A 121,896-nucleotide genomic window follows, 5' to 3' on the forward strand; every position below is an offset into this window, starting at 1 on the left:
CGTGAAATTCGTCTTAAGAGAGCGACCTTGTCCGCGCCTCACCTTGCCTATCTCCCATTATATTGTGTATACTATTGCAGCTAATTATATTGTGTAAGGATGGAGCAAATGGATCGGAGTACAAGTCTTAATCCACAAGTGTTGTGATCAATCGTCAAATTCAAGCCTTGGTTCCAACAATTTAAGACGAATTTCATCCCATGAAGACGAGATTTGACGATGATCAGAAATAGGCTCTTGATGATAAAAGGGGAGATGATAAATTATATTTTATTGTTATTTTGATTTGACGAAAAATTAACCATCTTATTTTTTGATATAGGTGAGTTTTCGTACAATTCACGAGTGCAGACTTTGAGTCAAATTTCGGACCTGATAATGTCCGAATTTGAGAATGTGTAGAGCACGAAAGCTTTAGGCATTTCTGTTGGCTGTCCAAAACATCTTGAATCACTGAAATCGGACATCGAACGAGAGAGATATGCCCAAAATACGGAGCACTGCTGCAGCTGCCAAATTGTGCGCGTTTTTGAGGTATTGAAAGAATTCGTAACTGAAAATATCGAATCAGGTATATTCTTCGTGTCTACATTATTCAATGTTTTTTCAGTAGTATAATAATAGTGCATGATAAGGATATGATAAAAATATATATATATATATATATATATATATATATATATATATATATATATATATATATATATATATATATATATATATATATATATGTCGTGATTTGAATAAATAATTATTTAGAATTCATCATGTTTAATTTGATGCGTTAGCATATAGTCGACTTCGTTTATATAGCATATGCAATACACTCATGAATTCTAACTGGATAAAATATCACGAGCCTTATTCGGTTATGTATGAGAAAATGAATTGCTTTTAGTGGTGGACCGTTATGAAGTTAAATCGACAGTAACCTCCTACGTGAAGTTATTTGTTTATTTTTTTCATATTGACTGATCATTAAAAATTGAAACGTTTGAATGGAAATTGTTTTATGTGTTTAAGAATTGAATAATTATATGTGAATAACTCGGCTCAATAATTTTATATCCCGTTACATGCTACAGAGATTACCTCTATATAATAATTCCTCTAATTAGTCACATTGCATACAATTCTTTTTGGTCCAAAATGAAAGAACAAATTATTCTTTGTTCATGAGTGATTGGATTATAAAGTTTTATTTTGCAAGGACTAATCTATTTAAATGAGAACTTGAGATATGCGAATTTGTTACTGATTTGATAAAATGGTATTATATTATTTTTTAAACATTGTTCTTAAATATTTTCTACCTCTAAAACTATAACCAATTTTCTTGAGATGGAGAAATATTTTTTTGTAAAGATGAAAAGTTTATTTCTTAAATACACTAGTTTTAATGAATTGGTCAACATGAGCTTAATTGCATTTTATTAACATGCATTTTGATTTATAATTATTACCGTTTGTGCACCGGTCAAAATGAATTAAGTGGATTATTATACTTCTATTAAGTGAAGATAGTGAATTATATAAAGTAAGCCCATATACATTTGTGAAAGGTGTGTTGATATTTTTTTGTCTCTGTCTTTGAGAATATGTTTCGAGTAGTTATATACTTCATGAAAAATATCGACTAATGGGCATTGTTTATCAAATTGAGATATAGTGGGGGTGTTTGTAAGCATGGTCACAATTGATATATATATTTTTTTTTAATTCACGATTTATTGGGTAGAGGTAATTTTGCATGGTTTTTACGCATTATTTAATATGCTTTTAATATTGAGAAATAGTGGGGGTTTTTAGTGTCTACCTATTTGAGTATGTTATAATTGATTTTAGGGTAAAATTCATTTTGCACCCCTGTACTATGTGAAAGGTATCATTTACCCCCCTAATGTATAGAAAACATCAAACACCCCCCTACTTTTAACGGTCAATGGTCAAAATTTTAACGGTGTTAAATTTTGAGTGCGCAATGACTCTTTTACCCTGTTTTTATGTTTGATATAATTCCTAATTTTTTCTAGGCATATTTTTTGTGAATTGTTGACGATTTCTAGCGTTCGTTCAAATTAGGGTTTTTTGTCGATTTTAGGATTTAATTTTATTCTTGGTTTTCTTTTTCGAAATTTTTTCATTATAATATGAAAAGCTTTGTTTTTAATTTGTGATTCTTTCATATGGTTTGATTCCAATTTTATGGTTTCTTTTAGATTTCAGGACTTTTAGTTTTCCTTTTTGTGGGTTTTACATTTATAATTTGCATTTACCTAAGTTATACGAGTTTAAACAATGTGTTCTATATTCATCAAGTGTTGCTTACTATATATATGATTTTCGATTATCAGTAGAAAAGGACTCAATATATTAAACCAAATGGTTTTTTTGAAATGGATGGGGTTTTTTTCTTTCCAATTTTTGAAATTTTATTTTTTGAAATTTGTTTTAATAATGAATTGACGTTGGTGTTTCACTTCCAAAAGAAATTGTTTTTTTTTTTTTCTGAAATTGCTGATTTTAATATGTTCATATGTTTGATTTACACCCTTAGACAACCCAATAATCATATGGTAGCAAACTTGAATATAACTTCACACACACACACACACATAACTGGTTGTGCACATTGTTGGAAATAACTGGCAAATAGACTATAATTTAAATGTTCAGTAAATTACAACCACCTCCCTGAGGCGAATGGTAATTATGAAAAAAACCTCTTCTTTTTCAGATATTACATTCAGCCCCTTGCATTTCATAAATGCCTTACATCCACCACCTTACCACATGGTGTTAATGTAAGAAATCTACATATTGCAAGGGATGGATGTAAATATAGAAAAATGAGGGGTCTTTTTGTAAATAGACTTTTCCTCAGGAGGCGGTTGTAATTTACCCTTTAAATGTCACAAATTACTCAAACCGAAAAAAAAAATCCAAAATCCGAAAACGAAATCCTATTCGAAAAGCTAAAACAAGTCTTGCAAAATCTATCGAAATTTGAATGAAATTAAAAACCGAGTTCCGGAGTTTCATAAAGGCTTATAAAACCTTCCTTTTTTCGCCTGCATACATGTCATCAGCTTTGCCCCATCTTCATCTCCCTGTACTCCTTCATCTCTCTCTGGTACCTCTCCTTATCTTTCAACCCAATATTCTGATATACCTGCATTTTAAAATATATATATATATATATATATATATATATATATATATATATATATATATATATATATATATATCCATTCATTTGAAATTAAAAAAAAAAAAATTAAAAATTGACATAAATAAAATATAAATCTTTTGTTTAAGCTTTAAATTTACCTCCCTTTCTTCCAAGGAGAGAGCAGTCCATGCATCGCCGATCATTCTAGTGAACTGTCTCTCGCGATTCGGGTGCTCCACTTTGAGCAGAGCGTGCTTCTCCGCGAAGTAGAAGTTGTAGCCACTCCTGTTGATTTTTGGATGGTCAGGATCGTTCGATCTTCTCCTTCGCCTTGTTCTAGTGCGGCGGTTGCTAAGCTCTGGTGGGTTGTACGGTACAATGTCGGTGCACGTTAGCGGTGCGGGTGGTGCAGCAGGAGGAGGAGCAGGATAGCTCGGGTGGTAGAGCACACCGTTCAAAGTCTCGTTCCCAAGTCTGACCGAAACAATGTAGCCGCAGTCGAACTTGGCGTCGATTGTTCCCGTAGCTTGGAAAGAAGAAGGGACTTCTGCGTATACGAAATATATAACATCATTTAGCATATGCTACATATAAAAGTGCTAATAGATCATGCTAATAATACTGCGGTAGTCGAAAAATAACAAATTATTAAATAAATTGAGAGTCATAAATTGATAATTGAAGAAAATAGGTTTGAAATTCACATTTACAGGCTAATCTGACGTCACAAATTCAAATTCAGCGACATTTAGTGATTATTAATTTTTAGTTAATAGATAATCGATCTTTCTATATCTCGAGCAAAAAAATCCAAAATAAAATAAATTATTATTGGACTCCTTTTGCCAGTTAGTATCATGAATTGCATCCACATTAAAGTATGTAGACTTATCTTACTTCATATAAAAAGAAAAAAAAAAGTAAATAAATAAATAAAACTAATAATTGTAAGCTAAAATTGGCAATTCATGACAGAACCCAGAAGCGAGTTTAACAATAACGTTTGTGGCAGAGGAAATTAAATAATGAATGGTTCCTATTTAATTATTTATAATTATTATCAACCATAGAGAGAGAGAGAGAGAGAGAGAGAGAGAGAGAGAGAGAGAGAGAGAGAGAGAGAGAGAGAGAGAGAGCACTTCAATTAATGGTCAAATGTTTTCTACTCCGGACAAATTCCTACACTATAATTCCTCCCCATGATTAATTATCCCATCATATATGTATGAATACCCAATTTTACTATCTTTTGGTCCATATAAAAACACCCTATAACTATTTTATATATATAAGTAATTTGATTTTTGAGGTACACATAGTATTTATGTATGTATATATAATGTATGTATAATGTATGTATGTATGTATGACGCGAGGACACGCGTACACGCTACTCTATTAATGAAAAATGAAAATAAGTGGTAAACAGCACACTGTAAAATATAGCAAATTGTAATAATAATCCTCGCTTTTCTATTTCATCGTCCGTTCCACGTTGTTTCGTCCAATGAACGAGTGTCACGTGGCCAACGATGATATCATCACTGAATTTAATGAAATATAGAAAGGGGATGATATCATCACTGAATTTAATGAAATATAGAAAGGGGAAATTTTTTATTTCTAACAAAATTAACACTATAATGTTTGTTGCATAGAAATTAAATGATTTGTGGTTCCTATATCATAATTATATTAGTGACAATACCCTATGAAAATTCTTCCATCATATGCATGGCCTTTAAAAACCGTTTTTTTAACCATATAAAAAGACCCTAAAAGTATTACATATTATGTATAATAATTAATATAAATATATATATATATATATATATATATATATAAAATAAGTAATTTTATTTTTTGAACGCGCATAATATGTGTATATTATTAATGACATAAGTGATACACGAGCACGTACACGCAATACATATTAATGAAATTAAATACTAAGTGGTAAACAGCGCATACAGTCATAACGGACAAAGATTCTCTATTTCACAGTCTATTCCACGCTGTTTCGCCCAGTGAACGGGTGTCATGTGTACAACGATAATTAAATATCGTCATTGACTTTTAAGGAAATTGGAAAATAAAAATAAAAAAGCAAAATTATGTAATAATAAATAAAAAAAAAATCATGCAAGAAAGGAAAAAAAAATTATATTTTTCGAATTTACCTGTTGTCTGCAGATTGGGCATGGAAGCTTGGTGCCTAAAGAAGTAAACCATTTCATAGCGATGAAGAAGAGTTAAGTAATGCTTCCTTAACGCGTACGAAGCGCTCGTCGTTGTCGGAGAGAATTCGAACACCGTGCTTATCTCTCTCCATTTCTTCTCACTTACAACCTGATTTTTTTTATATATACATATATATATATATATATATAAATTAATTTTAATTTAAATAAATAAATAACTCGAAAAAAAAAATTAAAAAAAAAATGGAGTAATGAAAACCTTGTCGTAGCCGCCCCTTCTAGTGACCTCCACATAGAGTACATGCAGATTGAGTTCCTTCCCACTAATCACAGGGATCCTTTTTTTTTTTTTTTAAGAAAATAAAAAATTAAATTAAATTAATGAAAAAAAAAAAAGATAAAATAATGGCTAGTAAAAGATATACGTACGTAAATTTGGAGCCAATGGATAAATGGAAGCTTTTGAGGGTGTCCATGAAGAGAGTCGGATCTTTGGCCACGTCATCATGGGACGCCAGTGGGACCGGATGTGGACCTTCATTAGCGGCGGGAGCCATCACTTCCTCAGTCGACATCGTTTTTTTTTCTCCGGTGGGGAAAGAGTCGCCGGAAAATCAAGAAAGTACCAAAGTAGACAAGTAGTTGGCGGGCAAAGATGAGTAAATGTAGGGGCAGAGAGAGAGAGAGATTTTTTTTATAAGTAGAGAGAGAGAGAGAGATTAAATGTGAGAAATGGGGAAAATGAAAAAAAAAGGGGTTATTAAAAATGTGAAAAAGCTGGAGATGATTCCAAAGATAAGCTCGTAATTAAGGGAGGGCGTAATATTTATTAGGGTAAATTTCACTTTCATCCCTTGTACTTTGGTTCGGTATCACTTTACCCCCTTTGTATTCTCGATTGCAACGATTTGCCCCTTGCATTTGAGAAATCGTCTCAATGTGGCCATCGCTGTTAGTTGTCAGATATTTGACATTAATATCATTTGATCTAAGCTCTAAAATTACAAAAACGCCACATCTCCCAGTTTAAATAGTTATTAGAAAACAAAAAATAAAATAATAAAAATTCAAGACAACGAGAAAATATAGTCAACGACGCTAGCCACAATTTTTTTTTTTAATAATTATTTAAACTATGAGAGGTGGTTTTTTTGTAATTTTCAGACTTAGATCAAACAGTGTTAGGGTCAAAGGTATGAAAACTAACGACAAGGGCCACATTGAGATAAATTTTCAAGTAAAGGGGACAAATCGATGCAATCGAAATTAGGAGGGGTAAAGTGATATCGAGGCAAAAATAAAGGGGGAAAATTTACACTTTATTATTTTATTTTATTTATTTATTATTTTATTTAAATTCAGAATATAATTTATAAGGAGGAAGGGTTTTTGGGACGCGTGTTGGAGTGTAATACAGTGGGGTTTTGGCTTCAACCAAAAATTAATCACTTTGTAATTAAATTAAATTTTGTGGGGGTGGGGGGGGCCGGGGGGTGGGGGTGTAAATGTGTACTTGAAAAGCTGACAGAAAAGTGATTGGAGGGAAGAAGAGAAGTATCAACTATCAAGTATAGCAGCAGAGGATTCTTTTTTCTTAATTAGAAAAGAAAGGAGCACCAATTGGAGAAGTAATTTTAGTATCTACTGACCTCATCATCATATCAATACGTACATCAAATTTTAATATTAAAATAAATAAGAAAATAAAGGATCTACTTATTAGAGGTGAGATTTAAAAAATATATATATATATCTTTGAAACTTAGTGTAAAAAATTTCGAAATAGTTTAAATATTTTTCATAACTTTAATGCATTAAAAATGCAAACATCCCTTTAAATTGTATTTTTTGTTTTATAATTAATAGGGATGCCAATGTGGTGGCTACCGAATTGGGCATTGCAAATTTGGTATCCTCGCTGCTAAAAGAATATACCTGCATTCCTTAAAATATCAATTAAATATCTAAATAATATTTTCTTTAAAATTTTAAGATTTAAATTTTTTACTTTTTTATATTATATAAATATAAAAAGATTATTACTTCATATTCATTAATGGACGAATTTCCAATGAAGTTACTAAATATGTATGAAATTTAGGGCCCTTTCAATTAAAATATATAAAACTAGGATTCAATTTTCTTTATTAATGCCACGAGATGTGATATTTTTTTAATTTTTCAAAAATGTTGATAGTACTTGATATTTCACTCAATGCAATTATTAATATTAATAAATGAGAAAAGAAATTGAGATTGCAAGATTATAATATTTATCTGAGATTGAATTCTTGCAAATAAAAATGGGCTTCTCAAGCCCATAAATGGGAATTCACTTAACTCTTAGTGGACTTTTAACTGGTTTACAAGGACCACAAATATAATGGGCCGAGTATTATTTTGGCAATTCTAACATGTAATTATCGAAAGTCGAAACCAAGCTTCAAAGTTTCATAATTACTATTACATCCCTTTGGCAACAGTCGTTATAATGTAACTAAACATATATATAACATGTTGGGAAAATTGGTTAAAAATTGAGTCATGAACAATTTTTTATCAATGTTATTGTACGGTCTAATTGAGTATATAAATGAATTTTGGATTAGAACCAATTTTGTGGTGAATGAAAAAAATTACTAGTCCAAAATATAAGGAAAGTGGGATTTGAGTTATCCCACATTGGAAAAGTAGAGAAGTACTGAGCTGTATGTATATCAAAATATTGGGACGGGCCAAAAACATTAGGTCATGGGTTTTTAACCCATTGGGCCCTTATTACTCGAAGCCCATCTCGATTGGTCTGACTGGTCTGAATTGGTGCGGCCGAACCAATGCAAACCATTCGGCTCAACTCGAAATGGTGCAACCACTCCCAATTGGCTCAACTCGAAATGGTGCAGCCATTCAAACAAAAGGTACCTTTGAAATGGTGCAACCATTCAAACAAAGGTACCTTTTTGCTCCAAAGGACACTACTTTTCGAACCTTATAAATAGACCCTAACTTTCCCACAATTCCTCACTTCAATCCAAAAAATAAGCCTACTGCATATTAAGCCTACCCTTCACAGATTCTCTCGAAAAGTTCTACACAAAGTACAGTTCGTCGTACTTGGGATTTGGAGTGCTCCTATTCCAAGCCTTGCCGTTGTATCTTGGGAGACGATTTCCATTTAATCCGTTAGCACCGTTGCGGGGAAATTTCGTCTTAAGGAAAGAGTCAACTCGCCTCGGCAAATTTACGTTCATTGCAGATAATCTTTTCGTATTTTCACTAATTAATTTGTTCAACCAATTTACTAAATTCACTACCCGTTTTATGTATCGGGACCAACAATCTTAAGACGAAAATATTGTGATTTAGTAAATTGTGTTTTCTGCACACGTTGGTAAACGGGATGGAGAACAAGATAGTCTGTCAAAAATCAAGAAGTTACAAAATACAATTGGAGAAAGTTCATTTTCGGACAGAACATGAAGTCCACAGTCCTGCCCCATTTCGAAGGTGTTAAAGTCCGAATATGGCAAATTAACATTTCACAAAAGTTGTAGATAATCAAGTTAGCTTTCCAGAACATGTTAAATCATCACAATCAGAGCTTGTACGAAGAAGTTATGACGAAAATACGAAAGGGTGGCAGAACTTCCGATGCACCTTTTCATATACAACCGTTCGTGACCAATGCGACTTGTCGCATATTAAATGCCTCACAAATGTCCAATGCACGAAATTTTGTTGAAAGAAGACTGAGTCGAAGAATAATGATCAGGTTTTACATTATTTTCGATCCATGAATATTATTTAATATTTTTTTTTGTGGTTCCATTGTAGGTGCATTTTTAGAGCACACCTATTCAGACTTCGAGGCTTATTTTAATCATGATCTAATCCGAATCTCAGAAAACGTAAAACATAAACGTTGTAGATAATTTTGTTGTCTATTCGGATCATATTGAATCAACATAATCGGACTTCATACGGAAGAGATATGAATAAATCATTCAGCACTGCCATAATATTGACACGATTTGGTGCTACCCACAAAATCTTGAATTGACGAACATATAATTTATCGGGTACGCTTTTTAATTATAAGATATCTATTTGTGAAATGTTATATGATATAATGGTGGATTATTGCATGATAGTTTAATTTTCTATGTGGAAGCATGGTAGACCATATACAATATATATACTTAATGGATGTTCATTATGTTTGTGTATGTACATTAATAATAGAAATATTTTTATCCCAAATAAAATAAAGTGATAGCGTATGTGCTAATTATTTGAATAAGTTTATCATAAACCGCATGATAGGTGCTATACTAATGACTTTTCTCATGAAAATGCAATATTTATTTGCATAAATTGCTTATAGTTTGATATGGGATTAACTTTCTCCCAATTTTCATTTGATGTGGAACTGTCCGGTTGATTGATTTTCGAATATGTGAGTACGTGATCTTATTAACGTTTTTATTATTGTCTCGTATATTAAGTATGAGTTACTTAATAAGAGGAATATTATTATACATATTATTATTTGCGTAAGCCATACTAATTCCTTAGAATTGTGTTATTGCATGGACATGCATTGATTACGTGCTATAAAATTTTTATCAATTCATTATGTTGGACATGAATTTATTCATGCCATGAAATAGTATGTTCAAATTTGATGTTATTATATACTCGTGTGTATACTATGTATATGTTGATATAATATGCTTGATATATTGTTTCTTTCTATGATCAACTAGTATGAAAGTCGTGCTCACATGTCAAATATTATGTTTATTATAATATTGATGTACATATGTTTTATATATGAATCATACTACGGTTTAATTAAACACATGATTTGAAATAAAATAGAAAGAAAGAGAAGCTCAATTCATGAGAGCACATGAGTAGTTCTTGTCTCAAGAACATAAAAGAAGATCGAATCGTTGGTTTGATTTGATTTGATATCACATTTGCAAAATAATGATCTACAATGTGAATGGATGAGATCGGATTTTGATTTTTCAAAGATCCGAAATAGTTGTTAACAACAATGGATGTTTTGTTGAAATAAAATTCAAGCAGTTTAATTAAGAGCTCGTTTTGTAGAATTAAATCGTTGGATTTGACTGAATTTTGAACAGCATGTTTAGGACATGCAATCCTAAATTATGAATGATTAAGATTAGAATTTATATATTCTAACTTTAATGTTGAATAGTGGAGATCAACCACCATTTGAAGAGATTAATATTCTCTTGTTTATTGACAAGATTTAAGTATCTTGACGAATTTTCTCTTTTGAGGAAAAGGAAGAAATCTTACTATCTCATTTGTTGACAAGATTTAAGTATCTTGAGAAGATTTCTCTTTTTGTGATCGATTTCTTGAAATACAATTTCTTTTGTAATTAAATCATATTGGTGATCCAATATATTTCTCTAACTAAAGAAGAAATGTATTTTGTTACATTGTGTATCCTTATTGATAAATAAAAATAAGGATTTCAAAGCATTTAAATGCTATCTGAATGAAAGTTGGAAAATGCAACTTTGACAAATGAATTAAAAAATGAGTATTGAAACTCTTGAAAAAAAAAAAAAAATTATGGATATCATAATGATAAATTCTAGAATACATACTCTAGAATTTGTGGGGAAAATTAGATATTCCGAGCTAACCACATTAATATTTAGAAATGTGGGGGTCTTTAGGCCCTAAATACATAAATTAGATACCCCGAGCTAACCACATTAATATTTAAAAAAAAAATGTGGGGGGTCTTTAGGCCCTAACCAGTAATCACATTAATATTTAGAAATGTGGGGGTGTAAGGCCTAGTATAATTAAGTGGATAAATAATGATTGTGCACAAGATAGTCACTCTTGATGCAAATTGATTATATTGTGTTTTCTTGTAAAATAAGAAAATAAATAAGTTCGTAATAAAAGAACTTATAAATGTGTAAGTGGTAAATCATCAAAGTGATGAACAACCAAGTTAATATATGTGTGAGTGGTAAATCATCAAAGTGATGAACAACCAAGTTAATATATGTGTGAGTGGTAAATCATCAAAGTGATGAACAATCAAGATACAACAAGATGGCAAAGAAAATCAATACGTTTGATTTTGATTTGATTTTATTAACTTATGAGTTATAAAATGAAACGATGGACAATTGTCTTCTTTCAAGTAGTAAACCATTAAGGTTTAGATGGACTATTCAAAAGAAGAATTAAAATGGTGGTCCAATTAAGCTAAATTAAATAGCTATGGAAAATCTTGATTATTTATAACAAGATATTGAAACTCGTTAAGTGATTCTAAAGTAATATTTGATAAAATTGTGTTATCAAATAGTTCTCGTAATAACGAGTGTGACCAGTGTGTTTATATTAAAAGCACATGGAAGTGTATGTCCATAGACGACATTATAATCATGAGATAATGATCATGATATTATTTTGAACGTTGAGAAAATATTGAAAATAAAAATAAAATTATGTTTGATGTCAAAAGACGAGGGTTTAGACGATGTAATCTTATAGATTAAAGTCACTAAAACAAAGATAGTCTTATTGAAAGTCTCATGTTGAGACACTACTAGAAAATTGATCTAGTTGTCTAAAAAACCAAGTGTTTACCTTGCCAAAAATAATGATGAACAATGGTTCAATTACAAATATTTTGGATAGCTTGGCAGCATAATGAATTGCAAACTAGTAAATATGTAATTCCAAAATAAATAATCATTCAATGATATTATAAGGGTTCTTAGGTAATCTAAGTATCGCCTTTAAATGGATTACATTAAAGAAAATTTCTTATTGTATTAGGAAAGTACATTGGATATTTGAGTCCACTAAGATTATGTATCTTGGAAATCCTCAAACAAAATTGAATAGCTCGATTCATGGACGAATTCGAATGTATAACTTGAGATAAGGTTAGAAAAGAAGTTGAATAAATTTCATAAAATTATTGGAGGATGTTCCGTGTTGGACTTAGTCGGTGTCTACAATTATGAATAAATTGTGATAACCAATCGGTTACGTTAAGGGCACAAACGACATGTATAATGGCAAGTATCGATACACTCGTACACATAAGACTATTAGGCAATTGATCTCAAAAGAAATAATATTGATTATGAAAATCAATGGTTAATAGCGGATCCGCGACTAAAAGTCAACTAAAGAGATCAAACATATTGCCTATCTAGGGGAATGGGATTAAAACCCATAAATTAAGGACAATCTTGGTGGTAACCCAACCATGCTGACTGGAGATCCCAATAACTGGTTCAAAAGGGACAACTAAGCTAAGAAAGTTCAGTTGAGCACTAAGGAACTCATTCCTAACTCATTCCCGCGAAAGATAATAGTGCTACCTGCAGAGAGGGTAAAGGATAAGCGAAAGCTTTTAATGATTCCAAAACCTTGTAACAAAAGGTGAGGTATTGGCAGGATACCTTTAATAGGAGATCACCTATGTAAGTGTATGAAGTGAGGGCCGCTTCAAAGAATTGACAAACACTTATGAATCCAAGATGTGTGTCCATGGCCAAAACGGACACAATCATGAGAACTAAGGAAATGTGAGAATAGTATTGTGTGGGTTGCATTGTCTTGGTTTACACGAACGGCTGACAGTTCAAGACATCGCGTTCACTACTCAGCCTAGTAAATCCGATGTAACTCCACTACGGAAGGTTCAAAGCTATATGCTACCTATCCCGATGCAATACTATTCGTGGGAACTCTAGAGAGAATCGACGCCCTCGTTTTCATTCATGTGGGGGATTGTTGGGAAAATTGGTTAAAAATTGAGTCATGAACAATTTTTTATCAATGTTATTGTACGGTCTAATTGAGTATATAAATGAATTTTGGATTAGAACCAATTTTGTGGTGAATGAAAAAAATTACTAGTCCAAAATATAAGGAAAGTGGGATTTGAGTTATCCCACATTGGAAAAGTAGAGAAGTACTGAGCTGTATGTATATCAAAATATTGGGACGGGCCAAAAACATTAGGTCATGGGTTTTTAACCCATTGGGCCCTTATTACTCGAAGCCCATCTCGATTGGTCTGACTGGTCTGAATTGGTGCGGCCGAACCAATGCAAACCATTCGGCTCAACTCGAAATGGTGCAACCACTCCCAATTGGCTCAACTCGAAATGGTGCAGCCATTCAAACAAAAGGTACCTTTGAAATGGTGCAACCATTCAAACAAAGGTACCTTTTTGCTCCAAAGGACACTACTTTTCGAACCTTATAAATAGACCCTAACTTTCCCACAATTCCTCACTTCAATCCAAAAAATAAGCCTACTGCATATTAAGCCTACCCTTCACAGATTCTCTCGAAAAGTTCTACACAAAGTACAGTTCGTCGTACTTGGGATTTGGAGTGCTCCTATTCCAAGCCTTGCCGTTGTATCTTGGGAGACGATTTCCATTTAATCCGTTAGCACCGTTGCGGGGAAATTTCGTCTTAAGGAAAGAGTCAACTCGCCTCGGCAAATTTACGTTCATTGCAGATAATCTTTTCGTATTTTCACTAATTAATTTGTTCAACCAATTTACTAAATTCACTACCCGTTTTATGTATCGGGACCAACATAACATTGATCGGATTCGCTTCGCCTGCTTGATGATGTCAGTTTGATTCTTCTTGCGTCAATTTTCAACCTCACTAGAATTTCGGCCGGCTGTCGTTCTTGCAACACCGGAAAAGGTTTGCCGACGTAGAAGCTCCGACGATCAAGTTAGAAGAAGGATTTTATGTATATTGTGTATTCTAGTAAAAAAGCATTAGAGAATAGAAAGTTTGACTGAACATCAGCCCCTATTAGTTGACATTTTTTTCTCATAGCTCGGGTTTCACATGCCCATGTACTAAAACTTGGCTTCTATCTTTGGACCGCTCTTCTTGAATTTTACGTGCAATTGATTTTATATATCATACTTAAAATTACCCAGCTATATCAAAATAAGTGACGTTTAAAGCATTTATACATTTGTCGATTGGACCAAGGAGAGAGAATTAAAGTAATGAACAAATTTCACATAATAGCCATTCATTTTAAAGTGGGACCAGAAATGATATATCCCATGCATTCAGCGGTTTCTCCACGCCCCTTATAATATTATATATATGAATGTGACAGGTTGCCCCAAAATTTGAGTGCTCCATATGTTTTCTTTCTTTTCTTTTTTTTTTTTATTATTCTTTTTACATATCCAATAATTCAACTCAATGATGCATATGGTCACAATATATTTCGATAGGTCCTATCTGAATCTCGTTCACAAAAAATAAATGTTCTTTTGTTTTTTATTTAGAAAAAAATATATCGGCAACCAACTATTCAAGTGTATTCAGTAGATCTTCGTTTTTGTTTTTGTTTAATAGCTTGCGAACTGTATATTTATATGGAACATGTACATTGGATGAACTGTTAAGCTAGTATCGATATAATATAATCAATATTTAGTCAATTGTACGTGACAATACAATTTTGACAAAAGTTACAAGACATGATTAACTGTTAGCTAGTATCATGCCTGAAATAATATATGCGTTGTTTTTCGAACATGCTGAATAAGATCTTAGTGTTATCATACTTAATGTCAAGGGAAATAAGTATTGTAATCGTTCTGTAAATGATGATCTAGTGATTGGAGCAAGTGAATTAACCAGTGTACTCAATTAACCTAAATTCGAATCTCTTTGTCAAAAGTCGCTAGGTCGAACTTGTCACCTATGATTAGCCTAGTATAATTCATATTTCTCGTATAATTTACAAATTATTATACGAGAGTGTATATTTACCCAATGCACTATATAGTTGGCTGCAGATTACTTATTTGTAAAAGAAAAAATTGAAGTGTAATTTACATTAAAAACATTGAAGTGCAAGTACACATGAAAATGACATGTGTGTAAAGCGCTACAACATAAGAGCGATTTAACAGATAGCGCGCTTGTCAATTGCGTAATATTCACTAATCTTGTTTTGTTGTTAATAATCATGATTAGAGAACTAATTGGGCTCGGGTGTTAACTTTTAATCATGTAAGGTGAGACCCACACATCATCTTATGGGCCCATATACGTTTGTAGCTATAATTACTTTTGGGCCCATTTTATGAAATTTCCAAATTCAGAATATACAGTGGGTGGATGGGGAGAATAATGGTCCAATAACATGCCAAATAATTGAAAGGATAAATTACGATCATCTCCTTGAGGTAAAGTGTAATTAAAAAAAAAATCTCTTGTTTGTGATAAATTACATATAGCCTTCTACAGTTTGTAAATATTTTACATTCATCCCCTACAAAAGGGTGTTGATATAAAAAATCTACAAATTACCGGGAGGTGGATGCGAGTATGGAAGAATGAGGGATTTGTTCGTAAATAGATCTTATCTCAGAGGTGCGGTTGTAATTTACCCTAATTAAAAATGGAAAAAGATTAATGTGTTTTTCTTGCGAAGGAGTGAGAGCAACTCCGATCCAACTGGCGAAACATTAAAATGAATCATCAAATACTAATTCGTTACCATTTTTATTATTTTCATATTCATTTAATCCAACCACGAGTATTAAATATACTATCAAATTTTAAATATAAATATAAATATATTTAACATTGATACGTGTCTAGAGGACCCAATCGTTTTTCTTTAATTCACAAGTAAATTGCAAAATCACGTTTTAGCGTGATAAAGAAAATGACAAATACGCCCTGACATGCACATATTACAACTTACAAGGCAGTAGTAGCATGGTTATCAAATCGTAAATCGAATCGAAAATCGTTTTGTCAAATTTGCGAATCGTAAATCGTAACGAATCGTAAATCGTAAGATTTATTAAATTTCATTAAAATATTAATATATTAAATAATGTACACATATTTATGAGACATTGTATAATATTAACAACAATAAATATATATATATATATATATATATATATATATATTGTTGCATAGAAATCTACAATCAAACTACAAGGTTATATGATTAATATGCTAATATTTAAAATTTTATAGTAAATGGACTATACAAAAATTTAACACAATAAAAACAAAAAGTTTAATATCAAAAGAATTTCATTTAATTCATAGTATTTGTCAATGCATGGCAATTGACGTGTGTCCGAGTAAATCAAATATAACATTGAAAAAAAATAAGAATAAAACTCTCTTGAATATACCTGCTACTTTATAATGTTATTAGAGTTGCAAATTAAAGTACAATAAAAATATTATTAATTTAAAAAAAAATACAATTGCAGATGAACAATATCAAAAGAAGAAAAAATAGTCATTATAAGATGTAAAAGTGTTGGTATTACGAGGAATTATCATATATTATTTTATTTGTACTTAAAATCTAATATTTTAGCACAATTTTTAATTTTATTCTGAAAATATATTTTTTTGCTGAAAATTGTCCAAATTGTAAAAATCGTACAAATCGAATCGTAAATCGTACAAATCGAATGCAAATCGTACGATTTTTTAAGATTTACGATTTATTCAACGATTTTGAATCGTGAAGGATTCAAATCGAATCGAATCGTACGATTCAAATCGTAAATCGTACGATTTTGATAACAATGAGTAGTAGTATGAATTGTTTTTGTTGTTAATTAAATTTAAATTAGATGTTTCACATAAATCCAAAACTTTACCTAGTTGAGGGTAAAATGGTAAAAGAGCTTGAATTTACTTAATAATGTGATTGGACACCTGATTTCAATCACCCATTGGCGTAAGTATGATTATAACTAGTGAAATAAGTGGGAGTAGGTTTACTATGATAAATTGAATATCACTTTCGAGTTTTGGGAAAAAATAATAGTATTGAGAAAAGAAAAGGGGCCTTCTTCAAGACTTTGCTTGAGAAGCAACTCTTTTACCATTTTACCCTCAGTCACGTTCGAGTTGACTGATTACAAACGTTTATGAAGTTACGAACGCTTATGAAATTACGACCGGAGTATGCCTATGATTTGAATCAGTGTGATAAGAAGGCGAGTTATTCTTAAAGACAAGACAATGAGCTAAAACGAGCTTGAGATATAAAGTAACGAGTAAGATGATAATTGCTATGTGTGTTTTGAGTTTTTTTTACTTTTAGGGCTATGTATCATACTATAATAATTATTTTTTACATGAAATGCTAATTATTGTATCAGTTTTACTATTATTGTCTAACTTCAAATCTGATTTCTGACACTTTTTTAGTCTGATTTTGGTAAAATTTCAAAAACTTGTAACTAGTAGCCGTTTGAGAAATTTTTTACTAATCCAACTTGAATCAATTAGATTGGATATTGGGTAACAAAATTATGAAGAAATGAATTACCTTTTAAATTTTAAATAATTTAATCAAAATTATAGGTAACGTTCATTTATGTGAATCTTTCTCACCCGACATCGAATCTTGCTGATTCAAGTTTTATTAGAAAGTTAACTCAGAGGACTACAAATTCTCAAGTTCGAATTTTGCCAAATTCAAAGTCGAAAATAGTCAAAATTACGTTTGAAATTGAAACTGTAAATATAGGTAAAGGAGTCCAAGTGGAAGAATAAGTAGTGCCAAGTAGGAGCAAAAGAGCAAACCCATAAAACGTGGCATTAACTGCGGCTATTTAAGTCTGTCTCATCTCATCCCCCATTCCCCTCTTATTCACTTTTGTCCAATTTTAAAACGAAGATTCCAAGAATATGCTCTTTCAACCCTAACTGGATAATTCCCTCCAACAATTCTGATTTAAATCAATTCAGTAAAAGATCCTCTATTTCGAAATTAATCCACAACGTAAATATATAATCCCTATTTTTCAGTTATGGAGTATTATTATTTAATGAATTGTGAATGCATAGTTGTAGAGTAGTACTAGGAAACAAACTCCCACTATCAGATTCTAATTCTGTTGTCACTAATTTGAAAATTAATTCCCAACCCTAATTTGAAAATCAATCCCTTATTTAACATTATCCAAACCCCACCCCCCTACCCACCCCACCCCCACCCCACCCACTAAATCTTCCTTTAAAAGTAGAGAGAGAAACAATATACTAAATTCACACATCCAGAAAAACAAAACCAGAGAGAATCCAATTATTCCACCACCACCATGATTTCTTCAACGCAGCTTTCTCAATCTGAACAAGAAAAACTCATCAAAAATCTCGAAATCTTCAAGATTCAAGGAACAGACAAACGCGGCCGCCCTATTCTGCTCGTCATCGGAAAACGCTTCCCCGGTAAGTATATAATTCTTTATTTTTTTTAATTTATTTATTAATTTTTCGTTAATTAAATTTGTGTTGTGTACAACAGCTGCGCACGTGGGAGTCGACGCGCTGAAGAAGCACCTGAGAGACGAGATTATCCCGGGCTTGGGCGGCCGCCCTTTCTCGGTGGTGTACGTGCACACCGCCGTGAGCAGAGGCGAGAACTTCCCCGGAGTGGCGGCGCTCAAGTCTCTGTACGACGCCGTTCCGGCCGCCGTCAGGGAGAACATGGCCACGTTTTATTTCCTCCACCCGGGAATCCAGTCCCGGCTATTCCTCGCCACCTTCGGCCGCTTCATCTTCTCCGGCGGCGGCGGAGGGTTGTACTGCAAGGTGAAGTACGTGAACAGGGTGGAGTTTCTGTGGAGCGGAGTGCGGCGGAGTGGGATTGAGCTGCCGGAGTTTGTGTACGAGGTTGATGAAGAGATGGAGGAGAGAGTGGGTCCCACCGTTGATTATGGGATGGAGAGTGATCATCCTAGGGTTGTCAATGGAGGAGAGCCTGTTATTGATTATTCTGCTGTTTCTAGTTACTCCATGAGGTGTATTGCTTAGACTAGTATATAGATCAACATAATTAAATAGAAAAAATATATATATAGTTTTTTTTTTTGTTGGTTTTATGATAAGAATTGACAATTGGTTAATTTTTTGTTTTTCTTTTCCTTTTTTTACTTTCTAGATTAATTAGCCATAAGATTCTTGATCCCCACATGTGATTATAATAAGGACTTCATAAAACGTGTCTTTCGTCGTGTAAATACCAGATTGTGAATTATGTGTCAGAAATTGATTTTTGCACAAAATGATTGTCGTGTAAATATCAGATTGCGATACGTGCATCAAAGTGTAAATATCAGATTGCGATACGTGCATCAAAAACTGCATTTTAGCACAAAACAAGTATAAACTAGATCATCCATAATATCTAAAAGATTATGTTGAATTTGATACCATAAAGGTAGACATGTAAAAATATTCATAGATGAGAGAGAATAAGAATTTTTTTGTAATTTGATATTACCTCAAGGAGGTGGCAGTAATTTACCCATAAATCAATATCCAAGAAACAGCTAAAAAAAGAAAAAAAAAAAAAAAAAAAAAAAAAAAAGAAAAAAAATAAGAGAGTCCATACAATACATTGTTGAAGAAAGTAACTTCATAGTAAACATGGAGAAGTTCACAAGCAAGTAGTTTAGCCCTGAAAATCGCTTTCGTTCCGGAGATTATTTTCGAGATATTATAGTATTTGTTATTTACATATATTCGAGACAAAGTATACATTGAAGCAATCAATATCTTCCGCTCCAAGGATTCAAGTAATCACTCTCACCATCTTCAGTTTTCCTGAGCAAACACATGCAGGCACATACATATGCATCAGAATTTAGTGAAGCCAACGTAAGTCGAAAAAAAATTAAAAAATCAAGGAATTTGCAAAACAGTGAACTTAGCGACAACATATGTCTTGTGTGTGTTAAGGTTTGTGTGTGTTAAGGTTAATTAAATATCAACCAAATCCATGAGCAATTTTTCATTTCTTTTCGCCAGAGAAAGAAGTACGACTCATGTGGCGAAAAGTAGGTAACAAAAATGCAACAGTCATCAAAGCAAAATTTTAAATTAAACGAGAAAGTAATTAGATAAACCGTGATTGATTTGTTCTACAACTATATATAACAAAATCAAGAACACTCCCTGAGAAATATCTATCAAGAATCGATAAATTAATTAACAATCTTCCCCTGCTTTTTACAAGCTTTAAAGCTTCCAATTGGAGTTTAATTAAACCAACACATCAACAATACATAAACCACGATTTGTACGGTAATTAGCAACAGAAAACCCTATCAATCGAAATGGTTTCACCCTTTACTCTACATAATTTATGTTATTCTCAAATTCATAAAGATCGATTTTTTGCTTTTTTGTTTTTTGCCATTTTCTTATCTATTCGATATAGCACTTTTCCTAATCAAAATACGAGAAACAACAACGAGCACACAATAGAGAAGAAAATTTCGCAAGACAAGGAAAAAATTGAGCTTACTTACATGTTTAGCATAAACTCGGAGTAATCCAAATCGGCCAGTGTGAATTACGAGGATAACAGGGGAAAGATTCAATACTCCCATCAGCCAAATTGTAAACACCAACATCATAATCCCCAGCAATACTATCGTAATTCGCACCCGAATAATCATCCGTAAAATAAATCCTATTCCCTTTACACCCTTTATAATCACTCGCCACCACCGAAAACGAAGAATTCCCCCCCAAAAACAGCACTTTATCATCCAAACTATCAATTCCCTCCCATTTTTGGGAATTCCAATCGAACTTAAAAACACAAAATTTCACGGTCTTGCACACTTCGAAGTAACGCTCCATATCAATTTCGAAATCCAAGTACCTCGATACCAACAGCAAATCGCCCATGGCGTCCACCAAATACTGCATATCTCCACTAATTTGTTGCCCTGTGTTGATGAATTTTACAATCGGCGAATCGCCATCAACAACATCGCAAATTGCGATCGATCCGAATTTATCAACAGCGTAAAATGCTCCCCTAAAATAAATCGCATCCTCGCTGTACGACCGAGCTTCGTTTACAATTTGCCACGAATCGTGGCCATTTTTGCAGTAGGCGAGATTTTCGTGGCGACTGAGGATTGCGAAAGCCGAAAAATCGGGTTCGGTGTTAGGGTTGTGAGAGAGGATTACCTTTTTGATGAAGGAATCACGCATCTCCCTCAAACTGCAATAGTAGAGATTATTTTCCGGGGATCGGAGAGTATATTCCCTTCCGATGCTGTAGAAATCGAAATTAGTGACGTTTGGGAAAGAGGAGAGGGGTGGAAGAGTAAATTTATCGCGGGTGAGGGGGTTGATTAGGAAAATTGAAGGCGACTCGTCGATGAGAATCAGCCAGCCGAAGGAGGATCCGGCGCGGCGGCGGCTGTTGGACGCCTCCGGGAGGGTGAGGCGGTGGAGGTTGCTGGTCAGGGGATTGAAGAAGCCGCGCCGATTGAAGGGGCGGCTTAAGGGGAGCATCAGCCATGGGAATTCGCGCGGGAGGTGAAGCCGTGTTACAGAAGCGGCGCCGAGCCAGTTTTTGCAGACGGCGCGGAAGCGGATGTAATCGGAGAGGGTTTGGAGGTTCGTAGCGACGGTCTGGAGGAGTTCCGGCGGGAGGTCCGACCAGTCAACGGTGGCGGAGTTTGACATTAGCGTTGAAGATAGAGCGGAATAGATAACTTATGGTTTGGTTCATTTGCTATATCTTCTTTGTTTTATTTATTTATTTATTTATTGGGGGTCAGAGATTATAATAAAATTCTGTTGAAAGGATTAATACACTAATTATTTTATTATTTAAACAATACAAAATGTAGTAAAACTTTTGATTTGAAACTAAATACAATTTTGCTTTAAATTAAAAATTTAATAGAAAGTAAGATCAAATTAAATGTTATCCTAATTGTTGATAAGCAATTGACAAAAGTAAGATCAAAGATTTATTCATATCCTTTTTAATAAAATAAAAATGTAATGCATTTGGTAAAATGAGTGGTGGCCATGGAAAGAGAAAACCACATGTAGATTGATCCAAAACCACAAAACTGTAAAGTGTTTGATAACTATCGGTATCTGTATCGGTATCACTACAAAATTTCATTTGTAAAATAATGAATTGCCAAAAATATCAAATACAAGGAGCAGGCTCCTTCGACTCCACACCCGGGGATAACCACCGGTTGGTCTTCTGGTGCCACGTGTCATTTTTTATATTTTTCTAAAACCCCTGAAGATAAACCCAAGCGGGGAATATATTATAAAATACATAGAAATGACAAGTGGCAGCAGAAGACCCACCCGGTATTTATCACCGGGTGTAGGGTCGAAGAAATCCAAGGAGCATAGCTGATGTTCTAACAATTGTTATTCCAGCTCTACACTGCATAGTTCAACTCAAATTTCCAGATTACGTAAATAAGAATCAAATCTTACGATACAACATTGTAACAACATAATTTGAATCCAAACAAATATTTGAAAAGGTCGTTCTTTGAGAAGGGTCATGCATTACTTAAAAAAACCAAATTGCAAGCATCTCAAAAGTCGATGCAAAAAGAACAGTGCCACAAGAGTTAACTCACTGATCAATGCTCACAGTTTCAGTAGCCTTCAAATCACAGCCTGCACAGTTGTTCACAATCTCAGTTCCATTCCCATCAGAAACCGGCTCACTATCAGCAGCACGTAAATCCGGAAAGTTCCGATAGTTCAGTGAATGCAACCAGAGAGCCACAGCTCCATCCTTGTGCTCCGATGAAGCAACGTGAGGGTAAATGTACTTCATCTTAAACTCCTCAGATTCCTCTGCATAAGCTTTCATGGACACTTCTTCGTGGCTGTCTTTCCATTTATTATTGTACGAAGAGAAGAAGCACTCGTCTAAATACAATCCCACCTCAGGCGCCATAGGCACGTTAAATCTCACGCTCCTAAATTTCAAGAACCGAATAATCATTAATAGAAACAGAAACATATCAATATATATCATCAAAATAATTACTTACTGAAGGAAAGCTGTCTCCATCTTCGACTCTGGGGTGATATTCCTCATCATTGCAACAGCAAGGCCGATCATTTTACGTATTTGATGGAGCATGAAGCTTTGCCCCACTACCTCGCACTTGACAAAGTCGATCCCATCAACGTTAACTACTGTGTTTGCGTTAAACGAAAGTATGTATCGTCTGGCAGCAGGGTCTTCGGCTTTGGTTCTGGTGGTGAAATTGTGGAAATTATGTGTGCCTTCGTAGAATTTGAGTATTCTATTGAATCTTGCTTTCTCCTCCTCTCCATAACAAAACTCGCTCTTTTTCTCTGCTTCGGTATGGCCGTTGGCATTTTCACTTTCCAGTTTATCTACATTCATTTTTCCAATACTATCATCTCCAGTTTCCAGTAGCTTCTCAGTTTCACTAGTTCCATTCTCTAGGTCAGTATTCTCGATTCCTTTTTCCGAGGAGTCTACCACAGTTTTACTCTCGTCTAGAACAGATACATTATCGGATAAAATGGCTGAATCAACTAAAACAGCTTTGTCGACCTCCATTTTATCATCTTGGGCAGCTTCGATCGAGACATTTTCAGAACCTTTGCTTCCAATTTCATTATTCTCCAATGAATTTGCGACAACCTTCTCATCAGTTGGCGGACTTCCATTGTTCGATAAAATGCCTGAACCAACTTCAACATTTTCACCCACATCTTTGGACTCAAAACTAGCAGTTCCATTGTTCGACAAAATGCCTGAACCAACCTCAACATTTTCATTTTCACTTTCACCCGGAGCTTTCGACTCAAAATTACGCTGCTTACCCATAACTCCAAAAACCTTTCTTCCTCTCTCCGAACACTCCAAACACTTGGCAAGCTCATTCCCGGACCCTAAACTAGCCAAAACACTCTCCCTATCACGATGGCAAGATGGATCCAGCGCAAAAACAGGAATCAAATAAACATACCTTCTCCGATCACAAAACTTCTTAGCGTTAAACGACGGCGTCACCCTCTTGTACCCGAAAATCCGAATCTGGGGCGACAAATGTGAGTGCAGCCGCTCAATAAAACCGGGCGGGTCGACGTAGAACCGACCCGACACCACCTGGCCGACGGCGCTAACGCCCTTATCGGTGCGGGCGGACCTTGCCCACTCGTACCGCTTGTGCAGGCCCCTCTCCTCCTCGGGGATCGCTCCGGATAAATAGAGGGCTTCCTCGAGGTCACCTTCGATTGTTTTCGCCCCTGGATTCTTCTGCATTCCTTGGTAGCCGACGCCGCAGTAGGCGAAGAAAATCGCGATTTTGCGGCGCTTGTATTTCGGCTTTCTGGGGATTGTTTCGGCGCCGTCGCGATTTTCTTCGTCTTCGCCGGAGGTGGCGGTGGTGGAGGACATCTTTTGCCGTTTGGGGTCGGGGAGTTCTTCTGATGGCCGGGAAGATGAATTTTCAGCCATGTTTATGAGATTTGGGGAGTGCGGGGGAAAGTGAAAACCTCTGTACCCCTCGTAAAACCCTAGAAATGAGATCGTGTCTGGTTTGTGCTTGAGAAGATTGTACGTTGTGCTATGCTGGTTTTCCCATTTTTCCTATTCTCGTTTTGTCCTAAAAGTTGCAAGTTGCGAGGGAAATAGAAGACTTAATTCCAACTTCCACCCTCAAAATATACAATTTTGGTACTCTGCATCTTTGAAAATAATTTATGGTCACTTTACACCCTCAAAATATTTTTAATTGTTCAAATTGCATCTTACTTTACTTCTTCGTCAGAATTTCCATTGTTGACCTATTTTCTGATTGTCAACATCGTCATTTTTGCTCGAAAATACATTTGCATTTTGCACCCCGAAGAAAAAAACAATTGAAAAGACAATAATGACCGTGTTAAAGATCATAAAATAAGTCGACGACAGAAAATTATGACCGAAAAATATAGTGGGGTGCACTTTGAAGCGATTAAACATATTTTGAGGGTGCAAAATTTCATAAATTATTTTTGACGGTGCAAAGTGCGAAAATTGTACATTTCAAGGGTGCAAGGTGAAATTAAGCCGAAATAGAATAAGATAAAAAGCAAAATGAGGCCGTATTTTATTTATGTTTTCCTTTTTAACCCCAAAACTTTCCACCTTCTACGAATATGCCCCTCCTTTTCGTTTATCAGTTATTCTCAAAAGCCCGATATTTTGGGCATTTAGAGCATCTCTAGTCATTTACCCCAAAATCACCCCCTAAATAGTGGGACCCATATAACACATCATCAATTTATCCAATCCCTAAAAAAATAACCCACTTTTAATTCCCCTAAAATAAAAGTTTCTCTAGTGGTGAGTGTTAGTATTCCCTAAAACTTATCCTCATATATTAAAATTATAATAAAATATTCATTAATTAAATATAATATTTTTTTTATACTTAATTATAATATTTTTACAAGATACTTTATCAATTTAAATTTAAATAACATATTATCTAAGTCATTAATAATTTTAAATTTAAATTTAAATAACATATTACATACATATAATATACTTAAGGTATATTTTTACAAGATACTTTATCAATTTAAATTTAAATAACATATTTTCAATTTAAATTTAAATAACATATTTCAATTTAAATTTAAATAACATATTTCAATTTAAATTTAAATAACATACATATAATATACTTAAGGTAACAAATAATTGATTTTAATTTAAAATAAATTAATGAGATAAACTAAAAAAATCAAGCATATTTTTTTAGATTAAAGGTTTTCAATAATTTACAAATTAAAATAAAATAAAAAATTATACATTAATGTTCATTCAAAGAATGATAAAAATCACGATTAATGTATTTATATTTTTTTCTGATATTTATTACAATGAATTACTATTTAAAAAAATTAAAGAAATAATTATTATTAGAAAAATGTATATTTCTATTTTATTACAATTTATAAAACAATAAATAATTAATATTACCCCCAACATTTTTTCTCACTCCTAGTCATCATTTTCTCTCTCCTAAAGAACTCCCAACTGTGGGGTGTGTGATAGGGTATCCCAATGGTTAAGGGAAATTATAGGGGTTCTATAATAACCCACTAGAGCATTATTTTTCCCAATAGTTTAGGGATTAATTGGGAAAGTGGGTTTAGGGGGTGTGACTAGAGATGCTCTTAGGAGAAGTTGAGAAAAGATAAGCCCACAAAAATTGGGCTTATCCATCCCAACCAACCCACCATAATAATATCTAAAAATCGAATATAAAAAAGTCAAAAATATAATAATAATACCATCATTATCCATCTACACTGTCACGTGACTCGCACGTTGTAGATTTCATCCATCCTCTAAATTCTAAAGTCTAAATCATTAGTCTCGTTGAAAAATCCCGCCAATTTTATTTTTTTTCATGTGCTAAAAAGCATTGGCTATGAAATTGTGCCCTCAATAGCTAACAATCATGAAAAAACGACCAATATAATTAAATTAAATAATATATATATATATATATATATATATATATATATATATATATATAAAAGTACAAGTCTTATACTGTGTTTTACCAATTTGACCTTTATACTTTTTAGTGTGGAGTCATAGTCAAAATGTAGCATGCGCTAAACAGATATGATTAATCAACTCGGTAAACTCATGCAAAAAGCTTTATATACATGGCTAAAACAAAATCTTAAGATTTATTAATTTATTTATTTATTAATCTGTATTATTGCTAAATTAATAAATGTGCATCAAAAGCTTAAAAGTGATGGCAACAATGAATTAATTGGTGGGATTTAGACCAGACATAGTTACGTTAATGATTTTATCACTGTCCCAATGATTCAATCATAGCTCTGCAATATACGTATTTAATTAACATTTAATACTTTAAATTATGATAAATTGTAATAAATGGCCATGCATGCTTAATATAATTAATTCCCTGCATGTGTCAATCACCGTCCATAATTAAATATGTCACTCCAAAATATCAATATTGCTAATTAATTAAAAATAAATAAAAAATCACTCGTATTACTCCTATATTCTATTTTTTTTTATTTGCAGCAGAGAAAAAATTGTGACACAATAAATATATGTAAACTATTTATGTAGCTTATTCCTTGAGTAAAATAAAATTATCCCACGTTGAGTTGATAGTAAAAAACTTTCTTGAGCTTTCATGTATTGAATCTCCAACGTATTCACAATTCTAATATATACAATCTTTTATCGACTTAATTGCTTTCAAGTATTGAGTTAATTATCAATAAGCGATATAATCGACAGGCATTTTTAAGACCAAAAACTCTCAAGTTATTTTTGAATCTTTGACATTTAAGTATGTAAGCCAAATAATTGTTACTTTGTAATAAATAAAAAAAAAAAAAAAAAAAAAGAAGTAAATAATTAATAGCTTTGGTTGGGAAGCAGTTCTGCAGCAATAAATATGGAGAGGGGGATAAGAGTTTCAACTTTCAAATAAAACAGCAGAAACAGATTTACACACACACACACACATCAATACAGTATTTAATAATGTAATAAGTTTGAATTTACAGAGATGCAAGTTTTGAAATTGAAGTAGTGGGGGAAAATTGGAGTGATATAAATAGTGATACTGAAAACAGAAAGAAATAGCAAACTGCAGGGCTGAATTGAATTAAATTAAAAGAGTGGGCAGCTGCTGCTAGGGTTTGTGTTGTGGGGGGTGATGAGTGTGACATTTCACTAGACAATATGGCTCTAATTTCTTTTCCTTTTTAGGTTCTTGGAAAAGGGAATATATCACCTACACCTAGCTAGCTAGCTGGCTCGGTTATGCAGATGCTACGTACACCCGATGAAATACACCGAGTAATTATGCACCGTTGATTTACACGTAATAACACATGCACCCGTATGTGCGTGTGTGCTTTGTGGGTAATTATTAATTCATAAAGATATATGGTACAAAATGAACCGGTGTTTTTTCTTTCACCAAATGTAGTATCCGGTAGACTAGTTCTTTTGATTTTAACCTTCGAGTTATTTTATTTTTCTTTTTATGAACTTTTTTGGGTCTTCGTTTGGGGGTCAAAAGTCAAAATTCGTGGTGTTTTAATTTTTTGTAGAATTTGTAAATTAATTGAAAAGTGTAACTATGTATTGATACCTAGCTAGGTTCCTAGCTACACTCTCACTATCGCCCAAAAGGTAAGGAGCTTCACCTCCAATGAATAAATTATACTCTACTTAATTGAAGAAAAAGCTAAATTATATATATATATATATATATATATATATATATATATATATATATATATATATATATATATATATATATATATATATATATATATATATCAAATTACGGCCAAGCCCCTGCATTATGGTCAAATTATGAAATCCCCTTCTATTTTGATAATTACATCCACCACTCAACTATGTATTATCTTACGAAAATACCCCTTCAGAAGTAATTAGGGATGTTAAATCAGTTAAACTGAACTGAATTTTCGGTACGCCAACATTTCACACCGTTTATCGAACTGAATATACGATTTGATTCAGTAAATAACCGAATGACATAAATTTTATGTAAAAATATTTAAAAGAAAAGGTGGTTGTAATTATCCAAACAAAATGATTTTTTTCGTAATTTGACAATACATCAGAGTGACCGTAATTTGCTCTATATTTATATATTGAATATATAAAAGAGTAATAATATTTTGTTTGGTATAAAACAACTTAAACATTTGGATAAATAATTGTATTAATGACAAACATTTTTATATTAGATGACAATATTGCATGTTTTTTTGCACCCATTAAAAAATTATCAGATAATATAAATTTGGATAAATAATGGTCACCCTCGAGTGAATGTCAAATTCCAAAAAAAACTCTTATTGTTTGTGTAATTACAATCACCCCTCAAATATGAATTTTCTTGTATATATTTACACTCTTATGGTGTCAAATTCAACATAATTTTTTAGATTCTGTGAAATATTTTATAGTTAGTTTGTACTCATTTTCTGCGAAAATGTAGTTTCTGATGGACCAAAATCGGATATTTACAAGCCAAGAGACACATCTTATGATCATCTTATTTCAAAATAGTCGACCTCGAATTGAGTAAAACGGGTACAAACTTGAACACATTCCCCATAATTTAGAAGATTTCACTAAATCACCTAAACACGATGTGTTTTTTCGTAATTCGATCTTACATCATAGGGTGATCGTAATTTACCCTATAAAATTTAAACAATCGAGGAAATAATCATTTGTAGGCTAAATTACAAACACCTCCCTGAGGTGAAGTGTAATTGCAAAAAAATACCATGTAGTTTGTAAGTTACTTACATCCACCTCCTACAAGAGGGTGTTTATGTACAAAATCTACAGATTACATGAAGTGGACGTAATTATGGAAACATGAGGGGTTCTTTTTATAAATACATTATCTCAGATAGCATTGTAATTTACCCTAATTTATTTAAACAGAAAAATATATATATATATATATATATATATATATATATATATATATATATATATATATATAATTATATATATAATTTAATCAGTGAAGAAGATAAAAAGTTACCCTAAAAGCCCTTTTAAGCCTCTTTTCTCCAGTTCTTTTATTATGTGTCAAATAACGTGATGTGCGTGACAAAGGCAAGAAAAGACTGATACAATACAGTTCTATATCTATATCTATATATACGTACACAGTATATTTTTCTTTCTTTTTGGCTATATAATAAATACTAATAATAATATTTCTAATTACTACAATGATTCTTATAACTTTTCTTGTAATCTCTAGCCATAAATTGAATCACGTTACTATTATTATTCCTGAAAATATAATAATAGTAATATTAATTATTTATATATATATATTATATATATATGTGTCTATCGACTCCCACCACACACATTAATTATTCACAGCTTGAATCTCCTCTCTCTCTCTCTCTCTCTTTCTCTCTCTCTACTCTCTCTCACACACTTAATTACTGTAGTAGCCTCACACCACATCTTAAATAGTAGCCCCCAACTGCCCTTTATTTTTACCCACCTCTCTCATTTGCTTCATTTTCTAGTGTGTGTGTGAAAATGGAGTATATACTGTGTGTGTGTTCTGAGAGTGTAGTCTAAATAAATATTCATGGTTGTGTTTATCAAAGGGCTTCTACCAGAGTTTTTTGGCATTCTGTCCACCTCCTGCTTTTTAATTAATTTCTGTAATTAATTAATAAATATATATGAAGGAGGTGGGCATACTGCCAACTGAGTTCTGGTTTGTTTCTCTTTGCTAAACCCTCATGAAATTCACATTTCCTTTATTACATCTTTTTTTTCATACAGATCAAAGAAAATGGTTAGATGGGCTCTTTTATCTTTAATTAATTATTTCAGCTCATTAATTCACTTTTAAATCACGGATATATATACATATATTAGTGTTTCTGGCATGTTTTTAACTTGTATTTTGCAGTGATAATATATGAGTGATTATTAGCGTGGCAATGGTGAAGAACTCATGAAGTACTGTTTGAAGTTGAAGACTGAAGAAGCTAAGCATATATATATATATATATATATATATATATATATATATATATATATATATATATATATATATATATATATATATATATATATATATATATATATATATATATATACATATATATAGACTGGAAACCCTAGCATTTCATGAGAAGCTTCTGTTTTCTTCTGTCTTTTCTAGTTTTGTACATTGTTCAACTGTTATCAAGAAATTCTTCCCCTCTCTCTCTCTCCCTCTATACTGAGCTGAGGAAGAGAGAGAAAACACCAGAGATCATTAATTAATAAACAATGCTTCTGATTTTTCTAGTGTCATCAAGCAAAATGAAATTATGTTATGGCAATATATATATATATATGAAGTATATTGTTAATTTTTTTCCTAGCGTTGAAGCAGTATTATTATTAACTCATGAGTTTAAAAGTAGAGTGTGGATGCTTCCATTTTAGTTTCTGCATAAACTTTATCCAAATCCAGGTTCCCTTTTCTCTTAGCAATATCGAAAAAAAGAAAAAAAAAAAAAAAAATAATAAGGGAAACACACCATTTTAATTATTTTATTTTTTTAATTATGGACCATGCAAAATATTTTTGCCAGTGATTAGTTACTTAAAAATAAACAACAGAGGGAGAGAGAGGTAGTGCAAGTAGGTAGAGATGGGATGGGAAATATAATTAGGGCAGAGAAAATGGTTAGTGTAATGCAGTATATACGTGTATAGGCTCATGATTGAATTTCTGACAATTCTCATTAATTTATGGGATACACACATTACATATGGTGGCAGCTGCCCCATCAGATCACTTCCCCCTTTTCTTTTTTCTTTCTAATATATATATTACTAATTAACTGACACCAGAATCATCTTAAACCCTAATTTCATTCACTTCAATAACTCATTAATTAAGTAGCAAATGTGGAATGATTGGGGTAATATATATCGGCTATATTTTTATATTGTTAAATTTGGATTTGTTGTGAAAATGTATGTAAAAAGGTAGATTTACATAGAAGAAGTGGAATACATGAGTTATTTCATGAAGAAATTAAAGAACCTTTTATTGGGCAGATTCAATATCTGAATCATTACATCCTTGAAGTTATATATGTAAGAAGCCACCCAGTCAAATCATGAAACTTGCTTTATTATTATTATTAATAATTTTTTTTGGTTCTACACAGAAACACAAGAAAAGTTCGATATTATTTATGTTTAACCACGCTTTTCAAACCTAATAATTTCCATTCCAATTCATCACCTATTAATTAAGAACAATAAAAAAATATAGTAAAATTAAAAAAAATTGTGTGGTGATATGGTGATAATATTGTAAAATTAAAAAAAATTGAAATTGAGAGAATTTGTAGGGTGGGGAATGTTATGTGTTTGTTTGTTAACTCGTGTTTTTATTTCAAGGTTATGCAACACAGATACGGGAACGGCTTCACGGGAAAGGACTGATACGGGCAACGGTATGTCCCAAAAATAAGGATGTATGGAATCTTGAGAAAAATGTGTAAATATATAAAAGTATAGGGTTATATTTATGAATATACTATGCCATATAAACATATAAACACGTTTTTGTTTAAATATATTATATATATAATTTCTTTTTATATATTTCCACGCAAATATATCAAAAATAATTATCAACTCTTAAATCATGTAAATAACTATGGAAACAACAAAAAATAATTTGAGAATTTGCAGTTGCAACACGTTCCTAAAATTTCCGAAATTGCAAAATGACCCACAAAGTATCCGGTAGGTGTTCTAAAGTGTCGGATACGAAACTTATCTGAAACTCAAATACGTTCAAAAATAGAAGTTTCCGTGCCACTTAATTTCAAGAGGTCGTGGTTCTCGTGTGATGTTTTTAAATTCCGTTCTCTATTTTTCAAAATAATTTATTATTCACGGGCAAAACAGATATTTTGGGCCAAAGGAAGAATTTAACTTTATGGGCTTTGTCATTTATACGTGTTTAAAGTTGCTATTATATTTAATCAAAGCCCAAATATTCTGAAACTCATTTTGTAGAAAGACCAAAAGGCCCACAGACCACAACTTTTAATGTACAACGGAAATAGAAATCACAGTGCAACAACTACCCCTTTTTTTTTTTTTATTTTTTTTATATCAATTTATAACGAATAGTTTTCTTATTTGTATTCGTATTATTTCCCATAAGAAGGAATATTCTTAATTGATTCGTCCGAATATATATGGGTGGATCTTCTAGATCCGTATAAGTTGATGAATTTCTTGGATTCTGCAAATAAGAACACAAAAAAGGGAAACCGGGCTGATGCCGGAGTTAGCACTCCGACGATCAAATCAGTATGGTTTTGATTTAGGAAAAAAGAGAAATGATTATAGGTTTTCTTTGGTTTTTATTGTTTTTCTTTTTTCGAAGTGTGTTCTTGGAGAATTAATCTCTGGATATTTATAGAGAACTTTTTTGTTTTAGAACGGATTTCAAATACGGACTTCAATTCCATTTTAACTGTCATTTCAGGGACGTTTCAGACTTTTCGAAACTATTAAATTAAACTTACCTGTCTTCTCGGTGAGCAGTGTTATGAACAGTGTTGTGAGCTGCTTATTCCCTAGAATGCATATTCTCTGAACGCTTTTGACATTTGGGGGGGGGGGGGGGGAATTAAACGCAAAGATAATTATGTCAGATATTATATAAATCATTATTTATAACTTTCGCCTTTGTCCTCTCGTTACTGAGAGGGCCTCTCCTCTCGCGCCCAGGGTCAGTCTTTGATTAGGCTTCCTAGCTAGACCCAGAACATTTGATTTATCAGATCTAGTTTGTACATTCTCTGCGATTCCTGACATTTGAGTAGACACGCATTAAATGTAAGTCGGCGATGTTGTTCCCTTTGTCAGATAATATTCCTTGTTCCCATCCTTTCATTTCGGCGACCGCGAGCTTCTTCCCCTCTCGCCCTGGAGTGGACTCTCGCGGGCTTCCCATTATTGGGCCCTCATTGGGCCTTCTTTCAATGGGCCGAAACAGCTACTTTTTACCGAATCAAAGAAAAAAAAATCAGGATTGAATATAGTCAAACAAAAATAAAATAAAATCTTCAAAAAAGCGAAAATTGATTTCCGAGGAATCCCAAAAAGAAAGAAAAGAATAAAATCAGACTATTTCGGAAAAAAGAGCTGAGAATAAATACCTTTTCCCCCAAATCGGGTTTTAATTTACCCGACCCAAATTTGTAAAATCATGTTGTTGTGCACTCGCCACGCGCACACTATTCTCTCGTCACCGCACCTAAATCATTTCCTTTTCACGCGCCGCCTAAAATTTGTGCGCAATCGGACTCTATATTGCTCTTCTTCTTCTCAGAGGCATTTCCGCAAACACTTGACATCACGAAATAACTTGTCCTTTAATTCTCACTGTCAGTCGCGTTCTTCGTCAACAGCTCCAAGAATGGGATCGGTCGCCGCGTTTAACGAGCTTCTGCAGTATCCCGTCGCTCGCCGGGACGAGTCGGTGGTTGATAATTATCACGGCGTTGTGGTCCCCGACCCTTATCGATGGTAATTATTTGTCGAAACGAGTTTTTTTTAAACTTCTCACTGTAAAGAATACGAAACCTGGAATTCTAATTGAGAAAATGATTAAGAAACCTCTTCAATCGATGCTTTATTTGATACTTCGTGTATTTTTATTTCGATCCGCGTGTTGTTTAAACCTCTCAACAAAGATTTGGGGCTTCTCGTGTTTTAGCAAATATTTATGTGATTAATTTGAATTAATGTTGTTAGGCTTGAGGATTCCGATTCGGCGGAGACAAAGGAGTTTGTGGAGAAACAGATGAAATTGACCGATTCTGTACTTAAAACCTGCGAAACAAGGGATAAGCTTCGTGAGAAGCTTACGAAATTTTACGACTTCCCTAAGTACAATGCTCCATTTAGAGAAGGTGGGAAGTACTTTTACTTCCACAACACCGGTTTACAACCTCAAACAGTCCTATACGTTCAGGTCATTTCTCAAGATTATACCTTTCGTTAAAATTTCGAAGCTTGACTACTGCGTGTCGTTCGATTTCTGAAATTTCGCGATTTTCTGTATTGCAGGATAGTTTGGATGGGAAACCTGAAGTTTTGCTTGACCCAAACACGTTAAGTGCCGATGGAACTGTGGCGTTGAGTGAGTACGCAGTTAGTGAAGATGCAAAGTACTTGGCCTATGGCACTAGTTCAAGCGGAAGTGATTGGGTTACAATTAATGTTATGCGGATTGATGATAAGATTATCGAGCCTGACACCATTTCATGGGTAAACCTTTTGAATAATCGTGATATTTGATTATATTCTTTCAGTACACCATTTCTTTGGGAACGTGATGTATACTTGCTAATTACAGGTTAAATTTTCGAGTATAAGTTGGACGCATGATAGCAAGGGTTTTTTCTATAGCCGCTATCCAGCTCCTGAGTAAGTGGTATTTAATATTGAAGTTTTGTATGATTTCTCTGAATTTCTAGTTGCATCTTTTCTGCAGTAGGTTATTTATATTCTTGTTGGATGGCTTCTTTTGAAGGGATGGAGAGAAGTTGGATGCTGGCACAGAGACCCATGCCAATCTGAACCATGAATTATATTATCATTTTCTGGGTACCGATCAGTCTGAAGATATCTTATGTTGGAGTGATCCAGAAAATCCGAAACATACACGTTCGGCTTCAGTCACTGATGATGGAAAGGTACTAACATTTTCATAGAGCAGAGTCACAAACTGTGTTAGTTGGTTATAACTGCTCTTTGTTATTCAAATTATTGCAGCAATGTTATTGTGTGTTTGATCCCGGGGTGAGTTAAATTTAGACACAAAAATATGGTCTTTTTAAAATTGCCGATGGAACAGTAACTCATTCCAAGAAAAGAATATGATAAGAAAATAGGAAATAACTTTTGAATAATGTTATTATATAATGAGATTTTAGCTTCTGACAAAGTTATGTCTTGAAGTATCATATATGACATGTGTAATATTCTGCTACAGTGCAGAGGCAAATTTAAGATTGATAATTTGACGTGTGTTTCCCTACATTTTAGCACTGCTAATATCTGGTTTACTTTTGAGTTAACTGGTACTCCCTCCCCCTTTTTCTGTTGAAACGTGCAGTATGTTCTTCTGTATATTGGAGAAAATTGTGATCCCGTGAACAAGATTTATTACTGTGACATATCATTGCTCCCCAAAGGACTTGAAGGTTATAAAGGGTCAAAGGAATTGCTTCCTTTCGTCAAGCTTGTTGATAACTTTGATGCTTCTTATCACTATGTTGCGAATGATGACACGATCTTCACCTTCCTCACTAATAAGGATGCTCCAAGAAACAAACTAGTACGAGTTGATCTGAGAGAACCCAGCTCTTGGACTGAAGTACTTCAGGAAGATAAGAAGGATGTGCTTGAATCTGCATCGGCTGTGAATCACAATCAACTTGTAGTTAATTATTTGAGTGACGTGAAAAATGTTTTGCAAATAAGGGACTTGAAAACAGGTGACTTTTTGCACCGCTTACCACTCGATATTGGAGCAGTATCTGAGATTTCTTGTCGACGTAAAGACAGCATAATGTTTGTCGGATTTACAAGCTTTCTTGTCCCGGGTATTATATATATGTGCAACTTAGAAGGTGATGCCCCGGACATGAAAATCTTTCGAGAAATAGTTGTTCCCGGTTTTGACAGGACAGAATTTGAATCCAGTCAGGTAAATACTCGTTTCTTGGAAATTTTGAGTTCAATTATACCGTTGAAGCTACTCCTTTCTGGTATTTTTTGGGTCTATGTTATCAATTTGGGGAAGGAAAAAAAATTACTTGATTTCTTATGTAGATTAATATGTTTATCAAATTATGCAGAGCATACCTCTTAGTCAACATCTACTACCTTGTTGTGGAAACTTGAAAGTCTAATTAGTGCAGTTGAATTAGTATTTGGATGAGTAGATTTTACAAACTATGTTGGCAAATGATTTCTATCAAACTTGGTGGTTTTGTTTATCAACAATGAATAAAACTAACTCAGTTGTAGGCTTTGGAGGGTATTTAATTGAAAAAAGAAACGATTTCCATATTTTGTTTCTGTAACTAAACTGAAAGAACCTCGATTTTCGATATTTTTTTCTGTATAATTCTATTTTCTTTCTTTGACCCTTGGCCACTACCCTTCTTCAGGTTTTCGTGACCAGTAAGGATGGTACAAAAATCCCAACGTTTATAGTTGCGAGAAAGGGTCTTAGCCTGGATGGCTCCCATCCCTGTCTACTCTATGGATATGGTGGATTCAACATCAGCATTACGCCGTATTTCACCGCTGCTCGTATTTTGATTGCAAAGCATTTAGATGTTGTCTTCTGCATTGCAAACATACGTGGCGGAGGAGAATATGGAGAAGAATGGCATAAAGCTGGCTCACTTGCAAATAAGCAGAATGTATTTGACGACTTCATATCAGCTGCTGAGTATCTCGTCTCTGCTGGTTACACGCAGCCTAAGAAGCTCTGTATTGAAGGTGGAAGCAATGGAGGTCTTCTTGTTGGTGCTTGTATTAACCAGGTAGCACTTACGATTAATTTTTCATGCATTTTTTTTCTGCAAAATTTTCTATCTGAATTGAATCGAGTAAAGGATTTGTAATTTTGTAATTGCAGAGACCTGATCTTTTTGGCTGTGCGCTTGCTCATGTCGGTGTTATGGACATGCTAAGGTTTCATATGTTCACAATTGGTGAGGATTTTTTTTTAAAGGATGGATCTTTAGTCTAATAGGTTTGTTTATACGTTTTGACATTTTCGGTTTATCAAATTCTACTGCAAATTAGGCCATGCATGGACCTCCGACTACGGATGCTCAAGTAAGGAAGAAGAGTTCCATTGGTTAATCAAGTGAGCTATTTTTCCTTCATCAGAAATAACGAATCGTCATATTACGGTTTTCAAATTAGACGAGTCTTATAAATTTCTGTTTGCGTCAATTTGCTAACTTTCCCTTTTTTGCCCTTTTTTCCTTTTTCTTAGGTACTCTCCCCTGCATAATGTTAGGAGACCATGGGATAAACCTTCAGAAGAAGGGTCACAATATCCATCCACTATGTTATTGACTGCCGACCATGATGACCGCGTTGTCCCACTGCACTCCCTGAAATTATTGGCGGTGGGTTTTTTTTCTCCCAATTTTAATTTTACACTCAGCATTCTCATTTTTTACTGTTTCGTAATTTTTATGTGGGTTGATCAGAATTCACTAGGACCAATAGTGTAATTATGTGGGATTATGTCTCTATGTTCACGGATATCATAAGTTAATCAACGTTGTTATTTGAGGGGAATTTGCATAGTGAGGAATTTTAGGGAATTTCAAGAACTGGGAGTTATACGATCTATCTTGTGATATTTGGCATGAGTTCAATAGAAAAAAACGGCATGCTACTCTGAAAAGTCAACTTTCAAATTTTCGTTATAGATTATGCTTCAAGCTAAGTGAAGATTGACGGCATAGTTTATGGTATTTATCTGTATTAGAGATCAATGGGACTAATGATTCTTTCTTCAGTGGAACAATCAATAACCAATGCAAATTATTTTGTACGAAAAATCGATTCTGCATATTGTCTCACTTTATTTTGTTGCTTATAGACGTTGCAACATGTCCTATGTACAAGTGTGGAGAATAGTCCTCAAACGAACCCAATTATTGGGCGCATAGAACACAAGGCCGGACATGGAGCTGGAATGCCAACACAGAAAATCGTAAGTACAAATTCAATAATTCAGATTTTTATTTATTTATTATATCAAGTAATTCAGTAGTCACCTTTATTCCAGATTGACGAAGCTGCAGATAGATATGCATTCATGGCTAAGGTGGTAGATGCAACGTGGACTGACTAGATTCTACCAATCACATTTTACGATACTATTACGAAAATTACGCCATTTCTGGGATTTATTTGTTTGATTCAATGGTTACAAGACCAAACTTTCTTTTATTTCATCCATACCCTTGATTGATAAATTTATTTATCTATTACATATTTTCGAAAATTGGCCTAGGCCAAAACGGTGGGAATACTCTGCTCATTCCTGAAGAAATTACTCGGGTCAACCTTGTTCTTCACTCGAACCAATCTTTCGAAGTTGCCCTTAAAATACTTAACTCCCCACACACTTGCTTCTTCATAGCTGGTATTATTACCTTCTTTATTTACCCCCAAATCCAAGTCCCTATAGTTCAAATAAGCAGCCCTAGGGTTCTTGGAAACAAAGGGAGTAATGTACTCATATACCCTTGTAATCCAATCTATATACCTTTGAGCTTCTTTATCACCCTCTTCATCCCAATAAACCAAATGCTGGATTTCATATATATTCCCACTTCTATGTGGAAATGGAATTTCATACTCAGAAATCTCACTCATTCTCCCACCATATGGTGCAAATATCAACTGAGCATCTTTCGCCTCGTCTTCTTTGAAAAACTCCCACAACCCTAATAGCCCGTTTTCCGAAATTGGGGCCCGCACGTAATCCGATTTCGCCTTGTAGTAAGTCCTCGGATTAGGGTTTCGTTTCGTTAGATCGTCTAAAACCGATCCAAACGGGAGATCCGAGAAGTATAGAACCGCTTCAATCCACTTCTTCTCCATGCAATCCTCCTCCACCAATCCCAGCTCGGGGAAACTTTCTTGCATTATCGGAATAAGCCGGTCGATTTTTCCGAGAAAAATCGAGTTAAACGAAGCCTGGATGGTCGTTTTGTTTCCCTTGGAAGAATTCGATTGTGTGATGAGGATTCGAACAAATAAATCACGGTCGAATTTATCCGCGACGAACTGCCAACGATGAACGAGAGCGTGGGCGTTTTCGTCCAATGTTTTATTGACGGTGAAAACTGTGACGATATCAGGGACTTCAACTAAAGCGATCTTCCAACGTGTGACAACTCCGAAACTGGCGGCACCACCACCACGTATAGCCCAAAAAAGATCCTCCCCCATCGATTTCCGATCGAGAATTTCGCCATTTGCATTGACAATTCTTGCATCAAGTATATTATCAGCCGATATGCCGTATTTTCTCAATAGAGTGCCGTATCCGCCACCACTAAAGTGACCTCCAACTCCGACAGTAGGGCAAAGTCCGCTTGGAAAGGCGAGATTCGGACTCTTTTTTGCTAGCTGATAAAAAAGGTCGCCTAAAAGTACACCTCCTTCAACCCATGCAAATCGATTTTCGGGATCGATTGTGATCGAATTTAGGTTCTTCAAATCGATTATAACAAATGGGAGTTTTGAAGAATAGGAAAGGCCCTCGTAATCGTGGCCCCCACTTCGGATCCGAATTTCAAAGTTGTTGTCCTTCGAGCATAAAACGATTGCTTGGATTTGGGATTCGAACGAAGGGGTGAAGATAAACGAGGGTTTGGGCATGGAAGGAGAAACGAAACGTATGTTTTGGATCGAGAAGAGGAATGTCGATGTGTAGGAAGAGTTTTGTGGGGAGTAAGTGATTTCCGAGATGGAATACGAGTTTCGAGAGTTTAGACATTCGAGAAACTCGTCATGGTTTTGAGCCATAATAGTGCATGATATTGAAAAGAGAAATGATAAACCAAAAAATGTCGAAAGAATGGGAGTCCTACTACTCATTTTTTTCATTGATGAAATTTCTGAGGATGATTTTGTTTGTGAAAGTGTCCCATTTTGTTGGATTATTTATAGTAATCCGAGAAGTTTGGCGAAAAAATCGACATCAAAATCAGGCATTTTTGTAATGTCGTATACGTCACGATAGAGTTGAGGTAGTATAATTGCTGATTTGAAAACTCTACACTATGCAAATTAATTTCAACACAAACCCCATCTATTGGAACAGACATATGTACTGTGATGTTGATTCGAATAATGCCGCTTTCTCGTAAGACGAAATATTTGTAACAGTTATACAAGTTTTATAATTTCGATCAAAGTCGGGATATGATCGAGACAGTTATATCAGAAAAAAACAAGAGAGTATACTGAATCTGTAGGGAAAAGAAGGTATTCAAAATGAGAACCATACTCATTTTTGACACGTTAATTAACACACTGCCGAACTTTCTTAATCGTAATTTAGAGCTAATAATACGTCTCCACGAGTACGATACATCGATTTTCACCCTTGGCCCTCGTGTCTTAATAGTGTTGTTGTGGTCCAAATAATATTCACTACTGAACTGACAATCAATGAGGATATAGCAGATGGTGCATGTAGGAGCCAATTTTTCCTTTTTTTTTTCAACAAAAGAAGAGAAAATTATAATTTTCACCCCTCAAGTTTTTATTGATTTCATATTTGGTCCCACATGTTTAAATAATTTAATACTTTCACTCATTTTCGTCAATTTACCGTTAGTCTGTCAGTTAAGATAATGATGGACACACGCTTGATTCCGTTAGTACTTACGAAAAATTAGTAGAAATGACTAAAAATGTTGGATTTTTGAAACACGAGGGACCAAATGTGTTTTTTTTAATATGGGGGACCAAATATGAAGTATATGCAAACTTGAGCGGCCGAAACTGTATTTTTCCCAAAAAAGAACGAGAGAGAGAGAGAGAGAAAGAGATATTCCAAGCCTGTAAAATAATTGAAAGCTGATCTTTATCGAAGATTTAAACAAGTTATTTCAGCTTTGATTGGTTCCATTTTTAGCAGAACCATAATAAAAAGATTTGTGCTTGAAATTTTTTATGTTCAGAACAAATATCAAGTCGCAGCTTCGTCGACGATTCAGAATTCCGACCACCACTCACCGGAATTACTCCATACTTTCTTCAGACCATCAACACGAAACCCTAATTCACCTCTTACAATCATGCGAGCAAATCTCTCAAACTATTCAGATTCATGGATTAATGGTCAAAACCGGTCTCGACCACATTCCATTCCCACTGAGCAAACTCCTCGCACACCTCTGCACGCAAGATATCCACTACGCAGCCTCCGTTTTCAAACAGATAAAAACCCCAAATCTTTTCATGTTCAATACAATGCTCAGAGGTTACTCCGGCGCCGATGATCCGCAAAAGGGTCTGGTTTTATTCAATCGCATGAGGGCTCAAAACCACGTACAGGATTTCTCGCTCGATCGGTTCACTTTTATTTCGGTTCTGAAATCATGTTCTCGTTTGTTGGATGTTTGGACTGGGCTAGGGGTTCATACGATTGTTCTCAAATCCGGGTTTGATTTGTTTCTGAATGTCAAGAATGCACTCTTGCATTTGTACTGTATTTGTGGCAGGATTCGAGATGCCCACCACCTGTTCGATGAATTGGGTGAGAGAACGGACTTGGTCTCGTGGAACACGTTAATGGGGGGATACCTTTTCGTGTCTCGATACGATTTCGTTGTAGAATTGTTCAAGAAATTGCACAGAGAAGGCGTTGTTATCAGCGTGACGACAATTCTCAATGTTTTGTCAGCTTTGGGAGAAACAAGAAACACTTCACTCGGAGAGTGTCTCCATGTCTTTTCCTTCAAGATTGGATTTTTCTCGAATTTAAACGTGGTCACTGCTTTAGTTTCCATGTACGGCAAACAGGGTCGCATTCATTCTGCTCGTAAAATCTTCGACGAAATTACCGTAAAAAAAGACATCATCTTGTGGAACTGTCTAATCGATGGATACGCTAAAACCGGTCTTCTAGAAGAAGCAATGGAGTTGCTAACATCAATGAAGCACCATAGCATAAAGCCTAATTCATCCACATTGGCCGGTTTGCTCTCTGCTTGCTCCGCCACTGGTGCTCTATCAATCAGCCAATACGTACACGATTACATAAACGAGCACCGTTTACCATTTGATGTAGTTCTTGGAACCGCATTAGTAGATATGTACGCCAAAAAAGGGTTTCTTGATAAAGCAGTCGAAGTTTTCAACGCTATGAAGTGCAAAGACGTGACAACTTGGACAACCATGATTTCGGGTTACGGTCTAAACGGGCAAGCAAATCGTGCAATCTCGATTTTCGATAAAATGGAGGACGAGGGTTTTGTGCCTAACGAGGTGACCTTTTTGGCGGTTCTCAACTCTTGTAGCCACGGGGGTTTGGTGGATGAGGGGGTTGGATCTTTCAAGAGAATGGTGGGAGTGTATAAACTGAAGCCCGAGATTGAACATTATGGTTGCTTGATCGATCTATTGGGTCGAGTCGGGTTATTGGAGGAAGCCCATGGGGTGATCGAGGGTTTGCCCATCGAGAGGGATGCTACTGCTTGGCGTGCATTGCTCGGCGCGTGTAGGGTTTATGGGAATGTTGATTTGGCGGAGCGTGTGAAACGGGAGTTGGAGGAGATTGATGAAGAACATCCGGCCGATTTGCTCGCTCTTACGAGTACTTATGCTGTGGCTGGGGCGCTGCCACGTGGCGGTTGTTCACTGGAGAGGGAGAGCCACTTGGTAAAAGAAATGGATTTTGAAAAATCTGCTCCTAAGAAGGAAGCTGGAAGCAGTAGAATTGAGTTAGGATGATTACTTCTAATAAACTTAGAAATTAGTCTATTGTAGCACGATTCGTTTTTCGTATTTACAGGCAATAATAATTTTGTATGCTTTCGATGCCAATTCAAATGTATAATATGTTATCGAAGGGATATATTATTGATACAACGAACTTGAAAATAATACTAACTGTCGGATAATTTTACAATAATTCAGTTGTACTTGTATTCAAAGAAAAGAAAGATGCAACTTTATTAATTTTCTCTCGGAATACATGAGATAAGGCTATTTTGACATTATAGAGACGAGCTTAAGCGGTTGAGAGTTACAATGCCGGAAAGCACAGCCCTGTTTCGTTCTTTGACCTTCGCCTGATACACGACTCTGTACATTTCACCCTCTTAGTAAAGCTCCATTGATTTTAATAAACAATTTGGAATCATTAAATTAAATAAAGCAAAAGTTAAATAAACTTACTTCAAGCCATCGAGCCACATTTCTGTTATTATGGTTTCGCCCGGATAGACATGCAGTAGAAATTTTCCAGATATGTTCTTGATCATGTTTTGTTCTCCTCGACAGATGGTTTTGATGATGGCTCTAACTGCAAAGCCAAGGGTGCAAAGTCCATGCAATATTGGCCGAGAAAATCTACACAAAAATATTGGGAAAAAAAATCGAAATTAAACTAAAAACATACAGAATATGTTATACGGAATCTAATCCTAAAACGCAGAAAAAACATATATAGTCGGTAGAGTTACTATATTTATGAGTTAAAAAGAACAATTTACCCAGCAACTTCTGCAACCATAGGATCTGAGTGCAATGGGTTGTAATCACCAGAGAGCCTGTAAAGCAGCGCCTGCATCATAGTATTATAATAAATTCATATGCTCTAACAATCGGTTTTTAATGTCACAAAATCAGAATTTTTGGATACCTGTGATGGTTGAGTGCATTCTTCAAATACAGCAAATGGTTGACTTTTGGGAATCTTGAATGCCGATGTCTGATTGGATGAATACTTGGTGTAAGAGTAAGGGTCTGATGATTTCGAAAAACCACCAGCACCCCTCAAAAACACAGACACCCTTTGAGCAATATAAAGACTTGTCAACTTAAGGAACAAATAAAACGGAGGTATTAAGAAACGGGAACTGCTGTGATCTTACCGGTTCATGCACAGCAATACACCAGACTCTTTTTCATAACTTAAAACTTCAATCTCAACAACTGCTGCCTTAACTGAAAGAAAAACCAGATAAGCATTTTTATCGATGAAAACGTTCATCCATGCAAAACTTGAATCTCAAGAAACACCAAATCGCTTTATAAATAGACATTTTAATCCCAGAAAAGGTTAAATAGACAGAGACATTTTGGCCAAATTCAAAAATTTCCCTACTTTTACTATCTAAATAAACGGAGAGGGTAGCTTCCGGAAAGTGGAGTTGAAAAGGAAATCTTGTTTTCATATTACAAGTGCATTAAATATGAATAGTTTGTACACTTCTTGTTATGATTTCTTCGAGTGTTTTCAGCCTCTGATACATTCAATAAACAGTATCTGATAAATAAAAAAGAATTGCCTTGTCATATTAGAAGCAAACCTTTATCATGCAACCCAGCAACAGTTGCCTTGTTTACTATCTGCGTCGACACAAAAATTAATCAGCTCAATCACTCCGAAAAAGGGATAAATAAAAGGACTTACGGAGAACAATCTAACACTATATGTATCAAAATCTTACGGAGCCACTAGAGGGAAGAGGTTTGTAGATCTCGATGTATTGTTGTGCATGCAATAGAAGGCGTTGATCAAATCTGGAGACAAACGACGTCAAAAAACGGTTAGCCGGTACACTCTCCGACCAAAATCAAATTGTCGAATAGTATATATTAACATGCAAAACACCAAATCATGAAAAAGATAAACAACCACCAGTAGTACTTACTTCAATCCGGGTAACTGTGCAATCCGCGACTGAATTCCCACGGGAAATAAAGCAGCGAATGTGGGCAAGACCTGCAGAAAAGCATCGAAACCTAGTTAACTCAACTCGTACATTTCTCCCCATAGTTCATAATTCGTACAAGTAAAACTTTTTCCCCAAAATTTAACAACAAACAACTAACAAAAATGCTCAAATTCAACGTCGAGTACAAGTTCAATTTCTAGACATTCCGTCTCCCAAACGTTGCAAATTCATCGTCAAAACGGCTAAATTAGGCAATCGAAAAAGTTTAGAAATTCAACGACTACACATCTTATTAGTAATCAAACATTTCGTTTCGAATACCTCAATAGATTGCTGTCCGTCTTGATGGTATACATATTTCAGATCCTTACTATCAACGGCGTCTGTCGAACAAGCTCCGATACCAAGTGCGTATAGCGCAGCATCTCTGTTCATCAAACAAATACACTTTGTTCATGCTTTTAAATTATACAATTAAAATTAATGAAATCATAAGATACCATTCTGTAGAGCAAAAGGAAAGAGAAAAATAAAATTGAAGTTCACTAAACCTTTCAGTATAAGTAAACGCCGACTGATTACGCGTGATTCATCATCAACGAAGAGAAGGAAGAAACAGTAAAAAGTCAAAATCACGAACAAAAGAAGGTAAATTGAGAGAGAGAGAGAAAGAGAGAGAGAGAGAGAGAGAGAGAGAGAGAGAGAGAGAGAGAGAGAGAGAGAGAGAGAGAGAGAGAGAGAGAGAGAGAGAGAGAGAGAGAGAGAGAGAGAGAGAGAGAGAGAGAGAGAGAAAAAAAATGAGAACCTCGGGGAACTCGTGAGAAATGATGAGCTGAGGATCTAAATCCGATTTTCCAGCCATGGATGGATTTCTCAGAAGTAGAATATGCAGGAAAATTCGAAACTGCGAATGAAATTAGGGAAAAATGAAATTGGGGGATAGGCTAATCGATCAAGGCAGTTATGGGCAGGTACAATTATCGATGTGTGCGGATGAAGTTTACAGACTAGTGTCAAATTTTGTAAAAATAATTTAGTGTCGATCCGCTTGAGCTTGATTACAGAAAAATAATCGAAATATCAAGCTACTCGAGCTCGATTTGATTAATACTCGTGTCGACTCAATTGCTTATCGATCAAACTATAATACAAATTTGACTATGAGTGAAAATTGGAACGAAATTTTTGACTGCTGCCCATCTGATTTTTTGTTTTTTATTTTGGAACAATATTTTCATTGCAATTTCAGAATTTCGATTTTCATTTTTTCCCAAAATTATGTGGACTGGAGATTGGAATATAGTATGAGATTGCAATTTCCAATCCATTTCTAATTTCCTAGAGTTCCAATTTTTTTCTTTGAAAATGACACATATAATATCAGTTATTATATATTTCATATTTTAAGTGACTGGATATTCCCAATTTGACTTGATATTCCGAATTTTGGAACCAGTTCTTTCACTCCAATTTATGAAATTTTGCGATTTTGCGACATCTAGTTGTTTCATCAAAGAAGTGCAATTTTAAAAATCGAATCACACGAATAATGAAACGTAATATTTTCGCTCTTCCATTAAAGAGAAAAAAAATAAAACATGGCCATTTAGCTAAAAAAAAAACAAATTAATAAAACATAATAGTTGAATTATCTGAGCCTTTGACTTGCATCTTGTTTGTCCATCATTGATCATCCTCCAACAATCATATTGATCTAATTAGCACTGCATTAAACCAAAAAAAAAAAAAAAGAAAAAAAAAACCAATTAGATGTCTTTTACAATGATATATATCCAAATATAAAGAAGATTAATTTCCTTAGAAAATGTAGACAAAAATAACTTACACAAGACAAGCGATGTAGTTGTAAAACTCCGGGACTTTACAGACAAAAGGAAGTGTCGTCGCCCTTACTTGATCGGGTTTATAAGACAATCTTTGCGGTGACTTTCTGTAGCATTCGCACACAATCTCTTCAGAAACAGTTGTCCAAGATTTCACGCCTTTGCAGCATTCAACGCTTGGTCCGTTCGATTCGCCCAACACAAACGCCTTGCACGGTTCTAAATTCTCGATTGGAACTTTCGCACAATCAACTTCACTACACTTTCCACCGGTGACGAAAGATAATAAAATCAAACTAAGCACAAATGAAACTTTCATCATTGCCATATTCTTATATTTTTGTGCTAATAATAATAATAGATGATGTATTTAAGTGAATAGTGATAATTTTCAAGAACAATATATTCTACTATTTATAGGCATACAAATAAGTTTTTTTTTTAATTCGGTTTTTTTAAATGAGATATGACATTAATTTTATTAGACGAATTTGTGGTAAAAGTATTAGTGGGAATCTCCCTTTTTTGTTAATTTGGATTGTCACTTTAATAACAAAATAATCACGTTAGATTTTCATTTACATTCAAATATTCTTATAATAAGTCAAATATCAACTGGTAATTTTGAAATTTACAATGACAGAATTAAGTCAATAAGTTGATTGTTGTAATGATGCTAAACTGTGAACTTAAACCCGAGATTACCCCTAGTGTCAAAACAATAATAATAAATTTGAAACGAGGTTTAACATTTTAATTTAATAATTTGTTTCAGGTTTGTCCTCCAAACTAAATCATTTTTCAGGTAAATTTTGTCCCATAAATGTTCGATATTAGTAGGGCTGGGACTGGGTTGGGTCGATCGATTACCAGCCTAAGAACCGACCCATCCGTCAAACCATTTTTGCTAAAATTTGAAAACCGTTGCCGACCCAACCTTTGTGGGTCGGTTGATGGTTGGCAAACGAATATTTGGTTCCGGAATGGGTCGGTTGATGGTTTATACCCGCACCTAGTTCACTCAAAAAAAATTCAAAATTTGGAGTAAAAATATCCACATTTTGCGTAATGTTACGGTGCAATCATCATTTTCAGTTCAAAATAATTAATAACAATTTAAGGAAAAAATATAATTAGGAAATTCAAAGTAATTTCAAACATACACAAGAGATTTAGTGGAATTTTGTAGGCTTTTGTTTAAGTTTGGGCATAAAGAAACTGGTGGAATATTTAGGTCAATTTTTTTTCCCTTGTTGATTGTTTTAAAATTTAAAATACTAATTATTCTGATAGTTTAATAACCACTTAAGAAAACAGGGGCTTTATTTTATATTTTTAATAAAATTTTAATAGTATAGTTGGATAACCGATAATTATCGGTCAACCAACTTTTGATAATATTAGAATCCACCAACCGACCCATTATAGATGGGTTGGTTGAAATTTTCGACCCGATCCAATGGGTCGGTTAAAAATTGATTATCCGCCTAAAATATGGTCGGTAATGGATCATTGGTGGATAAAAACCAACCAAGTCCCAGCCCTAGATATTAGGGCTGAAAATCAAACCAAGTCACTCAATGAAATAATAATAATAATAATAATAATAATAATAATAATAATAATAATAATAATAATAATAATAATAATAAGTTTGAAAATATAGTATAAAAATATATCATTGATTCTGAAAATCGTGAACCTAACAGAGTTTTTTACATTTGTTTATATAGAAAATTTCTAAGGAAGCAGGTCCTATCCTAGAGCTTTTTAATTCGTGCAAGATTTGATTATGGTTGCATGATTGCCGTGTGGAATATCATATTTCTTATAACTATTTGTGAAGAAGATCCGTAGTCCTAGTCTTCCAACGGTCTTGAGATCAGCTCGCCACCTACCGGTATGAAATATTGGCGTACCGAAATTTCGGTTTCGATTTTACCGATTTTAAATCTCTAAATTTACCTTTGTGAGTGTATTATGAAAGGAATGCAAGACTAAAAATCAAATAACACGAATAATTTTTTTTTATAACAAAATAACACGAATAATGTAGTGTAATATTTTCGCTCTTCCATTAAAGATTCAAACTACATGTTTATTTAGGTAGAGATAAAACTAATAAAACATTATTGTTGAATCTGAGCCGTCGATTTGCATCTTATTTGTCCATTTATCGATCCTTGATCATCCTCCAGCAATCAAATCGATCTAATTAGCACTGCATTAAACAAAACAAAAAGGAAAAGAAAAACAATTAGATGCCATATCGTACGGTAAATAATAACCCAAATGTATATATTAAAAAAAAATCCTAACAACAGAAAAAAAGAAAAGAAAATGTAGACGAAAATAACTTACACAAGACAAGCGATGTAGTTGTAAAACTCGGGGACTTTACAAACGAAAGGAAGTTGCGTCGCTCTTATTTGATCGGGTTTGTAAGACAATCTTTGCGGTGCCTTTCTGTAGCATTCGCACACAATCTCTTCAGAAACAGTTGTCCAAGATTTCACGCCTTTGCAGCATTCACCGCTAGGTTTGTCCGATTGGCCCAACACAAACGCCTTGCACGGTTCTAAATTCTCGATTGGAACTTTTGCGCAATCAACTTCGTCGCAATTTCCGACCGCGACGAAAGATAATAGAACCAAACCAACCACAAATGACATTTTCATCATTGCCATATTCTTGATATTACTTTTTTTGGGCTAATAGATGAAAATATTCAAAAGTGTTTGTTCTATATCGAAATAGTGGAGAGTGATACTTTTCAAGAACAATATGCTCTACAATTTATAGGCCTAGAATTAAAGAATATTCTTTTAATTGGTATTTGAAATGAGATACCACATTAATCTTATTAATTATTATAATTAATGGAATCTCCTTTTTTGTTTAAGAAAACAATAATCACGTTGTAACAGCTGCATATCTTGATTTAAAAATATTCTTATAATTAAGTCATATCTCAAGGGGGATTTTTTTCATTTACATTTGAATATTCTTATAATAAAGTTAATTGTGGTAATTATCCTTGATTACCTTCCAAAATGATTGAAATCAGTCCCCAAGTCTAAAATTACCAGCACTTTCCGAATGCAATTTCTTAAATTTTCGAAATCGGAATGGATTATTGGATTCCGATTTTTTTGGAATGGAAATTGGATCCCATTTTTAATTTTAAAAAAAAAATTGAAAATTTTCTGAAAAAAGTCACTTGCGATATGTTCCGTCCGATTTCCACCCCTAGTTGTATATATAAGACCGTGGAAACCAACTATTACACAATACAACGAACAAATTACAAAATCAAATTCCCTTAAGCATTAGAACCCAAAAATTAAATAAAAACATCTCATTTATTATTATACTATAATAATTCTTTAAAATTTAATCGATAAATATCAGACAAGATACAACATCAAGTTCAAACCTAAAGAATGTGAGACCTTGAGCTAAGGTCATACTCATTAACTTAATTAACCAAAAATAAATAAAAATTGAAAAGTACTAGAATTACATGTTCCTAAATTTGCATAGGTGCCGATTTAGCACCACCGTCCACGACAATCGAAAAACAAACTTCTAAGCCAAGAAACTCTAATCTCCACTTTGATCGAAAAGCCGAAAGTTTTCCTTGTTGGCTCAGCCGTGTAATTGCGTAATAAGCCTCGTTAATTAGGCTATAATTATAGCTCAAAATGGCCTCGTGTGTCTCCCTTTTGCCCTACCACAAAGAAGAGCGTTCTTCGGAATCGGATACTCGTCTCTCAACGAAGTTGACGTGGTGTAAACCCTAAGATAAAATTGTTGCCCCAAGTACTGTCTAGCCCAATACTCCGATCTCAAGTTCCACATTCCCACGTTATCGAGCGCTATGTAAATAGCGCTCCACGATTTTGGATACACCTAACAAAAATCACAAAAACAAACAAAATAATTGAGTTCTCAATCGTGTCAATTTATTTTTATAAATCAAATTCAATAAGCACTTCTCCTCCACCGGTCGAGCCAGGGGGCCATTGCCCCCACAATTTCTTTTTAAACTTAATATAGATATTTATTATGTTTCGAGTATCGCAGAATGCAGAGTAAAATAAAAATATACATATTTCTTGATTAATTACCTGAACCGTGGACCGAGAGACCGCATCACGAAGATTGTATTGGTTCCGACTAGCTTCAGTCCATTGCCCTCCGTCCATTCTGATGTAAAATATCATCGCATTAGTAAACATATATATGAGTATTGTATTCGGCACCCCTGTATTTTTTCTAATTGTTAAAAAACTCCCATATTATTATTTTATTGGCAAAAACCCTTCATGATTCAACTTTTTTTAGCAAATTACCCCCCTAAGAACTCACTATTTAGGGGGTTATGTGATACAAACATGCATTAACAACATGAGTAGTTTTATGCATGGCTTTTATAAGTTGAATATATATATATATATATATGTGTGTGTGTGTGTGTGTGGTCTAATAATAATATAGTCGAGTGTTTTAGATTTATACCCGACGACCCAAAATGAGTAGCCGCTGAGGTGATAGCTCTGCACGATATCTTCGGAGTTTTCGAAAACGATCTCGATGAACGTTCGGTAATCGACCCCCATAACGGAAGTATCGAGGAATATTCCTCCACCGCTAGGGGTGTACGATATACTTCCCACTCGAAAAACTCCGCTTATTTGGAAAAAATCAGCGACTTTTAAAGGGGTGTCAGCCGGAACAAAAGAAACACTGTTGATTGCATATCTTTGTTTGCCGTTGACTTGACCGGCTGAGCTGGCTAGCCGAATGGTTCGTACTGTGGGTATCATGCCGTAGTGGTATGAGCCTTGTGGGTTCGGCCTTGGTCCACTTGCTGTAAGATTTGTCCTAATATACAAATTAAATAAAAAATATAATCAGTCTATTGTGTTATGTTAGTTGCGGAAATCGGACGCATCGAATCAGAATTAGCGTACTTTCAGAAAAGAAAAAAAACGATTTTTTTTCGGAAGTGAAAAATTAAATCCAATTTTGTTCCAAAAAATTGAAAAAATGAAAATCGGAATTTCAGAAATTGGAATTGAAAGAGTTGTTCCAAAATTGGAAAAATTCAAATTCAGTAAAATTGGTATTAATAAAAGAAATATAAAAAAAATAATATTGTTATTAATAAGTGTAATTTTTTAAAAACCCAATTAGAATTTTCGTAAATTGATATTAGAATTAAAAAAATCAGAATCTCATATATTGACATACAATTTCTAATCCAAAAAAATATGATGGTACAAATCAGAAATTGGAATAAAAAAATTTGTTCCAAAATTGATTTTTTTTTAATTGAAATTGGCGGAAATCGAAAATTTTATTCCAATTTTACCCCTACATTATGAAAAAAAATTAAGAAAATGGAAAAAGAAATAGGGAGACCTTATGGAGCGGGCCTGGTTGAGGGACCAGTCAATTTGGGTGGTGGGCCCACCAGGTAGTGGGCCGGAGGCCTTTTTATTCGAGTTAGCGTAACGTAGAAAACCGGTGGTGGTGAGAACCGGAGTGGTGAACCGGGTGGAAACGACGACGTAGTAGTCCTGAGGGGGCTGATCGCCTGTTACAAGAACCGACATGCACTGGCCAAGATGAATATCGAGCGACGAATAACTGATCTGCATTGTGTGGGTCCCTTCCACCTCCACAACTTTCATCTTGTGCCCTTGGATTCGGAAATTCAGCGAGTTTTGCAATCCAACGTTGCATATTCTCAGTCGGTATGTTTTTCCTGTTATTTACATAATTAGAAAATTATTTATTTATTTAATGTTTTTTTTTTGTTATTTAAATGAAGAAAATGAATAATTAAATTAAATAAATAAATTACCTTGTTGAATAGTGAATGAAGTAACGTTTGGGCCACGGCCGTTGATGAGAATGCCATCTGGGAAAGGTAATTTCTTGCCGTTGTCCAGAATTTTCTTCAAGGCCTATTATGTAATATAATTAAATAATTATATTAATTGATTAGGAATTGAAATTAAATAAATAGTTCTAATTAAACAGTAACTAAACAGTCGGACATGGTAGTAGTACAGTGGTTGGTACTTATTATTATTGAATTAATTAATGGGCCCATTAAGTTACCGACACTGCAAATAAATAGTTATAAATAAATTAAAAAACAACCCAATAATTAAATTAGCTGCAGCAGCAACACAATAATACAATGTGTTTACTGCCGGGCTACCTTGTCTTGACGACAAATCAAGAACGTGTTCGATAATTTCATTATCAAATTAACCTTAATTGAATTTATTTATATATAAAAACAAGGTGTAGAGATACAAGAATGGAGATACTTACGGTGTGATTAGACTTGTACCAATCTCCGATTAAGAGTGAAAAATCATCGGTCGGAGGGTCGAACGGGACGGGGATTAACGGTCGGCTTAAGATCTTAATGCTCCCAAAACCACCAGCAGATTTGTGGAAAGCCAAAGTAGGGAAGTAAAAGAAGCTTCCAATTTGATCCTTCATTTGGAGAATGTATGTGAAGTTCTTGCCAGGTGGAATTGGGCATGTTGTTCCGTACACTCCATCTTCATATGAATTCCTTCTATTTTGTACCCCATTCCTGCCATTTTTTTTCAATTGTTTTTTTTTAAATATATATAATTCATGAATCCATCAAGATTAAATAAAATAAAAAATATCAAATCTTTTAATTTAACACAAATTATTTTGTTTTTAAAGAAAAGAAAAAGGTGGGCTACTTCTTGACAAACTAATGATGTAACAGTCCCATGTGGGCTTCTTTAACAATGTCTGAGAATCCATGTGTGGGTTCTTTTCACACTAGTGAGTTCACTGTAGCATAAACTCACATGAATATTAATCATGCATGCCAAAAACTCCAAATTAATTCAAATCAATAATCATATCTACTTTGACTATAAACTTCTTGAATTAAATGATGTTAGATAAACGAGCTCTACATCTTAAATGTGATGTTATAACGATGATTTAGAGTAAATTACGACCACCCCTGAGGTAAGCACAAATTACAAAACAATCCCTTAATTATGTATTATCTAACGAACAAACCCCTCATTCAGACACAATAACAGTGGACATGTAAGACAGTACATAGTTGAGTGGTTGTAATTTTCAAAATATAAAGGATATTTTCGTAATTTGAACGTACTTCAAGGGCATGACTGTAATTTGCCCTATTATACCATACCAAAATTTCTTTTAAATAGGTGAAAATTTAATGTATAATTGAACTCTTCACCTTTCCAGCCACCTTGTGTTAAATAGACAGTAAATAAATGTGGTAATTTTTTTTTAATCCCAATGAAGGAGAATTTTTTTCTTGAAAAGATTAAATTTTTTTTTATGGGACTGGGTCAAGGGAATCGTGTCAGACTAATATTACTACAAAATTTAATATTAAATCCGAAAAATATATTTCTAATACCAAAAAATCAAAAATGTAATCTTTATTACCAGTGAATGAGGAAAGGCTCATCTAAGCTGTTAAAGACATTGACGATGATGTTGTCATTTGTGACAGAGTAAATATCCGGCCCTGGAAACTGCCCATTTATCAAAATACCCTAATACAAACAAACAAATATCAAATTAATTATCTTTTTTTTAAATAAAAATTGAATCTTTTTTATAATATTAACAAGAAATGAAGTGAGAGAAAGAAAAAAAAACCTGTTGGGGTACGCCAAGAGGATAAATGGTGCCATAAGTGATGTTCCAATTGAAGAATCTGTAGGGATTCTCTGCAGAAACAATGGCGAAGCAGGCAAACAGAAGCGCTATTTGCTTTAGCGCCATTTTTTGAAGAGATTAAAGAAACGTGTTTTTTTTTTTTTTTTTTTTTTGATTTTCTAGTTTAGTAGAGTGAGGGAAGAAGAAGAAGAAGAAGAAGAAGAAAGGTTATTAGAATGGTGTTAAAGAGTAAAATGAGTGATGGGTAGCTATGGCATATTTAAAGTGGCTACCTTTACACACTGTGCCTACTATACATACACATATGTGATATATATATATACATAAAAATGAAAAGAGAAAAAGGATGGAAGAAAGTCAATAGTGATTTTGAGATACTTTATGGCTGTAAAAGACTAACATGAGAGAGAAAGGAGGAGGGAGATTTCACTTTTTTTTTTCCAGCATAATTTGGAATAATATTGAATTAGATGGATTGTTTTAAGTGGGAAAATTAATTTTGAAAAAAAAGTTCAAAAGAATGGTGTGTGAAATGATTATTATAGAGTGATAAGTTATTATTTTGAATTTTTTTGATGCTACACCTATGAAATGCATCGGCTGATCATGCACCATTGATTTACATGTAATAATATTACGTGCACTTATGTGTATATGTGCGCTTGGTGAATAGTTATTTTCGTAGATTTATAGAGCAAAATCAGCGAGAAGAAATTTTGAATGTGATATCTAAATTAGGGAATTGAATGAATAATATATGCCAATCTAATTTTCTTGGATCTATATTCACTTTTTATTTTCGAAAAATAAATTTTGAGTATGGTCTATTTACATCATTTCTGACTATTTTACCCCTAGACGATCATTTTACCTAGAAACTAAAGACATGTGGACAAAATTAAAAAGAATTAAAAAAGAAAAAAAAAAAAAAAGGTGGTGGTGTCGGTGGTCGGCCCATTAGTACAAAATTGGGGCTGTGGGTCTTCCTACACCAACTTGTCTTGTTTCTTTCTGGAAATTTGGTTTGTGGGAATATTTCATATTTGGATTAAGAGTATAATTATCAATAATTTTGATTTTTAATATTATTATTATTGCTAATTATATTATTATGAAAAATAATATGAATTAGGGGATTTTGGATTTGTTGACGCCACCCACGGACTCTGCATGTGGGCTTCGTTAATGTTCTACCACCGCGTTTGGTGGGCCCTACTTCACCTCACTCTCCACTTACCTCACTTCCCACCTCTCATCAATAAATATCATTTTATTAATATTTAATATATAAATTTTCACATGTAATTTTTGTGGTTTATTCCATATAGTTGAAAAATATTTATGATGGAGCTTGTTGACTTTTTTTTAGTGTGAGTTGTGATTTAAGTATCCAATGATTCTGCATTATACATCCATACATATAACTACTATTACATAGTATCACTATTACGTAATATATATAAATAGTATGTCTGTTATTATGTGTAGATAAACGGTGCAGAATCATTCAATATATTTTATCGACTGTAGGATCTACGAAACCATATTTAAGTAGTCAGTAGCAAAATGCGATTTGAGTAACTTAAGTGGATTATTTAATTTAGGGTTCATAAGATATGATAATTAAACAAGATGCTCATCTCTTGAATGATGATGAAAAAACCAAAAAACTTGCAAAAACAATTTCATATTTGTTACAAAATTCAAAAGAATTCCATGAAACAACAAATATATATAGTACACTATTAGGTTGGTTGATCACGAAGCTTAAAAAAGATAGTTGAATATATTCACAAGATGTTGATTGGTGTGATACATTAGGTTGCATTTGAATTTGAGAATATGACATAAGGATAAATTTCACATGACAGCAAATACAATACATAATTGAAATCTATTCTTAGTATATGCATCTGTTTATTCATATTAGTGTGTAAATAATAGTATCTTTTTTTTCTCTAGCTAGTATATACCCTTCCCATTAGAATATTCAAGAATTTTGTGCTATCAATAGATCTGGAAATGGAGTTTTTTTTTTTTTTTTTTTTTTTTAAGTTTATATATATATATATATATAGTGAAAAATTGGAAAAAATTCAAAAATAATTTCATGTGAACAACTTTGTATATGAAATTCATCGTACCATCCAATAATTCACTCCAATAATTTTTGAATTACCAAATAGAGCGTCTAAAATTCATTTCAATTTAGCACGATATTTAATTGATCTAGTGGTCCGAAGTACTTACTAGTCACGATTGTTCGTAAATTAGTTCGGAGTGGGACATTTTTCTTAAGAGGAGGATAGATACTGGTTCATCAATTCATCTCTTGATGTCTCGAAACTAAAATTAACGGTCATAGGTGCAAGATGCTTATCAACAGGCTACCTTGTCTTAAATCGAGGTGCAAAATACTTACCAACAGGCTACCTTATCTTAAATCGAGGTGGGACATCTAATACTTGAATTTGTCAAAACGTGAAGATTAGGCAAAGGCAAGAGTGACCACTCCACCATCAATTATTTTGCTATTAACCCAATCCATGTGCCGTGATTGCAGTTGCCTATTAAAAGTGGTACAAATTTGGTCAATCATCATTTAAATTTATGATTAAAAAATGGTTTACTCCTCCAATTTTCATCTAAATTGCAGTATTAAATCAGATTGAATTCAGTCATAAGTGTGTGTTTGAGGGAGAGAGAGAAATTTAATAATGGAGATGTGTCCATAAAGAATAGTTTGCAGACAATAGAACATAATTAAGGTCTAAAAAGTACACCAGAAAAAAGGAATAAGCAAATAATTAAGGATGCTTGTAGGAAGTCGTAGAAGCAATTTCAGATTGATTAGTAGTGTGACCCACACTTAATTAACAATCGCAATCAGTGGGCATATTTTCACATGATCACACCAGCACATAATAATAAATTGCTTCTATGTTCAGGGATAATTTTTATTTTATTTTCCAATCTAACTCCTCTTGAATCTAGATCATTTTCTTGTATTTCGGTGTGTCGCGTATTGTATTTCATTCACCGATACATGTTTGCGTGGCGATGTCATAAATGAAACACGAAATGCGACGAACAAAAGCAATAGAGAACCAAACTGGTGGTTTTAGTATGAAATAATTTAATATGGTTCAACGTTAAATCAATTTTACTCAGTCACTCGATTCAAGTGCTCGCGCTCGATTCTTTAACAAGAAAGATAACAAACCATAATTGAACAATATGCTCATTCTTTAAGATATGAAGCTGGCTACGAAATCAAACTCATACTATAAAAAATCAAACTACTCGAACTCGATCTGTGTTTGGACCGATAAAAGCCCGTTCAAGCTCAACTGCATTGCTAATTAAACCAAATTCAAACACAATTCCTAAAGTACCATGCAAATTTTCAAAACATCACAACAACTACTCAGACTCAACTTTTCCCTACAGTCTTAGTGAAATTGCAAATCTTTTTATTCAGGCACGTATACTTTAGTCACTTCAATCGGGAAAAAAAGAGTGAACATAGAAATAAATAAATCATCAAGAAACATAGGGCAATCGTTTATCCATTGTCGGGCTATAATAACATAACAACCAGCCAGTGAATACTGAATACAGTGACATTACCATTTTCCAGGAAATTTACCAAGCAACCAACGATATATAGTGATCTCACAAATTATTTCCATGTCTCGACTTAGGACAATCATAGATGACCTATAAAAGATGCAGTAAGCCAGTTTCTTCGTTTATATTCATGTATACCACCATTGTACATATTTTGTGAGACCACATTCAAAAGTTTTTAAGTCAAAAAAATTGTTCTTTTCCACAAAATTACACGTTTATACAAGGGACAATAGGCTGTACACGGCGTTCTTACGTGAAGTATTTCACTCCGATTACAGTTTCTCTTCGCCTTAAATCGAAGGATGAAAACAGTGGTAAACAATCGTCGCAATGAAATCAAGCATTGAACACATTTTTCAGAGATTGAGAAAACTCCTAACTTCTCATATGCATATCATTATGTTAATGTTATATGTATTCTCCTTCACAAAACAAGATACATATATATATACACACACACACACTACATATACCTATTATCGAGATATAGAAGTTCCGGAGAGCTAATTTCATCGATTCAATATGCATAATCGCCCCCAATTTCATATTCCCCAATACCTCATTACACAAAATTAATCTCAGATTAGAACAAAACATTCAATCATCATCATATAAAAACAAATCAGTTCACTAGATCAATTTATTCAAAATCCAATTTTGAAACCCTAGAAATTCAAAACCTGATCAGCACGTGGGGGTAAGAACGAATTCACCATCCAATCTTCACCTCAATTGCTTTCATCTCCGAAGAGGAGGCGAAGTCTAGCGGCGAAAGCTCCGGTCGGCTCGCGAGCGGCTTCAGCTAGGAGGCTCTGTTTGATGTTGTTCATTCTGGAAGTGAGGTTTTCCTGATCTTCCCTCAGTGCGGCGGCGTCCTCCGAGAGGTTGTACATGCGGTACTTCTGGCCGAGCGATCGGCAGCTCAGCAGCAGGATTCCGGTCATCGCGAAGAACTGTGCGAAGCTGTGTTTCCTTTTTATTATATTTTGGACCAAACCAAGTGGCTTACGGCCGCTAGGGTTCCGGACGCCGCCGGCTGCAGACGGTGGCGCTGAGAATGCCATATTTGTGCAAAGACGGCGAGTCAACTGGTCTATGTTGAATTTCGTTTTGTATTATTTTTGGGCTTTTACTCACCATGAAATATAATGGTTTGGTCCATTTTCAATATTTGTTGTATACACATTGGGCCATCTTAATGGGCCCAAAAGTTGTACTCGTCTTGAATTGGAGAAAAAAAAATCGCAGTTCGTAATTACAATCGTTTGTTTAAGCAAAATTACGGTCACCGTTGAGGTAAAGGTTAAATTACGAAAAAAAAATTTATGTTTGGGTTATTACGATCACCCCCATCAACTCTAAATCTTCTTACACGTCATCTTTACAGTATCAAATTTAGTGGATTCTTCTAAATTATATGGAATATTATTCAGTTTGTATCCACATTTTGAAACAAGATGAACAGAAGATGTGTTTTTTTGGATTGTGTGTATCAGATTGTGGTGCATCAAAAATTGTATTTTGCACAAAACGAGTACAAACTAGATAATCCATGGAATCTAGAAGATTCTGTTGAATTTGACACCATAAAAATGATCGTGTGAGATGATTCATAGTTGATGAGTGACTATAATTAAGCAAAAATGAGAGGTTTTTTCGTAACTTGACTTTACCTTAGGGGTTATCATAATTTAACCCTATTTATCTATCAAATTAGACAAGTAGTGGGAAAACTACGATTTCTTATTTTTTACTCAATACAAAATGTAAACAAAATTTTCTAATAAAACGTAAATAACAGAGAAACTTGTTTTAGATATTTAAAGCCTTATCACGATAATTCAATCATATGCAAACAAAAAAGGCAAAATTGAAATTATTCACAAATATAAGCGAGCGAAGGTGACATGCCAACAACGTATTTAATAATAAGCACTAAAAATACCGCAAGTGATGGTCTACTTGTTGGACTATGTGAGTATGTGTTAATTGACGTTCGAATTTCCTTTTCAATGATCGTTAGATCAAACTTGTCACATAAATAATAAATAAATAAAATAAAATAAACACGAAAAAACTATATTAAAAACAGTACCTACTTGCTGGACTGAGACGTATGCAACTTTTGTTCTTTGTGTGATATCAATCCATTAAGGCCCCGTTTGGTTGATAAGATAAGATTAGCCAAGATAAGATTAAATAATCTAATGAGACCCAATTATTTTATTGGAGCTTGAAAGGTCCAACAAAAAAAACTCATTAAAAGGCAAGATAAGCCAAGATAAGACAAGATAAGCCATGATTATATAATTTTGGCGGGTCGACCCGGCAAGTTATTGAGGATACCAAACATCAAATTAAGTCCAACTATTTAGTTAATCATGGCTTATCTTGGCAACCAAACGGGGCCTAAGAATATAAGATGTACAAAAACGATACTCCCTTTTAAAATAGAAATCACTAATTTAAATAACCCGAGCTTTAAATGAATAAATTAATTTTCTATAAATCGTTCTTATATTATAAAACACATTCACTAAATCTCCTCTATTATTTAAAAAGAAAAACTTGCATGAAATCTCATCCCATTAATTTGTTTTAGACTACTTATATTAAACGCAATAAACAGATTTCCCTTAATCTAGCTAGGTGCATTTTATGTTGTTTACCCCTTTTTTTATTTCATTTATAACTTTATTTATGTATTATGATTGTCAAGATAAAATTAAATAATCTAATAAAACCTAATTATATTATTGGACCTTCGATGATCCAATAAAAAACATGCCTAGAATACAATATAAGACATGATAATATAATATTTACTGATCGAATCGATTTCTGAGATATCAAACATCAAATAAAGTTCAATTATTTTAGTTGGTGACGGCTAATCTCCTTGACCAATCGAGGGCTATGTATATTAATTTTATCCACACTCGAGAAAATTGATACATGTAAGTAGCTCAAAGTACTCAACAACCAACAATCACCGTTCACAAAACAAACCCGAAAGCAAGAAATGGATGCCACCGCTCTCCACTCCGCTAAAACCGCCGGAAAGCCCATCAAATGCCGAGGTAAGTTTAATTCACGTTTTGTTTTGTATGCATGTGTTGTGTCTGGTTCTATTTTTGTGTGTTTACTGGTCAACGGTGACGGCGGTGCAGCGGCGGTGTCTCGGAAGGCCGGCGAGCCGCTGGTCATAGAGGAAGTGATGGTGGCCCCACCTAATTCCGGCGAAGCCCGCATCAAAATCATATGTACATCTCTCTGTTACAGCGATGTCACTTTCCTCAAATTGAAAGTATGTATAAACCCTTTGTTTTATTTAAAATTAGTATTTTTTTTTTTTTTTGTGCATTTTTTTAATTATTACCTTCGATTTTATTTCCTCAAGGATCCACCAGGATGCTTTCCGAGAATTCTGGGCCACGAAGCTGTCGGGTAATTTTGATTTACGAATTTCGGTTTATGAATTAAGTATTGATTAAGGGCTGGAGTTCAAATTTGTCATGCATTGTATTTATTTTTGTTAATCAATTAACAATTTATGCATCATTCGAGTGCACTTAGTTTCCGAAAATTACGATCCTAACCCTTTCGATGTTTCTGCACTTAAAAAAAAAGTGTTGTGGAGAGCATAGGCAATGGTGTGAGCGAACTCGTTGAGGGCGATTTTGTCATTCCGGTATTTATCCCAGATTGTGCAGAATGCGAAGATTGCACATCCAAGAAGAGCAACCTCTGTTCGAAATTCCCGTTCACCGTTTCTCCATGGATGCACGATGGATCGAGCAGATTCAGTGACCTAAACGGAGATACGCTATACCATTTCTTGTTCGTGTCCAGTTTCGCTGAGTACACGGTTGTGCATGTTGCTAATTTAACCAAAATTGACCCAAGTACCCCTCCGAATCGGGCTTGCCTCTTGAGTTGTGGAGTGTCGACAGGTATATATACTGAACTCTGTTTCGAGAAATGGAATATATTTTAAGTATTTGAATATTTGAATTAGTTTGTTTATTAATTAATTAATTTTTCAGGTGTAGGAGCTGCTTGGAAGTCTGCAAATGTTGAAGCGGGGTCCACAGTTGCGATCTTCGGTCTAGGATCGATAGGATTGGCAGTAAGAATATAGTTTCGTATTTCTTTTAGTTTGATCTTTTCATATTAATTTGATGCAATAAAACGAACAAATTTATATTCGAAAGGTGGCCGAAGGGGCAAGATTATGTGGGGCTGCGAAAATCATCGGCATTGATGTGAATCCTGAAAAATTCGAAATAAGTACGTTCTTTTACGAATTATTTATCTGGACGAATATAATAAAGTTTCCCTTAATCTGTTTATGTATTAAATTTTATTGTTACGTAGGTAAGAAATTCGGGGTAACAGATTTTGTTGATTCGAAGAACTGCGGTGAAAAACGTGTAAGCCAGGTATTTTTTTTCGATTAGTTACGTTCTTAAAAATAATACAATTTTCTCGAAAAATAATTTGAAACTAGTGTTAACTTTATCTCGTTTGCTTTTTGTGATCGATTTTCAGATCGTTAACGAGATGACTGGTGGAGGAGCAGACTACTGCTTTGAATGCGTCGGAAAGGCATCTTTGGTCGAGGAAGCATATTCTTGCTGCAGAAAGGTTTCTAAAATAATTTGTCATAAAATTAAACCCTTGGTCGAGACATTTTATCGGGACTAATTTGACCTTTTCGATCCATGCATGTTAAAAAAAAATCTAAATTTGAAAAACCGAACATGATCAAATGAATAGAGTTGTTTGAGGTTTCACATAATTGCATTTACACTCCGGGTATCTATTGTAATTAGGGATGGGGTAAAACGGTGGTGCTCGGGGTTGACCAGCCAGGCTCACAGTTGACTTTCAGCTCCCACGAGGTCCTCCACAGAGGAAAAACTCTAATGGGGTCGTTGTTTGGTGGACTGAAACCGAAATCCGATATTCCAATCCTCATTAAACGATACATGGACAAGGTATTCTAATTTTTTTAATTGTTTTTTTGTTTAATCTTGATTTTAGGTTTGATCGGTTTATTTTCGGTATGTATTTAATTTGCAGGAACTTGAACTAGATAAATTTGTGACACATGAGGTTGCGTTTGAGGATATTAACAAAGCTTTTGATTTACTTGTGGAGGGAAAGAGCCTCAGATGTGTGATTTGGATGAACAAATGAATTTATTATTTGCTATGTATAATAATAAAAAAAATAATGTATCAACTTTTGTTGCACAATAAATAATATAATAAACTGCTGCATATATATATATATATTAATATAGTATACATATAAATATACGTGATGAGGTGTAATTAGGACATAAATAAATGATTTAGAGGGTGTTAGGCTACGCTTATTTTAAACAGCAGATAAGCTTTTACATCTGATAAGATGTTTTTGGAGCTGATAAGCTGTTACATCTTATTTTTAGAATTAATTTTTAGAGTGTTTGGATAATTAGTTAATTTCATATTTTTACTCATTATAAGATCTTAAATAAAAAGGTGGGGTAGAGGTACCTTTATGAAAAGATCTTATTTGCTCTCAAACACTTTATTTTTAAAAAAATTAAGATTTCTTTAAAAATTTACCAAACACTTTAAAAGAGCTTATAAGCTCTAAAATATCTTATAAGCTCCTTTTAATATTTTATAAGCTTAGCCAAACACCCTCTTAATATTATATAACACTACCCTTAATAATTTACTAGTGCCTATGTTTTTTCTGCCAACTAATTTGTTAATCCTTAGCTTAATCACTATAAATTACCAACAATCGTGTGTTATCATGTTCGATTATCTTTGGTTGTCCTAATTAAGAGATAATTAATCCTGTCTGATTGTTGTCTCCTTGAGCATAACGGAGACCAAGAACTAGATACTCGCCGGATACACGTATCGTGTATGTATCGCATCGTACATGTACCTTTCAAATTTACTATATTGTATTAATTTTTGGAATCCGTATGATTAAGTTCAAATTAGCATGTACCATGTAGTACATATTAAGGTAGCCGTACTATGAACTTTTTCCTAATAAAAAAATACGTACGGGTGTCGAGTGCAGTACATTCTCAGTTTCATCACTAACATAAAATTTTATAATATATGAATTATGAATATAAAGCATGTATTTTAAAAAGATTTATTAAGATTTAAGCACTCGAAGTTGAAACCACTACTTGTTCGTTTAAAAAATGACAATTGAAATTTAATTTATTTACAATTTTCCTTATTATTATTGTTGGTAATTAATTACAGTGGTATTTTCTGTTTCTGGATTCGGGCCCAAAAGTAGAGGTGGGCCAATTTCCTTTCGGGCCAAATACGAATAGGCTTTGTGAGTTTCAATTATTGAAGTATAATATATAACGTATAATATCCGTTTATAATAAAAAAGCGGATGCGAATGCTATTCTGACATGTGTACAAAATTGACAGCTAATATATTAATTTTGGTGAATCCAACTCCCTTTGTCATAGTTATATGAAAATTAATGCAATGTTTTCCATTATTTATTTATTTGTTTTTTTTTTTTTTCAGTTTTTCTTAATATTTATAATTCTATCAGATTTTATGAAAAATACTAATTTCTTATAGTGTAAAGTAATCCATATTTTCTTAAAAAACATCTTATTGATTACAAAAGTAGTATTATATTTTGTATCGATATAGTGTAATACTATATATTGGTCTTATTGGTATCTCAATTTACATCAATATATATTTTTGAGCAGGAATAAAATTTAATTGAGTAAAAAAATATATTTTATTTTCTTGAGTAAATATAAAAACCAAGTTTAGGCTACTTTTTACGGTTGTATCCACTTGAATTATTTGTTTCAAGTGATCTTTTCGATTAAGTTTTGTGTTACATAATTATTTTACACTAAATTGATATAAACTATAATATTAGTTTTGTACGTAATGGAACATTTTTTTTATTATATTATTTAACACTAAACTGTTATATAATATATTATTTTTTATTAAATTCAATACAATTATAAAAAGAGAGAGAGAGAGAGAGTTAAGAGAGAGATTTCATTTTCCATAATTACCTAAAGGATTGTATTAAAGATGGTCTCACAAAAAATATAATAATTATTTATTTTCCACGTGTCAGCATATGGATGGCATCCGTTTTATCACTATTAACGGACCGTCCGGCTGTAATGCTCACCCTATCCCAAGTCAATGGTCATGGAAGTATAATAATATGTGACGTATGCAGGAGAATTACACTTTCAGTCCCTAATGTTTGGGCATATTTCACTTTTCGCCTTCGTTGTATAAAGCGGACAAAATAGAAAATACACATTAAAAAATCAATTTTAACACATTTTGTCCACTCCATCTCACGTCCATTGGCAAAAGGAAAATGTCACGTGCAGCGCATATGACCCCAATATGTCTGAATTAGGGCAAAATGATGAATAATTACAGTTTTTGTCCCTAATGTTTGTCCAATTCTTACTTTTAGCCCCAGCTGTTACAAGGTGAACACAATACACGAGAGTTTTTTTTTTTTTTTTTTCATTCACCATGCTTGTGTAATGTCTACTTGCCAAAACGTTCCGTGTCTTTTAAAACTACGTGGACAAAAAATAAAATCGGACCAAACATCAAGGATCAAAAGCGTACTTTTTTTCTGTTGAATTTGAGTGGTGAATGCACTTTAATTTATCTCGTATAAAGTATACAACAGTGATACAAGATAATTGAGTGAATTGTAGTGATATATGATCCATTAATCGTGTATGTATTAACATTTAATTTATATAGGACAAATTAAATTTAAAAAAAATAATCTCAATTATCGGTAATGATGTTAAGAAGTGCAACTCTATTCTGAATCAACTGTCTGAATAATCTCTCCAACCCTCCCTCAAACCCTTCGATAACGGCGTCAACTTTTTGCAGACCCTTTTGCACCAATTGGACGTCAACCGCCGTCACCCCTCCGTTAGTACCGCTCCTCGTTTTCCCATGCAGACTTCTCAGAGCAAACTCCACACGACCGCCGTCATTTTCTCCGGCAGATTTTCCGGCCATCATCTTCGACACCAAAGACCACCGACTCGCCGCCGGCGGCCCAGACAAGAAAACTAGAATACTCTTGAAAACCGCAACGGTAGCCCCCGTCAGCTCTCCGTTAAGAATATTCACCGGAATATTCTCCAAAGCTTTGAGTTTCTTAAGGCTCTTCGCTACCAGCTTATTCATTCTCTTCCTGCAGCAGAAGTACGCAGCGACGTCGTTTTGGACGGCGGAATATTCCAATAATATTCCCTTTCTCCGCAGTGCTGATTGAAGCGCGTGGATATTCTCCTTCATCATCTGCAAAAGTTCTCTAATAGCGCCGCAAGAATCCAGCAACTGCACGGATCCCGAAAGCGATTCTTCAATTAATTTCTCATCTTGAGAAACTGTAGAGAACTGCACAGAATTGTACAGTTCCGCCAGCCCCACAAGACCAGATTGAATTTCTTCCGACGGAAATGCAGAAACAATCTGACAAGATTTAATCTTTTGTAACTTGGATTCGAAATTTGTTGGATTCAATCTTGACGGCAAACTGATTGATCTTGTGTGTGTTTGTAATTGGGTTGCCATTTTTTTTTTTTCTTTTTCTTGCTAATTTTTTTTTTTTAATTTTTTTTTGGTTGAATTAATTTTTTGAGGTTTTGATGTGTTTATTTATAGTGGGATAATAAGGATTATTTTAATTGAGTTTTGTTGCTTTTTTGGCCATCAAATTTTGGTTGAATGTAATTTAAAATTAAGAGTTATGGCCACGTGGCAAATATAGGGGTGAATTTGAAATGTAGGTTTAATACGTGGCTGTCATGCAAATGTGTAGTAGTAGAGTGACCATACGCCAATAATAGAGTTGCTAGTTGTCTCTCTGCCTCCCTAATCATTGTTGACATTCACTCAACCAATGGCAAAAGAGAAATAAAGTAATTAATAATTGGTGACATAATGCGCTGGCAAGTGACAAATTATATTTAATAATAATTAAATTGAAAAAGGTGTGAATTTGTGTACAGTGGCAATTTATTGGAATTATTGGTGACAGTATTTGTCGGATTTGAGGGATTGACAGATACTTCTAGATCTTGGTACAAGTTTCCATAGAATAAAATACGGGAAAATTTCACTTTTCATCCCTCAATTTTCAATTTATTACACATTTGGTCCGCTATGTTCCTTAAAAACACATTTAGTACCTTCATGTTTCAAAAATTCAATATTTTTAGCTCTTTTTGTCAATTTTTCGTTAGTACTAACGGAGTCGAGATTGTGTAATTCACTGTCTTAACTGACGAACTAACCATAAATTGACGAAAAGGATAAAAGGTGTTGAATTGTTAAAACATGAGAAACCAAATGTATGTTTTGTGAATATGGGGACCAAATTTGTAACCGATGAAACCTTAAGGGCTGAAAAATGTATTTCTCCCAATAAAATACTAATGTAATAGTGTAATAAACTCTTGAAATAAGAACTCTAAAACCAATGAATAAGGACACGTCACCAATAATACAGCCCATTAATAACAACCCACTATTTACTAGTAGACGTGGTGGCTATGCCTACGCTCGCCACGTGTCCTCCTTTGTCATAATAATGCCTGCACTTTACGCAAAACGTCATCGTTCCCATGAGTTAAAACCAAGTTAAATATTAGATGATTAAAATAGAAATAAAAAATTGTGCTGGACCAGTTTTTAAATATCAGACCCAGTTTTGAACCCATTAAAATTAGGTTGGGCCAACCCACGACCCGGACCCATTTATAATCATATAATGACCCAGGAGACAAAAATCATAATTAATTAATTAATTATGCTAGAGAATCTGGTTTGTCTCCCAGATTTAAAATGACCCGACCCGTTTACAGTCCTAAATATCCGCCATGCCATAAGCTTAGGTACAGGATTAAACATGAGCATCTTTTCAAAGGCAAGTGTGCCATGTGACAGTACGTACAATGAGAATATTCTTCGCTAATCGAAATTTGCGATCCGTATTTGTACCCTAAAAGTGTCGTAATCCTAGGTTCTCTTGTGGATTAGTAAGGCAATTATGGAGCAATTATGCAATGCATTCACACTACAGATTCTAAAAAATAATTATAATTCAAACAAGTTTTTTTTTTTTTGAGAAAACCATGATATATTGTATAATTTGTTATGTCAAGATTCAAAAAAGTTTAACGAATATATACACTAGAGAAGCATTTAAATGAAAGATTTTTGAACTGTTAATGACGTGTAATCAAGTGGTTATAGCGAGTGAACATTGTGTCAATTGACTCAGGTTCGAATCTCATTAGGTTTTAATGAGCTAAATAACATATATAACACCCTATAATATTAAGATATTTTCTGGGACATGTCGATGGATTTAAAAAAATATCTCCTTTTCATTTTTAAATATTTCCTCAAATTCAAATTCATCAATCCAAAATTGAAGAAAGGGCTGGATTCAACGTTTCTATATTTATTCTTATAAATATTTGTCGTTTTGTATTGAAAAAATCAATAATAAAACAATGGTATCAAGCTCACGTCATCTTTAGATGCTCTTTTCTTCATCAATATGTTTTTTAATGGCATCAATATTGCTGTCAAACTAATTGATGATCTAATGGTCAATCTTTCTTCTTTGTTCTTATTCGAGCAATTTATACAATTTCCTCCTCAACAATTGCTTCAGAAATCAAAATCTTTGATTTTGATTTCACTTGTAGAACCTCAGACGCTATTAGTTGTTCTAAAATCAATTAGTATCAGAAAAACGCAAATTCTAGCTTTATATTACATTCACCACACACAAACGCTTACGACATTCGATTGTGGACCAGCCCATACTCGAACATCCCGATGTGGACAATTGCTGCCAAATCCAGGCTGACATTTCATTTTCTATTTTATTTTTTGTCGAATTTAAAATGTTACGTTCAAGCTTATGATAAACAATCGAGTCAAGATGGAATTAATGAAAATTTTAATCGAGTCGAACACAAATCAAACTTGAGTAACTTAATTACTATATTTTGTTTCCTCCAATTTTTAGTAATCTAGCTATCCCGAGTTAAAGAAGAACTTCATAGCTTATCGAACAATACATGCATCAACTTTTGTTCTCTTGAACGAGAAATTCACAATAGATATCGATCTCCAACCAACTACATATCGAGTAATCTGGTTTGATTTTCAGCACTAAACAACATTGCTAAAGTTTGGCTAATTCATCAAAATATATATACTAGTATCCATTTGATTCACTCAACAAATTGTAATACATATCATTACAAAAAATTGGTTCTTGATCATAAAAAACATCGATAAATTAAATCTCAATGATCATCGGTAAGAATATTTAAAAGTGCAACTCTACTCTGCAACAGCTGCCTAAACAGCTTCTCTAATCCAACTTCAATTCCTTCCACACAAGAATCAAGATTCTGCAAGCTCCTTCGCGCCACCGTCTGCACATCGAAAATCTTCGAATCTCCATTCTTTACACACACTTGAAGGTTTTTCAGTGCAATATCCACACACCCCACCTCGGTAATAACACCATTGCTGCAATCCGCAGATTTCGCCGCCAACATCAGCCTTGAGACCAGATTCCACCCGCCGGATTTAACCGCCGCCGTCGCCGGAGAAGAAGACAGGTGAACCAGAGCAGACTTGAAGATTGCAATGGTGACGTCATTCACCTCCCTCAAAACCCTAGTGAAATCGTCATCGTGAATATTTTTTGATGAAGACGCATTATTCTTGTTTTCGAGATTCTTGAGTGTTCTGAGAGCTTTGGCTATGGATTTGTTCGTCTTTTTTCTGAACGAAAAATACGAAGCGACGTCGTTTTGTATGGTGGGGTCCACGCCGCCCTTGCGGCGGAGTGCTGACTGGAGGGCTTGTGTGTTTTCCTTGATCATCTGAACTAATTCCCTGATGCTGCTGCAAGAATCTAGAATCTCGATAGATTCCTCCAGAGATTCTTCGATTGCTTGATTGCGATGATGCTTGTTGGAAGAGAGTGACTGTTGTTCTTCAATGGAGTTGTAGAGCTCAGCCAATCCCAGGATGCCACGTTGGATTGCTTCCGAGGAAAAAGGAGCAGTTTTTGAAGATCTGAGCTTTTGTAACTCAGATTCAAATCCTGTGGAGTTGATTGGGTGCAGCCTTGATGGCAGGCTTATGGATCTGAGTTGAATTTGCGAAAATGCCATTTTCTTTTATTTTTTTATTATTATTATTTTTTTTGAAATCTTGATTTTGAAGTATGAAGAAGATGATGAAAAAAAATCAGAATTTGAAGACTTGTATTTATAGTGAGACAAAAGCACTGAAGGAATGATTTTTGCATGTGATTAATTGCAATGTGGCTGCCTTTAATTGTTTATTTTATTTTATTTTTTATTATTTTTTAAATTAAGTTTGTTGGGATTGTGAGCATCATCAAACCAGCAAATCCTGTTTTTATTGTATATTTTTATTATATTATTATTATATTATTATTATTATTATTATTTTTTGTTTTATTTAGTGTATACTGTATGGAGCTCATGGCTAACAAGAGAGACAACGTTTCGATGTTTCAATCAACTGTGTGTGGGCAGTCATGCAAATGCATTGAATATTTTGACCAAATACTATATATTTTATTTTTAATTTTTAAATATTAAATGTAATAGAATTTGTTCTTGTCCCTTTGCCTCCCCTAATCATTCATTAGTGTGATTCATTTAACCAAATTTAAATGCCATTTATTATTTTAATGTTTGTGTTTAAAGAATTGGATTTTGCAGACTAATGGCTGCTTAAGGGAGTGCAAAGAACCCAGTCACCTTACTATATCAACAATGTATCAAAGGGTAAATTCCGACCACTCATGAGGTAAACTTAAATTACGAAATTACCCCTCATGTCTCCAACTATGAGACTTCTTGCACGTCAACCCTTCCGGTGTTAAATTCAACAGAGTCTTCTTAATTTTGTGGAATGTTCTATATTTTGTACTTGTTTTGTGCAAAAATACAATTTCAGATGCACTACAATCTGATATTTACAAGTCATGAGACACATCTGATGATCATCTTGTTTCAAAATGTGGACCTTGAATGGAGTAACCGGAGTATATTCCACATAATCTAGAAGATTGCACTAAATTTGACACAGCAAATTACGAATTCATATAAATTTACAAATTTAGATGAATAATTTGTGTAAATAAGCCAAACTATATGTATACTTTATATAATCAACTTGCATATTTTTATTGAAGGAGAAAAGCATATATAGGTGGATAGATCTAGTGTACAACTTTTGAGAGTAGTAGTAGCTAGGGTTGGTTAAATGTTGGAATATGATTAAATTCAAATATGTGTTGGCAAGAGAGGTTGTGTGTTGGGCAGACAAGTAAGCACTTCGAATATATACATGCCATAACATTTTAATTTCAAATGAATTAGAAACTGCAACTTACCAGTTAAAAAAAACTGAATTAATAGCACCAAAAACAGTGTATATCTGTATGTATATAAAGAAATACATACAGAAAAAGTTAGTGGAGAAAAGAGGAAACAAGAAAATAGTATATAGATTTTCTTGATTTTTTGTTAGGACAAATATGTTAAACCTAAGCATGTTACTGTATAGGAGATAAAAAGACATAAAAGAAAAATGGTATGTGCAGAATAGGAAACATGGTGCATGTGTTTGTGAGTTTGTGTAAGGTAATAAATAAAGGCACGAGGCATTTAATCCTGCAAAATTCAGTAGCATAACATGCTACTGTCATAACCCATTTCTCCCAAAAAAAAATAAAAAAAAAATAAAAAATTCACAGACATGGAATCATGTGTGCTGCAAAGATGTAAGATACTATGTTTCTGTATAGGCAAACAGAAGACAAAGAATGGAGAAGATGATATAGTAAAGAAAAAAGACGGTGTTTTTATGATGCATTGAACACATCAAAACTGAGTTTATGCATGCACCTTCGGAATTTTTTGAGACATGTTTGGTAACAGATATAAAAATTACAATCTCTGTTTCGAAAATCGGGTTATGCAACCATATTCTGGGAGGCTCGTGTTATGAAAGTATATGGTCTCAATGAAATTTGCATAAGCTGAAAGTCAACCCTAGGTAAGATAAGTATGCAGTATAGTTTCTTAAGGAACATTTTGGACAATGCAAGTCTTGTTAGTAACAGAATGTAAAAACGACGAAACCAGGATTTCGAGTTTTGATGAGTAAACTGGGTATTTCGTTTCCCTCCAAAATACGCGTATTTTTCAGAAACAATCCGAGAACAGAAAGACTAAAACATAGCTTTTGTGAATGAAGGTCATTTCAACATGACGAACAAATACTAGCGCGGGTAAAAAATTAAACTCCCGATTAAATTCCATACATCCCGAAAAACTGAATTGTACTTCATCCAATATGACTAACTAAATCAAAGTGCAAAAATAGAAAAAAAAATAGAGAAATTAAACGACCCTCGTTATTCCATTTCATATAACCAGAATACAATCGGTTTATCGTTTTAGTACTACTACTTTCATCACCACCCAAATTCTTGCCTAGTCTAAAATTTCAAGATAAATGCGATAGCCATACTTAGGTGCAAACAACATTAAATCAAAAATTAATCATCATCAACAAACAAATACCACTAACTTCGAAAAAAAAGCTCAAAGAACAAGAAAATACCATAAATATATTCTCGTCAAACAACAAGACCTTGTTCTCTAGCTTTCGTCAGCCACTTAAGTGTACTTTCCAAAGTCGAATACGCCGCAACATCCGAAAAACTCTTACTCTCGACCGCATAATCAAAAACCTCGTACGCTTCAAAGACTCTCCCCTTCCTACACAACGCTCTCAAAAGCGTCCCGTAAGACCCTGTTTCCATCTTAATACCATATTTCTTCATCACTTCATACAATTCAAGTCCCTTATCCAAAAGCCTCGCTTTACACAATCCGAGAAGCAGAGTGTTATACGTACATACGTTCGGTTTACAACCCTTCTCTTCCATCTCCGCCAACAACCCTAACGCACCCAACGCGTCCCCTTCTCTACACATACCGTTCATCAACGAAGTGTAGGTAATCTCGTCGGGCGAATAACCCTTTTCGTTCATAACACGTAAAAACTTCTTCGCGTCGCTGACCCTACCTGATTTCGATAAACCGAATACCAAAGTATTGTAAGTGTAGCGATCGGGTTCGACTTTTTCGTCCAGCATTGTCTTGTACACTCCCAACACATCGCTGCCTAGGCTCAGCGTACAATAGCCCTTCATAATTGTATTGTAAACATAGCAATCGGGCTTGAATCCTTCCTCGCTTAGGACCACCAATAGCCTTATCGCCTCCCTTAAATTCTTCGAGTTACAAACGTTATCGATCATGATAGTGTAGGTCACAAGATCGGGCTTGATGTCGAACTTTTTCATTTCGTCGATGAAGCAATTCACCGTGCTTAAAGACCTGTTCTTGACCAAATGCCGCACCATGAAATTGTAGGTATGATCATCGGGCGGTGAATTCTTGGCGCAGAGCTCCTTGACCAATTCGACCGCTTGCTCTTCTCGGCCGGAGGTGCAGAGGGCTCTCACGGCGACATCCGTCGACACGTGATTGGGTGGGAAGCCGCTGTTGGCCATGAGGTTGAGCACGTTGTGCACGGCGGAGAGGGACTGATCGTCGGGGGAGGAGCACGACTGCACGAGGAGGATGTGGTAGGTGAACCGGGTCGGGCAGAAGGCCGGGTGGGTCTTGACCATGTGATTGAGGAACAAGATCGAATCTTGGAGAGACGAAACGGAGGAGAACGACTGCAGGATCGAGTTGTAGAAGCTGGAGTCTGAAGGGATGTTTCTCGCGGTGGAAATCAATTTGTTGAATTGGGATTTCGCCTCTGAGAGATTTGGGGAATCGAAAATTAGTGATGGTAGGGTTTTTCGCGGCGCTGAATCGTTGGTTTTTATGGGGTTTTTGTTGGGGGTTTGTTTCTGGGTTTGCCGATTGGAAATTGGGGGTGGGATTTGTTGTTGCAGAGACGACGACGAAGACGATGAAGAAGAAGAAGTGTTGGGTTTGAGGAGAGTTGATACTGGGTATTGGGCAGCTGCCCTTCTGAACGACTGTGGAATTTTCCCCATTTCCGATTTTTATTTCACTGTCTGTAATTTTTTGGAATCTTGATTTAAGGAAGAAGATGATGCCCGAATTGAGAAGTTTTTGAATTAGGGCTTTTGCAAGGGTTTATTGTTGGAGCTTGGGTTTTGGGCACCCGCAATTTGTTGACTTCCCCTTATTGCCTTGGTTGACTAATTTTTATTTTTATTTTATTTTATTTTTATTTTTTTGTAATATGATTAAATGGTTGAAATTGTAACGACATTACTGAATTTTGCGGTTTCAATTTAAATTCTTCGATATTGAAATCGTATTTTTCATTCTGAAATTAAAATTATTCAAATTTTTCCGAATTATTTTAGCAAGAAACTATGATATTTATAAAAGTTTTCGAATTTTGATTCAATACTAATTTACGAAAATAACTTCAAAAATTATATATAAATATAATTTTTTTCTCCAAAAGAGCACATTTATAATATAAATATTTTGCATTTTAAAGTTACATGTATAAAAGAATTAGAATATTCAAATTTCCACCAATTACGAACACATTTCTATTTTATTGTCATCTCCATTTCAATTTACGATATTCATTCTAGGTTGATTCAGTTCTCAACCAACTAGTTATGAAACCATATATACTTGTATTATCAATATCTTTTAGGACATTGAATCCACAAAATGCCCCCGTAAAATAACCGACAGGCGTATCTTCGGTTGTCTTAAACGCACCAAAATGCCTTAACCGGTAACCTCCTTCGGCACTTCCCACTCAACCGTAGCATCTCGATAATACGACCGTCCCACTTAAAGTAAACACAAAAATCATCCATCATCATAAGCAGAGAAATCCATTGTTGATCACATCGATCTCCACCGCAGCAAATGTTCCTTCGGTCAGCAGATCGTACCTCGGATTCACACTCTCCAAAATTTAGCTTTTATATTTTCAAGATTTTTATCTTTTATAATATATACCTCACAATTAAAGCTGCGGCTTGAATTCTTCGAAAGTAGCAACGCGCTGTGAGTAAGTGTTTGTTATTACGCCTGCTATAACGACTTATGTTTCGTTGCTGATCAATTCTCCGTTTCCGTTGCTAATTAGTCTTCTACCGGCCATAGTTCGTGAACTCTGCCTATATATTTTCTTAAGCAGATTGAAATAGAAAATTGAAAGTTTGGCAAATTAGCGGATTCTAGATATGTACATACCTCCTGGCACAAATAGTAAGACTAATTTAGTAATTTTCCCAACCTGACCATTTGAATTGGCACAATTATATTGTTGACAAAGCCCTGAGTGCTGCGGGGCAAGTTTTCACCACCTTACTTCCATCCAACACAACTTCTATATCCGTAAAATTCAAATAAATTAACTGATAATGGATTTTTCCACCTCAGCAGACGTAAATATATCAACAGTTCTCTCGAATTGCCTCTCTCCGGTGATTTTAGTGCTCAAAATTTCCAGTTATCAAATAAGTTACGTACTGCAAATATCCACATGGACGGGCATGCGTGTGAGTGCCACTTATCGCAACGTAATCCTCGTTGTACATCTCTGCATACCTTAAAATTCATAGGGTAAATTACAAACACCCCCCTGAGGTATGATGAAATTACAAAAACACCCCTCTTGTTTGGATAATTACAACCACCCCCTCAACTCCTCAAATTTAGTGGAATCTTCGAGATTATATGGAATATTATCACATTTGTACCCGTTTTATCCCATTCAAACTCTACATTATGAAGCAAGATGATCATAATATGTGATTTTTAGCTTGTATATATCAGTTTGTGGTGCATCAGAAACTGTATTTTTACACAAAACGAATACAAACTAGAGCACATTTCACGGAATCTAGATGATTATGTTGAATTTGGCACCATAAGGGTGGAGGTGTAAGAAAAAATCATAGTTGAAGGGGGTAGATGTAATTATCCAAACAAGAGGGGTTTTTTTGTAATTTGACCATACCTCAGGGGGGTGTTTGTAATTTACCCAAATTCATAAGACAATATCTGTTGTGCCAAAGGATTTTCACTTATTGAATACCTTAAAAAAATTAAATTATTGTAACATGAGGGATCAAATGTGTTTTTTATGAACATTAGGAATCAAATAAGAAATCAGTAAAAACTTGAGGGATGAAAGTTGTAATATTCCCTTTCCAATTGGGAAAAATACAGTTTGGGTCTCTCAAGTTTTCACTGATTTCACATTTGGTCCACATGTTCACAAAAAACACATTTGGTCTTTCACAGGGGCGGACCCAGGGGGGTTTTCTTGGGGGGGCTGAAATATATGGGTAATTTAAGAAAGGAATGTTTTTTTGTTTTTAGGACTAAAGTGTACAAAATTAAAAGTTTGGAGGGCGAAAGTGCATTAACTAATACATAAATACCCAAGAAAAAAAAAAAAAAAAAAAAACAGCTTAAATTTTTTTTCTTGGGGGGGCGGGGGCCAACCCAGCCACAAGCTTGGGTACGCCCATGGTCTCTCATGTTTCAAAAGTTCAACACTTTTAGTCATTTCCGTCTATTTTTCTTTCGGGAAATTACAGTTTTCACAACTCAAGTTTGCACCGGTTTCATATTTGGTCCCTCATGTTCACAAAAAACACACTTGGTTGCTCATGTTCCAATAAGTTAACACTTTTGGTCATTTCCGTCAATTTACCGTTAGTCCGTTAGTTAAGGCAGTGATGGGCACACGCTTGATTCCGTTAGTTTTAACGAAAAATTGCCGGAAATGACTAAAAGTGTTGAAGTTTTGAAATACAAATGACCAAATGTGTTTTTTGTGAACAAGTGGGACCAAATGTGTAATCAGTGCAAACTTGAGGGGTGAAAACTATAATATTTCATTTTCCAATTTCATAATAATTGATATTCATCAATAAATATATTTAGCAATGTTATTAGAACCGGACCGGACACAAAACCGGTTAGACATTTGGGTCACAGTTGGACCGGTTCAACCGGGTTCGACCCGGGTTTTTTAATTTTTCAAAATTAAAATTATTTTATTAATTTTGATATTTTAAATTTATTTTTTCATATATTTTTTTTATCTTTCACACTTTTTTCACCTTTATTTATATATAATTTATTTCATTTATTATTCCCCACATCAATTTTTTCTTATATATTTTTTATATTTATTTTTTATCTCTCCTCTAGGGGTGGGAACGAGCCGAGCTCGGCTCTTTTGGCCAGCTCGAGCTCGAGCTCGAGTCCATGTTGCCGAGCTCGAGCTCATCGAGCCAATTTTTTTTGGCTCGAGCTCGAGCTTGAGCTGAGGCTTATTTAATTTTTATTTTATTTTATTTATTATTATTTAATTTTTTTATTAAAATCATTTTATTTTTTATTAAAAATTATTCATAGGAAAATAAAAAAAAAATTATAAAATAAATAATGAACTCTAGTTATATATATTTTTTTATTTTTTCTATTATTATTATTATAATATTTTATATTATTATGAATTATTTAAGTTATACAGATTTGTTTATATTTAAATACTAGATATATTTATTATTATAGACTACTATTTAGTTAATAATAATAATAATAATAATAATAATAATAATAATAATAATAATAATAAGAATAAGAATAATATATATATATATATATATATATATATATAAAGGCAGCTCGCGAGCCGGCTCGCGAGCTGCCGAACAACTAATTTTGGGCTCGAGTTCGAGCTTTTTTCGAGCCGGCTCGTCGAGTTCGCGAGCCGGCTCGGCTCGTTTACCACCCCTACTCTCCTCTCTCTATCTTCTCTTATCTCATCACCTTCTCCAAACTTCATCCCGTCTCTCTCCCTTTTCCTTTTACTTTTTCCTCTCTTTTTTTCATCTTCTTTTTCTCCCAGCGCAATCGAGCAGACAATTTCGAGTCACCCACAAGCAAATCCCTCTAATTCCGGTCACCCACAGTCAGATTTGTCGAATTCCGGCCACCCACAGTCTTCTTCAACCAAATCCGACCACCCCCAGTGAATTACGCTCCGGTTCCACCACCAACAGCCGCCGACGAAGTGTTTCAGATGAAAACCCGGGTCGTTGACCTGTTTCCGGGTTCACCGGTTTTCGCCGGTCGAACCGGATTTTTTGGCATTTGACCCGGGTTCTCGATTTTTCCGGTTTTGGACATCAAACCGGACCGCTTTTGTGCCGGGTCGCGGTCGGACCGGTCCGACCGGCCGGTCCGGTCCGGTTCCGATAACATTGATATTTAGTCAAATAAATATTGTGGTCCATTATATTGAATTTATAAATATAAATGCCAATTAAAATTACCCTGGCCAGTCTGATATATCGTAGCTTAACGCAAATAGCCAAATGCAAAATGGCCCCTCACCCCCACACCTTAACAATTATTGTTATTTATTTATTTATTTATTAGGAAAAACAATTATTGATGTAGATTTTTTTTGACTATCATCCACCAAATAAATAACAATAATATCCACCCAGAAAAGAACATGGTAGCATTATTTTTATATAAATAATATAATTGAAAAGGAAGTGGTTTCGGTTACGTAATTCAATTCTATAATCCTTAATCATATAATATACATTTTTATATTCAATCATTTTCAGAAATGTCATCATGCAAAAACACCTTTTAATTAGGCCTAATTTTTAACTAATTAAAACTCTGCTGTTTTAGGATATATCAAAGCTAACTTAATTAATACATCTAAGCCAACTTAATTAATTCTAAGACGTGTATCTTAAATTGGCCAGAAAGGTAAGAATCCATCAACTATATGTGTAGTTTCTTTGATAAGGTATAAACTACTTAACTAAGCAAGGAATCAATTCATTCAAAAGTTATCAAAACTTTCTCCCAAAAAAAATATTAATAAATAAAAATAACATTATCGAAACAACAAAATAATCACGTAAACAAACTTCGGTTTATGGATCATATAATAAGCGCGTACGTACAAATTATTAATAGCAAAACAACATTCGAAAAGAAAGAGACGAATAAATTAGAGAGTTGATTTATTAAGGAAAGTGTTATTGAGATATGTAATGAAATTATAAATCTTTATGACAATATAAACTTTGAAGGATAATGTGTCGAAATACGTATGTTACTTAATTGTATTAGTTATTTAATTAACTGTATTAGTTATTTAATTAAAGACATACACATATTTTCCTTCTGAAACAAATTTTTCGTATTTATATCAAAAAAATCACTTAAACGAACTTAATTCGGCTTATGGGTATACAATAAGCAAGTCGAAATTAATAATAGCAAAATGGAACATTATATCAAAACAGCAAAATAAACACCGAAACAAATTCGATTCATGCGTATAATATAAGTACATATACAAATACAAGCACTTGCATATATTATTTTCCAACCAAATAAAAACCCAAAATAAATTAAAATAAAGAACACAAGAAAAAAAGAAAGTGAAAGCACACATCCAACAAAGCCACCACAAACAGCATAATAACGACACTTTCAAAAGCACAAATCAATAATGAAATTACAGCGCAAAAACAAACATTTTTATTTAACTTTTAAATAATTATTTAGCAGTCCACTTCCTTTTCCTTTATTTCTTTCTTCTCTTTCTCTTTCTCTTTCTCTTCCTCGCTCTTGGGGTGGTACCCGGGAATCTTCTCCTTAATCTTTTCCAAGAACCCCTTCTTTTCTTTGCCCTCGTGGCCCTCCGGTGTGGTGGCGCACTCCTCCGCCACTGGCGCTGGCGGCGGAACAACCACCACCACCTCCTCGGTCTTCTTGCCACCTGGAAGCTTCTCCTTGATCTTTTCTAGGAACCCTTTCTTCTCCTCGTGTTCGTAGGAAGTCGGAACGACGTCGTCGTACTTCTCAACCGGTACGGAAGTGGTGTCTTCACACTTTACTTCTTCTTCCTTTTTTTCTCCGAAGATCTTTTCCTTCAAACCCTTCTTCTTCTTCCTCTTGATCTTCTCGCCATTCTCCTCCACTTCTTCCTCACTCGACTGCATTAATTATTTATTTTACCAACACAAATATATATTAGTAAAAAAAATCAAATATTAATATTATGATACAGTTAAACAACCTCTATAAATTAATAGAATCCAAAATTTTATTGATTTTAGCGAAATATTAAATTATCGAACATATATAATAAGTATCCTAGCTAGCTCTACCATATCTTTTGTTTCATTTCTTCTGGAACGATCACAAACATTTTTTGATTATGGATCTACTACCAGAAATTCAATACCTATTAATATGTTTTTATTGGAGTGCGGATCAAGAGAAATTATTAATTTTTCGAGGTTCTACTGTATATAAGTTTGATGGACTTACGGAGCTGCTGGAGCTGTCGCTGCGGTGGAGTTTCTCGAGGAGACTGACGTGCTTCTTCTCCTCCTCCGGCACCACCACCTTCTCTTCTTCGCAGACCTGGACTTTCTCTTCGAACGCGGCGGCGATCACAACCTCCTCCTCGCACTTCTCCTCCTCCTCCTTTTTCTTCCCCATGAAACCGAACAAGCCGCGGTCGGTGCTTGTCGCCTCCGCCTCCGTCGTGCAATCCTCAGCCTTAGGGGAGACAACGCGAGCGGTGGCAACGGGAGCTTCGCATGGCTCATCGATGACGGCAGCGGCGGCGGCGACGGGAGCTTCGCATGGCTCATCGACGACGACCTTGGTCTCGTGGTGGTAATCGGCCATTACTATCGAATTTAAATCGGAATTAATTTAAAACTGAATGAGTTTATAATTAAACTTGAAAAGATGATCGAACTTGTTGATAGTGTGTTAGTAATATGAGAATTGAGAACTGAGTGGTTAGAAGATAATAGTGTGAGGGGTTTATATAGGAAGTAGACGCGCATTAGACGCGAGATTGTCTTAATTTTATTATTATATTATTATTATTATTAAAAAGCCAATCAACTGCTCCACTTTGCTGACGTGTCATCATTTTTCTTTTTTCTTCTTTTTTGAATATATTTATTTAATTTAAGGGTGTAATTTAGACCGGATGATTTGTTTTAATAGGAAAATCGGATGCCATAGGATGATTGACACAGTTTAAATAAAAATATAATTAGAATTCTAATAATTGGAAAAAAAAATTAAGGAAAAAGAAAACCTCAGCATAACACGTAACCTCTCTAATAAGAGTGAAGACTTTAAGAGTATCACATGTCAAAAAATTTTGTGAAATTAGATTTAAATTAAATATCGACTCATCCGCTCAGAATTTAATCTCTTAATTTAATATTGACATGAGAAATTGAAATTGAAATTGGGTTACCTGGATTTGGAATTCAATCGATTAGGCCAAATTTGCGGGGCGACGTGTCGTCTTTGTATTTTATTTATTTATTATTATCTAGATGCTAAATAATGTCCAATTGTTTAGTGCAAATTGGATTATTATATTGAACTTTACCAAAAAAGTTGATAAATTATGTTATCTAGCAATTAAACAATATGCCTTCATCGTATAATAATTATGACATATTCAATTGGATATAGAATATTATTTTATTTTTCAAGGTTATTAGATATTTTATTTAATGTTCTAGTATACTTGATATGGACTATGGTCCGTGTGTAACGAGCAATGTTGGGACCGGATCATGGTCAAATAGAGTCGAACAATTTTACGTGGTCGAATCGGGTTTTGATCATTTTAATTCTAATTTTTTATTTTATTTTTTTTGTTTTAGATGTCAGATCGGACCGTCTCAATGCAGGACCGCGGTGAAACCGATCATTTTGACAACATTGGTAATAAGTATGTGATATATTTGAATTCATCTAATTATGTAGTGATATAACGTATTCTCGACCGTAATGAATGATCAAGTTGGGTGAATAAAACAGCAGAGCCGGTCCTGAGGGGAAGCCAGAGATGCCATCGCTTAGGGCCCAATTTTAATTTGGGCCCCAAAATTAAATAAAAGAAAGCCTAATATATATATAGATAATTATTTTTTTAATAGAAAAGAAACGATTAGGGCCTCGATTTTTAATCTCGCCTAAGGCCGTGGAAACCCTAGGGCCGGCTCTGTAAAACAGTGTGACGTCGATTAGTTCGAGTTCGAACTCTTTTACCAATAACTGATCTAGTTTAATTTACATAAGATATTATATTGTCTATATATTCATTCAAGAGTAATATAAAATATCTTTTTTGCACTCTTCCTCACTGCATAAATTTCCTAAAAGAAAAATAGAAATTGAACTACAACCTTTTATTGCACTAATTACGATAAAAGTTTTTATTTATAAATTAATATAGAATATTCCATTTTTTAAAATTAAATTATAATATAAATATTATTAATATTAATACCAAATACAAAAAAACAATAGTTCAAGAAAATTTATTCACAAAAATATCTCAAAGCAAAGGAAAAATAAAATATTCAGTATTAAATCATAAAGCCAAGTGTCACGCACTTGCAAAGCAGAAGCTGAGCCGACATAAGGAAATTTATTAATTAAAAAGGAAAACAAAATAATATACAGTAAAGAGTAAAAGTGAAAAGGACACGCACTCTGGCAAACGGAGACGCAAGCATAGGCGAATCATAGCCGACCACGTGGCGAGAAGACGTGGGCAGTACACGTGGGGGCCAAAGAGTGTCGGCGGTCCATTGAACAAAGTCATCAAAACAAGGCGAATGGGCGGTGAGCAAGTGGCCAGAAATAATTCAACCTGCCACGTGGCTGTACGGTGGGGCCCTCTCGATTCTCGAGATCTTCAAAGGTCGGCATCTGGTGCAGCGCTGGTGTACGGTATGTCTCGATTTTCTTCAATTCATTGGCTTGCTGTCTGGGCCCGCCACGTATGGTAAGTGGGGCCGGTTTCCCTTTGTTGGATTCTTTTGAAATAATGATGATGGTTAGGGTGTAAAGTAACTGGGTTAAGCCCAATGCATAGTTTATTAATTTTGTTTGAATTTTTTTGTTAAGCTTTTAAATTTGAAATCGAATATTAATGGAACCAATTTTTTTTTTTTTAGGGATAGTTACAGCCAGTGGTTTATTTTCGATAAATGACCTTGAATTGAATAGTATTTTATATTATTTAAATTAAAAATATATATATAAACAAAATAAGGCTCGTGAGCCGGTTCCGGCTCATCGATCTACCAACTCCTAGGCTATGTTTGGTAAGCTTTTGAGCTCCTATTTCCATTTTATTTTGGAGAAAGATGTTTTGGGAGAAGAATTTGAAAATTAAATAAAGTTTGTTTGTGTTTTGAGATGAGATAATTTGTACTGTAGCAAGTCAAATCATGTCTGAAAGGTGTTGGAAAAAAGTATTTTGGAAGAAGAATTTAAAAGTTAAAGTGATTTGATTTTGTATTTTAGTGAAGACAATTTTCACTCTAGCGGTCAAATCATGTTTGTTAGAAAGAGAAATATTTGAATTTGTTTTGGGATTTTTTTTTGAAAATAGTGTAGAAAAATAATTTTTATTTTGGGGAAAGTGCGAAAAGAATTTGAAAACGTTACCAAACATAGCCCTAGTTTCTTTGCTTTGAAGGTTTAAAATGTTAATAATAGTTTTGCCGTGTGTGGGATGCACGTGCGATGGCGTGAGGTGGGGCTGGCGGCACGTGAAATTATTCAACGATGGTAATCAAGTTTGGCTAGAATTGGGGTGTAAAGTGAACGCTAATGGAGGTCTTATCTGTCACAATTCTGAATTTATTTTTCGTTTGGAAATTTCTAGTGTGGGGTTTTGTATAATATATTGATGATAAGATCGACAAATGCTAGAGTCTAGATAGACTACTCATTTTCTTGTGATATTTTGTTATGAGATATTTTTAAATTAGTATTTGAGAAAACTCGAACTCGACGAATTGAGAATTTCTAGTTCGAGCTCGAATTCGCATAAGCACCGGTGAGTTCGAACTCGAGCTCGAACTCAGCTCGAGTTTTAAAAATAATTAGCTCATTAGTAAAAACAATACTATTTTTTCATAGTAATAATAATAATTATCTCATTGTATCATATATAAAATAATAACAATCTCGTGAGCCAGCTCGTGAGTTGTCGAACAACTATAATCGGGCTCAAGTTCGCGCTCTAAAAACCCCAACTTGAGTTCGAGCTTTTGTCAAGTTCACAAGTCAGCTCAGCTCGTTTACCAGCCCTACCCTATATTACTTTAATTGCTAAAAAAAAAAAAGAAAAAAGAAAAAGAAAATTCTACACCGCAATCTACAATGGCTAAACATCTTGTTTACTTCAAGAGTACTCGTTTATAGAAAGGAGAGCTATATCACAAACAACAAGATTCATTCAATAAAACCAATACTTTGATAAATTATATTTATTTATTTATTAATATTACTTTCTCTATTTTTGTTGTTCCCGATGTATAAGCAACGGACGACGATTAAAACAATCGATGTAAAAATAATTTGTAAACTTAATAGGATTACAATTTAGCAACTCTGATTACTATATAGATATGATTTGCATCATTTTATAGATTAATTTAAAAAAAAAGCATTTAATAAATGCTTGAATGTAATCTTGATTTATGAGAAATAAAATGCTTTTCTTTTCCCCCCCAAAAAAATAAAGTTGCTTTAATGAAATATTTTGATGGACAAGGACTCGGCCCATTTTCTGAATTAGTTTACAGTCAATTAATCTAAAGTTGGGCCGTTGGTAGTTAGATAATTGAATCCAAATTTGGGCTGGAGGGGATCGTCACCTTTTATTTAGTTTTATGGGTAAATTACAAACACGCCATGAGGTATGGTTAATTTACAAAAAAATATCTCTTGTTTGGATAATAACATCTATCTCCTCAGCTATGTTTTTTTCTTACACCTCCACCCTTATGGTATCATATTCAACATAATCATCTAGATTTCGTGGAATGTGCTCTAGTTTGTACTCGTTTTGTGTGAAAATACAGTGACTGATGCACCAAAATTTGATATATACAAGCCAAAAAACATATATTATGATCATCTTGCTTCAAAATGTAGAGTTCGAATGGGATAAAATGGGTACAAAAGTGATAATATTCCATATAATTTCGAAGATTCCACTAAATTTGAGGAGTTAATGGGGTGGTTGTAATTATCCAAACAAGTGGGAGTTTTCGTATTTTGACCATACTTCAGGGGTGGTTTTAATTTACTTATTGGTAATGTATACAAATTTATATTGCATTTAAACAATTATATAAATAAAAAGTACATTAGAACCTAGACAAATTAATAATTAATCCCGGTTATGGCTCGGCAAAAATATACTAAATTATTAGTTCAATAATATTTCATTAAATTAATAGAATTTGACTAGTGCAGAGTGTATTAATTTATGTATGTTTAACCTAGGGGTGGGAACGAGCCGAGCTCGGCTCTTTTGGCCAGCTCGAGCTCGAGCTCGAGCTCATCGAGCCAATTTTTTTTGGCTCGAGCTCGAGCTTATTTAATTAAAATTTTTTTTTTATATTTTTTTTTATTATTATTTAATTTTTTTATTAAAATCATTTTATTTTTATAAAAAAATATTCATAGGAAAATAAAAAAAATTATAAAATAAATAATGAACTCTAGTTATATATATTTTTTATTTTTTCTATTATTATTATTATTATTATTATTATTATTATTATTATTATTATTATTATTATTATTATATTTTATATTATTATGAATTATTTAAGTAATATAGATTTGTTTCTATTTAAATACTAGATATATTTATTATTATAGACTATTTACTATTTAGTTAATAATAATAATAATAATAATAAGAATAAGAATAATATATATATATATATATATATATATATATATATATATATATATATATATATATATATATATATATATATATATATATATATATATATAAAAGAAAGAAAAAGAAAAAAAGAAAAAAAAAACCCGAGCTCGAGTTCGAACTTTTTTCGAGCCGGCTCGTTTGCCACCCCTAGTTTAACCTTACTTATATATCTCATTGTTGGTTGTGTTTCGGTTGGATACATGCTTATAAGATCATTTTCTGAGAGAAACAAAAAATTATATTTTTGTAATATGTATAGACTATAGAAGTTTATATATTGACACGGTAAAGAATAAATGAACTCGTTTCACCTCAATTTATATTCAAATTTAATTGATGAGTCACTCACGGTCAAGAAGAAATGAACTCGTTTCACCTCAATTTATATTCAAATCTAATTCATAAGTCACTTATCGATTGAATTAATAGGTTGGTACATGCGTCAGGGGTTAGGGGGTTGAGTCTTGGTTCGGGAAAAAAAATCATCTTTTTTTTCTTTTGAAAGAAATTTAAAAAAAAAAATTAAAATTTAAAATAAATGGAGAATTGAATTATAAATTTATATCTCTATTTAAAAAAAAAATTAAAATTAAATTATATATCTCATTTGATTAGGAAAAAAAAAAAAAAAAGATATATACAATATAATCAGGTAATAATATACTAGTGGGAAGGTCAATTCCGATATACCGATGGTGATAAACAAAAAGCAAGACAAATAAACAGTACACTTACAATTCATTCCGGTTGTTTTCCGATCGTCAGTTCAAAATCGCCGCCGCGGTTTCGTCTTCTCCGCCCCCGCCCCCGCCCCCGCCCCCGACAGCGACCCCCCGTCATAAGGGAAAAAACGAGCATTCATTGCGAATTTTAATAGTTAAATCTGCACAGAGTTAGGGCACAGAGCAGAGGGGAGTGCACAGAAATAGGTCAACAAAATCCAGCGCGGCGGAGCGTGGAGATAGGAGGATGATAACGAGATCGAAGCTGGCGGAGCAGCTGAGAGAGTATCAGATTCGATCCAAACACGATTGGGCTTCCGTTTCATTTTTCTCATCCTCCTCCAATCTCGCCTCTTCGAGGTATTCATTTCGTCGTGTAATCGCCTTATTTTCTGATTAATTATTCAATTATTTGTCAATTATAATGTGAAATTACTCAATTGGGATATTTAGGCACAATTAAATTTACATGTAAGACTTCTATGCAACCCTTTGAGGTTTTTATTGACGTTTTAAGGATGGGATCATTAATCATGCCTAATAAAGATCCAATTTTTTTTTCATGCACAATGATTTGCATAAAAATGGTATTATACTTTTCATAAGTTGCTTCAGTACATGTACATGGGTGAGGTTAAGTAATAGGAAGAGAAACCTGTGGGCTGTGAATGATGTATTGCAGTAAAAATCGTAAAAAACCGAGTCAGCCAAGTTGTTTTAAAGGGCAAAACAGGGTTCACGTTATCTGCGACTATCTGAAAAGAGTATATGTTTGAAAATTGGTATTGAATATTGATTATCAACCGATTGATAAGGGATTACGATAGCCCTGCCGATAAGCATAACTGTTGTTTGAGACCATTATTTTTGTCAAGTACACTGACGCGACTGACTTAAAGTTAGATCGATTGCATTCGGCATATAGAACTATTTCAGTAATTCTGATGTTGTTGGTCGTAAGTCATGGTAAGATGGATCTAGATATCCGACATTGCTGTGTTAAACTTGTACTTGTTTTTGACATTGTAATCCCGGCAGAAGTTTTAATATGTTAACATGCTTGTCATTTTGATGATAATTCTCGTTTTGCTAATCTTAATTCATTTCTTTTTTGTATTATATATCCATCGCCTTGAATATAGCTTCTGATTGCGATTATATTTCTTCTTTCTGGTTGCAGGGTTGACACTGCGATCTTTGTCATATGGGAGCTCGTCATTTTAGCGTTGTTTGTTTTCTCAGCCGTTTCACTATACTTTAGACATATAAGGCTCGCAGTTCTTTTGTTATCTATCGCACTGCTATTGCTTCTATGCATGAGAGTCACAAAGCAAGTAAAACTTGCTCGGAAGAAGCAGCGAAGGATGCTTCTCCCATTATCTATGTAAACCGTTTTCAAAAGCAAACCAACTCTCTCACACAAGATTGCGAGACTTTTGGGTCAGTTTCTTTTCTTAGATTCTTGGTAAATGTAATTTCTCAGGAAAGCGTGCTAGTTATGTCCTAATCAAATATATATAAGATTTTTCGGTTCTATTGGTACATACGTTAGAATTTTGTCTGCTTTTATTTACTTATTGTGGCTTGAAGAAGTGGATTGGGATTCCTTGTGTCACTATCGACCATATAGCACCAAAAACGAGGAGAACACTGAGGGCCATTCCGAGAGTGCCAAGTGTCCAGTTCAGCCACCACATTGCGCTCGACTTTTCGGGTTTCTTGATCCTAATCCACATCAAGCAGGGGTACGCTAGAGTGACAGGCAAGGCGACCCCACCGATAAGCCCAGCAAGATTCTTCAAGAAGGGGAGTGCGACGGAGATGAAGAAGGCTAGGCAGCCAAAGAATATTCTCAGGCCCGTTCTGAGCCACCATGGGCAAGGCCCGTTTTGTTTGCTGGTGTATCGGAACTCGAGATTGTCGAAGACTGGCATTGCGTATATCTGGAATGAAGTGAGGCTGTTGATCACAACGAATAGGCTTGTGAAACCTAGGATCACCTTTGAAGTTTCGTTCCTGTGGTATTGGTCTAGTGCACTCAACATCCCTCCATTTGTGGGTATCTGAAAGAAATTCGAGTTTTCATCAGATTTGCTCTGTTTCAAGTTGGGCCTAAGCTTCATAAGCTAACCTGTCCGGTAAACTCTTTTTTTGGGCCAAATTTCAGTACAATTTCAGAAGAAAGTAAAATTAAAAATATTGCTAATATATTTAAAATAAAAAATATATTTTTTTAATTTTAACAAGAGGAAATTTATTTTAGAAGTGTTTGTACTACATAAACAAGGGGAGGGAGTTAGAATGAAATTTTCGAATTCCACTGATAACGATCGGAATATTTTTGGTTTTGGAACAATATTTTTCATTCCAAAAAGTCGTAATTTTTTATTTCCGAATTCTTTTGGAACAAAATTGGAACTATTTTTTCAATTAAAAAGTATTTAGATTTATTTCGAAAATTTTAACCTCGATCCGTTCGATTTTCACCGAAAATATCGACTTACCAAGTTCCCGTAGGACCAATAACCCCCTATAGCCATTGGAAACAAGCAAAAGGCAATAATTATATACGAAAACTTGACTCCTTTCCACATTGGCACACTCGATGGGTTCTTCATAGATGAAGGCATGGTCCCCTGCAAAACAAAAAAAACAAATACTACCTACATATAATAATTCAATCTTCTTTAATTAAATTAAATAAACCAAAAATTAATTATTTTTCTGACCTGGATTTCCAAGACAAGATTGTGGCCCCTAAAAGCAAACGCAATAATCCCGAGAGCGTTCAAGACGCCGCAAATATTCTCAACGTCCGATTCCGTCCTAACGGGCGCGTACGAAACACCCGGGGGCCTAGTCGTGGAAACGGAAAGGGCCCATGTGAGGGTGCAGTACGTGACGGCGGTGATTGCTCCGATCAGAGAAACTCCGGCGATGGAGTTGAGGTTCGGGAGCTGTGACAGGACGGTCGCCGAGCAGACGAAAACTACGTACCACTCGATAGTTGAGAGTGAGTTTGCATTGCAAGTTGCACCACACACTGTGTGGAAGAATATTTTTAATGTGCTTCCTCCCATCATTATTAAGCTCACGCAGGTTCCACCTGCTAGGTATAGTGTTGGAAACAAGGCCAATATTTTTCCCAGCCTTTCCCCTAAAAAAAACAATAAAATTTACGTGTAATTAGGCCTAATATCGGGGGAGATTAGTGTAATTTAATCAGATGAAATTAGATGCTACACCAGGTTATTTACACTGGTTTGGATTTGAACGGTAGATCTACACATAATCACACACATCCATGTGTATGTGTGCTTAGTAGGTAGTTATTTAATCATTTATGCGATTCAAATCCACCAGATGTAAATAACCAGGTGTAGCATTTAACTTCCCTTTAATCAGTTAGATATGTTGGTGAAATCACTAATAATACCAAAAAACACGTAAAATAATCAAGAAACGAACGATAATCGCAGTCTATAATAAGTGAAATATAAAAACAATTACCGAAAGCAGCTACGGAGAGTCTGAGGTATCGACTGTATCGAGTTCCGGGAACTGCTTCATGGAGTTGGATTAATAACCATAAAGTGTATAATTGCCACACAAAAGCCAATGACAGGCTTATAATTCCCCACACCCTGAAAAAAAAATTGAAAAAAATAAGATAAATTTTTTTTTTTACCCGGCCCAAACAAGGCCTTACAATTATAATTTCAATATAATAAAATCACTTACCAACCAAGGGTTGTGAAAGCAAGGGGAAGAAGAAGGGCCTGGAATCCGATTCCGGAGCTGAGCGTGTGGAACGCGGCATAGTAGGCATTCCCATTCCGGGATTCGGTGATGGGCAGCCATGAATCTTGTGGGTCAAGCTTTGTGAGATGACCCATTTCTTCGAGATAAGTTTGCATGCTTGCGATGGCCTTTTTCATCGGGCTTGCTAAAGGGGTCATCATTCGGGCCAACGGGCTTTTTGGCGTCTTTGGAATGGAATTGATGCATGGCGATGGGGTTGCCGAAGTTATCGACGGAGATTCCGTTGAAAATATTAATGGCGGGTTTGAGATTACCGGGCTTGATGAGTTTATAATTTCCATTATGGGAATGGGAATTAGATAATTGCATATACGTACAGTTTGTGTATGTAGTGTTAGGCTGTCACTCTTTAGATTTATATAGAGGTGGATTTATGTTGGTTTTCTGTTTTTTTTTGGCGTGGGGGCCTTTCTTTTGTATGATATAGACTTGCACTCGAGACCCATATGTTTTTTTTTTAAATAAATAATAAATTTTATTGTTTATAATTTAATAAAAAGTAATTTTTTTTTCTTTCCTAAATTGGTATTTAATATATTTGTCACAAGGAATTTATAAGTGTGGAGTTTGATGTCACGATTATTTAACTTTGAAGTTTGAACCAAAACAAAGGCATTTGACTAACCCCACTCTGGCTGCTGTTTTTAACACAAAAGTTATTTATTATTATTATTACTAGTAATTGTACCCGTGCGATGCACGGGACAACAAATTGCATTCTTTTGATGTTGTAAGAATATAAACAAACGTTTGATGTATCGTATGATCAAAATTCTATTATACTGGAACATTATTAAGTATACTACACACAAAAAAAAAAGGAAATAACTTTACTATTGAATAATTTTCCAAATGAATTGAATCAGCTAATACCAGTAGATTGAAAATTTGAACCAGGAAAAAAATCATCAATTATGTCTTCCATGTTGAGCTTAAAAGTAATTAGATTTAATAACTAAGTTAACATAATCAAAACTAAACTATCGACAACATACCATCGTAAAAGGCCATCTATACATCTTGCATCGGAACTAAGCCCTTCTCCACTGCCTCATTTTAAGGTTGTTTTGCCACTGGAATTAACAATTGGAAAATTAAGAAACAAAAATAAATATAAACAATAAATTAAATATCGCATACAAACAATAAGTCTTGAAGGTCGACTTCCAATAGCTTGTGGCTCCGCCCATTTTTGGTTAATTTTCTCAAATAATTAATGAAACACATAATCTAACAAAATGAAATTACCTATAAGCCATGATGGAAAAAGATGTAAACTAATTGCCACACATGCAATAGGATGAAGAAGAAGATAAGAAACAAAATCTAAAGTCGGGTTACCAAAAGAAGAAGCCTTAGGTAGGGAAGAAATAAAATTCAAATGTTGCAGACATTCTGTAAAACGATGTCACAAAATCCGCTAGGGATGAAAATCAGATTTATTTACCATTTTCTGTAAAAATCGAAAATCAGATTATTATAAATAATATCTAGGAGAATTTGATGAAAATCGATAATAATATTTAAAATAATATTTCGAAGATAAAAATTTGATAAAAAAATCAAAAAATAATATTTAGGAGATAAAAATTAAAAATAAAATTTAAAATAATAGTTAGGAGATAAAAATTTGATAAAAAATCGAAAATAATATTTCAAATAATGTTAGTGAGATAAAAGTTGATAAAATATGAAAATAATAATTAGAATAATATTTAGGAGATAAAATGTGATTAAAATCAAAATTATTATTTAAAATAATATTTAGGAGATAAAAATTTGATAAAAATCGAAAATAATATTTAGGAGACAATAATCTGATAAAAAACGAAAATAATATTTAGGAGATAAAAAACTAATAAAAACATGATAAAACTCGAAAAAAATATTTAAAATATTATTTAGGAGATATAAATTTGATAAAATTCGAAAATAATATTTAGGAGATAAAAATCTGCTAAAAGTTGAAACTTATATTTAAAATTATAGTTAGGAGATATAAATTTGATAAAATTAAAAAATATTATTTATAATAATATTTAGGAGATAAAAATTTGATAAAAATAAAAAATAATATTTAGGAGACAAAAATCTGATAAAAACAAAAAATAATATTTAAAATAATATTTAGGGGATACAAATATGATAAAATTCAAAAATAATATTTAAAATAATATTAAGGAGATAAAAATTTGATAAAGAATGAATAAAAATTACAAATATGACATTAGGGTTTCTTAGGGTTGCCCTAGCGTTTCTTTCTTTTATATATAAGATTATTATTATTATTGTTTTTTTCAAATAAATATATATAAAGAAGAAAATAAAATAATGTGCATGCCACGTGGTAAAATGTGTTTGGTTTCGTACTCATGCACACACCATGCAAATTGGGGAAATGAAATTGCGTCTTGAGATACTAACCTTTATTGGATTATCAAAATCTAAAAGTGCCCACTTATTCAAATTTAAAGTGGGGATTGTCTTGTTTGATGCTTTATCCACAATATTTATTGGATATAATTTTTAAGCTTTTTTTACTATATTAAAGTTGACCGATTTGATTGTATGTATGGATATAGGTTTATGTTTATTTGATTTGTGTGCATGTAAATTAGTGACTCGTTTGGTTGTCAAAATATTATTAACTAAGATAAACTTAAGCAATCTTATCAAAATTTATTTGTAATTGAACAAAAGGAGTTCTATACGCAGATCACTAAGATACGAGTTTATTTTCTTAGTATTGCGATTCAGCCCAAAAACTGAAAAGCATCGGATTAAAATTTAATTATTTAATTAATCATGGCTAATTTTACTAATTGAGGAGGACGGCCGACAATTTTCATGAATTTTGAATAGTAGCCATAGGAATTAAATTAAAGAAGGCCTTTAATCACTTTGATTATTGAAGTTAAAGGTGTGCATGTGTGAACATACAATAGTGCTCTTTAGAATATATAGTAATTAGTATAGTTGCTTTAATCTAAGTAGTTAAGTGCAAGGAAATTTCTCAAAATACCCCTTTAACTACAAGCTTTAGTATAATAAATTGAGAATTATAGCATATACGAATACTTATACTGAATATCCTGTCAGAAGGGCTTTATTTTTTAATTATAAATGAACCGAACTTTCTTGATATGTACATGCTATTTTTTTTGTATAGAAGGGGTGCTAGGTAAACTTACACTATCATATATATAATTAATAGTTTGCAAGCTATACGTGAGACGTAATTCTAAGGCCCCGTTTGGTTGCCAAGATAAGCCATGATTAACTAAATAGTTGGACTTAATTTGATGTTTGGTATCCTCAATAACTTGCCGGGTCGACCCGCCAAAATTAAATAATCATGGCTTATCTTGCCTTATCTTGGCTTATCTTGCCTCTTAATGAGTTTTTTTTGTTGGACCTTTCAAGCTCCAATAAAATAATTGGGTCTCATTAGATTATTTAATCTTATCTTGGCTAATCTTATCTTGTCAACCAAACGGGGCCTTAATAAATTAATATCTATAAAAGAGGCACTTTGGATCTTGTTTAAAGAGTTTCAATCCTTGTATATAAGGCACTAGCCAAAACTACTTTTGAAGCAAAAAATAATAAATAAAAAAATTAATGCACCATGGCTGCTGACATGTGCAATGATGCCATTGGCTGACGCCATTAACGAACATTTTACCTAGAAAATACAACCTCAAATATGTATCAGTTTTATTATTGGTAATATATATTTAAAAAAAATAAAAGGTTAAAATTATTGAATCAGTTCACTAGCCAATGACTGTCACTTAATTTGCCAACTTTATGTCGACCAATAAAAATTAAAGTGAAAATAAAAGCCTAGAAACTTTTGCAAAAGGCTGGGGATTTACCGTTGATTGATATATAGATTTACTGCTCCATCATACAATTTGATTATCTGATAAACATTATCTTAGTAAAAGTATTTCAATTGAATGAATTAACTAGCTCCCTAGCCTCCGGTTTTGACTGAAACTCAGATTAAACTATTTGATACCCAATTGGGATTTGGTCGTAAAAAGTTCGTTATTTGAACTCAACTTGTTTGCTTATCGAAACCGACAGAAACATAACTTTGAAAGCTATAAAAATCAAATAAGTTTGAAATGTGTCGCTTCGACTTGACTCGTTTATATGTTAATAAGATGCGCACAATACTATGCAGCACGGACACGGAAACGGCGATACGGGGAAACTGGGAAACAAACACTAGGAAACAACATGTCCAAAAAATGGGGATACGAGAATTGGGTAAAATGTATAAATATTAAAAGTAAGAGGGCATATTTATAAATATACTATATATATTTATATTTCCATACAAATATATTCTCATGAATATTATTATAAATTTGCAATTGATCACTAAATCACGTAATTAACTAGAAAACAACAAAAATATTTAAATATTTGCTATTCAAACTTTTCTAAAATTGCAAAATAGTCGATAAGATATCCGGCATGTGTCCTCAGTGTCGGACATTGATGATGCTAAATACTAGATCACCTTGGTAGGGGAGTTGAATGAGGTGGGAGAGCAAACTGGATCACGTGCTCACGAGCTAGATGGTCCTGATACTCCTGCGAATAGAACACACGTAAACTAAGTCGGGAGTTGATCCGACGAAAACTCCTCCGACGCTCAAGTCAGTGTGCGGAACGTGGAGATTGTAGAGAGAATGTAAATACTTGAATTGCTTGTAATAATAGAACGTACCTTTTACAAACGAATTAAATCTTTATTTATACCTTGTAGATTGGGCTGAAGTTTAATTAATTGAGATTGTCTGACCCAAGCCTTAGTCGAAGGTGTTGGGTTTCGATGGTGGTCTTCAATATTGGGCTCGTGGCCGAATGAATAAATAAATCGTAGGCCCATTGGGCCAGCCCAATTAAACATATCAGACACGAAATATGTTCGAAACACGGGTATATTAAGAATTTAAAGTTTCCGTGCTACTACACGAGTGCACTATAGAAAGATATTATATAGGGAAATTGAAGATTCCGAATTTTAGTGAGAGCTTAAAAAAGTGTAATCCGTCGTACAGAGATAAGGCAAATACGTTTTAATTAGTGCAACTATTGACACTTTTCTCGCTAGTGTAAATTGCTTTACACATCCAATGATGGATACACATTTACATAAATTAATTAGCTTAACAAGAAAGAAAACTATTCACATAAAACATTTAATACCCCACTCGTAAAACAAATTAAAAAAAAAAAAAAAAAAAAAAAAAAGAAAGAGTTACATCACCAAATTTAAATTCGAAAGTTCATTGCAAATTAAATAAATTCTAATGAGGCTTAAAAAAACTAACTTCAACACCAGTGTCAATCACAATATAAATTCCAGCTGCCACCAATAAAATCGTGAGTAAAATCCCAGAAATCCCAAGCCCCCAATTCAACCACCACATGAAATTAAATCTCTCCGGCTTCTTAATTTTAATCCACATTAAACACGGATAAGCAAACGTCACCGGAACGGCGATTCCGCCGATCAGTCCGGCCAAGCTACCCAGGAACGGAATTGCAACTGCCACGAAAAAGCAGCCGTAACCAAACATGGCCCTGATTATGACCCTCAGCCACCACGGGCATGGCCTTTTCATCCTTGTCGTGAATTTCGACTCAATGTCGTCGAACATTGGCATTCCGTAGATTTGGAAGGAGCTCAGTGCGTTGATAATTACGAATAGGGTTATTAATCCGAGGATTGTTTGGGAAGTGTCTCGACCGTGGAAGGCGTATATTGCCGTCAGCATTCCCCCATTTTCTGGTATCTAATCAACCCATGAAATATATTCAAGTCATGAAAAATTAAAATGTATAGACACACCTAGGGCTGGAAATCGGACATATTGGATCGCAATTAGTACTTTAAAAAAAAATCAGATTCTCTTAAGAAGTGAAAAACTAATTCCGGTTTCCTTCCAAGATAATCAAAAATTGGATTGAGAAATAATATTGATATTATAATTAAAAGTGAAATTAAATTTCTAAAAATATCGGAAATTTTGGAAATTAATTATCGGATCAGAAATTGAAATCTCGTATATATAAACAGAAAACAATTCCGATCCATAACGAAATTGGAATTAAAAAATTTTTTTCCAAAATTGGAAAATTTTGGATCAAAATCGATGAAAATCGGAAATTACGTTCCAATTCGGACCCCTGTATAGATCCAATAATGGCAATTAAATGTGGAATTGGGCCGATTAATGTAACGAAATAAAATATAATACCTTATTACCATAAGCCCAATATCCAGCAATTGCCGTAGGAAATAAACACAGCGCCACAATGAAATACGCACCACGAATTCCTCTCCACATCGGCACTCGTGATGGCTTCTTTTCACTTGACGGCATCGTTGCCTGCAGTAGTCAACGTTGACTAAATTAATATTATTATATTTAATTAATTTGCATAACTAATTTAAAAATAAAATAAAAATGGAATACCTGGATTTCAAGAGTGACGTTGTGACCTCTGAAAGCAAAAGCAACGATGCCGAGCGCATTCAGAATCCCGAAGAACCACTCCGTGTTGCTGTTGGGTTTCACGCGCTCGTACGACACGCCGGTGACCCTCCCCTCCGTGACAGACACGCACCACATGAAGGTGCAGTACCCGATGGCCGTGGCGGCGCCGACCAGCGAGACGCCGGCGACGGAGTTGAGGTTGGGTAGCTGGGAGAGGAGCACGGCGGCGCAGGTGAAGACCAGGTACCACTCCACGGTGGTGAGGGGCTTGGCCGTGCAGCCGTGGCCCCCACAGACTATCTGGTAGAAGAGTTTCGTGGTGGACCCCCCCACCACTATGAGTGCCACGCACGTGCCGCCTGATAAGTATAGAATTGGAAACAGGGCGAATATTTTCCCCATTCTCTCTCCTGTTGATTAACAACGCTAATTAATTAATTGCCAAATTATTAATACTAATAATCATGGATAATTGATTAATTACAAAATTCATTGGTAGTAGTATTTTATTATGTACCGAAAGTAGCATTGAAGAGTTGGAGAAAACGGCTGTAACGGATTCCGTTATCATTGGATTCATGGAGGTTGGTCAAAATCCAGAAGGTGTAGAGTTGCCATACAAACGCCACAGTCAAACTTATGATACCCCAAGTCCTGCAAAAAAATTAAATAATAATAATAATAAAAATAGAACAGCAGTAGAACCTTGATAAATTAATAATCTCGTTTAATTAATATTTTTTACTGGTCTGACTCATTAAAAACGTAGTAAATTATTAGTTCAATAATTTAATATTTCACTAAATTAATAGAATTTTTTTAGACTCAATTGTATTAATTTATAGAGGTTTAACTGTAAATTGAAAAAAAGACAATATATATATATATATATATATATATATATATATATATATATATATATATATAGCTGGACTGACCATCCAAGAATGGTGAAGGCAACGGGGAGGACGAGAGCCTGAATACCAATGCCAGCACAGAGAGTGTGAAAAGCTGCATAAAACGCGTTTCCATTACGCGACTCCGTAATGGGAAGCCACGCATCCTGTGGGTCCAGCTTCGTCATCTTTATCGCCCTTCGTATTGGGCTTCCCAAAGGAGTCAAAAAATTTGGTGTGCGAGAATTATTATTATTACTATTACTATTACTATTACTATTAGTTGTCGCCTTATTATCACTGCTCACTGCATTTGGATGTTCGATCGACAACAACAATGGCTTCCTTGATAGAGAGGGTGAATTGTACCGTGTCGCCATCGGAGGGCCCGATACCGTGGCCGGAGTTGATATCTCGCCGCCGTCCGCTGGTGGAGCTGTTGGGCCGCTGCTCGCAACCACCTCCGTGGCCATGGTTAGTTTCTCTCTCTAGACGGATTCGCGGGCTTATGAAAAGTGGGGAAGTGTTGATTATATATATATACAAAAGTATGAAAGAGGTGACTTTGAAGCATGCATGTGTGAGAAAATAGAGATGTGAGGGTTTTGATTTTGGATGTATGGAGCGGTGACCAAATAAACTAAGAGTTGGTAGGCTACTTGTGCTGACCGCCACTTTAATTGAGTCATTACATTGGTTCGATTTGTCTGAATACATTTGATTTTTTGCACTTGTTTCTAGTTTCAAGTATTTCTTCAGTTTCTCACTCTTGTATTTTATATATATATATATATAAATATTAATATAATTCATCTTATATGTACGTACTCAATATACTACTTGCATGCATGTAAATAAATTTCGCCCAATTGAGGAAAAGACGTGTTTGTGTGGACGCAAAAGCAAGAGGTAAACGCCAGCATTAAAATCTAACGACCAACAACCTATGACTTATGTGTGCAAATGTGGGTCCTACGTTTTGACTTTCTCTATTAGTAATTTGTTTGATTACTGGTAATTATCTAGAAGGGGTGTCTGCAATATTAAATTTCTTTCAAGGAATGGACCGTAATTAATTCTACGTACGTAGTATGATATTTTAATTCCAGATTTATAGGAATTAATTGGCGCTTATTACTAAAATGCCTTCACAATGTAAACTCCTAACATAAGTCAAAGCATTTTAATTTATATTGCTTAGGTATATATTATATATGTAATATATGTTCATCAATCAGCAGAGTTGAGTCAAATTGTGTGAACGCCCAAGTTTAAAAGGTTTTTGGTAATTATTGTTTCCTTTATGTGTAATATTGAAATGAATGCAACGTAATTAAGTTATTTAAATACAAAAATGATGATGGTCGTTGATCAAAGAAGTACTGAAATTTCTTCTGTCGTCTTTCTTGAAATTTATTGTGTTTATTGTAATGAACGTATACTGTATACTTTCGTTAATTGAATCATCAGCCTTCGACCTAGTTAATAATTTTAAAATATGATACATCAATTTCTTCCTTTTTTTACAAGAACAAACACCCCCATCGGCCGTCACATATATACCCCGGGGGAAATCCGATTTACGAAACGAAAGGGAAAAAAGACTACGTTGTTGAACTTCATATTGAGTGAAGCCAATGCACGGTCGGGACTAGGGGTGATAAACGAGCTAAACCAACTCGTGAGCACGATGAGCCAACTCGAGAAAAAACTCGATCTTAGTTGTTCGCCGGCTCACGAGCCTTTTTTTTATATTTAAATATATAATAATATAAAATATTATAATAATAATATAAAAAAGAACATATTAAAATTAAAAAAATATATAATTACAGTTCATTATTTATTCTCTATTTTTTTATTATAATATAAATAATTCTTAATAATATAAAAAAACACTCTCGTTAAGCTCGAGTTCATGCCTGCCAAAACAGTGGATCGGAGTTTTTGGCTCATTCACACCCTTAGTCGGGACCAACAACCATCCTCTCAAATTATACACATTTTTTTTTTTTTTTTCTTAGAGATGAATACTAAATTAAAGTTTAAGTTATGTTGTTGTTTTGCTTTAGCAAAAATATCTATTTTATTTTTTGGACAAAAGAAAACCCCAACTCTATAAACAATCCCGTGCATTGTCCAATTTGGACGTTTCTACTTGTTTCTATGAACTAAAATAAATGTGTCCAAAACAGAAAACTAGACCATTGGCCCCATCGGTGTCATTAAATCGAGTCGAATCGACTGTACGATTGTTCAAACTTGTATAAAATTACAGTGAGTTTCAAAAGCTATGTTTGAATTTAGTTTGATAAGCAATTGGCTCATGTCGTACTAACCCTAATCGAACCGAACCCCAATCGTTCTCAAATATCTTTATTTTCTGTACATATTTTATCAATTTTTAATCAAGCTTCAAAAACCGAGTTTCATAACTTACCAAACAAACATATTTAATTTGTTTAAGTTTCATCGGTTATTTTTAACAAATCGAGCTCAAACGAGCTTTCAACAAACGATCTCAAATCCCATTATAGAGTAATTTGATTCTATTTTGAGTCCTAGTTCCCCTCTCTCTCTATATAAAAAATCATTCTTTGTCTTTTGCAATAAATGAAACTCAGGCACAAGACACTTTCACTACCTCCACACACAATCAATCTCTATAATTCTATCTCCTCACGTTTTTGGATTCTTCAAACTACCACCCCACCCCCACCCCCACCCCCACCCCCACCCCCACCCCCACCCCCACCCTCCATACCTTGATATTTAATCAAGCAGACAAAGACATTCTTGAAAGCTTCTTTATCAGCACCAAAAAAACTATCAATCATTTTTATAAACAATAGCTCTAAAGGCCAAGAAAAAAAAAAAGAATTTTGATGCTAAATCCCATGAAAGGGAGCTCCAAGAAGCTGAGCAAGATAATCGAAAAATGGAAAAGACGAGGCCATTTCGTGGTCTACTCAAACGACAACAACCGGTTCACCGTACCTCTGTGCTATCTAAATCACCCCATTTTCAGAGTGCTGCTAGAAATGGCTGAAGAGGAGTACGGATTGACAGTGCACGGCCCTTTATTAGTTCCGTGCGAGAAACAATTGATGCACTCCATTCTTAAATTTACCGAGGAGATTTCCGTATAATGATGGTAGGAGTAGGCAACAATATGCAGTCTTGTTGACAAGAAACGAGGTTCGATACAATCAAACTCCCCTCTTTTTCTTTTTTTAATATCTCGTAGTTTTTCGTAGTCGTTTGTAACTATCAATACAAGACTGCTATAGAAGAGAAAAGGAGAGACAGAGGAACTTATATATATACATACAGCTCGTTATATCTTAGAGAGAGCAAGCTTGATCAAATCCTTCCTGAGTATCTTGCCAGAAGGGTTTTTCGGGACGGAAGCCACAAATGCCACACGTCGAATTCTCTTGTATGGAGCTACCTATATTCAAATGAACAAGTAAAAGTTTAGCTTATTATATTGCTAACGAGACAAGATATCGAATAATGGAAACTAAATCAATCCAAACTTCGACTTATTTATTTTAGTTTAATTAGCATTTTGTTCAACCTGCTTCGCGATGAAATCCATCACTCCACTCTCTGATATTGCACTTCCCGCTTTGCGTACGACGTACGCCATCGGAAATTGTCCAACATCTTTATCTGGGAACCTACGGTTTTCGAAGAATTATCATTTTAACTATGTACTACCATAATACAATATTACCAGTTAAGAAACGGAAGTCGTTATCGACAACTTACGGTATAACAGCAGCATCAGAGATTTCCGGGTGAGTGAGTAGCAAAGCCTCCAATTCTGCAGGAGGTACCTGAAATAATTATGCATACTATTAGTTAAAAGTTTCCACATTGGATCCACAAGAAACACTCATTACTGCGTGTAAATCAGTTAAAATTTAGTTTAGTGATGTTTTTAACACGATCGATGAAGTGTAATTCCAATTTCCACTCACTTGATAACCCTTGTACTTGATGAGCTCTTTTAACCTGTCCACCACAAAGATAAATCCATCCTCGTCAATGTAGCACAAATCACCAGTTCTCAACCACCCTTCCGAATCCAGAGTCGAAGCTGTGGCCTCTTCATTGCTAAAATATCCTGTGCATCAAAATTTTTTGAAGGTAAATTATGAGATTTTTTGACATAAAATTATGTCTACGTAATTTTTTGACAGGAAACGACAACTTCCCTTCGGACACATTTTAATCGATTTTTCTTTTTTTTTTTTTGCATTCGACACCTTAGGATTAGCAGGACCACACAATAATCAATAATGTACTCCATTGAATAAGAAATAAAGTAAACAAGAAACCGACGACTAGCTGGTAGAACGACATCGGCCACTAGTTCATCACTGGTATCTCACATATACACGCGCACATAAGTCCCTTTCTCCTTTAGTTTCTTTTCCATTCTCCATCATTTATTTCATTTCATTTAATTTATTTATTACATGTGTATACTACGAATATTAAATTAATAAATATATATACATATAGATTAATTTTATACTAATGTGCTGTTTAGTTAATTAAAATATATTAAGATATCTATTAATATAAAATATATGATTGAAACATTAATGCAAAATAATTGAAAACTACAAGTAAGGAGCATGGTAAAATCTATTTTTTAAATACATGGAAGAATTCCATAAACATATACTTAATTAGAGTACAAGGAAGTACAATTGTACAATCATTAAATATTTTAATAGTTAATTAATTATTAAATATTAGAGTACTTGGAATTAGTAAAATATTGTTTCAAAAAAAATATTAGTAAAATATTTGTTTATTTAAAAAAAAAAACAATTAAAATGTTTTAATACCTTTCATAATGGAGGGGCCCTTCAGCCAAAGCTCACCGGTCTGGTTCACGGATAACGCCTCCCCAGTCTCCGGATCGACGATCTTCGCCGCCATGTTCGGCGATAGCAGCCCCGCCGTTCCATATTTCCGGCTCTCCTCCAGCGAGTCCGTCGAAGCTCCGATCCCGGTCGACTCAGTGAGTCCATAGCCCTGCAAAATCGTCACGTTCGGGTACTTCTCCGAGAACCCCTCTATCACTTCCTTACTCAGCGGTGCGCCGCCGGAGAGGACGGAGTGCAGGCTGCTGAAATCGTACTTTTTTCTGATGATATCGGCGTTGTTGACCATCGCCACTAGAATCGGCGGAACTAGAGGCAGATAGGTGGCGGAGAATTTCTGAATCGCCATCAGCATTTCATCCATCTCGAATTTGGAAAGGATTACGACGGTCGAACCGGAGGCGATCAGGCCGGTGGCGAAGGCTACTAATCCGTAGATGTGGAACATCGGAACCGTGCAGATGAAGGTTTGATTTTCGTCGTCTAATTTGAACCGATTCACCACTGTTTGGACCATTGCAATTAGGTTCCTGTGCGACGAAACGACGCCTTTGCTGGCGCCGGTTGTGCCGGAGGAGTAGAGAAGCGTCGCCGTGTCGTCCTGGTGGACTCTCTCCTTGACTCGGCTCTGACTCGGTTCCTTTTTCATCATTTCCTCAATTGAAGCGACGATTCTTAACTCGGTACTACTTTTACTGCTCGGGGTACAACTATCCGATCCGAGGAGGACGATTGGGAGATTTGAACCGGCGAGTTTGGGGAGAAGCTCCGGAACGGTGAAGGCGAGCACCGGCTTCGAATCGGAGATCTGTTTCCCGATTTCACGGGGAGTGTTGAGGGGGTTGGTGGTGGTGATGACGGCGCCGAGTGACATGACGGCGAGGCAGACGATGGGGAAGTAGATCGAGTTAGGCGTGAGGAGGAGGATGACGTGGCCTTTGCGGATGCCGAATTCGGCGGAGAGGGAGGTGGATACGGCGTCAACCGCACGCCACACGTCGGCGAAGGTGAGGCGGCGGCCGGTGGCGGCGTCGATGAATGCGACCTCGCCGCGGTGGGCGCGGGAGGAGATGAAGGTGGTGACGTCGAGCGATTCATTGGAGGGGAGAGGAATTGGGGTGCGCTTGCTGTAGAAGGTGGAATCCGCTCCGCGAAATCCGCTGCGTGGATCGATATCCAAAGAATTTGAGATGCTTTTTGCCATTAAAACGGAATAATTGATTAATTTTCAGATGAACTGAGAGACTAATGTAGCAGTGTTTTGAGTACAAGTTGTGGTTATTATTATTATAATAGTATTTTATATAGTGGGGGTAAATTACAATCAATCCCTTAGGTATGGTCAAATTACAAAAATCCCTCTTTTGTTTGGGTAATTACAACCATCCCTCAATTATAAAATTTAGTGGAATATTCTAGATTATATGAAATATTATCACTTTTGTACTCGTTTTATCCTATTCGAACTGCACATTTTGAAGCAAGATGATCATAATATGTGTTTTTTGGATTGTATATATCAGATTGTGATGCATCAGACACTGTTTTTTTGCACAAAATGTATACAAACTAGAGCGTATTCCACTAAATTTAGATGATTATGTTGAATTTGACACCATAAGGGTGGAGGTGTAAGAAAAAAATCATAGTTGAGGGTGGTGGGTGTAATTATCCAAACAAGAGGGGTTTTTTCGTAAATTGACCATACCTCAGGGGTGATTGTAATTTACCCTATATAGTGGGATGTTTGGATATAGTGTGAATGTTTGGGGACGATGCTGAATTTTCCTGAGCAGGTCAACTTTGACGCGCCAGAAGTTTATTTTGCACGTGTATTTGATTGATTGCCAGAAATGGTGAGAAAAATGTGACAAATAATTGTAAATTACACGTGTCAGCTTTACACGAGAATAATCGAGCATCTAAACTCTAGCCCCCCATGTTCTAGGATTTAATTAGTTAGTGCTAAGTACAAAGTACAAACCATGCCAATAATCTTGGTACAATGCCACTTCTATTGGATATTCCCATACAAACATTAATAAGTGTTTAGTAAAGAATTGGATAGAGTTTACTTTTATTAGATCCAAACATTAGTGCTCCACTTTATTATAATTTAAATCACGAAACCCAAAACTTGTGTTACATTACGAAAATCACCTCCATCTATTTGTAATTATAAAAAAAAAAACCTGGTGTTTATTTTCATCTTACACCAATCCTTTACAGTGTCATTTTCTCACGAAATCTTTTTTTATTTCAGGTAATAGACTTGAAACAACTTCAGATATTTTCTTTTAATTATCACCTATTTAACATAATATATAATAGAGTGTACACATTTTATGTTAAAAAACTCGGTCAACAGTTAGTCAGAGGAGGATTTTGGTAATTACGTACGGACAGGTGGGGGTGTGTTCGTTAATTAGCCTAAGTTTAGGGATTTTTTCATAATTTGCCCTAATTCTAATTCGAGAAGTAAGACGATATGAACTCAATTTTTCTTGGTTTCTTGGTTGAGATTGTAGTACATGGTTTGTCAGTATAGTTTACACCAATCGTGTTATATGCTGATCATTGCACTGAAATAAATTTTATTCGATGCACATATATAATTGCGAGTAATTTGTAATTAAAAGATTATTACATATAACAAATTCGTCTCGTATCAAAAGGGGAAATCCCTCGGCCCCAAGCCCCGACTTTATTGTACATGAATCAAAGAATATATAGAATAAAAAAAAGGCCAATTTAAAGCAAACCCCCGGAATAATATTAGGCTGCTTAATTCTCTTGATAATTAATTATTAGTGTTTAATTGCCACTAATTAATAATCCTAGGTAGTAAGTATGTTTAGGAGTGAAGTCCTTGTCCTAATCAGCCTTCTAAACATGTCCTCTAATTCAGCTTCCATATCTCCCACCACCATCTCCACTTCCTCCAACCTTTTCATCACAGATCGTGTGTCCAATACGACGTCGTTTTTCTCCCAAATACTCAAGCTATCCACCCGGGTAAATCGGATCCTGAAAATCGGATCCTTCTTACCCGAACCGGGTTTGTTCTCCGGGTTTGGTATGGTGATGAGGGTTAACACCGACCGGACGATCAACAGGGTGGTGGCTCTCACTTCCTTCAGCAAATTCACCACCGCCGCAAGGGTTTGGCCCTCCGCCGCCGCCTGGCCGGCGGGGGAACTGTTTTTCATCCCGGCCTTGAGCGAGTGTATTCTTTTCAGGATTGCTTTCTTCAGCTGCTTACGGGGGAGGCGGTGGTGGGCGAAGTTGTTTTCCGCCGTCTCGGTGGTGGCGGCGATGCGGCGGAAGGCGGACTGGAGGCTCTGGAGGTGGTCCTTGGCGAGGAGGAGGAGGTCCTTGGCGGCGGCGCAAGAGTCAGCCATTTTTAGCGACGCTTCCGACACGTCGTGGCCCCACTTTTCATGGCCGTTGTGGATTATCTCGTGCTTGGTGGTGGGGGAAGACAGTAACTCGTTCACGGAATTGTGCAACTCAGTAAGTGAGTCGAAATCGAACTCGGGTAGTGACATTTGTTCAATGACGTAAGTATTTAATTAGGATTGTAGATTATGAGTAGATTATATATATAGTAAGAATTTAAATGTGGAGAGGAAGAAGAGTGGAAGTACCCTTTCTTGTACGGATATGGATCTAATTGTCAACAGCTAAAATTTAGGTGTCGGAAACTTCCATGCATGCACGTACAGCTTTTTTATTGTCTTTCTTTCCATTATTTTATTTTATTTTTGTCACTCAATTATGCAAGTCAATTTGAGTACGTTTATGTTCGTGTATTAACAAAAAGAAAAATAAATATAAAATATAAGAAACAAGCCCATCTTATGGGCCTCATCCGCGCTACCAAATATAAGTACATTGCTAAAATTAAGCCCATAAATATTCAATAGAATTCAAGCCCATTAAAATCTTCTTCTTTATTTAGTTATTTAATTTTTTTTGATGAATCATTAAAGTATTCAAAATACTTGTAAATAAATATGATATATTCCCAATATATCATATTTATAATTTAAATTCAAATTGCTGTCGAAACACAGACAACACCTACGCTCGTGTGAGCATTTAACATAATTTTCTTTCTTTGTCTGAAGATGAGCAGAAATTAATCTTTTATTCTGTCACTGCTTATAGGCTGCGACACATTTGATGTAGCATCATTAATAATGAATAAATTATATATACAAATTAATTCAAATTTCATGGCTGTCAAGATTCCTCTTGCTTCAAGATCAGCAGCTTATTGTATAGCTCAGATCTGCATCTGCATGATTTTGAGTTATTCATTTTTCGATTGTACAAGATCCGGTCGACATGGCCGGGGAACTTGTGCACAATAATCATATTTAATTTCAAATTTTTTTAACGAGACAATGTAGGCGGAACATATTCCTTTTGTTTTTCTTTTGTCCATCTCCCTTTCAGCCTCTCTACATATATACCTCACAACACCTAACTCAAACATAAATCACATCTTCTCTCTCAAACTCACTTTTCATCTTTCAAAGTTCATTTTCTTCAAAAATATAAATAAAAAAGATGGCTAATTTCCATTCTCGATCAAACAGTTTCCCATCTCAGTCTCATCCAACAATCGAAAGCGTTGAAGACCATTTGTGCAGATTGAGGGCCGACAACTCAGAATCCACTTCTGTGTGTTCTAAATTGGCTAGCCTCAAAAATCTACATGAAGGCATAAACGATTTAATTCAAATGCCTTCAATCCAACAAACACTTTCTCACGAAAATTGGATTAACGAGTTGCTTGACGGATCTCTCAAGCTCGTTGATCTATGTGCTCTTTCTAGAGAGATTGTTTCGTTGACAAAGGAATCTGTTCAAGATCTAGAATCTTCAATCAGGAGAAACAAAGCCGAAACAGCCACATCAGCCGATGTTAGTGCTTATGTGGCATCAAGAAAGAAGATCACTAAGATGGTCAACAAAAGCATCAAGAATTTGAAGAGCTTCAACAAGTCTACAACAGATAACGAATTATGGAGAATGATGAAAGAAGCAGAGTCCCACGATTTATCAGTTCTAAAGTCCGTCTTAATCCTCTTGTCTGGCGAAAATGAAAAATCAAGCAAGACAAGTTGGTCACTGCTTTCGAAGTTCACCACCCAAAACAGCCGTGTTCATTCAGAAAGTGTCGCTGAGGATTTGAGCTCGTTGAACATCGAAAAATCAACAAAAAACATGGACAGCAAAAACATGTTGAAGCAATTGAAATCATCGGAAATGACAATTCAAGAAATCGAAAAAGGATTAGAAGCCTTATTTAGAAGTTTAGTCAAAACTAGAGTTTCTCTACTCAATGTTCTCAGCCATTAGTCGTTTAATTGGCTCGGGATAATTTTCACATTTTTTACCATACCATACAAGTGTAAATATATACATCTGTAAATGAGATAAAATATCAATACCAATACTTCATTATCTATATAATTCAGTGCACAAAACCTCAACTCAACATCTATTGTTTTTTTTTTTTTTTGTATTATCTGTCAAAAACTATTGATCTGCTATAATTGCCTATCGAGACTATTATTTGCACGTTTAGATGTTTGTTATCAATAATTGACTAAATAATAACATAGTTCAGCTATAACGATATGAATTTTACGTACATGCAATAACTAATTGATCATTTCTAGAGGCTAGACTGTCAAGATTCCTCTTGTTCTAAATCATTGATCAATTATATTAATTAATCTCACCCGTCGAGCCTGTAATATATTTTTCCATGTCTGAAGATCAGAAACACCAGCTTTAATAAAATAATTCAATCAAATAACAGATCATAAACACCATACTATTAAATACACTTAATCACTGTCAAGATTCCTAATGCTTCATGATCAATGTATATAATGTGTTGGTTGAATTTTTTTTTTGCCCTACAGCTTTATAATTTAAGATATGTATGAAGCCGTAATACATGTAACATCTACTAAAACTAATAAGAACTAACTAGAAAACAAGTACAATCTTTTTTTATTCGGTTTTAAAATACAAAGCTATGTAGGTAAAAATGTCAATATTTATTTATTTTTCGGTAAAACAAGAAGATTCCGTTTAATGGAAGTCCTGTTCTATTTTTTTATTATTCAGCTATGAGAACTATAGCACACAATATAAATAACCCGGTAGTGCAGCAGCGTGGTAAGTAATTTAGAACTATACGGTGTCAAAAAAATTCACACGTTTTTTAGGTGTTTCTAAGACGATAATCATTTTATAATTCAACCGCATACTGCACGAAAACACGTGTAGTTTATAAGTTATATATTAGTTTGCATATTTTTTATTTTGCTGGTTGTCTGAAGATCAGAAACCTTCCAGCCTAGCACAAAATAATCTTTTATACACAGTTATGGAGACATCTGACATACCTCATCAATGACTCTGCTGTTTATTACAATTTATGAAATTGTTTTCATGGTTGTCAAGATTCCTCCTGCTCCAAAATCGTGCAGCTGAGATCTGCATGATTTGAGTTTTCGTATATTTCTCGATTATTCAATATCATGGGGGACATGCAATTCGTGCACATTCATATTTATTTTCAATTATTTCACAAGTTGAAGAGACATTATAGGTGGAACATATTCGTTTCGTATTATGCATGTTCGTCTCCCTTCATATATATATAGCTCATACCATAACTATTACTTCAACCATCTAACTATCTTCTTCCAAAGTCATATATTCTACATTCAACCTCACCCAACGATTCATTTTTATATTAAAAAAAAAAGATGGCTACTACATACCATTCTCGATCAAACAGTTTCCCATCTCAATCTCACCCAACAATCGAAAGCGTTGAAGATCATTTGTGCAGATTGAGGGCCGACTCAGAATCCACTTCTGTTTGTGCAAATTTGGCTAGCCTCAGAAATCTACACGAAGGCATCAATGATCTGATTCAAATGCCTTCTGTTCAGCAAACACTTTCTCACGGAAATTGGATAAACGAGTTGCTCGAGGGATCTCTCAAGCTCGTTGATCTATGTGCTCTTTCTAGAGAAATTGTTTCTTTGACCAAAGAATCTGTTTATGATCTAGAATCTTCAATCAGGAGAAATAAAGCCGAAACAGCCACATCATCCGACATTAGTGCTTATGTTGCCTCGAGAAAGCAGATCGCTAAGATGGTCAACAAAAGCATCAAGAATTTGAAGAGCTTAAACCACAAGTCAACAACTGATAACGAATTATGGACAATGATGAAAGAAGCAGAGTCCCACGATTTATCAGTTCTAAAGTCTGTCTTAATCCTATTGTCTGGCGAAAACGAAAAATCAAGCAAAACAAGTTGGTCGCTGATTTCAAAGTTCACCGCCCAAAACAGCCGTGTTTATTCAGAAAGTGGCGCTGAGGATTTGAGTTCGTTGAACATCCAAAAGTCAACAAAAAACATGGATAGCAAAAGCATGTTGAAGCAGTTGAAATTATCGGAAATGATCATTCAAGAAATCGAAGAGGGATTAGAAGCCTTATTTAGAAGTTTAGTGAAAAACAGAGTTTCACTTCTTAATGTTCTTAGTCATTAGCCACATTTTTTTATCTTACCATAGAAATGTATACTATACTGTAAATGACATATATACAAAATCAAAATCGATACTTCGTTACCTATATAATTCAGTGCACAACACCTTAACTCAACATCTATTTTTTGCTCTATTGTCTATATAAAATTACCGATATGTAATATAATTTACAATTACCAACGATATTATTGTTTGACTAAGTAATAACATAATTCAGCAAATAAGGATGTGAAAATAATGTACAGCTTGATAATGCAACACTGCAATCACTAACTAATCATGTCTAAAGCTAGGTTGTCAAGATTCCTCTTGTTCTTAATCATTAATCAATAGTCAATTAATGGATGAAATGCCATTTTTAATGACTCACAAGTCACAACTATGAAGTTCCAATTATTTAAAGAAAACATAAACTACATCTAACATCTTTCTTAATCTTACTCATCGAACCCACGTTATGTTTTTCCGTGTCTGAAGATCAGAAATAATTAACATATATTAATATAAGCTGATCAGTAAGTATGCCTCAGGACTTGATTACTGTCAAGATTCCTAATGCTTCAAAATTAGTGAATATAATATAGATTAATGAAACACATGCAATGTCATTTCCCAAAAATAGGACCCTAAAATATAGAAAAATGAGTAAATATTAAAAAATGGGATATAAACATAAATTGCAGACAACACTTCACTTTTTCTGCCTTTATGCGATAATAAATAATCACAAATTTCACATGATTTTAATAGATTAACAATAATTTACTAGCCAACACGGACGAATTCACATTTTCTTCCTTGTCTGAAGATCAGACAAACTCCAGCATAGCACTTGACTACGTACGAGTATTTTAATCACACCGGAGCTTACGGTTGGGAGACATTTCATTAATGAGTAGGCTATATATGAATTAATTCAATTTCATGGCTGTCAAGATTCCTAACCCTACAATTAAAATATAGCAGCTGAGATCTGCATGATCTGAGTTTTTTTTTTTTTTTTTTTTTTTCCATTATTCAAGATCACGGTGACATGCAATTCGTGCATATTCATATTTATTTTAATTTATTTCACAAGTTGACCCGACATTGTAGGTGGTACATATTCCATCTGTTTTTCTTTTGTCCCATCTCCCTCTCTACATATATACCTCACAACATCTAATTCAAACATATCTTCAAACAAATCACATCTTCTCTCAAACTCACATATAAACACTTTCATCTTTCAAAGATCATTTCGTTAAAAAAAAATAGGATGGCTAATTTCCATTCTCGATCTAACAGTTTCCCATCTCAATCTCATCCAACAATCGAAAGCGTTGAAAACCAATTGTGCAGATTGAGGGACTCGGAATCCACTTCTGTGTGTTCTAATTTGGCCAGCCTCAGAAATCTACATGAAGGCATCAATGATTTAATTCAAATGCCTTCAGTTCAGCAAACACTTTCTCAAGGAAATTGGATAAACGAGTTGCTCGAGGGATCTCTTAAGCTCGTTGATCTATGTGCTCTTTCTAGAGAAATCGTGTGTTTGACCAAGGAGTCTGTTCAAGATCTAGAATCCTCAATCAGGAGAAATAAAGCCGAAACAGCCACATCAGCCGATGTTAGTGCTTATGTGGCATCGAGAAAGAAGATCACTAAGATGGTCAACAAAAGCATCAAGAATTTGAAGAGCTTCAACCACAAGTCTACAACTGATAACGATTTATTGACGATGCTAAAAGAAACAGAGTCCCATGATTTATCAGTTCTAAAGTCCGTCTTTATCCTATTGTCTGGGGAAAACAAAAGATCGAACCAAACAAGTTGGTCGCTGCTTTCAAAATTCACCACCCAAAACAGCCGTGTTTGTTCAGAAAGGGGCGCTGAGGATTTGAGTTCGTTGAACATCCAAAAGCCAACAAGAAACATGGACAGCAAAAACATGTTGAAGAAGTTGAAATCATCGGAAATGACAATCCAAGAAATCGAAGAGGGATTAGAAGCCTTATTTAGAAGTTTAGTCAAAACTAGAGTTTCGCTTCTTAATGTTCTTGGCCATTAGCTTCAATGGCTCGATATAATTTTGACCACACCATACAGATGTATATTTTTGTAAATGACATACAAAATCAATAGTGATACTTGATTATTTATATAATCCATCGTGCAAATCTCAACTCAATATCTATTTTGCTGTATCTGTCTATTGTCCATCTAAAATTAGTGATATCTTATAATTATCGTGAGTTCTATTTTCACACGGTGAATGTCGAAATATTATTGGCAAATGACTTACTAGGTAGTAACATGATTCAGCAATAATAATGATATGAATATTCTTTACAGCTTGGTAATGCAACAATGCAATTAGTAATTGATCATGTCTAGAGCTAGGTTGTCAAGATTCCTCTTGTTCTTAGCTCTTGATCAATTAATGCTTGAAGATAACCATTTTTTTATGATCTTAATGATTAATGACTTAATATCATCGTGTTTGTGCTCGCAAGCGTGTGTTTGTGTGTGTGTGTGTGTGAGAGAGAGTGAGAGAGAGAAAGAGCAGCTTAAGTAGTTTAAACTCATTTGCATCTATAGAAAAAGGAGGAGGATTCTAGTACTAATTTGAATAACTAGATTACTTTTATAAATTGATATTGCCGATTATGAAAAATTGTGCTTGATCACTGATCTCATGATGCAGTTAAAGCACGATGGCCATTTTTATGCTTCCTAAATGTTTGTACTCACCGCTTCTAGGGTTGTGCTTCTTCCTCGAGGATTTTTTGAAAAAAAAGGGGTTTAAGGTTTGTTTGTACTAATTGCTTTCGGTTGAAAGTTTATTGACTTATGTAGGCGGTGTTCAGTTAATTCAAACGTTCGACCTTTTCAATTTAGTTATTTAGTTAGTTTCATTTTTATTTTTTTTGGTTGTAATTATAGTTTGAATTGTAATCATGAATAGACACCTTGGCCTCCGTCGACATCGAACTCGATACTTTTTCCAACATCGTCTGGATCACACAAACACTCGTGAATCTTAGTCAAATAGGAATTGACGTGGTAGTTTGACTCCAACAATTTCACGAGGTATGTCTTTACAAGACAAATGAAAGACCCGACCAAGAAGCACCAACAGGTTCGTGTTACGTATTTGGGTGCCTGATCACGTACGAAATTTTCGACGGAGATATGACTTTGAGTCGAAAGCAATAGCCATGTAATCAAAATTGCTACAAACCAAATCACGTAAGCTACAACATCTTTGATTCCAAAACAGAAATCAATCAGCTTATAAGTTTTGAGAAAGCACTTTTGTATAACTACTACTGATCCGTACATCACCCAATTCCCGATTACTTTTCCGCATATAAGAACAAACCCCATCACCTCTAACTTCCAAAGTTTCAACCCAAACAATTTGACATTCATGCCATCATCATTATTGAAGGTGATGATAAAAGACGAAATGAAGAGTACCAAGAACGCCACGCGTACAATCTTGAGACCGGTCCAAGAATCTGCTGCTATTATTTTTTCTTCATGGATTTCTTCATCTGCAACTGCAAGTAACCTGAAATTAGTCTTCTCGAAAGTTCGTCTTCTGGTAATGTTTGACGGACCAGAATTACTAGTTTCTGGGATATTCACGATCGTTTCTCCTCCGCCGCCGGTGCTTGTATTTTTACTGCCGCCGCCGCCCTTCAGGGGGCTGCTTCTATTTCTCATCGTCATCGTTAACCAAGAAAAGAAGTGGCTAATTAAGAGCAATTAACCAAGAAAAGAAAATATGATGCAGGTAATTAAGAAGACGAGATTATTGACGAAGAAGAAACACTTGGGTTGGGGTTTAATTTTTGGGTTTTACTCTAATAATTTTATTCACCGATGTCAGATATCTCTCTTTTATAGGCTCCCACTTCTGCTCTATTACCTTATTAGAATATAATATAATATTTGTTTACTTTTTGGTCAAGACTAATATTTCCTTAACTGCCAGTTGTTAAATTAACTGTTCAAATTCCTTCTCTCTATTATTTTCCTTTTTTTTTTTTTTCTTAATATGTATGTATGTATATGTATATATCTGTAGTTCTTAGTTCTTATATAGGAAAGTAGAAATATTTCCTAACCAATTCCCACTACTTCCAAATATTATATTCAATTATATTGCCAACGTCTCTTTTTCTCTTTCTATATCTAATTATGTAAATAAAGTCTTTTGTTTTTCAATTTTTTATTTTCTTTTATTTAAAATCATTATTCCTATTTAATTAAGGTTTATATATAATTTTATTTTATTTAATATATAATTCAGTGTTTTTTTTATTTTTTTTATTTTATATATATATATGTATATGATTAACACGTAAGATTTATATATGTACATTTACAGAATCTAATATGTATATATATATATATACCAAAGAAAAAGAAATAGCGCAACTTAGCAAAGTAGCGCTTTATACAAGTTCCAACCACGGTTTACGAGAGTGTGTGTTCTTTTATTTTTTCTTTTTTTTAAAGAACACGCTTTAAAACCCTGCCACCTTTCTGTACTTCCCTCGTCGTTCCCTCTTCTCCTTCTTTCCGATTACAGGTCGGATTTTAAAATTAAATATATCCAATTTCCTATTGTTTAACCTATATATTTATTTTTGTCCGAATTTTCACTGTAATTTATTGAACAAAAATTCCCCCTCGTGCTGTATTTAATTTAAAATTAGGGTTTCGAACGCCTCTTTTCCGGTTTCATATATATTGGAAAAATCAATCAATTTGCGAGAATGCATAGAATTTGTGGTTGGATAGTACTGAAATAAAATCGATTTTGGCATTGAACAGAGCAAAAATGAGGTTGTATATCCAGGGCATGGTATTCAATTTGTTCGTAATGATGCAAAGGTCAGAGCTTTTACTATTAGTACTCATTCTATTGTTTTATGTTAATTTTTAAAATTTCACAAAATTTGTTGTTTCTTATTAATATTTGTTTAGGGGCATGTGTAATTAGAAGAAGGTTGCTAGTTAGATAAGGAATATCCAGTTTTCTTTTGTTTTATGTAAATAATGATGTAAGGAGTCGGAAAGTGGATTTGATCATAATCTTTGTATATATGTTGTGTGTTTTTCTTTTACACCGTTTCGTAAAGTTGAATGAATATTTTGTTCTCATTTTTTGCATTGGTCAACTTTGGGGCTCGTTGTAATAGAATAATTGGAGGCTAGGTGATTAGTCCGGTGATAGTTGAACCTTTTTCGAAATTTTCCTGAGGTTGATTTGTTGCAAGTTGAAACGATTTTTTTGGGCTGCGTTTAGTATTTTCATTCATACTTGTATTGCTATGATTCTTGTTTTCGTTCAAGTGTGTGTAAGTCCGTATAATTTGACTTTGCAGGTTTTTAGATTTTGTTGATCTAAATGCCACAAAAACTTCAAGATGAAGAGAAACCCTCGTAAAGTAAAATGGACCGAGGCTTATAGAAGGAAGGACATGACTCAGGTAAAATCACTATAATAACCTTATTTTCATATCGATATTGATGTTTTCTCTCTCCCCTCATCAACACAATTATTAAATTTCCTCTGTTTTTTTGCGAAAATTCAAAAGGATGCAACTTTCGAGTTTGAACGGAAGAGGAATAGTCCCGAGAGATACGACAGGAATGTGACAGAGACACACACTCAAGGCCATTAAGAAGATTGATAAAGTCCGAGTCGATAGAGAGGCCAGGCACCACAAGGAGAGGTAAAAAAACAAAATCATTTATGTCCGATTTTTTTGTTCCACTTTCGTATATTCTTGATTAAATATATATTTAATATATAAATGTATTTTGTACAGAATGAAGGGAAGGAAAGGACAGTTGCAGAGAGAGGGAGCGAAAGAATTGAATGAGTACATTCACATGCTCAAAGCTCCTTCTGTTCTTCGACAAGATCCCTCACTCACAATACCGAAAGTCAAGGACAATGTTTCCCAACAGAAAGCAGAGGACACTCGAATGGAAGAGTAATTTCTATATTCGTCAAATGTTGCTTAGTATATATATATATATATGGTTTTCGATTATCGGTAGAAAAGGACTCGCATTACATCTTCACATATTAAACCATAGGGTTTTTCGAAATGGTTGCCAAAATTTCGGTCCGGTTTTGTTCGTTCGATGTAGATTGGTCTCGCCAGGGGCGGACCCAAGGTATGCCTTGGGGGGGCCTCCGCCCCTGCAGAAATTTTTTTTTACCTTTTTTTTATGAAATTTTTAATATTTTATGTTATTTATCTATTAATTTATACCATTTAGCCCCCCCAAAGTTTAAATTTAGTAGCATTTTAGTCCAAAAAAAAATTCTAGCCCCCCCACCCAATACTCCCTAGGTCCGCCCCTGGGTCTCGCTACTAACTTATTTTTGTTACTGTGCTGCTAATTCACTGATTTCACACACACACACACGCACATAACTGGTTGTGCACATTGTTGGAAATAACTGGCAAATAGACTCTAATTTAAATGTCGAGTAAATTACAACCGCCTCCCTGAGGCGAAGCGTAATTATGAAAGAAACCTCTTGTTTTTGAGATTTTACATTCATCCCCTTGAATTTTGTAAATGTCTTACAATCACCTCTTACTAAGGGGTGTTGATGTAAGAAATCTACATATTGCAAGGGATGAATGTAAATATAGCAAAATGAGGAGTCTTTTTGTAAATAGACTTTACCTCAGGAGGGGATTATAATTTACCCTTTAAATGTCACAAATAACTCAAACCGAAAAAAAACACATTCAAAATCCGAAAACGAAATCCTATTCGAAAAGCTAAAACCAGTCTTGAAAAATCTATCGAAATTTGAATGAAATTAAAAACCGAGTTCCGGAGTTTCATAAAGGCTTATAAAACCTTCCTTTTTTTCGCCTGCATATATCATCAGCTTTGCCCCATCTTCATCTCCCTGTACTCCTTCATCTCTCTCTGGTACCTCTCCTTATCTTTCAACCCAATATCCTGATATACCTGCATTTTAAAATATATATATATATATATATATATATATATATATATATATATATATATATATATATATATATATATATATATATATATCCATTCATTTGAAATTAAATTTTTTTTTTTTTAAAATTGACATAAATAAAATATAAATCTTTTGTTTAAGCTTTAAATTTACCTCCCTTTCTTCCAAGGAGAGAGCAGTCCATGCATCGCCGATCATTCTAGTGAACTGTCTCTCGCGATTCGGGTGCTCCACTTTGAGCAGAGCGTGCTTCTCCGCGAAGTAGAAGTTGTAGCCACTCCGGTTGATTTTTGGATGGTCAGGATCGTTCGATCTTCTCCTTCGCCTTGTTCTAGTGCGGCGGTTGCTAAGCTCTGGTGGGTTGTACGGTACAATGTCGGTGCACGTTAGCGGTGCGGGTGGGGCATCAGGAGGAGGAGCAGGATAGCTCGGGTGGTAGAGCACACCGTTCAAAGTCTCGTTCCCAAGTCTCACCGAAACGATGTAGCCGCAGTCGAACTTGGCGTCGATTGTTCCCGTAGCTTGGAAAGAAGAAGGAACTTCTGCGTATACCAAATATATAACACCATTTAGCATATGCTACATATAAAAGTACTATAGATCATGCAATAACAAATTACTATATAAATTGAGAGTCATAAATTGATAATTGAAGAAAATAGGTTTGAAATTCAAATTTACGGGCCAATCTGACGTCACAAATTCAAATTTCAGCAGTGATTTTTAATTACTTGTTGGTCGAAAACCTACACGCAAGTGCACGTATCGTACAAGTAATAAAGTGGATTTTTTAAGTCCAAGTATCGATCCCACAGAGAATATTTAATTATCTAATCCTAGACGCTAAATTCTACCAATTGTTTTCAAGCCCACCCTACACAGTCGAATTTGGAAAAGATTAACTAAATTAAATTATATTAAAAAGCAAATTAAAAAGACAAGAACACGAAAGCAATAAAAAACGAAGGTTTAATCAGAGTAAACAAGCCTAGGATTTTATTCTTCCCCCTATGTGATTATTATTCCCCCAATTCCTTCAATTATGCAAGCAATTAACCCAGATTATTAACCTGAGATACTAATCTAATCATAACCCGCTTCCGCGTGTATTACGATTCTAATACTCTAGATTCAATTACTATATTCCTATGCAATTAATTCTAGAACACATCATTAAGCACAAATCTCAATAATGGCTACCTAAGAGATTAACTATATTCCTATGTTAATACCACAAAGGCTCTTCCACCACAGTTCTAATTATTAACCCGATCTTCCGATTCATGCGATTAACAATAACATAAAAGCACATAAGTTGATCAAGTTCATGCACTTAATAAAACAAGTAGAAGAAATAATCCGGAGTTAAAACTTGCATAAAATCATAGAAAAGGGTTCATAAATCCAACATAGGGTTCCAAATAAAATCCTAGAAATAAGAAAATTAGCTACTCATGATTAAAGGAAAAACACAAATAAAATAAGTCATAAACGATAAATCTATGCTTAGAGTCTTCGAATTCTTCGTCTTCGTTATTGCTTTGTTGCTCCAAATTGCCTCCCCAAAGATCCCTAATTGTGTGCTTGGCTTGGTCTTATATAGGGTGAAGAACTTGGGGAAGAAGGCAGTTTCCTTGTGCAATTAAAATTCCTTTACTGCGCAATTTCGGAGTATGGGACGGGGGTCCCATAATTTGCACTAAAACTGGGACGGGGGTCCGAGCCTTGTTTCTTCAGAATTTTGATATTTTCACTTTTGACCCATATTTTCGCCAAAATTGCAGTTTTGACCCCATACTTTTCCAATTCTTCAATTTGTACCTAAAATACAATAAATCAACTTTTTAAGCACCAATTATCGTTAAAACACACCAAAAGCTCAAATAAAAAGATACGATAAAGTGTAAAAATACACACTTAACACACCCCCAAACTTGAACTTTTGCTTGTCCTCAAGCAAAATTTACCCAATGTTTTGAAAACCGGACCGAACATCGACCCGGCCAAGCTACTGGGTCACGGTTGGACCGGTTCAACCGAGGTCCAACCGGGTTTCTTACTTTTTTTTATATATATTTTTTTTTATTAATTTAATGCCTTAAATATAATAAATTTTATATTTTTATATTTGCTTTTCACTTTCATCACTTTATTACCCAACTCACTCCACCTTTTTTACAAAAATATAATTTAAAATTATTAATTTTCTCCCCTCCTCGCTCCTCACTCCTCACTCCTCTCTCTCTCCTCTCCTCTCCTCTCCCCCCTCTCTCCTCTGATTTCCTCCCCTCTCTCTCTCCTTTCTTCTTCCTCTCGTTTTCACAGCCACAAGCCCATCCCCTTCTCTTCTTTTATTCTCTTCAATCTCTGTTTATTTTTAATTATCCCAATTTCCACCCAGACTTATACTCTATTTGCTCAACTTATTGTTTCATTTTTTCCTTCATTTTCAATTTCTCCTTCGTTTTCTTTTCTTCGGTGAAAATCTATGGCTGCCACCACTTGGATTCGGTCAATACCACTCAGATCCGTTCACCAACAACCTTTTTTGACAAGATTTTACCACCCACGACCACCATTGACTTAGATCTGGCCATATTTTTTTTTGAGCTAAAAATCGGTTTTTGAACCGGGTTTCGGGTTAACCGGTTCTTACCGGTCGAACCGGGATTTTGGCATTTGACCCGGGTTTTTGGGATTTTTGGTTTTTTACATCTAACCGGACCGGACATGGCGGCGGTTCGCGGTTGAACCGGTCCGACCGGCCGGTCCGATCCGGTTTTCAAAACATTGAATTTACCAATAAGCAAATAACTCAACGATAACATCTCATCACATAGATCAATGATCAACTTCACGTTCTCAGAACTTGTAATTATAATGACAATTCTTAGGCATTCGCAAGCTCAAAATTCAACAACACTTAGTCACTCACCATTACCAAAAACCACAATTCATACAATTGCTTCAAGCATCCAATATTTGCAAATTAAAGATAGAAAAAATTTATACTTACATGCATATGCTTGACTCCAAATACTCACCAAATTATTCTACTCTACTAATATCGAACATTAAGCTATTGGGATCATTGGGGCTTTGTGGCTTTCAATTGTTAGGCTCTTTGGTTCGAGGTAGGAAATATGGGTATATGTGGCTATTCTTCTTGAATTTAGGTGATTGCGCCAAAATTGAAAGATAGGCGTTTGAAACAATGAATTCACCTCTACGGACTTTAATAAACTCGATTCACAAAAGTTCAAAAGTCTCCACTTTTGCTTTTGAGGCAATGGATCGAGTTTTCAAAAATAATTCAACAACTAGTCCTTATTTCTCCCTTCTAGTCTCTTCTTCTTCTCTTTTTCTCTCTTTCTTTTTTTTTTTTTTTTTTTTTTTTTTTTTTTTTTTTTTTTTTTTATATAGAAGCATAGATATTTGTCTTCTTTTTTTTTTCTTTTTTTTTTTTAGAAGAAGAAGGACCTTATAAAATTTTTTGACTGAACTCCAAGGGGTAATTTTCAAGAATCTCCACCTATTCTACCTTACACATTGGCTAAAAGAAAGAACACCTTTTCTCCGAGGCTCAAATCAAGGTTCTAAGGATAATTTCGATAAAAAGGTCGGCTTGAAAGGTTCAAACGGTTCAAAGAAGGCCCAAATCATATCCCAAATCACTCACTACTCAATACTTCGTATCATAAATTTCCTAAGGTGAGTTCTAAAACCGAACATAGCATGATATAGCACAAATTAATTCCAAATTTAAAATACAAAACATTCAACCAAATCAATGCACAAAATGTGATTCCTAG

At 34.3% G+C, this 121,896-nt stretch overlaps 23 protein-coding genes and 1 pseudogene across 27 annotated transcripts; 8 read left to right on the forward strand and 16 right to left on the reverse strand.

The window, feature by feature from the left end:
- Positions 1–2,632: 2,632 nt before the first annotated feature.
- On the reverse strand, positions 2,633–6,100 carry LOC105950815 (HMG (high mobility group) box protein with ARID/BRIGHT DNA-binding domain-containing protein). Its single transcript, XM_012974182.2, has 5 exons — positions 5,803–6,100; positions 5,633–5,711; positions 5,353–5,521; positions 3,331–3,719; positions 2,633–3,172 (listed from the first exon to the last, which is right to left on the reverse strand). Exons 1-5 carry the CDS (start codon positions 5,946–5,948, stop codon positions 3,086–3,088), a joined length of 870 nt encoding a protein of 289 aa, XP_012829636.2. The 5' UTR covers positions 5,949–6,100; the 3' UTR covers positions 2,633–3,085.
- A 12,170-nt stretch (positions 6,101–18,270) lies between these two features.
- LOC105950732 (SEC14 cytosolic factor family protein / phosphoglyceride transfer family protein) lies at positions 18,271–19,355 on the forward strand. The gene is made up of 2 exons (XM_012974098.2): positions 18,271–18,678; positions 18,755–19,355. Exons 1-2 carry the CDS (start codon positions 18,549–18,551, stop codon positions 19,261–19,263), a joined length of 639 nt encoding a protein of 212 aa, XP_012829552.2. The 5' UTR covers positions 18,271–18,548; the 3' UTR covers positions 19,264–19,355.
- Positions 19,356–19,809: 454 nt separating this feature from the next.
- On the reverse strand, positions 19,810–22,246 carry LOC105950730 (F-box protein SKIP23). Its single transcript, XM_012974097.2, has 2 exons — positions 20,763–22,246; positions 19,810–20,055 (listed from the first exon to the last, which is right to left on the reverse strand). The coding sequence occupies exon 1, from the start codon at positions 21,937–21,939 to the stop codon at positions 20,767–20,769; it is 1,173 nt and encodes a 390-aa protein (XP_012829551.2). The 5' UTR covers positions 21,940–22,246; the 3' UTR covers positions 19,810–20,055; positions 20,763–20,766.
- Positions 22,247–22,677: 431 nt separating this feature from the next.
- Positions 22,678–24,924, reverse strand: LOC105950729 (Pseudouridine synthase family protein). Of its 2 annotated transcripts, none has more exons than XM_012974096.2 (2): positions 23,295–24,924; positions 22,678–23,219 (listed from the first exon to the last, which is right to left on the reverse strand). In XM_012974096.2, the coding sequence occupies exons 1-2, from the start codon at positions 24,737–24,739 to the stop codon at positions 22,868–22,870; spliced, it is 1,797 nt and encodes a 598-aa protein (XP_012829550.2). In that variant the 5' UTR covers positions 24,740–24,924; the 3' UTR covers positions 22,678–22,867. The 2 variants fall into 2 exon arrangements, with proteins under 2 accessions (XP_012829550.2, XP_088671865.1); XM_088815739.1 differs by having other exon boundaries at positions 22,678–23,216; positions 23,295–24,882.
- Positions 24,925–33,904: 8,980 nt separating this feature from the next.
- Positions 33,905–38,942, forward strand: LOC105950739 (Prolyl oligopeptidase family protein). The gene is made up of 12 exons (XM_012974105.2): positions 33,905–34,420; positions 34,649–34,868; positions 34,964–35,164; positions 35,253–35,323; positions 35,430–35,592; positions 36,015–36,608; positions 37,075–37,455; positions 37,551–37,626; positions 37,721–37,784; positions 37,917–38,052; positions 38,535–38,648; positions 38,724–38,942. Exons 1-12 carry the CDS (start codon positions 34,101–34,103, stop codon positions 38,787–38,789), a joined length of 2,406 nt encoding a protein of 801 aa, XP_012829559.2. The 5' UTR covers positions 33,905–34,100; the 3' UTR covers positions 38,790–38,942.
- Positions 38,818–40,555, reverse strand: LOC105950740 (berberine bridge enzyme-like 18 pseudogene; annotated as a pseudogene). Its single transcript, XR_016030386.1, has one exon. The product of XR_016030386.1 is annotated as a berberine bridge enzyme-like 18 pseudogene (transcript).
- Positions 40,556–41,501: 946 nt separating this feature from the next.
- On the forward strand, positions 41,502–43,592 carry LOC105950770 (Pentatricopeptide repeat (PPR) superfamily protein). The gene has a single exon (XM_012974134.2). It carries the CDS (start codon positions 41,630–41,632, stop codon positions 43,409–43,411), a length of 1,782 nt encoding a protein of 593 aa, XP_012829588.2. The 5' UTR covers positions 41,502–41,629; the 3' UTR covers positions 43,412–43,592.
- ECH2 (enoyl-CoA hydratase 2) lies at positions 43,522–47,593 on the reverse strand. Its single transcript, XM_012974135.2, has 12 exons — positions 47,210–47,593; positions 46,169–47,087; positions 45,915–45,937; positions 45,685–45,790; positions 45,340–45,410; positions 45,136–45,208; positions 44,995–45,034; positions 44,557–44,629; positions 44,325–44,475; positions 44,176–44,246; positions 43,859–44,032; positions 43,522–43,765 (listed from the first exon to the last, which is right to left on the reverse strand). Exons 2-12 carry the CDS (start codon positions 46,223–46,225, stop codon positions 43,678–43,680), a joined length of 927 nt encoding a protein of 308 aa, XP_012829589.1. The 5' UTR covers positions 46,226–47,087; positions 47,210–47,593; the 3' UTR covers positions 43,522–43,677.
- A 2,957-nt stretch (positions 47,594–50,550) lies between these two features.
- On the reverse strand, positions 50,551–55,470 carry LOC105950751 (L-ascorbate oxidase homolog). Its single transcript, XM_088815741.1, has 8 exons — positions 54,921–55,470; positions 54,705–54,814; positions 53,559–53,829; positions 53,080–53,182; positions 52,635–52,980; positions 51,729–52,094; positions 51,338–51,416; positions 50,551–51,119 (listed from the first exon to the last, which is right to left on the reverse strand). Exons 1-8 carry the CDS (start codon positions 55,044–55,046, stop codon positions 50,907–50,909), a joined length of 1,614 nt encoding a protein of 537 aa, XP_088671867.1. The 5' UTR covers positions 55,047–55,470; the 3' UTR covers positions 50,551–50,906.
- A 3,597-nt stretch (positions 55,471–59,067) lies between these two features.
- On the reverse strand, positions 59,068–59,723 carry LOC105950677 (uncharacterized). The gene has a single exon (XM_012974044.2). The coding sequence runs from the start codon at positions 59,636–59,638 to the stop codon at positions 59,303–59,305; it is 336 nt and encodes a 111-aa protein (XP_012829498.1). The 5' UTR covers positions 59,639–59,723; the 3' UTR covers positions 59,068–59,302.
- Positions 59,724–61,405: 1,682 nt separating this feature from the next.
- LOC105950802 (Zinc-binding alcohol dehydrogenase family protein) lies at positions 61,406–63,863 on the forward strand. Its single transcript, XM_012974168.2, has 10 exons — positions 61,406–61,654; positions 61,745–61,881; positions 61,975–62,021; positions 62,205–62,527; positions 62,621–62,703; positions 62,789–62,864; positions 62,952–63,016; positions 63,126–63,221; positions 63,410–63,574; positions 63,660–63,863. Exons 1-10 carry the CDS (start codon positions 61,597–61,599, stop codon positions 63,774–63,776), a joined length of 1,167 nt encoding a protein of 388 aa, XP_012829622.2. The 5' UTR covers positions 61,406–61,596; the 3' UTR covers positions 63,777–63,863.
- A 2,459-nt stretch (positions 63,864–66,322) lies between these two features.
- LOC148771946 (uncharacterized) lies at positions 66,323–67,295 on the reverse strand. The gene has a single exon (XM_088815745.1). The coding sequence runs from the start codon at positions 67,215–67,217 to the stop codon at positions 66,414–66,416; it is 804 nt and encodes a 267-aa protein (XP_088671871.1). The 5' UTR covers positions 67,218–67,295; the 3' UTR covers positions 66,323–66,413.
- A 2,578-nt stretch (positions 67,296–69,873) lies between these two features.
- LOC105950667 (uncharacterized) lies at positions 69,874–70,918 on the reverse strand. Its single transcript, XM_012974034.2, has one exon. The coding sequence runs from the start codon at positions 70,850–70,852 to the stop codon at positions 69,971–69,973; it is 882 nt and encodes a 293-aa protein (XP_012829488.2). The 5' UTR covers positions 70,853–70,918; the 3' UTR covers positions 69,874–69,970.
- A 2,194-nt stretch (positions 70,919–73,112) lies between these two features.
- On the reverse strand, positions 73,113–74,960 carry LOC105950800 (Tetratricopeptide repeat (TPR)-like superfamily protein). Its single transcript, XM_012974166.2, has one exon. The coding sequence runs from the start codon at positions 74,797–74,799 to the stop codon at positions 73,360–73,362; it is 1,440 nt and encodes a 479-aa protein (XP_012829620.1). The 5' UTR covers positions 74,800–74,960; the 3' UTR covers positions 73,113–73,359.
- Positions 74,961–80,102: 5,142 nt separating this feature from the next.
- On the reverse strand, positions 80,103–89,776 carry LOC105950728 (uncharacterized). Of its 3 annotated transcripts, none has more exons than XM_088815747.1 (3): positions 89,748–89,776; positions 81,131–81,721; positions 80,103–80,793 (listed from the first exon to the last, which is right to left on the reverse strand). In XM_088815747.1, the coding sequence occupies exons 2-3, from the start codon at positions 81,494–81,496 to the stop codon at positions 80,359–80,361; spliced, it is 801 nt and encodes a 266-aa protein (XP_088671873.1). In that variant the 5' UTR covers positions 81,497–81,721; positions 89,748–89,776; the 3' UTR covers positions 80,103–80,358. The 3 variants fall into 3 exon arrangements, with proteins under 3 accessions (XP_088671873.1, XP_088671874.1, XP_012829549.2); XM_088815748.1 differs by lacking the exon at positions 89,748–89,776 and having other exon boundaries at positions 81,131–81,388; positions 81,434–81,623; XM_012974095.2 differs by lacking the exon at positions 89,748–89,776 and having other exon boundaries at positions 81,131–81,791.
- On the forward strand, positions 87,282–88,874 carry LOC105950818 (uncharacterized). Its single transcript, XM_012974187.2, has 2 exons — positions 87,282–87,688; positions 88,509–88,874. The coding sequence occupies exons 1-2, from the start codon at positions 87,576–87,578 to the stop codon at positions 88,714–88,716; spliced, it is 321 nt and encodes a 106-aa protein (XP_012829641.2). The 5' UTR covers positions 87,282–87,575; the 3' UTR covers positions 88,717–88,874.
- Positions 88,721–91,536, reverse strand: LOC105950666 (lysine histidine transporter-like 8). Its single transcript, XM_088815746.1, has 5 exons — positions 91,070–91,536; positions 90,839–90,972; positions 90,058–90,485; positions 89,833–89,964; positions 88,721–89,391 (listed from the first exon to the last, which is right to left on the reverse strand). The coding sequence occupies exons 1-5, from the start codon at positions 91,429–91,431 to the stop codon at positions 88,903–88,905; spliced, it is 1,545 nt and encodes a 514-aa protein (XP_088671872.1). The 5' UTR covers positions 91,432–91,536; the 3' UTR covers positions 88,721–88,902.
- A 4,786-nt stretch (positions 91,537–96,322) lies between these two features.
- Positions 96,323–99,316, reverse strand: LOC105950665 (lysine histidine transporter-like 8). Its single transcript, XM_088815749.1, has 5 exons — positions 98,610–99,316; positions 98,189–98,325; positions 97,651–98,081; positions 97,432–97,563; positions 96,323–96,966 (listed from the first exon to the last, which is right to left on the reverse strand). Exons 1-5 carry the CDS (start codon positions 99,038–99,040, stop codon positions 96,478–96,480), a joined length of 1,620 nt encoding a protein of 539 aa, XP_088671875.1. The 5' UTR covers positions 99,041–99,316; the 3' UTR covers positions 96,323–96,477.
- Positions 99,317–101,728: 2,412 nt separating this feature from the next.
- LOC105950746 (putative CoA ligase CCL5) lies at positions 101,729–104,754 on the reverse strand. Its single transcript, XM_012974111.2, has 5 exons — positions 103,433–104,754; positions 102,554–102,699; positions 102,342–102,409; positions 102,148–102,250; positions 101,729–102,018 (listed from the first exon to the last, which is right to left on the reverse strand). Exons 1-5 carry the CDS (start codon positions 104,673–104,675, stop codon positions 101,905–101,907), a joined length of 1,674 nt encoding a protein of 557 aa, XP_012829565.2. The 5' UTR covers positions 104,676–104,754; the 3' UTR covers positions 101,729–101,904.
- Positions 104,755–106,079: 1,325 nt separating this feature from the next.
- LOC105950664 (uncharacterized) lies at positions 106,080–107,060 on the reverse strand. The gene has a single exon (XM_012974031.2). The coding sequence runs from the start codon at positions 107,017–107,019 to the stop codon at positions 106,309–106,311; it is 711 nt and encodes a 236-aa protein (XP_012829485.2). The 5' UTR covers positions 107,020–107,060; the 3' UTR covers positions 106,080–106,308.
- A 916-nt stretch (positions 107,061–107,976) lies between these two features.
- On the forward strand, positions 107,977–108,919 carry LOC105950663 (uncharacterized). Its single transcript, XM_012974030.2, has one exon. The coding sequence runs from the start codon at positions 108,047–108,049 to the stop codon at positions 108,839–108,841; it is 795 nt and encodes a 264-aa protein (XP_012829484.2). The 5' UTR covers positions 107,977–108,046; the 3' UTR covers positions 108,842–108,919.
- A 1,349-nt stretch (positions 108,920–110,268) lies between these two features.
- LOC148771947 (uncharacterized) lies at positions 110,269–111,066 on the forward strand. The gene has a single exon (XM_088815751.1). It carries the CDS (start codon positions 110,269–110,271, stop codon positions 111,064–111,066), a length of 798 nt encoding a protein of 265 aa, XP_088671877.1.
- Positions 111,067–111,205: 139 nt separating this feature from the next.
- On the forward strand, positions 111,206–113,198 carry LOC148771948 (uncharacterized). The gene has a single exon (XM_088815753.1). The coding sequence runs from the start codon at positions 112,325–112,327 to the stop codon at positions 113,114–113,116; it is 792 nt and encodes a 263-aa protein (XP_088671879.1). The 5' UTR covers positions 111,206–112,324; the 3' UTR covers positions 113,117–113,198.
- A 4,644-nt stretch (positions 113,199–117,842) lies between these two features.
- On the reverse strand, positions 117,843–118,685 carry LOC148771949 (high mobility group B protein 9-like). The gene is made up of 2 exons (XM_088816067.1): positions 118,238–118,685; positions 117,843–118,065 (listed from the first exon to the last, which is right to left on the reverse strand). The coding sequence occupies exons 1-2, from the start codon at positions 118,658–118,660 to the stop codon at positions 117,979–117,981; spliced, it is 510 nt and encodes a 169-aa protein (XP_088672193.1). The 5' UTR covers positions 118,661–118,685; the 3' UTR covers positions 117,843–117,978.
- Between the last annotated feature and the right edge of the window lie 3,211 nt (positions 118,686–121,896).

The sequence above is a fragment of the Erythranthe guttata genome, chromosome 3 (genome assembly GCF_056151865.1).
Source record: "Erythranthe guttata isolate IM_541 chromosome 3, IM_541, whole genome shotgun sequence".
Lineage (NCBI taxonomy): Eukaryota > Viridiplantae > Streptophyta > Magnoliopsida > Lamiales > Phrymaceae > Erythranthe > Erythranthe guttata.

What these genes read in the sequence shown, in the direction of transcription:
- LOC105950800 (XM_012974166.2), bottom strand. Translation starts at nt 74,799, where the DNA reads ATGGGGAAAATTCCACAGTCGTTCAGAAGGGCAGCTGCCCAATACCCA.
- LOC148771949 (XM_088816067.1), bottom strand. Translation starts at nt 118,660, where the DNA reads ATGCTAAATGGTGTTATATATTTGGTATACGCAGAAGTTCCTTCTTCT. An exon ending in TCTCCTTGGAAGAAAGGGAG is followed by an intron (nt 118,066 to 118,237) that starts GTAAATTTAAAG and finishes TTTAAAATGCAG; the next exon opens with GTATATCAGGATATTGGGTT.
- LOC105950770 (XM_012974134.2), top strand. Translation starts at nt 41,630, where the DNA reads ATGTTCAGAACAAATATCAAGTCGCAGCTTCGTCGACGATTCAGAATT.
- LOC105950664 (XM_012974031.2), bottom strand. Translation starts at nt 107,019, where the DNA reads ATGTCACTACCCGAGTTCGATTTCGACTCACTTACTGAGTTGCACAAT.
- LOC105950732 (XM_012974098.2), top strand. Translation starts at nt 18,549, where the DNA reads ATGATTTCTTCAACGCAGCTTTCTCAATCTGAACAAGAAAAACTCATC. An exon ending in CATCGGAAAACGCTTCCCCG is followed by an intron (nt 18,679 to 18,754) that starts GTAAGTATATAA and finishes TGTGTACAACAG; the next exon opens with CTGCGCACGTGGGAGTCGAC.
- LOC105950729 (XM_012974096.2), bottom strand. Translation starts at nt 24,739, where the DNA reads ATGGCTGAAAATTCATCTTCCCGGCCATCAGAAGAACTCCCCGACCCC. An exon ending in ATGGAGACAGCTTTCCTTCA is followed by an intron (nt 23,220 to 23,294) that starts GTAAGTAATTAT and finishes CTTGAAATTTAG; the next exon opens with GAGCGTGAGATTTAACGTGC.
- LOC105950818 (XM_012974187.2), top strand. Translation starts at nt 87,576, where the DNA reads ATGATAACGAGATCGAAGCTGGCGGAGCAGCTGAGAGAGTATCAGATT. An exon ending in TCCAATCTCGCCTCTTCGAG is followed by an intron (nt 87,689 to 88,508) that starts GTATTCATTTCG and finishes TTCTGGTTGCAG; the next exon opens with GGTTGACACTGCGATCTTTG.
- LOC148771946 (XM_088815745.1), bottom strand. Translation starts at nt 67,217, where the DNA reads ATGGCAACCCAATTACAAACACACACAAGATCAATCAGTTTGCCGTCA.
- ECH2 (XM_012974135.2), bottom strand. Translation starts at nt 46,225, where the DNA reads ATGGCTGGAAAATCGGATTTAGATCCTCAGCTCATCATTTCTCACGAG. An exon ending in ACGGACAGCAATCTATTGAG is followed by an intron (nt 45,411 to 45,684) that starts GTATTCGAAACG and finishes GCTTTTCTGCAG; the next exon opens with GTCTTGCCCACATTCGCTGC. An exon ending in GTATTGCTGTGCATGAACCG is followed by an intron (nt 44,476 to 44,556) that starts GTAAGATCACAG and finishes TATTGCTCAAAG; the next exon opens with GGTGTCTGTGTTTTTGAGGG.
- LOC105950815 (XM_012974182.2), bottom strand. Translation starts at nt 5,948, where the DNA reads ATGTCGACTGAGGAAGTGATGGCTCCCGCCGCTAATGAAGGTCCACAT. An exon ending in TCCATTGGCTCCAAATTTAC is followed by an intron (nt 5,712 to 5,802) that starts GTACGTATATCT and finishes AAAAAAAAAAAG; the next exon opens with GATCCCTGTGATTAGTGGGA. An exon ending in TCTCCTTGGAAGAAAGGGAG is followed by an intron (nt 3,173 to 3,330) that starts GTAAATTTAAAG and finishes TTTAAAATGCAG; the next exon opens with GTATATCAGAATATTGGGTT.
- LOC105950728 (XM_088815747.1), bottom strand. Translation starts at nt 81,496, where the DNA reads ATGGCCGATTACCACCACGAGACCAAGGTCGTCGTCGATGAGCCATGC. An exon ending in GCGACAGCTCCAGCAGCTCC is followed by an intron (nt 80,794 to 81,130) that starts GTAAGTCCATCA and finishes TAATTAATGCAG; the next exon opens with TCGAGTGAGGAAGAAGTGGA.
- LOC105950663 (XM_012974030.2), top strand. Translation starts at nt 108,047, where the DNA reads ATGGCTAATTTCCATTCTCGATCAAACAGTTTCCCATCTCAGTCTCAT.
- LOC105950666 (XM_088815746.1), bottom strand. Translation starts at nt 91,431, where the DNA reads ATGGAAATTATAAACTCATCAAGCCCGGTAATCTCAAACCCGCCATTA. An exon ending in ACTCTCCGTAGCTGCTTTCG is followed by an intron (nt 90,486 to 90,838) that starts GTAATTGTTTTT and finishes TGTTTTTTTTAG; the next exon opens with GGGAAAGGCTGGGAAAAATA. An exon ending in ATTGGTCCTACGGGAACTTG is followed by an intron (nt 89,392 to 89,832) that starts GTAAGTCGATAT and finishes AATTTCTTTCAG; the next exon opens with ATACCCACAAATGGAGGGAT.
- LOC105950667 (XM_012974034.2), bottom strand. Translation starts at nt 70,852, where the DNA reads ATGGCATTTTCGCAAATTCAACTCAGATCCATAAGCCTGCCATCAAGG.
- LOC105950677 (XM_012974044.2), bottom strand. Translation starts at nt 59,638, where the DNA reads ATGGCATTCTCAGCGCCACCGTCTGCAGCCGGCGGCGTCCGGAACCCT.
- LOC105950746 (XM_012974111.2), bottom strand. Translation starts at nt 104,675, where the DNA reads ATGGCAAAAAGCATCTCAAATTCTTTGGATATCGATCCACGCAGCGGA. An exon ending in GGGCCCCTCCATTATGAAAG is followed by an intron (nt 102,700 to 103,432) that starts GTATTAAAACAT and finishes TTTGATGCACAG; the next exon opens with GATATTTTAGCAATGAAGAG. An exon ending in TGGATTTCATCGCGAAGCAG is followed by an intron (nt 102,019 to 102,147) that starts GTTGAACAAAAT and finishes ATTTGAATATAG; the next exon opens with GTAGCTCCATACAAGAGAAT.
- LOC105950802 (XM_012974168.2), top strand. Translation starts at nt 61,597, where the DNA reads ATGGATGCCACCGCTCTCCACTCCGCTAAAACCGCCGGAAAGCCCATC. An exon ending in AAAGCCCATCAAATGCCGAG is followed by an intron (nt 61,655 to 61,744) that starts GTAAGTTTAATT and finishes ACGGCGGTGCAG; the next exon opens with CGGCGGTGTCTCGGAAGGCC. An exon ending in TCACTTTCCTCAAATTGAAA is followed by an intron (nt 61,882 to 61,974) that starts GTATGTATAAAC and finishes TATTTCCTCAAG; the next exon opens with GATCCACCAGGATGCTTTCC.
- LOC105950751 (XM_088815741.1), bottom strand. Translation starts at nt 55,046, where the DNA reads ATGGCGCTAAAGCAAATAGCGCTTCTGTTTGCCTGCTTCGCCATTGTT. An exon ending in GAGCCTTTCCTCATTCACTG is followed by an intron (nt 53,830 to 54,704) that starts GTAATAAAGATT and finishes AAAAAATGGCAG; the next exon opens with GAATGGGGTACAAAATAGAA. An exon ending in AACCAGGCCCGCTCCATAAG is followed by an intron (nt 52,095 to 52,634) that starts GTCTCCCTATTT and finishes TTTGTATATTAG; the next exon opens with GACAAATCTTACAGCAAGTG.
- LOC148771947 (XM_088815751.1), top strand. Translation starts at nt 110,269, where the DNA reads ATGGCTACTACATACCATTCTCGATCAAACAGTTTCCCATCTCAATCT.
- LOC105950739 (XM_012974105.2), top strand. Translation starts at nt 34,101, where the DNA reads ATGTTGTTGTGCACTCGCCACGCGCACACTATTCTCTCGTCACCGCAC. An exon ending in AGCCTGACACCATTTCATGG is followed by an intron (nt 35,165 to 35,252) that starts GTAAACCTTTTG and finishes TGCTAATTACAG; the next exon opens with GTTAAATTTTCGAGTATAAG. An exon ending in ACTCCCTGAAATTATTGGCG is followed by an intron (nt 38,053 to 38,534) that starts GTGGGTTTTTTT and finishes TGTTGCTTATAG; the next exon opens with ACGTTGCAACATGTCCTATG.
- LOC105950665 (XM_088815749.1), bottom strand. Translation starts at nt 99,040, where the DNA reads ATGGCCACGGAGGTGGTTGCGAGCAGCGGCCCAACAGCTCCACCAGCG. An exon ending in ACGTCACTCTTGAAATCCAG is followed by an intron (nt 97,564 to 97,650) that starts GTATTCCATTTT and finishes TGACTACTGCAG; the next exon opens with GCAACGATGCCGTCAAGTGA. An exon ending in ATTGGGCTTATGGTAATAAG is followed by an intron (nt 96,967 to 97,431) that starts GTATTATATTTT and finishes TGGGTTGATTAG; the next exon opens with ATACCAGAAAATGGGGGAAT.
- LOC105950730 (XM_012974097.2), bottom strand. Translation starts at nt 21,939, where the DNA reads ATGTCAAACTCCGCCACCGTTGACTGGTCGGACCTCCCGCCGGAACTC.
- LOC148771948 (XM_088815753.1), top strand. Translation starts at nt 112,325, where the DNA reads ATGGCTAATTTCCATTCTCGATCTAACAGTTTCCCATCTCAATCTCAT.